Source organism: Crassostrea angulata, chromosome 1 (assembly GCF_025612915.1).
Source record: "Crassostrea angulata isolate pt1a10 chromosome 1, ASM2561291v2, whole genome shotgun sequence".
NCBI lineage: Eukaryota > Metazoa > Mollusca > Bivalvia > Ostreida > Ostreidae > Magallana > Magallana angulata.
In genome coordinates this window covers 43,707,216-43,822,757 of record NC_069111.1, presented here as the reverse complement: position 1 = coordinate 43,822,757, position 115,542 = coordinate 43,707,216, and the positions used below count along the sequence as shown (strand labels likewise).

General features: G+C 32.1%; 3 protein-coding genes across 5 annotated transcripts; 1 reads left to right on the top strand and 2 right to left on the bottom strand.

Annotated features, from left to right (window-relative positions):
- Nucleotides 1–3,025: 3,025 nt before the first annotated feature.
- LOC128187188 (uncharacterized) lies at nucleotides 3,026–7,641 on the bottom strand. The gene is made up of 5 exons (XM_052857485.1): nucleotides 7,121–7,641; nucleotides 5,212–5,364; nucleotides 4,900–5,032; nucleotides 3,779–3,949; nucleotides 3,026–3,530 (listed from the first exon to the last, which is right to left on the bottom strand). Exons 1-5 carry the CDS (start codon nucleotides 7,576–7,578, stop codon nucleotides 3,333–3,335), a joined length of 1,113 nt encoding a protein of 370 aa, XP_052713445.1. The 5' UTR covers nucleotides 7,579–7,641; the 3' UTR covers nucleotides 3,026–3,332.
- Nucleotides 7,642–15,757: 8,116 nt separating this feature from the next.
- Nucleotides 15,758–106,500, top strand: LOC128192556 (neurogenic locus Notch protein-like). Its single transcript, XM_052865340.1, has 59 exons — nucleotides 15,758–15,959; nucleotides 19,550–19,752; nucleotides 20,870–21,060; nucleotides 22,358–22,461; nucleotides 23,751–24,019; nucleotides 24,751–24,909; nucleotides 27,881–27,921; nucleotides 28,505–28,618; nucleotides 28,730–28,843; nucleotides 29,211–29,324; nucleotides 29,441–29,554; nucleotides 29,929–30,042; nucleotides 30,166–30,279; nucleotides 30,649–30,762; nucleotides 30,887–31,000; nucleotides 31,367–31,480; nucleotides 32,324–32,437; nucleotides 32,805–32,918; nucleotides 33,042–33,155; nucleotides 33,524–33,637; nucleotides 33,761–33,874; nucleotides 34,246–34,359; nucleotides 34,483–34,596; nucleotides 34,968–35,081; nucleotides 35,205–35,318; nucleotides 35,685–35,798; nucleotides 35,922–36,035; nucleotides 36,404–36,517; nucleotides 36,641–36,754; nucleotides 37,126–37,239; nucleotides 37,363–37,476; nucleotides 37,847–37,960; nucleotides 38,084–38,197; nucleotides 38,563–38,691; nucleotides 38,800–38,913; nucleotides 39,281–39,394; nucleotides 39,519–39,632; nucleotides 39,997–40,110; nucleotides 40,234–40,347; nucleotides 40,716–40,829; nucleotides 40,953–41,066; nucleotides 41,438–41,551; nucleotides 41,676–41,789; nucleotides 42,152–42,265; nucleotides 42,389–42,502; nucleotides 42,867–42,980; nucleotides 43,104–43,217; nucleotides 43,588–43,701; nucleotides 43,825–43,938; nucleotides 44,307–44,420; nucleotides 44,545–44,658; nucleotides 44,987–45,100; nucleotides 45,365–45,478; nucleotides 45,972–46,081; nucleotides 46,167–46,222; nucleotides 46,564–46,584; nucleotides 47,276–47,445; nucleotides 47,926–48,031; nucleotides 105,902–106,500. Exons 1-59 carry the CDS (start codon nucleotides 15,855–15,857, stop codon nucleotides 105,939–105,941), a joined length of 6,834 nt encoding a protein of 2,277 aa, XP_052721300.1. The 5' UTR covers nucleotides 15,758–15,854; the 3' UTR covers nucleotides 105,942–106,500.
- Nucleotides 62,720–67,369, bottom strand: LOC128187055 (integrase/recombinase xerD homolog). Of its 3 annotated transcripts, none has more exons than XM_052857272.1 (3): nucleotides 67,148–67,369; nucleotides 65,740–66,120; nucleotides 62,720–64,482 (listed from the first exon to the last, which is right to left on the bottom strand). In XM_052857272.1, exons 2-3 carry the CDS (start codon nucleotides 66,113–66,115, stop codon nucleotides 63,503–63,505), a joined length of 1,356 nt encoding a protein of 451 aa, XP_052713232.1. In that variant the 5' UTR covers nucleotides 66,116–66,120; nucleotides 67,148–67,369; the 3' UTR covers nucleotides 62,720–63,502. The 3 variants fall into 3 exon arrangements, with proteins under 3 accessions (XP_052713232.1, XP_052713136.1, XP_052713322.1); XM_052857176.1 differs by having other exon boundaries at nucleotides 67,152–67,369; XM_052857362.1 differs by lacking the exon at nucleotides 62,720–64,482 and having other exon boundaries at nucleotides 64,650–66,120; nucleotides 67,152–67,369.
- Nucleotides 106,501–115,542: the final 9,042 nt, after the last annotated feature.

Here is a 115,542-nt window from a genome sequence, read left to right as displayed (position 1 = left end):
TTAATTATACACAAAGGCTCAGCATCCAAGCCCCTGGAGTGCATCAGTATCATACTATGCATCATCTATTCAAATCTGATAAAGAGTTAAAGACTAAACTAATAATAACTAAGATTTGTCTATCAAAGGGCACCTGCTCCAAAAACTTTAAAGGGGTTACGATTTTGGTCATTTTTTCCTACTTGTACTGTTTTCAGTGCATTAATAATGCATTTCTCATGATCAACCAAAATTTGGGTTACTGTATACAGGGAAATGTTCGCCCCCTTTTTATTTTGAAATTCGCCCCTTTTTTATTTTCGCCCCTTCGTTCTCGTTGTCAGCGGGCGAATTCAAGACGGGGTGAAACTGTAGACGAAGGGCTACAATCATAAGGGACAAAAATAACCCTGTATACATAAATGATTTATATATCAAAATATCATATATATTGTAGCAAGGTTTAAAACAATAACATGTAATACAAAATAACAAAACAGGAGCAGAGCAAACACCGAAACACGGACCTCTATACAAAAATTAAAGGTAGGATAAGATGACATGGAGGAGTGAGCATCCTTTGCTGAATGGTCTCTTTGATGTAATCGGGAAAACGGAAAAATTCACCGACAATTTGGTGATGAATAAGTCTGAAAAACCTAAAAGACCTGGAGGAAGATTGTATTTGCTGACAAGGTCATTGTATCGACGATATAACTTACAAAATAATGACTTTTCGATTGAGACTGTTGATAATCTTGTGTTATCAACTCGTTCCAAATAGCATCAAAACTTCTTATCCCACCATAAATATAAGTCCAGGATTTTTGACATCATTCGTAGCTGCTTTTTCAATAAAATTGGATCTCGTAAATTTACCTACCTTGTCATCGGTCATTTACGAAACTATTTTGTTGAAAATTCGGATTGCGTACACAAATACTCTTAAGATGATATAAAAAAAGATGCTTGCGTTTCTGATTCACAACATCTATGAAGTTTTTTGATATCAGGACTTCCAATAATATGCTGAAATTCCCATGGGAACCAATTGCACTCCATTGTTAGCAGACCTATTTCTATATCCATATGAAGCAGAATTTATTCAAAGACTTGTACATGCAAAAAAGAAATCCCTTGCTTTAGCCTTCAACTCGACGTTTAGGTATATCGACGCTTCAGCATCTAAGTCTTTAAACTCCATCATTAGGTCCAGATACACCATCCATGCAAGTTTTGTCTATTTATTTACAATTGTTACTTCTATTCTTACGTCGACTCGATATATAAGACGCGCAATCCATACAAGTTGGAGAAGTTAAGACCAGTACTAGTAATAGCTAAGATATAGTACTCAAAGACTAACTGTTGCAAAAACTTTAACTTGCTCTAAAAATCTTAAGACGAACCATCTGTGCAAGTCCGATGAATACTACCAGAAGAAATTTAGATATGGCCATCAAAGGGCAAGTGCTCAAAAACGTTAACCTGCACAAAATACCTAAACCTTCTTCAACATCTGAATTTCACGGTCCAGCTTCAGCATCTAAGTCTTTAAAGTCCATCATCAGGTTCAGATACACCATATATACCTGTATACATGCAAGTTTTGTGAAGATAGGACAAGCACTAACTTAAGTACAGGTCCTGGCTCAAAAACTTTAACAAGGTCCAGGCACCGACGTCAGGGGTAAAGCTTAACCCCCCCCCCCCCCCTCCCCCCGACTTTGTATCGGTGAGCTAAAAAGGAAGAGGAAGTTACACAAAGAACGAATAGAGAGAGAGAGAGAGAGAGAGAGAGAGAGAGATTTGGGTACTTCGCGCTTTCTAATAGTATTTAGCCTCGTTGGTTACATGTAATTCCCCAGCGGAAGTACATGGTGACGTACCATTCATTCTTTAGACATCCATGGCGTCCGCCAAACGTACTTCCCCAAAGTGTCAATGCTCAAAGCGAAGCAAAGGAGAAAAAGTTTGATTTTAATGACCCCCCCCCCCCCCCAATTAACACACCTTAGTAATATGGATTCGACCTAGGTAAGCCGTGTTTAGCTTATAAAAATGGCAATGTTTTGTCACTATAAATATGAATATTTTATTCTTATTCCTTACTGAAACCATATCTAAGACTGAACCTTATTTACCTAAAATCTCCAATAAATTATGATTTCACGCATTTCAATTTTACTACTGTAATGATAAAAGTAATTAAAAATTAATCATGATTACAGGCCTTCAGAGCAATTGATTAAATTACGATTACTTGTAATTATAAATTTAAAATGGATGAATACTGATTACTCATGATTACTCAGCAACCTGTAATCGATTACAGCTGATTACGATTAGCCTATCCCAGGTATTGTGATGAACTTTTGTGGTTCTTTAAACATATTTATTGAGTAATCAAATGGATTAGGCAACAGGCAAAGCCTATATAAATCCTCTCCAAAAACTTTTGTGGTTTACGGGCAAAAATGTATAGTAAAGTTATTGTACAATAAATGGAGGGGGAACAGGGTGCAACAGCAAAATATTTTTGTAAATGATTATTTCAGTTTTCTCACCATTTTATTTTCATGATGTTCTCCAAAATATATGGCAAATCAACATTATAGCCACTATCTTGCCTTCCATGGAAGATAATTTGAATAATCCCTCTTGTCAATAATTATGAATTTGAGGACAAATTCAATTTTAAGAAATTCAATAATTCAGTTTTATAGATTTTTTTTATACATTATACACATTTTTCATGTGAGCAATTATTAGAATCACTAACTATAATGTACTATGATCTAAAAGGCAATGTCAATATTATGAAAAAGTCACATGATGAGTTCCTGTCTCCTCTATTAAATGTCTTTAACCTTTTCTAAGTGTCAGATTACTAAAAAGGTTACATGTAATTTTCAACAGGTTTAGTCATCTTCAGTCAGTTATTGTAATCTATAAGTGCCCATGAGCCAGTACGTGTCACCTGAGCAACACTCAACCAAGGAACTTTACAAATCAAAGATTAACACAGATCGTATTTTGCATCTGCCAAGAATTTATTTTTTGCTCAGGAGCAAATGTTACAAAACATTTTATCATGAAACAAAGATTAGATTAGACTACATGTACCGGTATGTTGTATGATCATTTACAGGTTGTTAGTAAACCCAGAGAGAAACTAGATTGGGGCATTCAATCCATTATGAGAACCTTGCTGAATACATGTATTTTGTTAGTACTTAATCAAGATCTGTACTAAGTCTTGGTTCCTTTTCCAAAGTTAGGCTAGCCGCTAGCAACAAATTCACAAATTTGTACACAAATTCACAACTGTTATAAGGAATGCTGCATGGTCTTCATGTAAACTCTTTCGGATTTGATTGCACTTGTCCAAACCAAAAGAATGCTTCCAGAATTTCAGTTCGATCCCTAGCATCCATGTAATCATACGGTCTGGTATATGATATTGTTGCTTTGCTTGTCTTATCCACCTTTCCCTTGCCTCGTATTAAGTGATAATGAGATTGGCTTATCTGAAAAAATGTAAAAATAACCTGCAAAACAGTAAAAAAAAATTGTTAATGCAAAAACAACTTCAAATAATTTTTACTTAAGATTTTACTGAATTTTTTTATTCAGTAAAATCTTTAAACAAAGAAAATTAACTTGCACCAATTTTTACAACATACAGCTTATCATCATAAATAAAGACTTTCTACAATCATCCAACTTGAAAAGTCTTGAGTATTTCTTTAGCCTTTCAAAAATAGTGTAGAAAATCTTCACATCTCTTAAAGCCTACCTTGGTGCCAGTACAAAGAATTCCTACTATTCCTGCTGGAAAGAAAAAAGAGCACTCTCTCTCCATGAGGAGCTGTATCCCATGTTGAGCCAAAACATTTGGTGATAAATTCTTGGAACTGAAATTCTCCCCTTTAACATAATCTCCCTTAAATGCATCATACTGCTTTACCTTAAAGTACAGAAAAACATATAGAGTTTGAGAACTCAATCAAAAGACTCTTAATAATAACGGTATGTCCAGCTTGAGTATGATATGTTAGCAATAGATAACCCAATGCAGTTTTGTTCATCAAAGTCTACATTAACAAGAGCTTGGACTTCGGGTAGATGTGTCAAACAGCAATGTGACGTAGGCCTGTCTATTTCATTGCTGGCCACTCAGCCATATATCTTTGAAATCAACAAGATTTGTCTGGCTTTTGAGCTAAGATTACGCAATTGGTGCATATTTCGCTTGAAACCGTGTCATTTTTAACTTGTTTCGAAGCAAGGAATAGATAGCTACGCCCTACTGAAAGTCCAAGGTCTAATATGGTTCTAACATGAACATTTCTAACAGATATAAAATAATATTCTGCTCAGAAAGTCACTTTTATGAATCTATTCATTCATGATTTTTAACTCTTTTTGTTTTATAAGCCAATTTTGACATATTGCTCCTTACAATTCTTTTTAACAAAATGTTTGCATGTTCACATGTAGTTGTAATATACAATCATATAAAATGATTAGATATTTAGAAATCTCATTTTCTAAGAATTAAATTCAACAGAATTATTCTTCCACTGCAATTTTCATAATAATATTAAAGTAGAAATGATCAGGCAGGAGAGCATTGATTAATCTCCAGAATAAAAGTGAAAAGATCAGGTGAAAGGACTTTAATTCAAACTGCTTCAGTTCAGTTTACCACGATTTGGACATTTGGTCACACAAAAAAGTATTTACATGTAGTTTCAATTTCATTAGAATTAAAAATTGCATCCTGTATTTCATGATGCAAATATTCTATAACATTTGTATAAACTGTACGGATACAGAATAATAATATATATCAGTTAAATGAAACCACTTTATGATGCAGAATTAAGTGAACAAACGTATGAATTTTTAAGTTACCTCTGTGACAACAATGAGTTCCAAATTCTTTCTTCCAGAGGAGGATGGTGGTAAAGCCATAAAACGGATGTCTGGTGTGCCACGGACAGTGCTGTCTTTTATTTGCAGGATATCTGAATATGTATTCCCTGGTCTAAACAAATTCAAGAATTAAATCAATTTCTATCCTTATCATGAAGAACTAATTACATACCGGTAAATCTCAATTAAGATTCATGGTGTACAAGTAAACATGATTAAAAACTAGGTTTAAAACCAATTTAAAATATTTTTTTATAATAAGGGGATGCTCAACTTGGGTATAATACTTACTCTGGATGCAGAAAACAAATTTTGGAGAAAGCCATGAACAGGTTAGTGAATCTCCCCACTTTTTGATATGGTTTCCCCCACCTTATAAGCAGTACACAAAAATATCTCCAAAACTCCAACAGATTATTCCTCCATACTGAATATACCTGTAAACTAAAAATGATTTATAAAGTTAAGATATCATTATCAACTCTTTTCATAAACATTGATGATTCATCTGCTTACAAATAATAATTTACATAAAATTAACACAGAGATGATCTTTGTTTCAATATAATTAAATGTATGCATGTAGATTCAATTTACATGTAAATTATACAGGGATAGACATTAAATTTTTCAATCAATGCACTTGCCACTTGGGCAAGTGAACTCAAAATCTGACATGCCAAAATGTAAAAAGTGGTAGCCCAAAAGTAAGAAGACTTTACCATATTCATTACCAGGTTAATTTTGTTTTATTTGATTTTGAGTGATTTACAAATATGGTGACCAGGATTCGATCTACCTGGTATTTCCTAAGCTCAGTTGCTAGCTAGAACATCGATGATGGTGCATTCTATGCCAAAGTCTGTGTCAATTATACTTGTAAACTTTTAAAAATATGTCTTGTTTAATTTGTGATGGATGCTTCTTCCCTACCAAATTACAAACAGAGACGACTGCAAAGCCATTTAAAGGCATAATTTATTTTAACTATTAAAGCAAGTTCTTATTAATTAGTAGAATTAAATTTGGTAAGTGTTAAAATGGAATGACTATATATAATCTAAAATTAACACTGAACCCTTTCGAAAGCAAAGCAAGTGAAATTTTTCATTATGCTTACAAATTTACAAATTATTTTTCACTTGAAGTTAAATATCTTGATCTATAAATGTTCACCTGCCAATTTGAACACATACTAGTATTAAGTTTATCATTTCAGTTGCCCAAAATGAGGTTTAACTTGCCCTGGGCAATCGGACAATTGTAAATATTGATCCCTGTAATACTCTAAATGTAAAACATGCAATTTTTTTTTCATGTAACAAATTCCTATTGGACTGTAATAGTGTGTATATATAAAGGCTCAGTACTGCCACACTCCTACTATAGCACTAGCTAGTAGGTTAACCCTTTAGCTCAGTCGGTAGAGCGTTGGTTTTTAAACTGAAGGGTCCCGAGTTTGAGCCTATAGTCTGTCCCAAGATATTTTTGCCGCATATTTTCTTAAATTATTCAATATTTATAAATACCTCTTGGTTCAGACGATGTTCATTCAATAGTATCAAAAAATCCCAAGATTTCCCCTTTGAAACGCCCCCTCTAGCTTGTCGGGTATCAGTACACGGCTAAAAATAAAAAGTCTACGAGGTTTTCCCATTGCCAAGGAGATGAAGACGCCCGGATGATAACGTTGAAAAATTGCGCGAGGTGTCCCGAGTATTTCCGAATGGAGAAAAGATGTCAACATTCCCCATTATAAATCTCCGTAGGAAATCTGTTTTGGTTCCTGTTAATTTTTACGAGGGAAAAATGATAATGTGTGAATGAAGTTATCTTGGGAATTTTCCCTTTCATCGATTTTAATTGCACTTCAGTCACAGGTATGTGTATTTTTATTAAAAATCGTTCAAATATGCAGCATAAATATCTTGGGACAGACTATAGTTGTGGTCATTCCTCCTCTTCTATTACAGGACATTGATTTTAGTAATAACTTTTTCTGATAGTATATTCTATTGATTCTGTATCAATTTAACTCAATCAGTGTTCTTGGCATGATACTTGTCATGGATAAAATCAAGGTGCTTTCATATAGTTTTTGGAGTTTGAAGTATTTTTCCTCTTTAACTTAAAAAAAAAATCATAAAATATTCAATAGAAATTCAAAGAGGTGAGGCGGAACATTTTATTTACCAGGTACCTTCTCCAATCCCCCAGTTCTGTTTTATTTAGGTTTTCCATAATGTTGTAATTTTCCTGTTCAAACACTTTAATCGCTTTTTCTGCCGTTGTCAGCGTTTTTACAACACCCTCTCCTGTCAGTGACTTCGCTGCACTCTCAAAGTCAAACGAGAATGTCCACCAATCTTTCGTCAATTCGATTAAGCATTTATGCATTTTTGAAATTTCTGAATCAGTTTCTGACTGTTTGGGTTTCCGAAAAATCTGTTTAACACTGGACATTAAAGTATCAAGATCAGTACTGGATTTGTCAAAGTGAATGCCAAGTTCCAAGAGATGTGACATTTTCCATTCTGTCGTTTTGGGTGGTAATTTCCTACCATGATTGAAATAATCCGAAGAATCTGATTCGATAGTATATTCCACTGATGAGGAACTGTCAAGCTTTTCTGATTTCGTTGTAAGTTTCGCGGACATGCCTAGTTGCTCTTCATCAAGTTGATGTCAATATGTGTGAAGCAATGTTTACAATTTTCAAAATCTCGCGCGTGTTTCCGGATACACTAAATACCCGCAAAATGTAGAGACCTGAATGGCTGCGAGCAACAAATCTCAAAGTAGCCTATGTTTATTTTATCAGAAATAATTTTCACAATCAAATTCCTCTAACCCATATTATATCAAATATATTTTTATAATAGTATATCATATATATAACCAGGGCCACTTCCCTGATATAACATGCATAATTTGTTAAATATTTTTCTTTTCATTCTTTTTTTAAATCATTTATTTTTTTTCATCTTTATACTTGAGTCGTACAATTTTATAGTATAAATTAGACATTTGAATTTATGATGAATACAATTAATTATGGAAATAAACAGACATGTCTTGTAACCGCAGCTGTCTGGTGGCAAACGAGTTATACATTTGTACATGTGCATGTATATTCTAAAATCATGGTGCAGTACATTATAAATCAAGTGCTATCACTCACACGTGTGCACTGACGATCAACACCCATAAAAAGGACACCAATCAACCCTTTCATATTTTTTTTCAAATTTTTAAATATTCAAAATAAGTCTGTAGCTGCTCAGTTCGACATCTGTTCTGGGTGTTTAAAAAGGCATTGTCCAGTTCTTGTATGCATACTTTTCAAGCAAAATGACATGTAGGACTTCATATTTATTGCTTTTATATCTTTTGGCAACATTTTTGGTCAGTTTCGGGCAGAAACATACCAGTTCAAGAAATGTTTACATTCTTATCCTCAAATGTACAAAATGGCCGCACATATCCCCCTTAATATGGCTGTTCCATGTATGTTTCATAACTGACTAAGAGCGTATATAATGGCTTAACAGCGACAATACACATACATTTCATACAAATATACATAAGTATAAATATAAATATAAGCATTGAACGCTAATTTTTGGATGTCGTCGGTCCTGTAAGACACTATAAGCGGTGCAGACAAATCATCATACCGCGCTATCGTGCGGTAATCAATGTCTGCATCGCTTGGTGATTGACGACATCCAAAAATAAGCATTCAATGCTTAAATGAATGAGTAAATAAATGATTAACAAAATACTAACTTATAATCAATTGTATCCCTGTGACGCATGCATATGTATTATATTTTATTAAATTTTCATTTCATTCTGTCAAACAGACTTTGCTACAAATTTCATATCATTATGGTGTTTTATCCTGATTTTTTTTACGATGCAACGCGGAAAATTTCAATCCATGATTTGTTTTTACATTTTTTTTTTTCAAAATTGGCTCATTGAATATCTACGAAAGCCCATTGAGCTCATTTTCGTAGGTAAAAAAAAATATTTTTTTCGTGAATAAACGCGAAACTTTCGCGATTAAACGCGTAACTTTCGCAAATAAACGCGAAACTTTCGCGAATAAACGCGAAGCTTTCGCGAATAAACGCGAAACTTTCGCGATATAACGCGTAACTTTCGCGAATAAACGCGAAATTTTCGCGATGTAACGCGTAACTTTCGCGAATAAACGCGAAACTTTCGCGAATAAACGCGAAACTTTCGCGAATAAACGCGAAACTTTCGCGAATAAACGCGTAAGTTTCGCGAATAAACGCGAAACTTTCGCGATTAAACGCGAAACTTAAATATAAATATTGTTATTTCATAGAAGAAACCCTATGAAGAATAATTACTGAAAACAAATATATTGATTTAAATAAAACAAAATAATATTATATAAAGATGTAAATTAAATAGATATAACCTTATAAAAAATTAACATAAATTAAAACGTTGGAAATCTTTAAAATCTTAGTACTGATTTTCAAAGAACATAATGCATCGCGCTTCTCACATTCTAATGGGCGATGTATTATTGAAAATGAGGCAGCAACATATTTTAATTATAACAATTTTAATTCGAATTAAACGTTTAATTAGGTATCATTTTAGAATTTAAAGGATATCATTGTTTAAAACGTTATAATATATATTATATCGCTGCAACATAACTTAACGTCTAGTTTTATATCAGAAAGATAAGTCAAGCTGTGAATTGAAACTTTCAAGCCTTTGTTCAGATCTAGATGACGAAAATTCGTCCTCCAAATTCATCACATATGTCATTTAAAAATTAATTCTAAGATTTAAAAGGTTTGTGACGGTTAAATTTATATCAATTTGATAAGAAAAAGATCATCAATGAATGCCTGTTCGAACACAGGGTCGGCGAACAACTGAAAATCGTAATATGATGCTCAAACTTATTATCTACTTTGGACATATAGCATATAAAAATGTTATGATAAAGTTTTATCAAATTTATTAATATCTATATGCAAAAAAGATAATTTTGTCTTCATAACTCAACGTAACACGGATATTATAATAATAATGAATAATAAGTATTTTATTGTATAAAACTTAAAATGTGTTTGTTTTCCATCGTTTTTCTTCATATGGGTTCTGTATGAAATGATAATATTTATATAATAGTTTCGCGTTTATTCGCGAAACTTACGCGTTTATTCGCGAAACTAACGCGTTTATTCGCGAAAGTTTCCGTTATATCGCGAAAGTTACGCGTTATATCGCGAAACTTTCGCGAATAAACGCGTTAGTTTCGCGAATAAACGCGTAAGTTTCGCGTTTTATCGCGAAAGTTACGCGTTTATTCGCGAAAGTTTTGCGTTTATTTGCGAAACTAACGCGTTATATCGCGAAAGTTTCGCGTTTATTCGCGAAAAAAAATATTTTTTTTACCTACGAAAATGAGCTCAATGGGCTTTCGTAAATATCTTCAAGGTGTCGCTAAATTACTTTTGGGTTCAAGGCAACTTATTTCATTCATTTGCTTTGGTGATATCAATATTATTTCTTATCTGATTTAAAAGGCAAGAAATATATACCTCTTATTACAGAAAATGCAAAGTCAAACATCTTTATAATAAAAATATATTGGGCCTCATGTAACAACTTTAAGCATTTACCTAGTAAACAGCCGGTAAACAAAAATTTAAATTGAGGAGTGATTTCCTTCCATAGAGTTACATGTAAATAACTAAAGTCTGGACAAAATAAGATTTTATCGAGGCGTACCTATAGAATAACTTTAAACATAACACAATAGATGATGACAAGCAGTAACTATATGGACGAGTTTTTTCCCAATTGCATGATATGCACCCAGACTGCCTATAGATCACCTTTAAAAGAAAACACTACATTCATATATATGTTTGAATACATTAAATGTATCAAATATCCCTACGCGGCTGCAAAGCATTGTCAAGGGTTAATATACAGTAGCCTGTATTTATGCTTTGACGCCAGTAATCTACATGCAGTACAAAAAAGACAAAACCGGTGTAATGAAGAATAATGACCCCCGTAGAATAATGACCGGGGGTCATTTTTCGACGTAGAATAATGACCCCCCTAGCTGAAGAATAATTGGATTTTTCTGAAGAAAAAAGACCCAGGGGTTATTTTTCTTCATGTTAAACATGAAGAAAAATGACCCCCATAGAAAAATGACCCCCCCCCTCTCCCATAAATAGAAATTGGTTACACCGTATCCGAGATATGACTTTGAAATTACTTAATTTTTCACTCTGTTCAACTGATTTTGAAGTTATAACACCAAATTTGTAAATACATCGCTGTATATAGTTTTTCATATCCGTAGCAGGCACACACAAAACACTCTTACATTGCCACAAATTGATTGTTAATAGTTACGTCACTTCTCTCATTGACATACGGTGGGAAATGACGCAAATAAAGATTCATACAGAATGAGGATATTGTGTTATAATTAACAAACAATAATCATGAAAAAATAATTGTTGTAATAATATTAGCAATATTCATTGGTGAATGAATTGTCATGATACATGTATATATCTTTATGGAAAAAGACTAAGGGGACAGGTAACGTAGGAATATGAATTCTTCATATTTACATTTCTTGAGGAAAGTGATCTTAAAAAAATCATTTTGCGTTAGTTTTTTTTTCTTCTACGTTATACATGAACATCAATATTCTAAACATTTGTTGTAATGTTGTATTTGTGATCATGAATAGACTTTATTATTTTAGAGCAAATGTGTGAAGAGTACCTGACTATAGCAAATCTTAATAGATAATAAACACTGATCGATTATAATAAGAAAAGATTGTTTCTAAACGCGTTGATAAGAGGTTATGGCCCATGTTAGGGGTTTATACCCCCCTTAATTTTGATCACACGATCTTTATTGTATCCAAAGTTATTAATGCTCATACAAACTATTGATGCATTATTCATCTTGATATTAACTAAACTTAATAAAGTATGCCGACGATAAAGTAAAATATATTTTCTGTACGAGTACTCTCAGTACTTTGAAATATTCATTAAATTATTTCTTATTATCTACTATCGCTTCTTCGCCTTTGCAACTTAACACTCTTAATCTTCGCGCTTTCGCCTTTTTAGCTCACCGAGACGAAGTCAAGGGGAGCTTATGCTATACTCCCGGCGTCGGCGTCCGGAGCTGGTTAAAGTTTTTGGTGCAGGTCCTGTATCAAAGCATTTACTTGTCCTATCTTCACCAAACTTGCTAACTTCACCTAACCTGAATGTGTGATGAGTCTTATGATACAGATGCACCTGATAGGCATGGATGCTGAATCAGAGCCATAGGTTTTTGAAGCTTGATGAGGTTCAGTTTTTCGGAACAGGTCACATGTTTTATAGATGATAGCTTGCATAGTTGATTTAACTATATTATGAATGAAACGCAGATGTTGCTTCAGCTGCAGAGCCTGATCTCCTTTATCAAGGATGCTAAAGAAATCTCCATCCTCACTCAAACCTGCTTGATATATAGATGTGGTTGTTGTTAAATGATATAACATGATTCCTATGATATAGTATTGTATGCTATGAAACACTATTGTTTAATAGGATACAATATAATAATATATGTTATATTGTAAAACATTATATGATTCGATATAATATTGTATCATTTTATTTTATTTTATGATATGATATATCATGATATTGTTCTGTATAGTATTGTATATTATGATACAATATTGTATAATATTGTATTGTTTTATTAATCAATTATTTAATCACATGATACTATTACATATGATATTGCAATTTATAATATTGCTACCTATGATATAATATTGTATATTCTATGATATTGTATCATACAGTAGTGTATGATATGATATTGGTTTTTGTAATATAGAGTTATATAAAATGAAATTGTATATATGATATTGTAATATTATGACATATCGTATCATACGATATTGTATAATATAATATTGGTTTATAGGATATATTATCATATCACATGAAATTGTATTTTATGATGTTGTTATATATATTATTGTATCATATGATACATATGTATAATATACACGTAACTGTATTGTATAATATTTTATTTTATCCAATGATATTGTATCATTTGATATAATACAATGTTGTATCAAATTATATTGTATCATTTATTACAATATCATATTATTTATCAAATATAATAGAGTATCATACAATACAATATCATACTATATTATACAATATAATAACACATGTGTCAATGTTATGATGTATTATTGCAATATGATATTGTTTCATATAATACTATATTGTATTATGTTTAATGATATTGTATTATACGTTACAATATCATATCGAACAATTTTTGTACGGTATTTTATGGAATTATATGATATATATTGTAAGTATGATAGGATGCAATTTTTAATTTTATATTATTGTATTGGTTAACATATGATCATATGATTATCATACAATTTTTAACAGATGATATACGATAATGTGTCAAAACAGAATCCATGAATATCCAAGATCATAAAGAATGGTTTTCATATAATATGATAAAGGTGGTCTCATAAAGGTGATGCCTTATAAAGGTGATGCCTCGTCTCGGTGAGCTTTGTAATCTGTGATTACCTATGTTTTATAATTACGGAGCTCTCTATCGTTTAAGTGTTTCGAGGCATATTTTGGAAATTTTATTTTCATAAAATTAATAAAATAAAATTATCCAGGGGGATGGGGTCCGGAACCCCCTCTCCCCTTTTACTGCTTGAAATTATCAATATTGAATTTTCCCAGGGGACGGACCCCCTCTCCCCCCTCAAGATCCATGCATGAGCAAGAAGTGTCACATAATGAAATTAGAATGTTACTGTGCTCGGTCAACGGTTAAAAGACGGCTGGTAAGTGACAGGAGTCTGGAAATGCATATGTACACATTATGGTGGACATTAAATTTTATGTGGAGTATATAATGATTAGGCATAGCCAGCACTGGTAAACATATATGTCACATGTACACATTAAAATATTTATAATCATTCATAGTAAGCTCGATGGCCTAGCGCATGCGTACCAATAATAGCCTGGATTAATCGAAAAACCTTGGCGAGTACGGTGCTAGCATTAAATTCTATGTAATCGACCGAGACTTGCTGAATGCAATCAAAAAAGGCGAAGGCGAAAGTGCGAAGATGCGAAGGCAAGAGTGCGAAGTTGGGAAGGAGCGATAGTAGTATCGCTCCTAAGCCTTCGCACTTTAGGCATCACATCTTCGCGCTTCGTCGTCGCATCTTCGCACTTTTGCTCCTTCGCCTTCGCACTATCGCCTTTGCAACTTCGCATCTTCGCCCTATGGTCGGAGTGGCCCTATCGGAACACCATAGATATATGTAAATGTAATTGTTAAAGGGGAATGGCCACGATTTTGGTCAAATTCTATTTTTCTGTTTTCATTATTTTCAATGCTTAAGGAAAGCATTTCTACTGATCAAATGAAATTTGAGGATTAGTTGTAAAGTTATGAGCAAGATACAGGGCTCACAATTCTTTGTCATGTAAACAAGGCTCGTGCCCTGTTTTTTACATAGGTTCAATATACCAGTTCTTTTTCAAGCTGATTTGTCGGTCTTCTTATTCATTTTAAGCATAAATAAACAGTTCCTTACGTTTAACACATTCATTATGTCTAAAATTAGAATGTTCACTTCAGCATTCAAAATGTAAACAAACGCTTTGTTTACATAGCAAAGAATTGCAAGCTCTTTAACTTGCTAATAACTCAACGAATAACACTCAAATTTTGGTTGCCTATTAAAAATGCCTTACTAAAGCATTAAGATCGGAAATTTTTTTTGGACTAAAATCGTGACCATGCCCCTTTAAGATGACAACCATACCCCGATGCAATACGTCAATGTCTTGTTATAATGGAAGGATTTTTATTTTCTAAGCTATACCCCTTCTTTCACTTTAAGTTTATTTGAATATGAATTATAATTTCTGTTACTTTCTGTAAACTGCAGCAGTGAAAATTACAATAGTGTAAAGAATATTTCACAAATACTAAAAATATACTGAAAAACTTTAATCTACAGGGGGGTCATTATTCTACAGGGGTCACTTTTCTTCATGTGGAGTGTGCTCATTTTTATGAAAATGACACTTATTCTTCAGGCAAAGGGGTCATTTTTCTACTTAGAATAATGACCGGGGGGTCATTTTTCTGCGTAGAATAATGACCGGGGGGGTCATTATTCTACGTCGAAAAATGACCCCCGGTCATTATTCTACGGGGGTCATTATTCTTCATTACACCGGCCAAAATAAACACGAATTAATAAATCATAAAGTTTGTTGCTTTATACACATGTGTATTGATTATGCTACTGGTTTAATTTAACATTCAAATGATCGTTAGAAATCAGTGACATTTATAACCAACTCGTCACGGTAAACAAGCATTGTGCATAACTGTAATTTGACAATTAATACAGGCGGAGTATCACCGATTTTTTGTTGGACGGTAGTTTAAAAGAATACATATCTACATATATAAGGAGCATTTCTTCACGGCAACCATATTCAATTATAATTTTAAATGCAATATAAATATTTTCTGCTTATTTAAAAACACGCACGGAATCTATATCAATTCGGCAAAACAAGTCTTAGGAAATTGAATACATTTTTTTTTACATGCTTAATCACTGCCTGAATAGAGGGCTGTACATAGATTGTTCAGTCATCCAGAACGGGTTTGTATAAAGAAACCAAACCAGGAAGCTTAATAAACAAATCTTAATGATTCCTAGCAAAGACCAACTAGTTATGAGGCGGAGTAAAGAATAAAGATGCAAAATACGTGAACATTTTTCTTCATGTAAAACCAGTATGTATATTTGGCCTACACTAACGTTTTTTGCTCTAATTCCGTGTGTGCTATCGAGCCATTTTCGAGGAGGATTGCTAACATGGAAGGCGGTAAATGAAACCCAGGTATGTGTTCATGTACATGTATTTAATAAAAAGACATACAAGATAGGCTTACTTTTACGCATAAAATCACAATTTACCGAGTTCATAATTACTGCAGACATAAGGTTTGTTTTAAAACATGACAGTGTCAAGTACTATATGTAGTTGTTGAAATTATCAGTATCAATGGCTGTCTTGTTACTTTAAATAGATTACTCTCTGAACTCATTGTCCCTTGTCAATATGTACAGATTTTCCTTCTTTGGACAGCATTGTTCTCTAATAGAAACACCAGGCTCTAACAGCAGCCACTAAGCCCGTAGAAGCTAGCAGCCAATAAGGAAATCATCAATATACTAAGAGTACTCGACCAGAAAATTATATTTTACTTTATCACCGGCATATTTTAATTAATATCAAGAAAATTTATGCCTGAATAATTTCTCTGAGCAATGACAACTTCGGAGGTAGTGAAGTTTATAAAAAATTTATAAATGTGTTTGTGTCTACTGAATTCAATTGAATATTGGTATTTTTATATACGTATGCTTAAAAATTGATCTCCGAGACTGTTTACTCTTTTCCGAAAATAACATGCATCGAAAATCATAAAAATCCTCGTATTATTACTAAAGTGGGACGGTCAGACAATTTACATTAGGATTTTATTTTCACTTAAAGACTAGCCTCATTCGCAAACCAAAAAGAAAGAAATTAATTATGAATTTGGGATTATTTTACGTCAGCCATGTTTTGACGTGAACCTTTGAAATATATACAAAAGACTACTTAGCTCACCCGAACTTTGTCATATTTTAGCATTTCACAATGATATAGGCGTGAAAAGTGGTCCATTATCTTCCTTATCTTTGAAGTGTGCATCAAACAAATAACAGAGCAGTGTAGGGGGCATATGGGGCTACTATTCCCCGGTCTCAAATTTGGTCTGTAGGAGTACCAACAAGTGGCTCCCAGGGGTTCTGGCTCATTTCAGGGGTTTATATCTCACTTGAGATTGACAACAGGAACTTGGGAACACTAGGATTAGGTTGAGGACAAATACTGCTGAGCTAAACCGACCCTTGTAGGGGTCTTAGGTGCCCTCTAACGCTTATTATGAATACCTTCAGAGGTTCTCTAATACAATTGGAAAAAAAATAATTGCAGTTCTATCTCCTATTGATGTCCCACTGATCAATGAAGTTAGACTTTGCTTGTTAACCGTAGTCCTTAACCTTTGCAAAATTACCGATGTCTAGAATTTAAAACACACCCATTGCATTCTTTTTAGACTTAATCAAATTTCATCTGTAGTCAATTTTTCTGAATTAAAAAAAAATATGAACAATGTTACAACAATTGCTAAATTAAATGCAGATTATATCAGTTTTATTTAAAAGGACCACTACTTTCATACCTAGTACGAACCACCAAAGAAAGAATGTTCTGTAGATATTTACATCCATCTTAAAAATGTTTCAAATAGTTTTTATGAAAGGGGGTAAAAAGGCCCAAATTATTTTAAGTTTCATTCAATACACATACTTTATAAAGAAATATGGGCGATTTTCCCATATATTTGAGTTGATTCCTGTTTTTGGAAGCAATCATTGCGTCATTACGTTCAGTTTTTGTGTCTTCAATTTAACTATTGCTATAAGTTTCAATCGAACACGGGATAATCAATGCATAGTAAACAATAAAAGTATAAAATTAGATGCTTTAACATTATTAATTTTAGTTAGGAGAAATTTATCTACATGGCACTATAATAATACATTTTAAAGTATACACTGCAAAATAATGTTATCAAGCTGAGGTATTTATGCATTTATAGCTTAAACTTTAAATGTACTACGTCGCAGTATAAATAACAAGTTATTTTCTTGAGAATTAGAGGAGAAAATACTCGGTAGGTTCTTATTCATAAATGTAATTTAAATAATGTTTGACCGAGTAGGTGAAAAATACTGCACTTTTGTAATAATTTAAGAAAATTAGTGGAAGTAATTGTTTAAATATTGGAAAAGGTAAAAAAAAAACCCAGAAAAAACTCAGATTTCATTTTAAATCAGGAATTTTATATCTGTACATGTATATTCAATCGAAAGTAAATTTAAACAAATATTTTTTCTGTGTCCTACAATATTCATCAAGTGAACAACAATAGCAACAAATTCAATCCAAAAAGTTGCAGATCAGATAAAGCAGTGCTGATTTATTTTTTCCTATAATGCTTTTACACGTATGTCTACGTTATGTCATGAAGAAAATATGGCAAAGTAAATAGAGTAACAACTAGAGGTACTGTGAGCAAGCTCACAATTGATACCCCCCGCTAAGAAAAAAATCTTAATGCATGTATTTTTGCTATTATAGAAAATATTGGATGAATCTATTTCACTGACCATTTTCTATAAATAACAACTGCTCTATTTTTTTAAAACTGTTAATGCTAATAGGAGTAAACAAACCAATTTCTATCCTTTAATTCCATTTTATTTTAAGTTAACTGTTAATGCATGAGGACATTTGCATCCTTCCATTAACAACCATGACTCAAATCAAACTCGAATCAAACGAAATCCACATGTCAAGCAGCCATTTAATATTTAAACATTTTGAATTTTTGGTATACTGAGCACGATTTTTTCCGAAATTTTTTTTCCACACATTTTTTTCCAAATAAAAATCGAGGCAGGCCATTTTCAGAGAGACGGGGATGAAAATCTAAAAATAATTTTATGTGGCCTGAGAAGAGCAAGCTTTGTGTCAAATTTTAGCTTCTAATATTTCCATTGATACAAGAAATGACAGACAAAATTTAGCATTTTCGAAACAATTACCTTGAACTTCCTGAATTGACCTTGGATCAAGGTCATGACACACCCTTACGCCATAAGCAATATTTCTGTGAAGAACATTCAATGCTTCTCCATAAGGAAGATATGGACTGAACACGAATTTTTTCTGCCAGTGACCTTGACCTTGCACGAATGACCTTGAGTCAAGGTCATGACACACCCTTAGGTCATAAGCAATCTTTGTGTGAAGTAAGAACTTCCAATATTTCTCCATAAGAAAGATATGGACCGGACACGAATTTTGCATTTTTTCTGCCAGTGACCTTGACCTTGCCCGAATGACCTTGGGTCAAGGTCATGACACACCCTTAGGTCATAAGCACTCTTTGTGTGAAGTAAGAACTTCCAATGTTTCTCCATAAGAAAGATATGGACCGGACACGATTGCACAGACAGACGGACAGACAGACAGACAGACGGACGGACGGACGGACGGACGTACGGACGGACAAGGTGATTCCTATATACCCCCCCAAACTTTGTTTGCGGGGGGTATAATAATTTGGATTCATCGTGTGAATTAAAAAATGATCTTAAGTATTTATATATTAACTTAAAGCTCTGTCTTTCAATAAACTGGATGTTACATGTACTGAAAGATATGGAAAGGTGACTTAATGGAAAATCTTTGTCATTTGACTGTCTTTTCAGTCATCTTTAAGTTAACTGATTGGTAGAACTTTATTGAAAATATTTAAATTGAAACTAAACTCATGTTAATTTTGATTTTGTTTTTTCCTTCTATAGATAATCATCACTCATCGTGTCTTCTATGTGTCCTCACATTGCCCGGGTCCTCAAAGCGACACACTGAGTTGTGTTGGTGGGTGCACAGGAAGTGTGACAATGATAGGATATTGCAAGGATAACAGTTCCTCTGAAAATTGGGCGGATTTAGAAGGAGTCACTAGATTTGATATCAGTTCTACATCAACACCCGTCATTCTTCAGTTAGTATATACTCGTACATATCGTATCAAGTACAAAAAAATGCGTAAGTCAGAAGTAGTATAAGAAAACAATTAATGATTTGTAACATATGCTAAAAGGTTTCATAAATCTGACACATTGAAACCTTTTAGCATGGTTCCACTCTACTGGCTGTTTCCACCTCATCATTAAAAAGTGAGCGTTTTATATCAATGGCACCATCTTAATGTGAATGTGTTGAATGAAAAGTGTCGATTGATAAACCATTGGACAACAGAACCTGTAGCTCGGTCTTGGAAAACAAAGTGGTCTAATGAAATAAAACTTCGATAAATTTATGATGAAATCATTTTTTCAGTTATGTACATTTATTTTAGATTGAATTTATTATTATCATGCAAATTGAAATATGATTGTAGGAAATGTTATACGTTAGATAATTTTGAAAATATCGATAGTTGTTTGAGTATATATAATATACATGTAAATGAATAAACAAATGCAAATATTCTAGCTCCAACAAACTAAAATTTACTTTTGCTCAAAATAGTTTTTGAAATAACAGTCCATGAAACCATTTTAGGGTCTTGACAATTTCGACTAGACCCTGCACAATATTTTTTTTTCAAAGTGCGTTAATATCGACCATATCAAACACCTTGAAAAATAGTATTTCTTTCAAAGTGCGACGACTTGGTCACAGATTTAACGCACTTTGGTTTTTTTTTCAAAGTGTGTTATTTTTCGAAGTGTGTTGTACAAAGCTTGCTCGGAATGTAGCAATTTTTCGGGTAAAAAGGTGCTACTTTTGTGAAAGGAGCTTAGTATATAGCCTACTTTTAAAGCAAAAGAGAATATTGCTTTAAATAAGTGTATAGAACTGACGGAATACATTTTTTTTTAATAAAGATGTAATCACTTCTTCAGATCAAAATTACAGAACTGTGGGTTTGGCAATGTGATAAATGTAGTGATTGGTGGTGTTTACACGGTGAAAGTTAAAATATGTTTAAATGTACGTTGCATATAACTAGTATGTATTTATGTTAAATTGATGTTTATTTGGAAAATTGTAAATGAAGGAATGCATTCCTTATCATATATTGCTGTTACCATTATCAAAGTTTGCGTTTTCAGATTTTCCAGCAGTGTTTGGATTACCCTTGTTCATCCTGGTTCACAAGGTTCTTGGAGCCTCAGAATGACCGTAGATTTAAGTGTACGAAGTGATACTGGGAAAATAAACCAATCACCTGTTTCATCTGTGGCTTCTACTATAATATTATCTCAGATATGTTCGTTGTCTGATTTAACATTTTACATCCCAGGTAAAAGATACATTTTGTTCTGTGGTCTTCAATTCTATTAATCATCTCAGACATGGGGTCATACAATGTTTATATTTTAATATGCACTTATTACGACTTAACACCTCGCACGTACGGTCTAAATCATTTTTTTTGTACAACACATAATCTCTTATTGATTACTTATCATCTCATACGAACGACTTATTATCTCATTCCAACGACGTTTAAAATACATCGAATGTACGACTTAGTATATATATATATATATATATATATATATATATATATATATATATATATATATATATATATATATATATATATATATATATGGGTCATTATCAAAATATGCAGCCTTTTGCGTCAGTGTCAATTTAAAGGGGGAAATTAATGTTCTGGGGAATATATACAGTACCATTGGATTTTAGAAACTTTAACCTTTATTGTTGAACAAATAAATTGACAATTTTACTGTTTAAAGTATAAAAAAAATATCATTTTTTATGAGATTTCAGTGAATTTATGTTGTCATTAAATTTTTCCAACGTCTTTAACCTACAATATCTTCAATAATATTGATGTTTTATCCAAAAATCACCGTTAATTTTCAAAACAACATTCATATTTTAATTTCTGCTATGATCCTTAACAAGTTCTCTTTTAAAAACAATGAATTTGATGAGATATATGCTTGTACAAAAATTTTTTGTCATTGGTGTTACAAGGCAAATTATATAAAAATATCTTAAAATACATCAAGTAAATAATATTGCACTACAGTTGGAATCCCCCAGATCATAGTGACATCATTCCCTGCTACTAAAAAGATAAATGTATCAGTGATGACATCATTGTGATAGAAAATATGGCACAAAATGTTAGCATGCTCCGAAAAATACAATGTAAACTGTGTCAGTGGGATAACGTGCTATTTAAGGTTTTCTATTATGAAAGAACAAATTTTTTTAACACAAATGATGAATGTTTATCACATTATAACAAAGGCTATGTAGCTTTGTGTAGTATCTGTTCTCTTGGGTCATACTGCTACATTTACCATGGATACATCAGTAATATATATATATATATATATATATATATATATATATATATATATATATATATATATATATATATATATATATATATATATATATATATGAAATTTTATTATTCATAGTAGCTCGAAGAAAATAAAGCATTTTATCTTTGTAAAGAAAAAAACATTTAAGCAAATTTGCCCCTTCAAAACGATGTTAAAAGCCAGCATGCAGAAGGCAAATTAATTAGAAAACAAAACATATGCTTTTTGTAGTGGCGGACTTTGACGGAGATATTGTTCGATGCCGCTTTGCATCAACAATACAAGAATGTCAGGATGTCTGTGGCAACCATGTATCATTCCTGACATTTGATGGGGTAAGTAATTTTTTCTATCTATCTATCTATCTATCTATCTATCTATCTATCTATCTATCTATCTATCTACATCTATCTATCTATCTATCTATCTATCTATCTATCTATCTATCTATCTATCTATCTATCTATCTATCTATCTACGAGGGTTGTCTCAAAATAGCGTAGACAAGTGGTGTTATTCAGTTAATCGAAGACAATGGAAGATGAAATTTGTGCCACAAAGGGTTCAAGAAATTTGCATTCAAATAATGTTTTAAAATCAAATATTGTTTGAGAATAAAATAGTGAAATGAAAGCATATTAGATGAGAAATTCGACATGCGGCGCATTGTCAAAAGCAAAAAGTTAAAATCAACATAATGAAATGAAAATTGCGAGGAAAAGTACTTTTTGAATAAAAAAAATCAAATAAAACATACATAGATATTTGATAAAAATTCTATTATTTACTCAGAAAATGTTTTGGCTGTAACAAAACCATTAAATATTATATAGCGCGTTTTGTGACAAGTTGAAAAGTTAACTCGTTATAAAATAACGATGTCAGCGTTTAAGGCGGCGCAGCAGTAACTGATACAATTTTGTAAAAACCATGAAATAAATCCTAAGCGGCTTTGGAAGTAAATGAAATTAACAAACTCGATTAGAAATGCGTTTTGTGAATAAATAGTTAAACAACATTGGAAATATTTGAACAAGACTAGTATGATGACAATGAAAAAAAAGAAACCCCGAACGATATCAATAGACGTCAAAATGCAGAACGACACATTTCGGTAAGACAGAAGTTAGACAACAAGTAATACATGACAAGTTTGGAGCCGACAGATCGTTTGTACTTAGAAAATATTAAAAAAAAACCAAAAAACTATAGAAATATATGTTGAATGTGCACTCAGGGTATATATTCAAAGATGATATTTTTTCTAAGACATTTTCGGAAATAAAACGTAATTGTTATCGTAAAACGATGTTGAGGGTTTAGCAACAACGTAAAACTGGAAATTTTCGACGTCGCACATTGCGCCGCCTGACAAAACTTGTTAATAATTATTTATTTTCTCGAGAAATAAATAAAGTACCGATTTGAATTTTTCAGTATTGTTTGCCAAAGGGTCATTGAAGAGAACATAGAAGTCTAATGAAATTGCAGCAAACAGATTATAAATTATGTGTCCTGTCTACATTATTTTGGGACAACCCTCGTATCTATCACCTAATTTTAAAAAAAAGAAAGACGTTTTTGTTGCTTACCATTACAACAAAAGTCACACTTCACCTTTCAGACATCCTGTTCATTTACTATCAATAGCAATATAAGTAATGTGACTTCTGGAAATTACGCCGTGGCTCTTCAGATTGAGGATTTCACTGATTCGTCCTCCAGTGTCCCTTTAAGCAGTGTACCATTACAGTTTATCATCAATGTTAATACTGGTACTATTTGTTCCGATGGTGTATATTTAGTCTACCCAACACCTACTGCTGGAGAAAAATTACAGGCTCAAAATGGATATTTACAACTACATGCTAGAGCTCGTGTTAATAATACAAAGTAAGTAAAATAATTCGAGAATAAACGAATTAAAAACCTACACGGCGATTAAGTCTTCACCATTAGATTAATTAATCTTCATGTTTTAATGATACGTAAAAATTCGCAAAAGATCATTAAAATTTGCTCTTGAATTAAATATTCTTAAAAATATATGCTATATATTTATATGTGTGTTTATGCTTTTTTTAAAAATGGATTTCTTCCAGAAAAGTGTTCAATAAAGATTGTTGATAATCATTTTAAAATTTGCAGCATTCAGTTTTAATTAAACCCTACATAGTAAATTATTCTCTCAAAACTTTAAAAATGGCACAAAGGGGTACAAATTATAATCATATTTACAAACAATTAACAGATAACAAACCGTTTATATCGATTATAGATTTTTATGCAAACATAACATATAAAACAATATCCATTAAAATATATCGAAAATAGATTGTACCATTTTAATGAAATGAATCGCCGCTGAAGAAAAATTATATTTAACGTTTGGTTGAAATATTCGTTTCTTTTTAATGACTTCAGTTTAACGTCGACCAATCAGACTATCTTATTCATGTATTATCTCAATATGATATTTCTATCATTATATAAAATACTTATTTTTTATTAATTTTCTTTTCTTTTTTCTTTTTTTTTCTCGATGAGGTAGCTTTAATGATGAAAGATAAAGAAAAAGGCATCTTCGAAACCTTTCTAATGTAATGCATCTCAATATATTTCAGTGTAACAAAATTCCATATTATGTCGCCTCTTAATTTTACAATGTCGGCAATTATCCAACATGGAACAAATGAGTTTGAGGTCACAATCACACTGGACTCTAATGGCGAGGATCCAAATGCAACTCATGTAATGTGCTTTTCAGCAGAGACAAATGAAAGTTAAGTAGTACATTATCTATTATTTTAGCCCAGTTTCACTAAAATATTACCAATATGTTTTCTTATTTTGAATAAGAAGTTTTTCTCATATTCTTCCGCATGTTGGACCTTTTTCTTTGTTAAGCTCACCCTAATTCACGTAATTGCAATTGGTTTTCGTCCGACGTCGTCCGTCATTGTGCATCGTGTGTAAATTGAACATTAATTTTATAACTTCTCAAAACTATATCATCATTGATGGCCAATTCTTTTTTAAATCTGGTATGATGCATCTTGTGGATAAGGGGAACATAAATTGTAAATTTCATGACTATTGTCCCACAGGGACCATAAGGGGCGGGCCAAAATTGTCAAAATTTGACCGTTTCAAAAATCGTCCTCTTTACTTCCGCACATCTGAAAGAAAAACTGAATCAGCAGTTATGTAGATCAAAAGGCTCTCTCCTAGGTTTAAAAAATCTTCTTCTTCTTTACTTCTGTTGAAACTTCATGTAAAAGGAAACTGACTGCATAAGTAAAACGATTATAAAGCCTTCTACAAAAATTGTAAATTTCATGTCCCCTCAAGGTAAGGGGTTTGACTCTAGGGCGGGGCCAAAATATTCATATAGTGTTAATGCATATAATGTTTAAAAATCTTTACTTTCACTTGAACTGAATCGATTATTTCAGAATGACTATAAAGCTTTCTATGTAATTTGTAAATTTAATGAATACCAGGGTAGGGTTTCAGTACAGGATGTGGCAAAAAAAAATGATCATATATAGTTAATGTTTATAATGGTTAAAAATCTTCTTAACTTCTTCTGATACGGAATAGAAACTGACTGCATACAATGGATTATGAAAGACCATAAAGCTGTGTAAATTAAATTTAATGACACCTTTCGTCATTGTTTTGTGTACTTGAGAAAATATTTCAACAAAATAACTTCGGGGGTGTTTCGTACTACCTTAAGTGAGAAAATAAGGAAGAGTATTACTTGTTTTGGTCTTCCTCCATCATTGTGCGTTGTGCGTCGTCCGTCTTGCGTTTACAATTTTACAACTTCGTTTTGAAAACTACAAGGCCAATTATTACCATTTTAAGAAATTTTGTGAAATTTATGACCATACTATACCCGAGGCCTCATGGAGGGGGCAAAACAAGCAAAAAAGAGCCAAATTGTAAAAAAAAAAACCTTCTCTATTCCCACCCATTTTGAAAAAAAATAAATGCATGGTTACGACGCCCATGAAACCTTTACAAAAATTGGGAAATTCATGGCGCCTAGGTCAGAGGTTCAGGCCCTAGGGCGAGGCCATTATGAACGTATAGTTAAAATGTATTATATCTTTGAAAATCTTCTACTCCACTCCCATTTACATTTGAGACAAACTAAATGCATGGTTATGATGTCCGTGAAGAAATTTACCTAAATTGTGAAATTTTTGGTCTTTGGGTCAAGGTTTTAGACCAAAGAATTGGGCCAAAATCTTAGAAAATTATCTTCTCTACTCCTATATATTATATATCTGAGATAAACTAAATGCATTGTTATATCTATTATGGCCCCTGTGTCATGGGTTTAGACCCTAGGGCGGACCAATATGGCCATATACTAGTGGTATTCTCTCTATCGACAGCAGGCGGCAATAAACTGAATACATGAATTTGATGTTCATGAAACCATGCATCAACACTGAGAGTTTTAAATTAGACCCTGTGTCGGGGATTCAGGCATTAGGGCATGGACAATATGGCAATGTAAAGTGAAAATATATTAAATTGTAGAAAATCTTCCCTACATCCACATCAGGGGGAGATAAACTGAATGCATATTTTTGCTATTCATGAAGTCCTCTACCTAAATTATAGAATTCCTGGATCAGCTGTTAATGACCCTTGGCTAGGGCCAATATGGACATATACTGTAGATTTCTTATTTTACGCAAAAACTTAATTCTGCAATTCAACCATTTGCATCAAATCCCGAGAATATAAAATCCCGAACGCCGAATTTTTTAACCATAGTTTCATTTAGTTTACATCTGTTCGAAAAATAAAGGCGATATTTTAAAATTCCTTGCCTTTATCTAGGAATCAACAGTATCTACAGTTACTGTAGTGAAAATGTATTTAAATTTTTTATCATATTGTGGGAGATAAACTAAATGCATTATTATGTACATAGTGTACTGTTGTATAACTGTTTTTTAATTGAGAAATTCACTGCTAATTGGGCTGGCTTTTTATTTTATTTATTTTTGGGGGGGGGGGGGGGGCAAATATGGCCTTTTAATGAACTTCTAATTTTTAGGTAACTTGAGTCCCGAGTAACCTATTATTTCCATATATTAGCAAATCTGTTTTACCTTATGATAAAACTTTTAATAAAATATAGTTTAGATATTATAAACGATTGGCCATTGAAGGCCAGAAGTTTTTTGGCACCTGAAGCTAGGGTATGTACATGTATATAATCCGAGATTTCTCCGATTCTCCCCTCTTTTATAAATAAAGGGACGGTACTCACGTGACCCTCAAAGCCTGTAAGCCTATTCTTTTAAAGTATTGCGCTGTTTTCACTCTCTTGGTTTAATTTTCAATAATTTTAAATTTAAATAATTCTTGAAGTGTAAAATTTTAATCTTTTTCACTTATTTTTACTAATCGATATTTCTTAAGTAAATAGTGACTTTTCTTTTCTCACTCAGTCCCTCTTTTTTGTCTCTTCCATAATTCACAAGGCTTTAGTTAATACTGCTCGATTAATTGCAGTAACGAACGGTAATGAAATCAATCTCCAATATTCAATGCACGCACAATTTTTCATGAAAATAACATTAATTTTCAACATGATTTTTTTTCAAATTTAAATTTTAACACATAACAAATTATCCGTGTAGTTTTGAACTCAATAAACTAATATTTGAGAGAAAAAAATATTTCAGTGTTTGATTTATAATTTATAATGCTATATTTTTGCAGGACATCCTCAGAATCACGATGTATTACTGTGCATTTCGGAGGTAATTGATAAATACTAGTATTTCTAATTAATTTATTCATTCTAACCGAAGTTAAGAGTTTGTTGCTAGGATAAAAGAGATAAATGAGTGACATATACTTTACAATGTCCTAAACGTTGTCAGAACAACGGTACTTGTATTGATCTGATAATGGATTACACATGAAATCAACAGTACAAATAGTAAGTTATGATATGTTTCGATATTCAAATTGATGTCTAAAAGCTTGGATTAAGTTTACCCTGTTTTTAAGGCTTTGTGTTATTTCGAATAAATTGATTTGATTCTTCGTTCATTAAGAATAAGTTAACGCTAAATCAGAAATGTAATAAACTAAGCTTAAAAATTGAAATCAATGACATGCATTGCATCTCTCCATTAAAAAATGTATTGATAAGTATAAATGAAAAATAAAACTTTAATTTTAAATAAGATGCTTTTATTCATGTTGTCAAATTTTAATGCATAATTATGTTACAACGTGCTACAAATGTAATGCAACCAGACAAATATCAACAATTAGCAAAAATAATTTAATGATCCTTTCTCAATATCTCAAGATATGATCTTTAAACATACACAGATATTGATGACTGCCATCCCAATCCTTGTCAAAACAATGGAACATGTAATGACCTAGTAAACGACTACCAATGTGATTGTGTTCCAGGATTCAATGGAACAAACTGTGAAAACAGTAAGCACTTTAAATGCTTAGGTTTTCGTTTTCTGAAAATAAATACAAATGTCTCCACAATTATTACTTAATGTTTGTTTTAGGTAATGCTAAACTATATTCTAACTTTAGATATCAATGAGTGTGCATCTCAACCTTGTCAGAACAACGGTACTTGTATAGATCTGATCAACGATTACACATGTAATTGTACAGACGGCTTTAATGAAACTAACTGTACAAATAGTAAGTTATGATGTGTTGTGTTATTGAAGTTGATGTCAAAATTTTTTAGTTTATTTTTTTATATTTTCAAAACTCTTCGTTCCTTCTGAATAATTTAACTCTAAATCGGAAATTAGAAAGAAATGAAAAAAGGTTTTGAAAATCAAATCGGTCACATGCATTGTAGCTCTCTAATAGCAAATGAATTGATTAATATGAATGAAAACAAAACCTTTTATGTACAGAAGATGATTTTATTGTCTTTGTGAAATTTTGATACATAATTATGCTACAAAGTTCTCCAAACGAAATGTAGTCTGACTAATATTAACGATTAACAAAAATATTCTTTCATCCTTTCTCAAAACATTATTTTAAACGTACACAGATATTGATGACTGCCAACCCAATCCTTGTCAAAACAGTGGAACATGCAATGACCTAGTAAACGACTACCAATGTGATTGTGTTCCAGGATTCAATGGAACAAACTGTGAAAACAGTACTCACTTTAAATGCTTAGGTTTTCGTTTTCTGTAAAAAATACAACATAGATGTCTCCACAATTATCACTTAATGTTTGTCTTAAGGTAATGCTAAACTATTTTTGCACTTTAGATATCGATGAGTGTGCATCTCAGCCTTGTCAGAACAACGGAACTTGTATAGATCTGGTCAATGATTTCACATGTAATTGTACAGACGGCTTTAACGAAACCAACTGTTCAAATAGTAAGTTATAATGAGTTTAAATATTTAAGTTGATGACAAAATGTTTGGGTTCATTTTTTTTATGTTATCAAAACTCTTCGTTCCTTCTGATTAATTTAACTCTCAATTGAAACTAAAGAAAAAAATAAATTGAGGTTTTGAAAATCAAATAGGCCACATGCAATGTGCCTCTTTAGTATCAAATGCATTGATTAATATAAATATAAAAAAAAAACCCGTTTTATTTAAAGTTGATGATTTTATTTTTTATGTGAAATTCTAATGCACAAATATGTTATAAAATGCCCCAAACGAAATGCAAATTGACTAACATTAACAATTAACAAACATATTTGTTGATGCTTCCTCAAAATATGATCTTTAAACGTTCACAGATATTGATGACTGCCAACCCAATCCTTGTCAAAACAAAGGAACCTGTAGAGACCTGGTCAACGACTACCAATGTGATTGTGTTCCAGGATTCAATGAAACAAACTGTGAAAACAGTAAGCACTTTAAATGCTTAGGTTTTCGTTTCCGGAAATAAATGCAACATAGATGTCTCTACAATCATTACTTACTGTTTGTCTTTAGGTAATGATAAACATTTTGAACATTTCTCACTTTAGATATCGATGAGTGTGCATCTCAACCTTGTCAGAACAACGGAACGTGTATAGATCTGATCAACGATTACACATGTAATTGTACAGACGGTTTTAACGAAGCCAACTGTTCTAATAGTGAGTTATGATATGTTCTGGTGTTCATTTTCATGTTAAATTGTTTGGGTTAATTTTTTATGTAATCAAAACTCTTCGTTTCTTCTAATTAATTGAAATCTCAATTGAAAATTTAAAAATAAATTAATTGAGGTTTTAAAAATCAAAAAGGTCACATGCATTGTGCCTCTGTAGTATCAAATGCATTGATTAATATAAATAATAAAAAAAAGCATTTCATTTAAAGTAGATGGTTTTATTGTCTTTGTGAAATTTTAATGCATAATTAGTTACAGAGTTCTCCAAACGAAATGCAATCTGACTAACATTAACCATTAACAAACATATTCGTTCATCCTTTTTCAAAATATGATCTTTAAACATACACAGATATTGATGATTGCCAGCCCAATCCTTGTCAAAACAATGGAACCTGTGGAGACCTGGTCAACGACTACCAATGTGATTGTGTTCCAGGATTCAATGAAACAAACTGTGAAAACAGTACGCATTTTAAATGCTCATATTTTCGTTTCTGGAAATAAATGCTACATAGATGTCTTCACAATTACTACTTTAATGTTTGTCTTTAGATAATGATAAACGTAATGTACCTTTCTCACTTTAGATATCGATGAGTGTGCATCTCAGCCTTGTCAAAACAACGGAACTTGTATAGATCTGATCAACGATTACACATGTAATTGTACAGACGGTTTTAACGAAACCAACTGTTCAAATAGTAAGCTATGATATGTTCTGGTGTTTATTTTGATGTCAAAATGTTTGGATTAAATTTTCCATGTTTTTAAGGCTCTACGTTTATTCTGGATAATTTAACTCTAAATGGGAAATGAAATAAACTAAGCTTAACAACTACAATCAAGAACATTCATATTAGCTTCATATAGAAAATACATTGATTGATTTAAATGAAAAAAAAAATCCGTTTTCAGTAGATTTTCTTGTCTTTGTGAAATTGTATTGCATAAGTAATATGTTTACTACACGTAAGTGCTTTAAATGAAATGCAATATGAGAAATATTAACAAATAACAAACATATTCGTTTTTTCCTCTCTGAACATATGATCTTTAAACATACACAGATATTGATGACTGCCAACCCAATCCTTGTCAAAACAATGGAACCTGTAGAGACCTGGTCAACGACTACCAATGTGATTGTGTTCCAGGATTCAATGAAACAAACTGTGAAAACAGTAAGCACTTTAAATGCTAAGGTTTTCGTTTCCGGAAATAAATGCAACATAAATGTCTCTACAATCATTACTTACCGTTTGTCTTTAAGTAATGATAAACATTTTGAACATTTCTCACTTTAGATATCGATGAGTGTGCATTTCAGCCTTGTCAGAACAACGGAACTTGTATAGATCTGATCAACGATTACACATGTAATTGTACAGACGGTTTTAACGAAACTAACTGTTCAAATAGTGAGTTATGATATGTTCTAGTGTTCATTTTTATTTCAAAATGTTTGGGTTAATTTTTTATGTTATCAAAACTCTTCGTTTCTTCTTATTAATTTAACTCTCAATTGAAAATTTAAAAATAAATAAATTGAGGTTTTAATAATAAAAAAGGTCACATGCATTGTGCCTCTGTAGTATCAAATGCATTGATTAATATAAATAATAAAAAAAGCATTTCATTTAAAGTAGATGGTTTTATTGTCTTTGTGAAATTTTAATGCATAATTAGTTACAGAGTTCTCCAAACGAAATGCAATCTGACTAACATTAACCATTGATAAACATATTCGTTCATCCTTTCTCAAAATATGATCTTTAAACATACACAGATATTGATGATTGCCAGCCCAATCCTTGTCAAAACAATGGCACCTGTAGAGACCTGGTCAACGACTACCAATGTGATTGTGTTCCAGGATTCAATGAAACAAACTGTGAAAACAGTACGCATTTTAAATGCTCATATTTTCGTTTCTGGAAATAAATGCTACATAGATGTCTCTACAATTACTACTTTAATGTTTGTCTTTAGATAATGATAAACGTAATGTACCTTTCTCACTTTAGATATCGATGAGTGTGCATCTCAGCCTTGTCAGAACAACGGAACTTGTATAGATCTGATCAACGATTACACATGTAATTGTACAGACGGTTTTAACGAAACCAACTGTTCAAATAGTAAGCTATGATATGTTCTGGTGTTTATTTTGATGTCAAAATGTTTGGATTAAATTTTCCATGTTTTTAAGGCTCTACGTTTATTCTGGATAATTTAACTCTAAATGGGAAATGAAATAAACTAAGCTTAACAACTACAATCAAGAACATTCATATTAGCTTCATATAGAAAATACATTGATTGATTTAAATGAAAAAAAAAAATCCGTTTTCAGTAGATTTTCTTGTCTTTGTGAAATTGTATTGCATAAGTAATATGTTTACTACACGTAAGTGCTTTAAATGAAATGCAATATGAGAAATATTAACAAATAACAAACATATTCGTTTTTTCCTCTCTGAACATATGATCTTTAAACATACACAGATATTGATGACTGCCAACCCAATCCTTGTCAAAACAATGGAACCTGTAGAGACCTGGTCAACGACTACCAATGTGATTGTGTTCCAGGATTCAATGAAACAAACTGTGAAAACAGTAAGCACTTTAAATGCTAAGGTTTTCGTTTCCAGAAATAAATGCAACATAAATGTCTCTACAATCATTACTTACCGTTTGTCTTTAAGTAATGATAAACATTTTGAACATTTCTCACTTTAGATATCGATGAGTGTGCATTTCAGCCTTGTCAGAACAACGGAACTTGTATAGATCTGATCAACGATTACACATGTAATTGTACAGACGGTTTTAACGAAACCAACTGTTCAAATAGTGAGTTATGATATGTTCTAGTGTTCATTTTTATTTTAAAATGTTTGGGTTAATTTTTTATGTTATCAAAACTCTTCGTTTCTTCTTATTAATTTAAATCTCAATTGAAAATTAAAAAAAAAATAGATTGAGGTTTTAAAAATCAAAAAGGTTACATGCATTGTCCCTCTTTAGTATCAAATGCATTGATTAATATCAATAATAAAAAAAATGTTTCATTTAAAGTAGATGATTTTATTGTCTTTGTGAAATTTTAATGCATAATTAGTTACAGAGTTTTCCAAACGAAGTGCAATCTGACTAACATTAACCATTAACAAACATATTCGTTCATCCTTTCTCAAAATATGATCTTTAAACATACACAGATATTGATGACTGCCAACCCAATCCTTGTCAAAACAATGGAACCTGTAGAGACCTGGTCAACGACTACCAATGTGATTGTGTTCCAGGATTCAATGAAACAAACTGTGAAAACAGTAAGCACTTTAAATGCTAAGGTTTTCGTTTCCGGAAATAAATGCAATATAAATGTCTCTACAATTATTACTTACTGTTTGTCTTTAGGTATTGATAAACATTTTGTACATTTCTCACTTTAGATATCGATGAGTGTGCATCTGAACCTTGTCAGAACAACGGAACTTGTATAGATCTGATCAACGATTACACATGTAATTGTACAGACGGCTTTAATGAAACCAACTGTTCAAATAGTAAGTTATGATGTGTTGTGATATTCAAGTTGATGTTAAAATGTTTGGGTTCATTTTTTTTATGTTATCAAAACTCTTCGTTCCTTCTGATTAATTTAACTCTCAATTGAAACTTAAGAAAAAAATAAATTGAGGTTTTGAAAATCAAATAGGCCACATGCAATGTGCCTCTTTAGTATCAAATGCATTGATTAATATAAATATAAAAAAAAACCGTTTCATTTAAAGTAGATGATTTTATTGTCTTTGTGAAATTTTAATGCATAACTAGTTACAGAGTTCTCCAAACGAAATGCAATCTGACTAACATTAACCATTAACAAACATATTCGTTCATCCTTTCTCAAAATATGGTCTTTAAACATACACAGATATTGATGATTGCCAGCCTAATCCTTGTCAAAACAAAGGAACCTGTAGAGACCTGGTCAACGACTACCAATGTGATTGTGTTCCAGGATTCAATGAAACAAACTGTGAAAACAGTAAGCATTTTAAATGCTTAGGTTTTCGTTTCTGGAAATAAATGCAACATAGATATTTCTACAATCATTATTTACTGTTTGTCTTTAGGTATTGATAAACATTTTGTACATTTCTCACTTTAGATATCGATGAGTGTGCATCTCAGCCTTGTCAGAACAACGGAACTTGTATAGATCTGATCAACGATTACACATGTAATTGTACAGACGGCTTTAATGAAACCAACTGTTCAAATAGTAAGTTATGATGTGTTGTGATATTCAAGTTGATGTTAAAATGTTTGGATTCATTTTTTATGTTATCAAGACTCGGCGTTCCTTCTGATTAATTTAACTCCCAATTGAAAATTAATAAATAAATAAATTGAGGTTTTAAAAATGAAAAAGGTCACATGCATTGTGCCTCTTTAGTATCAAATGCATTGATTAATATCAGTAATAAAATTAAACCCGTTTCATTTAAAGTAGATGATTTTATTGTCTTTGTGAAATTTTAATGCATAATTAGTTACAGAGTTCTCCAAACGAAATGCAATCTGACTAACATTAACCATTGATAAACATATTCGTTCATCCTTTCTCAAAATATGATCTTTAAACATACACAGATATTGATGATTGCCAACCTAATCCTTGTCAAAACAAAGGAACCTGTAGAGACCTGGTCAACAACTACCAATGTGATTGTGTTCCAGGATTCAATGAAACAAACTGTGAAAACAGTAAGCATTTTAAATGCTCATATTTTCGTTTCTGGAAATAAATACTACATAGATGTCTTATACTTACTACTTTAATGTTTGTCTTTAGATAATGATAAACATAATGTACCTTTCTCACTTTAGATATCGATGAGTGTGCATCTCAGCCTTGTCAGAACAACGGAACTTGTATAAATCTGATCAACGATTACACATGTAATTGTACAGACGGTTTTAACGAAACCAACTGTTCAAATAGTAAGCTATGATATGTTCTGGTGTTTATTTTGATGTCAAAATGTTTGGATTAAATTTTCCATGTTTTTAAGGCTCTACGTTTATTCTGGATAATTTAACTCTAAATGGGAAATGAAATAAACTAAGCTTAACAACTACAATCAAGAACATTCATATTAGCTTCATATAGAAAATACATTGATTGATTTAAATGAAAAAAAAAATCCGTTTTCAGTAGATTTTCTTGTCTTTGTGAAATTGTATTGCATAAGTAATATGTTTACTACACGTAAGTGCTTTAAATGAAATGCAATATGAGAAATATTAACAAATAACAAACATATTCGTTTTTTCCTCTCTGAACATATGATCTTTAAACATACACAGATATTGATGACTGCCAACCCAATCCTTGTCAAAACAATGGAACCTGTAGAGACCTGGTCAACGACTACCAATGTGATTGTGTTCCAGGATTCAATGAAACAAACTGTGAAAACAGTAAGCACTTTAAATGCTAAGGTTTTCGTTTCCAGAAATAAATGCAACATAAATGTCTCTACAATCATTACTTACCGTTTGTCTTTAAGTAATGATAAACATTTTGAACATTTCTCACTTTAGATATCGATGAGTGTGCATTTCAGCCTTGTCAGAACAACGGAACTTGTATAGATCTGATCAACGATTACACATGTAATTGTACAGACGGTTTTAACGAAACCAACTGTTCAAATAGTGAGTTATGATATGTTCTAGTGTTCATTTTTATTTTAAAATGTTTGGGTTAATTTTTTATGTTATCAAAACTCTTCGTTTCTTCTTATTAATTTAAATCTCAATTGAAAATTAAAAAAAAAATAGATTGAGGTTTTAAAAATCAAAAAGGTTACATGCATTGTCCCTCTTTAGTATCAAATGCATTGATTAATATCAATAATAAAAAAAATGTTTCATTTAAAGTAGATGATTTTATTGTCTTTGTGAAATTTTAATGCATAATTAGTTACAGAGTTTTCCAAACGAAATGCAATATGACTAACATTAACCATTAACAAACATATTCGTTCATCCTTTCTCAAAATATGATCTTTAAACATACACAGATATTGATGACTGCCAACCCAATCCTTGTCAAAACAATGGAACCTGTAGAGACCTGGTCAACGACTACCAATGTGATTGTGTTCCAGGATTCAATGAAACAAACTGTGAAAACAGTAAGCACTTTAAATGCTAAGGTTTTCGTTTCCGGAAATAAATGCAATATAAATGTCTCTACAATTATTACTTACTGTTTGTCTTTAGGTATTGATAAACATTTTGTACATTTCTCACTTTAGATATCGATGAGTGTGCATCTGAACCTTGTCAGAACAACGGAACTTGTATAGATCTGATCAACGATTACACATGTAATTGTACAGACGGCTTTAATGAAACCAACTGTTCAAATAGTAAGTTATGATGTGTTGTGATATTCAAGTTGATGTTAAAATGTTTGGGTTCATTTTTTTTATGTTATCAAAACTCTTCGTTCCTTCTGATTAATTTAACTCTCAATTGAAACTTAAGAAAAAAATAAATTGAGGTTTTGAAAATCAAATAGGCCACATGCAATGTGCCTCTTTAGTATCAAATGCATTGATTAATATAAATATAAAAAAAAACCGTTTCATTTAAAGTAGATGATTTTATTGTCTTTGTGAAATTTTAATGCATAACTAGTTACAGAGTTCTCCAAACGAAATGCAATCTGACTAACATTAACCATTAACAAACATATTCGTTCATCCTTTCTCAAAATATGGTCTTTAAACATACACAGATATTGATGATTGCCAGCCTAATCCTTGTCAAAACAAAGGAACCTGTAGAGACCTGGTCAACGACTACCAATGTGATTGTGTTCCAGGATTCAATGAAACAAACTGTGAAAACAGTAAGCATTTTAAATGCTTAGGTTTTCGTTTCTGGAAATAAATGCAACATAGATATTTCTACAATCATTATTTACTGTTTGTCTTTAGGTATTGATAAACATTTTGTACATTTCTCACTTTAGATATCGATGAGTGTGCATCTCAGCCTTGTCAGAACAACGGAACTTGTATAGATCTGATCAACGATTACACATGTAATTGTACAGACGGCTTTAATGAAACAAACTGTTCAAATAGTAAGTTATGATGTGTTGTGATATTCAAGTTGATGTTAAATGTTTGGATTCATTTTTTATGTTATCAAGACTCTGCGTTCCTTCTGATTAATTTAACTCCCAATTGAAAATTAATAAATAAATAAATTGAGGTTTTAAAAATGAAAAAGGTCACATGCATTGTGCCTCTTTAGTATCAAATGCATTGATTAATATCAGTAATAAAATTAAACCCGTTTCATTTAAAGTAGATGATTTTATTGTCTTTGTGAAATTTTAATGCATAATTAGTTACAGAGTTCTCCAAACGAAATGCAATCTGACTAACATTAACCATTGATAAACATATTCGTTCATCCTTTCTCAAAATATGATCTTTAAACATACACAGATATTGATGATTGCCAGCCTAATCCTTGTCAAAACAAAGGAACCTGTAGAGACCTGGTCAACAACTACCAATGTGATTGTGTTCCAGGATTCAATGAAACAAACTGTGAAAACAGTAAGCATTTTAAATGCTCATATTTTCGTTTCTGGAAATAAATACTACATAGATGTCTTATACTTACTACTTTAATGTTTGTCTTTAGATAATGATAAACATAATGTACCTTTCTCACTTTAGATATCGATGAGTGTGCATTTCAGCCTTGTCAGAACAACGGAACTTGTATAGATCTGATCAACGATTACACATGTAATTGTACAGACGGTTTTAACGAAACCAACTGTTCAAATAGTAAGCTATGATATGTTCTGGTGTTTATTTTGATGTCAAAATGTTTGGATTAAATTTTCCATGTTTTTAAGGCTCTACGTTTATTCTGGATAATTTAACTCTAAATGGGAAATGAAATAAACTAAGCTTAACAACTACAATCAAGAACATTCATATTAGCTTCATATAGAAAATACATTGATTGATTTAAATGAAAAAAAAAATCCGTTTTCAGTAGATTTTCTTGTCTTTGTGAAATTGTATTGCATAAGTAATATGTTTACTACACGTAAGTGCTTTAAATGAAATGCAATATGAGAAATATTAACAATAACAAACATATTCGTTTTTTCCTCTCTGAACATATGATCTTTAAACATACACAGATATGGATGACTGCCAACCCAATCCTTGTCAAAACAATGGAACCTGTAGAGACCTGGTCAACGACTACCAATGTGATTGTGTTCCAGGATTCAATGAAACAAACTGTGAAAACAATAAGCACTTTAAATGCTAAGGTTTTCGTTTCCGGAAATAAATGCAACATAGATGTCTCTACAATCATTACTTACTGTTTGTCTTTAGGTATTGAGAAACATTTTGAACATTTCTCACTTTAGATATCGATGAGTGTGCATCTCAGCCTTGTCAGAACAACGGAACTTGTATAGATCTGATCAACGATTACACATGTAATTGTACAGACGGTTTTAACGTAACCAACTGTTCAAATAGTGAGTTATGATATGTTCTAGTGTTCATTTTTATTTTAAAGTGATTGGGTTAATTTTTTATGTTATCAAAACTCTTCGTTTCTTCTTATTAATTTAAATCTCAATTGAAAATTAAAAAAAAAATAGATTGGGGTTTTAAAAATCAAAAAGGTTACATGCATTGTCCCTCTTTAGTATCAAATGCATTGATTAATATAAATTAAAAAAAAATGTTTCATTTAAAGTAGATGATTTTATTGTCTTTGTGAAATTTTAATGCATAATTAGTTACAGAGTTCTCCAAACGAAATGCAATCTGACTAACATTAACCATTAATAAACATATTCGTTCATCCTTTCTCAAAATATGATCTTTAAACATACACAGATATTGATGATTGCCAGCCTAATCCTTGTCAAAACAAAGGAACCTGTAGAGACCTGGTCAACGACTACCAATGTGATTGTGTTCCAGGATTCAATGAAACAAACTGTGAAAACAGTAAGCATTTTAAATGCTTAGGTTTTCGTTTCTGGAAATAAATACTACAAAGATGTCTTCACAAATACTACTTTGATGTTTGTCTTTAGGTAATGATCAACATAATGTACATTTCTCACTTTAGATATCGATGAGTGTGCATCTCAGCCTTGTCAGAACAACGGAACTTGTATAGATCTGATCAACGATTACACATGTAATTGTACAGACGGCTTTAATGAAACCAACTGTTCAAATAGTAAGTTATGATATGGTCTGGTGTTGATTTTGATATCAAAATGTTTGGATTAAATTTTCCATGTTTTTTAGGCTCTTCGTTTATTCCGGATAATTTAACTCTAAATGGGAAATGAAATAAACTAAACTAAAAACTATAATCAAGAACATTCATTGTAGCTTCATATAGAAAATACATTGATTGGTTTAAATGAAAAAATATTCCGTTTTCAGTAGATTTTCTTGTCTTTGTGAAATTGTATTGCATAAGTAATATGTTTACTACACGTAAGTGCTATAAATGAAATGCAATATGAGAAATATTAACAAATAACAAACATATTCGTTTTTTCCTCTCTGAACATATGATCTTTAAACATACACAGATATTGATGACTGCCGACCCAATCCTTGTCAAAACAATGGAACCTGTAGAGACCTGGTCAACGACTACCAATGTGATTGTGTTCCAGGATTCAATGAAACAAACTGTGAAAACAGTAAGCATTTTAAATGCTAAGGTTTTCGTTTCCAGAAATAAATGCAACATAGATGTCTCTACAATCATTACTTACTGTTTGTCTTTAGGTAATGATAAACATTTTGAACATTTCTCACTTTAGATATCGATGAGTGTGCATCTCAGCCTTGTCAGAACAACGGAACTTGTATAGATCTGATCAACGATTACACATGTAATTGTACAGACGGTTTTAACGAAACCAACTGTTCAAATAGTGAGTTATGATATGTTTTTAGTGTTCATTTTTATTTTAAAATGTTTGGATTAATTTTTTATGTTATCAAAACTCTTCGTTTCTTCTTATTAATTTAAATCTCAATTGAAAATTAAAAAAAAAATAGATTGGGGTTTTAAAAATCAAAAAGGTTACATGCATTGTTCCTCTTTAGTATCAAATGCATTGATTAATATAAATTTAAAAAATATGTTTCATTTTAAGTAGATGATTTTCTTGTCTTTGTGAAATTTTAATGCATAATTAGTTACAGAGTTCTCCAAACGAAATGCAATCTGACTAACATTAACCATTAACAAACATATTCGTTCATCCTTTCTCAAAATATGGTCTTTAAACATACACAGATATTGATGATTGCCAGCCTAATCCTTGTCAAAACAATGGAACCTGTAGAGACCTGGTCAACAACTACCAATGTGATTGTGTTCCAGGATTCAATGAAACAAACTGTGAAAACAGTAAGCATTTTAAATGCTAAGGTTTTCGTTTCCAGAAAAAAATGCAACATAGATATTTCTACAATCATTATTTAATGTTTGTCTTTAGGTATTGATAAACATTTTGTACATTTCTCACTTTAGATATCGATGAGTGTGCATCTCAGCCTTGTCAGAACAACGGAACTTGTATAGATCTGATCAACGATTACACATGTAATTGTACAGACGGCTTTAATGAAACAAACTGTTCAATTAGTAAGTTATGATGTGTTGTGATATTCAAGTTGATGTTAAAATGTTTGGATTCATTTTTTATGTTATCAAGACTCTTCGTTCCTTCTGATTAATTTAACTCCCAATTGAAAATTAATAAATAAATAAATTGAGGTTTTAAAAATGAAAAAGGTCACATGCATTGTGCCTCTTTAGTATCAAATGCATTGATTAATATCAGTAATAAAATTAAACCCGTTTCATTTAAAGTAGATGATTTTATTGTCTTTGTGAAATTTTAATGCATAATTAGTTACAGAGTTCTCCAAACGAAATGCAATCTGACTAACATTAACCATTAATAAACATATTCGTTCATCCTTTCTCAAAATATGATCTTTAAACATACACAGATATGGATGATTGCCAGCCTAATCCTTGTCAAAACAATGGAACCTGTAGAGACCTGGTCAACAACTACCAATGTGATTGTGTTCCAGGATTCAATGAAACAAACTGTGAAAACAGTAAGCATTTTAAATGCTAAGGTTTTCGTTTCTGGAAATAAATACTACAAAGATGTCTTCACAAATACTACTTTGATGTTTGTCTTTAGGTAATGATCAACATTTTGTACATTTCTCACTTTAGATATCGATGAGTGTGCATCTCAGCCTTGTCTGAACAACGGAACTTGTATAGATCTGATCAACGATTACACATGTAATTGTACAGACGGCTTTAATGAAACCAACTGTTCAAATAGTAAGTTATGATATGGTCTGGTGTTGATTTTGATATCAAAATGTTTGGATTAAATTTTCTATGTTTTTAAGGCTCTTCGTTTATTCCGGATAATTTAACTCTAAATGGGAAATGAAATAAACTAAACTAAAAACTATAATCAAGAACATTCATTGTAGCTTCATATAGAAAATACATTGATTGGTTTAAATGAAAAATATTCCGTTTTCAGTAGATTTTCTTGTCTTTGTGTAATTGTATTGCATAAGTATTATGTTTACTACTAGTAAGTGCTATAAATGAAATGCAATACGAAAAATCTTAACAAAAAACAAACATATTTGTTTTTCCTCTCTTAAGATATGATCTTTAAACATACACAGATATTGATGACTGCCAACCCAATCCTTGTCAAAACAATGGAACCTGTAGAGACCTGGTCAACGACTACCAATGTGATTGTGTTCCAGGATTCAATGAAACAAACTGTGAAAACAGTAAGCATTTTAAATGCTAAGATTTTCGTTTCCAGAAAAAAATGCAACATAGATGTTTCTACAATCATTATTTAAAGTCTGTCTTTAGGTAATGATAAATATAATGTACAATTCTCACTTTAGATATCGATGAGTGTGCATCTCTACCTTGTCAGAACAACGGAACGTGTATAGATCTGATCAACGATTACACATGTAATTGTACAGACGGCTTTAACGAAACCAACTGTTCAAATAGTAAGTTATGATATGTTCTGGTGTTCATTTTGATGTCAAAATGTTTGAATTAAATTTTCCATGTTTTTAAGGCTCTTCGTTTATTCCGGATAATTTAACTCTAAATGGGAAATGAAATAAACTAAACTTAATAAGTACAATCAAGAACATTCATTGTAGCTTCATATAGAAAATACATTGATTGGTTTAAATGAAAAAAAATTCTGTTTTCAGTAGATTTTCTTGTCTTTGTGAATTTTTTTTCAAAAGTATTATGTTAACTACACGTAAGTGCTTTAAATGAAATGCAATATGACAAATATTAACAAATAACAAACATATTCGTTTGTTCCTCTCTTAACATATAATCTTTAAACATACACAGATATTGATGACTGCCAACCCAATCCTTGTCAAAACAATGGAACCTGTAGAGACCTGGTCAACGACTACCAATGTGATTGTGTTCCAGGATTCAATGAAACAAACTGTGAAAACAGTAAGCACTTTAAATGCTAAGGTTTTCGTTTCCGGAAATAAATGAAACATAGATGTCTCTACAATCATTACTTTATGTTTGTCTTTAGGTATTGAGAAACATTTTGTACATTTCTCACTTTAGATATCGATGAGTGTGCATCTCAACCTTGTCAGAACAACGGAACGTGTATAGATCTAATCAACGATTACACATGTAATTGTACAGACGGCTTTAATGAAACCAACTGTTCAAATAGTAAGTTATAATGTGTTGTGATATTCAAGTTGATGTTAAAATGTTTGGGTTCATTTTTTATGTTATCAAAACTCTTCGTTCCTTCTGATTAATTTAACTCTCAATTGAAAATAAGAAATAAATGAATTGAGTTTTTTAAAAATCAAATAGGTCACATGCAATGTGCCTCTTTAGTATCAAATGCATTGATTAATATCAATAATAAAAAAAACCCGTTTCATTTAAAGTTGATGATTTTATTGTCTTTGTGAAATTTTAATGCATAATTAGTTACAGAGTTCTCCAAACGAAATGCAATCTGACTAACATTAACCATTAACAAACATATTCGTTCATCCTTTATTAAAATATGATCTTTAAACATACACAGATATGGATGATTGCCAGCCTAATCCTTGTCAAAACAATGGAACCTGTAGAGACCTGGTCAACGACTACCAATGTAATTGTGTTCCAGGATTCAATGAAACGAACTGTGAAAACAGTAAGCACTTTAAATGCTAAGGTTTTCGTTTCCGGAATTAAATGAAACAAAGATGTCTCTACAATCATTACTTAATGTTTGTCTTTAGGTATTGAGAAACATTTTGTACATTTCTCACTTTAGATATCGATGAGTGTGCATCTCTACCTTGTCAGAACAACGGAACTTGTATAGATCTGATCAACGATTACACATGTAATTGTACAGACGGCTTTAATGAAACCAACTGTTCAAATAGTAAGTTATGATGTGTTGTGATATTCAAGTTGATGTTAAAATGTTTGGGTTCATTTTTTATGTTATCAAAACTCTTCGTTCCTTCTGATTAATTTAACTCTCAATTGAAAATAAAAAATAAATAAATTGAGGTTTTAAAAATCAAATAGGTCACATGCAATATGCCTCTTTAGTATCAAATGCATTGATTAATATCAATAATAAAAAAAAGCGTTTCATTTAAAGTTGATGATTTTATTGTCTTTGTGAAATTTTAATGCATAATTAGTTACAGAGTTCTCAAAACGAAATGCAATCTGACTAACATTAACCATTAACAAACATATTCGTTCATCCTTTCTCAAAATATGATCTTTAAACATACACAGATATTGATGATTGCCAGCCTAATCCTTGTGAAAACAAAGGAACCTGTAGAGACCTGGTCAACGACTACCAATGTGATTGTGTTCCAGGATTCAATGAAACAAACTGTGAAAACAGTGAGCATTTTAAATGCTAAGGTTTTCGTTTCCGGAAATTAATACTACATAGATGTCTTCACAATTACTACTTTAATGTTTGTCTTTAGATAATGATAAACATAATGTACATTTCTCACTTTAGATATCGATGAGTGTGCATCTCTACCTTGTCAGAACAACGGAACTTGTATAGATCTGATCAACAATTACACATGTAATTGTACAGACGGCTTTAACGAAACCAACTGTTCAAATAGTAAGTTATGATGTGTTTTGATGTTCAATTTGATGTCAAAATGTTTGGATTTAATTTTCCATGTTTTTAAGGTTATCCGTTCATTCTTACATTCGAAATGAAATAAACTAATAACGATGATTGCCTACTGAATCCTCGATTCCTCAGACCTTGTGAATGATTATTAATATGATTGTGTTTTAGGATTCAATGAAACAAATTGTGAAATCAGTTATCGATATTATTGTATCAGATTGTCGTTTTTAGAGAAAGAAACAACAGAAATGTAACTTTACTAACTAAATTATTTGTTATAAATGATACATGAATTTTACTTTTCTCCCTATAGATATCGATGAGTGTGCATCTCAGCCTTGTCAGAACAACGGAACATGTATAGATCTGATCAATGATTACCAATGTAATTGCACAGACTGGTTTAGGGGAGCAACCTGCACATATGGTAAATTAGGATTTTTTTTAGTTTTTATTATAATGATCAATATTATTGTTGAAAGGTAATGCTGTTATAAAAATAATAATTACATGAACTATCAATTTTGATCACTGTCAATATGATTTTGTATTCTTCAAACTTATGTCATTGAACTGCATTCAAAAGATTAAAAAGTTTACGTGTATTATACGTTTTAATTCATTTTTTTCATAATATCATGCTTTATCGCCAGTGAATTGTACCTGTTACTCTTCCTTATTTCTACTCCAGACGTCGATCTGTGCGATTCCTCCCCGTGTAAGAACAACGGAACCTGTATTGATTTGACCAATATATTCCAGTGTCAGTGTCCTTTGGAATTCAATGGAACTACCTGCGCGACGGGTATATATTTGTTGTTATCTAAAATAAGGATATTCTTCAATTAATCAAATTCCATTAAAATATTCAATTTACATACTTGTAGTTATATGGGTCATTTTAATATCCAACTTTTGTTACTGGCTGTACGATTATCTTAAGACTTGGAGCAAACATTTCTGACATTTTCTTTTTATACTTGACAACTATCGTCTCGAAGTTTACGCCTCTAAGCGGATTTTTATTAAGAGCGAAATTTATTGTTATTGATATTTTATAATCATTCTAAGTACACCTACATAATAAAATAATAAATCACAAAACAATTTATATGATATTGACATAAATAGATACTCAACACTAAGAATGAAACTTTTTGATAACAAATTTCAGAAGTTCAGACATTCACGGAAACTTGTAATCTTTCTTTCTATTAATTTAATAAATCACATTTTTGAAAATATGTTACTACCAGTACATGAATATTGTGATGATCTTGTATCATTTTATCATTTAGAATCACATTTAACGAAATTCACGATGATATTGAAAATAGATGTATCAATATCTGAAGATTTGTCTTCAAGCACTGGTTATAGCACCGTTGAAAGTAAAGTACATATTGCGGTAAGTATCAATCCATTGAATATATATCTATTTATTCATCTATTTATTTATTTATCTATCTACAGTTAAATCTATATAATTACAGTTAACAGACATTTATTCCACGATACCAGGATCTACAGTTATTATACACAGTATAAGGTACGTCAATTTCAGGTTGAATGTTATTTATATACCGTCTTGTTGATCACAACGTAACTTCAATCAATTCAATATTATTACCAGATGCCAGATGACGTTCGGTTTTATATTATAAAACTCAGTTTTACATGTAGATAGTCGTATAGTTCTGCGGAACTACATGTATTATAAACTAGTCTTGTTCAATCCGGCCGACGCTTCGTCTACAAATTGCTCTGAAGCTTTGCTCAGAAAGCATTTGATTATAAAGGAAGTATGAACAATAACAAAAAACAAAATTTATATTAAGTGAAATAAATTTTATCATGGTTTCTTTTGGCATTTTTAAACACCTTCAAAAGCAATAGAATTCAACAGGAAAGGTAAAATATTTGTTTTCATCACGAACTAAGTACGAGCGATCTTATTTTGAGTTTAAAACGTCTAATTTGATCTGAAGTGTGTATTTAACATGAATGTGATATTTTTGTTTGCCATATTAATTAAGTCGAATTAATTTTTATTCTACATCGACTATTTTTTTGGTTACACGTATCATTTCAAAACCCTATTTCGTTTGACTCGACTTGCAAGCGAAAAAGAAAATATGTGTTAATGCCATGCATATATTTTCATTAAAACAAAATATAATTCGGCATTTCTATTATAAAGTTGAAGATTTTTAAATAGTTTTAAATAGATAGATATCAATAATGGTAATCAATGTTATGCAATAACTTAATCTTGTTAATTTCAAGTAAATGTGTGATGTGTGTGTGTTTTTTTTTTTGGGGGGGGGGGGTAGTATATGTAAACTATATAAGTTTGATTTATGAAAGAAATTGATTGCCAATTGTCGTTTCTTTTCTTTTCTTTTCTTCTTTTTTCTTACGACACTTCATGTTATTGTACGTATTGTATTGTATTGTTTTGATGATGGTAGTGAAAGACTTTTTATACCTTTTTGAAAATATAAATATTTATTAATGAGATTCGTCTTTAGATTTTGTTATATAATGAAACATGAAATGATATCCGCTTAACTATCATTCGAATTCATTTTTTTTTGTTAAGGAAGGGAAGTCTTATTGTTGACTTTGACCTCATTATTCCGGATGATCCGGTATCCAAGGTTCAGGTTGTGGACACTGTTTATAAGCTTGTGAACGGTCTAGCCTTTGTTAACTACTCCGGTGAGATCGTCAACGTGACATCAGCATCCTTCAACTCGTCTGCTGGCACCAGTAAGTATTGTATAATGGGGGTGGGGGTGGGTGAGGGGGACTGCATAGAATATGAGGTACCTTTTTTCGAAACGAACATTTAAGTTTTATGAACCTAATATATATATTTTAAATGTCATTATTGTGCGTCGAACCCCTCTGAGGCGTTTACACAATGTTCATTTTTAGATATTTTAAAATGGATTTATATAATTGCGAAATATTGTATTAACTTTAGAAAGATCATAATTCTCTAAATATCGCGCTTTGAAAAATAAATAAGTATTGCATGGTGTACAACACCACTTTAAATTCCAAAGTTTCAAAAGTCAATCTTCGGAAGGTTAAAAACTTTTTGATAACTAGACGGTTGTTTTTTGATGTTGTTGCAGTTCTGAATTTCAAATTACTTGAACAAAATAAAATTGTGTTTCTACCTTATTGGAATATTTTTTTGTCTAAATTAAACAAATGAGTAGATTGTCACACATTTTCCTTCAGTTATCATCACTAATTCCACTGACGGGTGTTCGATTATGAATTCCCAGGACGTGTGTTCCCCTGGATACAGGTGTCATGAGTTTAACAACTACACCGTGGCCTGCATGTAAGAACCTCTTTTATCTATTGATAAAATAAGAATGTTCTAGTGCGGGTAGGTAAACTATAAATGTTACTAATAAAGTTTTCGAACAATTTTTACTATCGTAATATCGTGTTTCCCCCTTTTTTCTATTACGTTTAATCATTAAAATATTATCACAAATTCTTAATTCTTTTTACTTTTCTTCAGTCCAATTATAAGTGAGTATAATATTAAAAGCATTTAATAATAAAACAAGTGATTCCTGCTATAAACATATCCAAATGTTGATAATGTTTGATTTTATTAACTATGAAGTACATGTAACCTTATATTAAATGAATCTTTTCACAAGATTTTGTAAAGAAAATCTGATGCAGATTCATTCATAATACATCTTTATTTTTGTTGATGCATTTTTCAGTTTTTGTATTAATATGATGATTGAAAGATGAATGATGTGGAGTGCTATACATGTGATTCTTACTTTTGTGCTTTACATGTTGAATTCTTTCATTTGAAATGTTTTTATGTTATATGATTTAAATGGAAATTCATAAATAAATGTTTGTTAATCTATATTCTTTAAATTGCATTATTTTAATGGGAATTATTTCATATATACACAGATGCTTATGCTTTTTTCTTCTTGCAGATTGTATAAAATTTAAAGTTTGTATAAATTATTTTCTTACCATGAAGTATATGTCTTTCAGTTTTGAAATTCATTTAAATAAGATTTGATTAGAATAAAGTGTTTTTTTCTGTGATTATATTATTCTAAATAATTGTATAAATATCTGTTTTCCTTATATTTTCAGATAAGAGAGCGGCCAGCAGGCTGTATTGTAAACAGAAATCAGGGAAGACAGAGATTAAATAGTTTTTCTTTTAAATTATGAATGGAATTTTTAAAATACTCAGTGTAACGTTCGATGTATTTAAAGTCATTTCTTTACCAAATTTGTAACTTTGCATTGCATGATTGATACATGTATTTATTTCTTATTGTGTATAAAATTTGCGCAGAACATTCTCTTGTACTTAATCTTTCTGTTTCACAAACAAAGTCATTGGTTTAATCTTTTACAAGTTTTGTCGTACTTATCGCAATCTTGGAAACAAAAAACCTTCTATAGGTATATTCAAAAATATTTAAATTTAAAAGCTAAACTAGATGCTGCCATTAGACAGTAAAACCCGCACCAAGTGTTTGCCCCTTAATAACATTTTTATGTACTAATTTTAGTTAAAAAGAAGAATAGAATGAGATCCCATCCAATAACACACATATTGTCCTTAATGCACATTTTGGGGTTAAACTGTTTGCGTCTGAATTTTGAATTAATCAATAATCCAAGCATTTCATGTAATAGAGAGTATGGTCTATATCTATATAATTGTTACAAACAAACGGTTGCCTGCCGTAAATATGCTTTTGTTTGCCAACATATTCATATGCGTGGATTGAGAGAAGGGGTGGGGGTTATGGGTCTAGGCACTCCTTGAAATTAATGTATGTTGTAAAATTACCAAAATTAACCTCGGACCACAATCCCCACCCCAAGCTAACACATTTTTGCTCATTCCCTCCAGCAACTTGAAAATGACCAGGTATCTTGAAAACCATTGCATCCTATATAATTTTTGTTCTTATTGTATTATTGCACATCAAATGTTATGTAGGTCATGACATTATGGGATTGTTCTGACCCCCATAAAACGGGAAATTACCAAATATCTTGAAAACTGTTGAGATCTGACCATTGACCATTAAACAATATTTATACTTGTTCTAGTGTACTATTATGTATCAACAGGTATAAAGTACATGGCTCCCAAGAGGTATTTTTAAACCACCCCCTCCTTTGAAATAGGGAATGATGATACAATTTAATAAGAGTTGATATCCCCACCCCTAAACCATATTCATTATTGCTCCTTGTGTCGTTGCACATCAATAGGTATATTGGTTATGCTCTATTTGAGACGCACAATGACTTCCAGAACTGGAACTAATCTTTTTTTTTTAGAAAGTACGGGTATAATTATTGTGAATGTTTCTGGACAAAATTTCGAATTTTAAGTTTGATATTATAATGAATTTGTTGAATATACATCCTTCCCAATTCATTTTCTTTGGGGGGGGGGGGGTAAAGGGAGGGAGGCAAATTATGTCCAAAGAACAAAGGTGAACTCACCAGTACTAGCCAAACCACTTTGTGAAACGCCCATCACATTTGAATTTAAACTTCGCTACTGTCCCATCATTCCTTGATTTTCTATCGTCCTCCGATGTCCTATAAGAGTGGAAATCATTATGATGCTGACAGATCTTTTGGTTAGATCTTGGCCAAAGGTGATTATTATATGATTGATTAATTCCTAGCTCTCTGATTGGCTCATATCTAATTATCTAAAAAAAAAATACAGAACGTTTTATTCACCTTGACCTAGGAGGTCAATATAACATTTGATTTTTAATGTAGAGAAAATAAAATGCCTATGAAAGTAACAGAAATTATAATTCATATTCAAATAAACTAAGTGAAAGAAGGGGTATGTCTTAGAAAATAAAATTCCTTCCGTTATAACAAGATAGTAACGTATTGCATCGGAGTATGGTTGTCATCTTAACGATTACATTTACATGTATCTCATTATAACGAGTGACAACGCATTAAAATTATTTCAAGATACAAGACACTATTAAACACAATTCTGTTTATTGGCGATGAAAGTGTAGACTCGATATTGTTCATGAACTATACTTGCATTAAAGATTTTCCCCTAATACAGTTGAACATAGTGACTATGATCTTACACAGATATCAATGACTGCCTACCAAATCCTTGTCAAAACAATGGAACCTGTAGATACTTGGCCAACGACTACCAATATAGTTGTGTTTCAGGATTCAATGGAAAAAAGTGTGTAAACAGTAATCAGTTTTATTGTATATTCTCGTGGGTTGTTTTTTTTTAGAAATGAAAAAAACTTAAAATGATACCTTATCAAAATATTGATCTATATCTAAGTAGTGAATGCATTTTAAGTTTCTCACTATACATGTAGATATGAATGAGTGTGCATCTCAACCTTGTCAGATCAATGGAACTTGTACAGATCTGATCAATTGCAACTTATGTAACTGACCAGACGGTTTTAAGGGAACAAACTGCACAATTGCATTGGTCAGTTGTGATACGATTTTGTTCTAAATAAAGTTATATTAATTAAATATCTAATATACAATTTTTTTTCAATTTCAACTGTACAAACGGATTTAACTGGGAAAAATGATTTTGTATGTTTGAAATATATTTCAATGTATGTACCAGGAAAGAAAATGACAGATATTGATCAACATAAATTTGACAAATTTGATGATGTAAATAAGATTTCTAAACATATTCGGAACAATAGATTCTTATCAGAATAAATTTCATTTTTGTATCAATAATTAACAGGTATTATTTTTAATGTAACTTGGTTAATAATCTCTGTTTAGTACTTTACAAGATTAACAGAGATTAAGCTTAACTGTTTACAATTCTTTCCCAGTACATACATCGTAAAATATTTCAAATATCTTCACAAAACATAAACTCTAATACTTTTCAATTATTCAGCTATCTGCCTACGACGGATGTTTACAAAACTTGATATTTATTTTGTTTTAACTTCAATTCTTATGGGTTGACAATCCTTATGTATAGCAACAGAACCGTATATAACACAAAAAAATTGCAATGTATGGCGCACTAAAACATGTGCTAGTTTGGGATTTACTAACCTATTGTTCAAACACATTCGGTGCAAATATTCAATACGAAAACTTTTTCAGATAGTTGTCGTAGTTTTGCATTCATTTGAATTTCCGTTTAGAACGCGATCGCATTCCATGTAAAGTGAGGTAGATTGGTTTGTTCACATTTTTTAATTGCGATTCTCTATAAACATACTTCACTTTTAGAGACCAGTAAGCAGAGAAAGTCTGAGGCAAGTAAACCGACGACATCGATATGAATTCCTAACTATTCAGACTAAATCAAAAAATGTAAAACTTAGAATAAATATATGTATTATGTAAAGTAAAAATAATGATTTATGCAATGTTTTTACTTTTATGAACTGCATTTGAAAGACTATATAGATGTTCTAATTTTATGGTATTTTAATACCATGATTTAACGCTCCTGAAAGGCACGAGTTACTCTTCCTTATTTCTACTCCAGGTGTCGATCTGTGTGCTTTTTCCCGGTTTGAGAACAACGGAACCTGTACTGATGTGATCAATATATATATTCTAGTGTCAGTGTCTTTTGGAATTCAGTGGAACTACCTGCTCATCAGGTAAAAACCAAATTTCATCCAAAAATTGATATTCTTTTATAAAACATTTTTCATTAACAATATCCAATCTATCAGGACTCTGTTATATCCATCCTTTGTTACAGCTACCTATGATTATCTTAAGACATGGATAAAAAATTCAAAGATCTATCATGATACTCAAAATAGTACTATATAATATATAGTTATATGATACTTGTTTAGCATCTATTGCCTTGAAATCTATGCCTCCGGGTTTTATGTAAAATGCGTTATAATTGAAAGTAAATTATCACTCGAACTTCAACTCGATAATTTAATAATTATTAATATAAAACTTCTTTTAATATGGTATTGATATGAATAAATATTCATCACTGAGAATCAGACTTGAAGTAAATTGATGACATTTTTTCCCATCAAAGTTTAGTCATACTGGTAGACTTGCTTTCAGTCTTTTACAGAAAAATAAAACGCATTCACAGAATATTTTGATACCAGTACATAAATATTATGATAAACTGGAATAAAATTTTGTTTCAGAATCACATTTAACGAAATTTACTATGGAATTGAAAATAGATGTTACAATATCTGAAGATTTGTTTTCAAGCATTGGTAATAACACCATTAAAAGTAAAAGACACATTGTGGTAAGTATGAAACCATTGAATATGTATGTTTGTCTGTCTGTCTGTCTGTCGAGCTACATTTTTTAAGGAATAATGAATCATTTTTTGAGTATTACGAGATGATCAAATACGGTTAGGGTAATCAAAACCAATAAAGATGAATTAAGGGCATTAGGGTTAGGTTGATAACGCCCGATAGTATTTGATTACTTTAAAATATTGAAAGTCAAAATTGATTCGTAGTGTTATCACGGGCAAAGACACTGAAAATATAAATATATCTATATAATTGCAGTTAACAGAATTTTCCTTTATGATACCAGGATCTTTAGTCGTTATACACAGTATAAGGTACGTTAATTTCATCTAAAATTGTTCTATACCATTATGTTGATTGTATAATAGTTTTTCTTTTATTGAAAAATTAATTCTCCGCCAAATGGCGGATGCCTTTATGATAAAGAATTAAGTTTTAAGTGGCATATAATCTTCGAAGCTTTTATAAACCCAATGTTTTTTTCTACGCAATGCTTCGAAGCTTTGCTTAGAAAAAACGTACGCCATATGGTTACGAGATATGAACAATAACAAAAGTTAAAATGAAGAAGTGAAAAGTGAAATAAACTGTATTAGTGTTTCAAATGCATTTCAAATACTTTTAAAACAAATAGAATTCAACAAGAAATGTAAATGTTTGTTTGTGTTACGAATTAATACCGGACAATCTTGTTTTAAATTTCAAACCATCTAACTCAAAATAAAGCATGCATGCTTTTAAAATGTGATTTTTGTATTAGTATTATTGATAAAGTCTAAATTTTAATACACTTATGCTATCATAAGTGTATTAAAATTTATTTAAATTTTTTATTGTTATCTTTTTAAAACCATAGTTTGTTTATCTCGACAAACAATCGAGAAGGAGAATACGTGTATTGTACTTCTCAGAGCCATGAAGACGCATAGTCCGGTGCTTATCCCCGGTTTCCGTGGTGCTAAGCGGATGACAGTCATTGACTTCATCTGAATGAGACACGAGTCCATCGCCGGTTAACCCCCAGCGTAAGCCGGTACCCAATTTTAGCTTGGTGGACGGAGACAATGTAGATAAAGTGCCTTTTCTAAGTACACAACACTCAACATCAAGTGACCACAGCTGGGTTTGAACCAGCGACCAGGGACTTAAATTTCCTATGGAAATTTCTTAACAACAAAATTTATATGATAACTTTGATGACTGCATGTTTTTGAAAATTTTCAATTTATGAGAACTTGGACTTTGTCTTTGATCTACCATGTTCATGATTAATTGCAATTCCAAAAAAACCTCAATAATATACCTGACAATGATTATAGATAATGAGCTAACATATGATATCTATATGATTGAAATATTTCATTGCGGTACATGTGTTTGTTCTTTCAGTTGAATTTAAAAAAACTGATTAACATTAATATGAAACATATTAAACCTTTTTTACTACATATTGTCAGGATATTTTGTGTATTATTCTATAAAGATGATTTCTCTATGGCTATTGCTTCTCAGGTGAGCAATGTGACACACAGACTGCTTGATTGTGTAAAATACTGTAATCAAATGATATACAAATGTAACTTATTTCTTTTGGTGAAAAATAAAAAAAGAATAAAATACTGCAGTTTCAAAAGTTCAATTTACTAGATTCTAATAGTATTATATTCTTTCATCATTTTGATGTCAAAATGAATATTTTCAATAAGTCTGCATAATAATAAAAATGTATACTAGTAATTTCAGCTTGCATATCAAAATCAACTGGCATGATCCAGATTAATATTGTGTAGTAACTCTGAATATTTCCACATTTACTACATGTATATACCTCAATTGACATATTAGTACTGCGTTCTTTTATCAAACTAATTCTTAAGGAGAAAATAGTTATAATAATATTTATTTATGACTGACAACTTGCAATCATGCCTCCGCCTATCAGTACTTTCGGTACTTTGATTTATTTTATATAAGTATCATGGTTTACTCGTGTAAATCGCCCACTAAAGAAACGAATTGACTCATTTTATTTATTTGACATTTGTCAAATCTTAACTTCTATGTTTTGCAAGCATATATTTTTGATCGAGACTATCTCTGACTTCGATCCGCCAAAGCGTGTCCACCACCTTACTCTCATTTTTGCTATTTCGGGCCTGTTTATCGAAAATGAAAGTTGGTTTTTTATTAATTTGTTTAATTTCACAATAATAACTTATCAAATTATGATACTTATAAAATTCAATTATACCTTACGAACATCATCACACATGTGTTGAAATACCAAAGGTGTAAGCAAGTACTCAGGTGCAGGCATTTTGTAGATTATTTGCAAAATGCCTTAATTTATAAGAATAGATTTTCATTTTATCCTGTTCAACAGACTTTGCTACAAATTGTATATCCTTATGCTGCTATACTCTGATTTTTTTACTTTGAAATTTGTGATAGAAGTAAATGAAGAAGTTGGCAATATTGGACAAACTAAAACGTACGAGAAAATTTTAATATCCTCTCATTTCACAATACTAAATCAACTCATCTGAATGGTTTCTAAATACAATACTGCAGCTAATTCATACCATATTATGTTTATATCTATATTGGGATTTCATAAAAATCCAAATTTCAGTGTGGCATCCGGAGTAAAAATTTCAATGGAGACACAGGGCAAAAAAATTATTCTTTAGTTCCAGTCTAATTTCAAAGAATCGCTAGGAATTTAAATCACAATATTTACAATGTTTGCAATCGTGCTTCAATGCTGTATCACAAATGTTAGTAAAATGTGAGAACATTACCTTTTTTGGTAAGGTTCATCGTGGGAATCCACAGGCTCTTTACAATGCAGGATTACATTTTATTAGAATTACATGTATTATTTCCATAACAAAGGACGAGATAACTCAAGTAAGCGGCAGTATTTTATATGAAGAGTTATAAAAATCTGCTATGATTAACACAAAATTGGAATTTTTACATTTATTTGTATTATGAGAGTGCAATGAAATACTTTGGCCTGAGTGAGCATTTTGACAAAATTTACACAATTTTAAGGTGAAAGATATGTTCTGCTTTATTATTTTATTTGGTTAACGCAAAATGAAAACTGTTTGCAAAAGCACAATAAAGAATAATATATATTCGGAAAGTAACACCACTTTAGAAATGACATTTTACATTTAAAGGTGTCAATGTAGATAAAAATACATCATAGCCAAGATTAAAGTCACGATTTTATAATGTTTAAATCGTACAATACGTGTATTTGGTCATCAAATGCATGTTATGTATATTTGTAATACTTAAATTGTATGTGTGCCATTACCAATAAACTTTTTCAACCATGAATTTTCACGTAAAAAAATATTTACGTAAAGTTTTTATTTTTTTTCTTTATTTAGATAAAATTGTAACTATGGAACGCAGGTGATTTCAAAGCATGATCTGTTTTTATTGGTTATTTATGTCGATAATTTGCCTCTTAAGTATCTTCAACGTGTTGCTAAAATATTGAAGTTAATCTATGGACAGTATGCATGAGAAAATATATTTACAATACAAAATCTACCTTAGTTAAAGAATTATATCTTTTAAGTTCAATGCAACTTATTTTATCTATTTACTTTAGTGCTATCAATATCATATCTATCTGATCTAAAAGGCAAGAAAAACATGCAATTTTAAGCATTTACTTAGTAAACAAAGATATAAATTGAGAAGTGAATTCCTTTCATGGTGTTACATGTAAATAATTAAGTCTGAAAAAAGGGATTTATCGAGGCGTACCTTTAAAGCTAACACAATAAAAGAATCTTAAACGTAACACAATAGAAGATAAAGATATTAAACAGTAACATATATGAACCAGTTTTTTCTAATGTCCGACGTATTAGATGCATCCAGACTGCATAGAAAAAAGCACCATATTTAGTTGTTTTACATCTCCTTTGTTAATTAAAGAGGCATATCAAAATTTTAGTCAAATTCTATTTTACTGTATTTATTAGTTACAATGCTTAAGGAATGCATTTCTAATAATCAAATAAAATTTTAAAGTCTGACAGTCGTAGAGATAAAAGCAAAATACAGGGCTCACAATTATTTGGTATGCAACAAAGGCTTGTGCCCCGTTTTTATTTACATAGGTCAAATACAATAAACCAGTAAAAAATCTTTTTGAAGCTGATTTGTCTATCTTCTTATTCATTTTAAGCTAAAGAAACAGTTTCTAGCGTTTAAAACATTCAGTTTAGGTCTTCAACTAGAATTTTCACTTCAACATTCAAATGTAAACAAAAGCTTTTTTATATAGCAAAGAATTGTAAGCTCTGCAACTTGCTTATTACTCAACAAATGACATTTAAATTTTGGTTGCCTACATTAACTTATATCATTACGTCAATAGACTTTTAAATTCTGTGCTCTTTGTACGCTGATTTTCATGATTTTGCTATCAGTCTGAATAAGCTCTGGATTAAACTTACCATTCAAATGATCTCGAGAACGCAGTTGCATTCATAAACATGCACAATGCAATGTTGAATTTTAATTTTACAATCTTACAGGCGAGTTTTTTATGGTTGGTCATTAAAATATCTGTATAAGGAGCATTATTCAAGGCAATCCTATTTGATTAATTTGAAATGGTATACAGAAACTGAACCAGGAAGTTTAAAATTCTTGATGTTTTCTAGTTACAAGGCGAAGTAAATAATACAAGATGCAAAATACGTGAAAATTGCTGAAACCAGTATGTATATTTGGCCTACAGTATTGTTTTTTGCTCTAATTCCGTGTGTGCTATCGAACCATTTTCGAGGAGGACTGCTAACATGGAAGGCGATAAATGAATCTCAGGTATGTGTTCATTTATTCAAAAGAAATTTTTAAAAAGAGATCAAATATATCAAGTTAACTGAAGTTATAACGAAAAATTTCAAATGTTTTACTTTGGTCACTATTGACATATTTTTTTTATATTTAAAGATATTAATATTACTGTGTAGTGGGAAAATCGAACAATATATTTTGTTGCTAGATCAGGTCAATGTATTAACTACATTTCGAATATGAAATTAAAATATCGATCAACAAGTTTTTCATTTTAAATAGTTATGATTTGCCAAAAGATAACCAGTTTCAAATATATAACTCAAACGACTTCACAGAATTCCAAACTAAGCTAGCATATATGATGTTTAATCGCAAAGTATTCTGTCAACCACGGGCTTGCATGGTTCCAGAGGCCTTCGAAGGGTTGACTAATTATTGTGAGCTTATTTATATTTTAAGTATAACCAGAAGGGGAACCAGGATTGAAGTTGGAGGGGGCAGTTGTAGGCAATTGGGCCTAGGTCTTGTTTCGTGTACTTTAGAGGTTTAACACAGTGTAAAAACGTTTTAAATGACCATTAATGGTCATTTAAGGTCCAGTAAGGGGAACTTGGTATTTTAGATTTAAGTATTTTATGTATCGCCCGGCAGTATAGATATATAGAAATGGAGTTGAACTATTTTCGTGGTTCTTTAAACTGATCTATCTATATTACTTTATTAAAATAATAGACTCGAATTTTTGGCCTTTAATATCGATAAATAGGAAAAGTGCTGTCTTTTGTTTTACATATTTTAAACATCATTGGCCCTTTTAATAGTACTTGAAGATTACCAATCTTTTCTTTATCTCATTTAAGGTTCGCTAATTAATAATCAACGAAAAATCCTCAAAAATTTCCGGAAATCATCTGGAATATTTGGATTTTACAATCTTGCGCGTGCGCATCACATTCACGCTAAATTACGGCAATCTCACCACGGTGTTCAAATCAAAGAAGAGAAAAGTAATTACTAAGTTGATAAATATATTTGTCATTTTATAATTTAATTATACGAAATCATAACTATAATCAACAGAATATATAACATATTTCCAATGGAAATTCACACGTATTTGTATTATCGTTTCTTAGTTTATCCATGCAAAGTGATATTGTAAAAACATAAACTAAGGGCAAAGAAATATATGATTCCAGGCAAAATGTTCACTATATATTAGGAAATTGTAGATAAAATGTTCTATCGCTCAAATGATAAGTATCCGTGTATTGTCTCTGTAGCAAAGGAAATACAGGAGATAAACTCTAACACAGTGCATTTACTACATGTTTGAAAAATCCCGAGAGTACAGAATGTCAATTAACATGGTGTGTAAATTGTGTAAAGTGTTGAATTCTTCCAATGAGTCGATGTATCTTTTTCGTAAATGTCCGACATGCAATGTCAACACGTGCACGCACGGGTTAAGGTCTAGTAGATATAAAAAATGCCGCGTCTTACAAAAATTGTGATCATATCCACAAGTTTTAAATACGGAAATCAAATAAAATATAGATACGAGGCACAAATGTAAATATAACTTTAGTTCTATTCCAATTTAGTTGTATCTGTCATTTTGATAAAACATATTAACAAAGAATCCAAATAAAAAGATATGAAGTAAATATAAATCTAAAGCTTCGAGAACAATAACTAGAGGTGATTGTTTCTCAAAAATTATTACGATGCTATCTTAAGACTGAGATATGTCTCATGACATATGAATTTAAACAATTGTAAACAAACCTGTAGTACATGTATAACCTCGTTTTTCTTTACCATTTCCGCGCACATCCGTAAATCCACCTCAAACGTCAATTAAGAAATAAACAGCGATTTAAAAAGATCACCGGAATATGAAGTTGGTTGGTCACATGATCAAATCCTCCTGTGGAAGCCTGAAGGGCTTCTCAGTAGATTTGATCACGTACCAACCAACTTCATATCCCGGTGAACTTTTTAACATTGCTGATTATGACTTTTATTTACGTTTGAAAAAGTCATTTCACATCGTTTAGAACTGGTAAAATTACCGAGATTTTATGTTTACAATAATCCAAGCGACAAGCGATAAGCGCGTGCTATGATCATTGTGACGTCACGAAAAAGTTCATTTAAGGAATGAATTCAATATTCATTAGTTTTATACGATATAAAATGGTTTGGGGCAGCTTACGCTTTGTAAACCACGAAGCAGTTGGTGAAAAAGCTTACTGCGTATAACTTTACATGTAATTTACATAAGTAGTTCCAAGCAGTGATTTCTATGTTATCAGGTAAAAAAATATACTTTATACATGTTGTCAAAAACCATGATTTACAATTATTCAACAAAAAAAATGATAATATTGTTGTAAGCAAAATTATTTTCATGCTCATGGATGTTAAATCAACATTCTATGTGATAACTAGTTTAAACCGGTTATATGAATGCATTATTTACAGAATTTTCTACTGGGGGGATAATGACAGATACTATTTTATAATATTTAAAATTGCTTGTCGGGAAGGGGGATCTGAGGCCTATTTTCTGTAACTTTACTATGTGATTTTTTGGGCGTTGATTTTAATCAACTCTCCTATGCAGTTACTCTGGCAAACCGAAACCGAAACAGTGTTTGGACCTAAGCACATCACCGCTGACAAGAGTTAGTTCTTGAAAATAATCAATAAATTCGATGTAATGTACGCTGAAGCATTTTTTTTAAAGAAAACCTATTTATAAATAGCTAAGAAATAGTACTAGTCAGATTTTAAAGAGTACGAACAATTTAGAAGTTTTTTGCAGTCGTATGTATTCCTACGCCAGAGTTCAATATAGTCTCGTTCAACCAACGGCGTCTCCGTACAACTCCGACAAGCAGAGAGTCAGTCTATATTTAGAGGTCGCATCATCAAGCTATCACGTGACCTGGTATCTCTTACTTGTCGGAAATTAACGGAGACAGCCGAGCATCTGGTTGAACGAGACTAGAGTTCATTATTGGTTGGATCCATACACTTTTTGACATATTTCGAATACCGATAAATAGTTTGATGAAATCAATTCTATTTTTAGATATAACACATGATTCATAAGTCAGAGGTTTTCTCGAAATTCTTGTCGGAAAAGTCCGAGAATCCATATTATAAAAATGTTCGTAATTCAAATAGAGATTATAAACTACTTGCCAAGCAAAATAACATATCGTTGATTTTAAGATAAATAATTATCGATAAAATCAACTCCCGTCAGTACTTCAGTACTTTGTTGTAGTTTGAATCCAAACACCAAACCAACGAACCACCCCCCCCCCTAAAAAAAACTACACATGACTTATGTTATATACATTGAGGACAAAATCCGTCTTCTAAATTTTCAGAAAATTTCTCGTCAAATATTTACAAGTAGATCTAAATCAGCCTTTTGTAATTTGCTTTTTACTAAGAAATAAAGAATTATATGTGATAAAAAATATCATTGATTGATCCATATAAAATTATTGAATGAGAAAAAATACATGCAATTTAAATTGATGAAAAACATGATAAATACTGTGCCCTGTGTTTATTTGTAAATGCAAGTACACACTATTGTCTACATTTATCTGGGTAAGACATTCATGAAACCAATAATATCAGATTCACGTGAAGAACTGAAAGATTCCACGGCGCAGAGACTATTCCTATTTCTCTGCTTTGAAAATTTCTATCCCATTCCACCCCACCATGGAGCTACACGAGTTCGAATTTGTATAATTACTTGTAGGAGTGTTTAAAACTCTGACAATTTTGATTCTAAATTGTCATGGTTCGCTAATATATAAAATGGGCCATGAAATTAGATAAAATATTTCAGGCACGCATTTTACCAAACGTATAAACATGTAATGGGTGATACAAAATAGAAAATGTTTTGACATGATATGATGTTGATATTTTATTGTTTAAAAGGAAATTTGTTCGATTTAAGATATACATTAATTTAGGATAAGTCTATGATAACTTCGATTTACATCTTAAGATATGTCTTAGAGTGGTCATAAGATATGTCTTAAGACATATCCGAGGACATGAAGTTGTACTGTTCGCAGATCAGTCATTTAACTGCAGTTCTTAAGACTATGTGTGCAATCATGTTTTATTATTTTCCTTTACTTATGCGGAATAAGATACATTTAAAGACAGCTTAGATCATTCATTTGTTTAAATTAATATCTACCGTATTTGAAGACCACCGATTGTTAGTATGGATTAATATATTTAAAAAAAAAAATTATTTAAAATTTCTCAGATTCTGGTCAGTCACCGTGTCTCCAATGTATTCTCTTACTGCTCCACTCCAGAAACTAATACATTGGAATGTTTTAATGGATGCACAGGCAGTGTGGTGATGCATGCAAATTGCACGGAAAGCAATTCGATTGACAATTGGGCGGATTTTTTGGGAGAAACCATATTTGATATCAAAAACTCGACATCATCACCCATCGATTTGCGGTTGGTAATATAAATATAATGTACATGTATATCTTTTGTAATCAAAATTCAATTTTAGCATTTGTAAAGTAGGGGAAAATTATATGTTTGATTATACCCCCACTCCGAAGGAGAGGGGGTATACTGTTTTACCCTTGTGTGTCTGTCTGTCCGTCCGTAACAAAAATTTCTCTCGCATTTATCTCAGCAACTATTTATCGCAGATGTTTGAAAATTTTACACAGTATTTGTATAGGCACGCTATATCGTGGGATATATTTTTGTACCAATCGGACGTCAACTTTCTGTTTAATGAGTACTTTTATGTTTTCTCATGCTGCACAACCCCACCGCAGCTCGGTTTTTTGCTGTCTGATAAATGAACTCAACACTTGTGCATGATGAAATATGTCATTTATTAAAAATGACGAAAGTAAAGAAAAATATAAACAACATAGTAGGGGATCAGACCCAAAGCTGTTCACACAAAATGTTAAATAACTTATCAATATGCTGATCCCCTTAAAATACAGAAAAACAATATTTTGTTCAAAAGTATATACAATATATACAAAACCAGCAAAAAGATGGCACCTCAAAAATAAAATATGCCACCAAATGTGAATTGCATAATGACAATTGGCAATTCCATTGTGCCATCCAAGGTGAGTTGTGCACTTGTTGATGCTGATGTGAACACATACACAAATCACAGTTTATAGTCAAATGTACCAACAGTTAAACACTGACTTGGCATAGTGTTACCAGCAGTTACACACTGACCTGGCAATAAGTGCATATAATTCATTATACTATAACCCGTACAAACGTAACATGAATGGCAATTCCAAGGTGAAACCCGCAGGCACTCTAATAAACTAACTTAAAAGTTGTACTAACAATATCTAAAGACACAATGTGCAACTACAAAATAGCAGTTAAACACTGACCTATCATTACACATTACTACACCTGTAAACATACTATAACTAACAAAATTAATTGAGACACCCTCCGTATTTTACGCACAAGATTCTCTTATGGAAAAAGTAACAAACATAAGGACATTTTTTGGTACAGATCAATAGCAGCAGTTACTCACTGGCCTGCTATAAATAAACTGCAGGGGTAAGAAAGATTGTAGATACAAATAATTACAGTTGAAACGATTGTATTCTAATATATCTGTGTAATGCATTGGAGTTCCAGCGGCCTAAATGCTGAATAAAACTCTCAGAATAGCCTAACTGTGCAGCATATGTTGCTGCCCCTATCCGAAAACTGTGCCCTTTATATCTATTGGGGTCAAGACCCGCAAATGCTATGGCTTTCGAAAGCTCACTGCTAACATAAGAATATGTGACTGGAGAGCCACTGATCAATTGAAAAAAGGGGCCTGAAACATGTTGAAAATGTGATCTATATCTATAGAGATACTGTACTGGACAGAAATTGGAAACAGGGTTGGTTTCTATAGATATGATTATAGGATCATTTTTCTTTTGTGATTTATGATATCGTAAAACAAGTTGAACTGCTGAAGGATTGTTCTTATCTCCCATAAAAGTAATGTCTTGAACTTGAAGTACTCTGTCTTTATCTGATACCTTTTTTGTGACAACTTCCCCTAAACGTAAAAAGGCGTTAAAACAAAGAAGAAAAAGACTTTGCAAAAGTACCCGATTTGATGCATTTGGAACAGTGAAAACTAATGCAGAGAGAATTTTGTGCATTATACTCAGTGTTATTGGTAATCTAGCATCTTGTGAAGGAAGAAGCTTGTGACATCCTTTAAGGAGTTTTCGAACAATAAATGTTTGTGTTGGATCAGGCGCATTTACAATTTTGTGTATATAACTCAGAGCAGATACATGTGAGGCAATGCTGCTGGAACTGTATTGTTTTTCAAACAGGAAACCAATAAAATTACAAATATCAATGGTAGACAAAGGTAACGACACTGGATTATTTCGAAATGTGAGAAATAGTTCCCATGAACGTCTGTATGATAAACGTGCAGAGGGAGACAAAGCTGCTACTAAGATTGTTTGGGTGGTTGAGGACAAATCTGCAATAGATGCTCGGGAATGGCAGTTGGTTGTTGGTCTAGATATGGTGCTGCCTCCCTGGCTCTCTGAAATTGCAAACGTGACAGGGAGTCAGCTACCACATTATATTTTCCAGGAATATGCTTTGCCTTAAAGAATATGTTTTTTGATAAACACACCAATACTAAACTTTTTTTAGTTTTTAAAACTTCTCCTCTGGGGGTTGTACCAAAATCCGAGAAAAAATCCGTATCAATAGAATCATAATGAACCTGAGAGTATTCCCTAGGTATATTAGAATTAACTGAGTCCTGAGCAGGAAAGGATAAATCATGAATGATTCGAAACTTGTTTTTCTCGGATTTTGGTACAACCCCCAGAGGAGAAGTTTTAAAAAGAGGTAAAGGGGGTCTTGTGAATGGGCCAGCTATCCTCTGCTTACTTAAACCCGTATGAATGTAATCTTCAATAACTTCTGGGTGCTCATATGTAGACTTATGATTATGAGGAGGATGAATGGAAGGGGACTTAACACAGCCTAATCTAAAACCAAATGTAAAGCCATTCACTAACAATTTCAATTCATCTGCCTCATAACCTAATAGTTCATTGTGAAGTCTTAACGGGTTTACTGGAGTTGGAAGAACCAGCGCCATTACTGTTTGAAGTGAAAGATTTGGATGACATGTTTCTACACTTAAATCGGGGGTGGGGTCCACTACAGGCTTGGCAAGTATGGGCGAATCGACAAGGTAGGGAGTGACATTTTTGCCCATTGTTATAATTGTAGCACTGTTTTGCCCGAAAGGGCTGCCGTTTACCATTATAAGCTTGAAATTGGGTAGGAGACTTTAAACCCATAGAGGCTACCTTAAGTCGCAACTCTGTTACTACTCTCTCCCACGGCAGGAGGGATGTCTCTCTTATTTTCCTAAATGACTCATCATACATTCTCCAGGGTTGGTCCCCATGAAGCTTGTGAATCTCCCTAATTGTAAACATGTATTTTAACAGATTGCATGCCTCATGGGGAAATTTCTGTAAGTAAATTGTACTGAATACCAGAAAAGCATCTGTCCATTGATGGATTGTAATAGGTGTTTTATGTGAAGCCGCTTGTTGTAGCTCAATTTTACCCGCTTGTACCACAATTGAAAGGGGTTCATCTCCTGAGGTCGGCAATAAATTTTTTAAGTCAACAAATTCATTGTTCCAAATTTTAAGTTTCAGTTTTGAGGAAACTGATGCCCCTAGAGGCACACAATCTGATAAGTGAATTTGAGGACTACTAGAGCATGCAAAACTACTACCAGAACTCCGCGATAAATTGCCTGCGGGCTCACCTGTGAACACATTATCCAGTAATGTTCCAAGTGCAGAGGCAGGAATTGTGGCAGCCGCAGAGGCAGGAATTGTGGCAGCGGCCGGTATAGCTTCCCCAACTACTGGTGCAGTATCCTCAACAGAATTCACCATCGGAGGTTGCCCAACACTTTCACTGATGTTTTGTTTCTCACTATCAGCTTTTTGTTGGTTTACAATTTCTTTTGCCAGAAGTTCATAATCAATATTTGGTAGCACCTTGACAGTGTCATTCTCCGACTGTTTTCGGGTTCTTTTTGGCCCTTTTTTCCCCTTATTTACTTCAGTTGGTGGTGTTGTTGGTGGTAATCCTCCAGTTGCCACATCATCTCTCCTGGCTCTCTTTTTGGGTGGCATAATGGCTAAATATATAATAAGAATAATAGGTATGAATCCTATCCTTTCACATATATGATTAACCTAACCAATAAAAAAAAATTTTCATAATCAACTTTTGCATTAACAGATGATTTCAACCATGTACTTGGTATGTTGACCTGATCAGTTAAGCGCATACTAACAAGATTTTGATCTACATGTACCTGTTAACATAAAATTCATAATAATAGGAACATGGAACACAGACCCAATGTTCCTACATCATTATTAGTAATTCATAATTGTAAGGAACATGTCCCACTGACCATATGGGTAACACAGACCCAATGTTCCTACATCATTATTAGTAATTCATAATTGTAAGGAACATGTCCCACTGACCATATGGGTAACACAGACCCAATGTTCCTACATCATTATTAGTAATTCATAATTGTAAGGAACATGTCCCACTGACCATATGGGTAACACAGACCCAATGTTCCTACATCATTATTAGTACATGAAGATTCAAACATTATGTAACTAAATAGTCCCAACATGACTTTAATTACATAACATTATTAACATTAAATTCATAATTGTAAGGAACATGTCCCACTGACCATATGGGTATCACAGACCCAATGTTCCTTCATCATTAACAGTACATGTAGATCCAAACATTCATGTAACTAAAAATTCTCAACCTGATTTTTAATTACGAGGTAACATTAAATTCATAATTGTAAGGAACATGTCCCACTGACCATATGGGTTACACAGACCCAATATTCCTTCATCATTCTTTAGTATGCAAACTCAACAAACATAAAATTTATCAGTTCCAGCCAAAACGCTTAATTAAAATGAAAGGTAGAATTTGAACTGATGCTCATCAACACGAAAAATCACGCATTTAAATTTCAGGGACTTAATACATAAAGTGCCCTTACACTGTCTTAATTCAAACAAATAAAATGTAAATATATATCAATATGGATATATACATTCACATATTATTGAATATCATTATTCTAGAGTGATAGCACATAAGATCTAAAATCATACTGGCCTCAAAACTTTTGAGTGCAGGATCACCGCATTCCTAATGCTGCGGCGAAACTTCCTCATGGGCTGGTCCTCGGCAGGGGTACACAGCAGATGGACACCATCCGGGCCTAAATAATGAAAATCCTTCCAAAAACCCCGATGTCCCCAGAAATAAATTCCACCAAGTGGCTCAGCAAAACGTTTCAAATGTTCATTAGTCTGAACCACAAAGACGTTAAAATTTTGGCATATTTTAGCCAAATTTTTCAAACAAATTTTCCTCAAAGATTTCTCAGCAGCTATTTATCGCAAATATTTCTGTACCAATCGGATGCCAGTTTTCTGTTAAATGTCGACTTTGCTTATTTTGCATATTCACATCAGAGCGGGGGTATCACAAAATAGTTCATTTGAACTATTTTATTTGTAGAATAGATAAAAATTACTTTATTTAAATAAAAAATATACTTGAATAACAAGAGGCCACATTGCTCACACCTGAGCAACATAAAGAATTATAAAATCAGGTTAATGGAGTTATAAATCAAAATATCTAGACAATGTGGTAAAATACATGTAGATCCTGTATAGATGAAAATTTATTTTCCCCTTGGATATTTTTTTAAACAATAAAATACTTTTTTGGGTGATTAATTCGGGATGAAGGTGAAGTGGTGACATTGCAAAAAAAATATTATTTTTTTCTGGTCGCTACCTTTATAACCCGCATGAATAATCAACGAAAGCATTTTATTTTTTATAGTAACATCTTTCTTTTACCCAATTTTAAAATAAGTTGATTATTAAATTATATATTAAAAGTAAGTAATTTCACTAAATTACTGTTAATCACATAAGTATGTTAACTGAAAGAAACAGTCAAATCGTCTACTGTGAGTCTTTTAGACCAATATCATCATGATTATTTCGTGCAGTCCGTGATTTTTCTTAGGTCGCTGTAGGTTTCGACCAATCGATGAACGGGGGTATGGATTTAAGATTTCAGTCTGGCTGTTCCTATAGAGCTATGGATTGACTATAAGTTTCCGTAAGAAGTATAGGGAATCATACTTGGTAGATGTAAATCAATGTTTATGATAAAGTCCCTTTTCTAACAGGGTGATTTTTATAGTCATATCACATTTTGAGCATTGCAGTTCTGAAAAAAGAGCATAGAGAATTGTTTATATATGAAATATAGACCTACATCAAACGCTGAACCCCTTGTGTAGCCCGAGAATCGTCCAGGGCAAAGTCTAAACAAAGATTAAAAATCAGCAATATATAAAATGCTTGTATATAATAATAAAAACCACATATGATAATATTTCAGTTTTTGTGAATAACTGAAATATTTTCTTTTTGTAAAATTGGATCCGCAGTGTGGATCCACCCTACTCCACAAAATTTTGATTTTAAGGAATTTGAATCTTCACTATCCGAGGTTGCATTTACTAAAATTACAGCTTTTCTCTATATATTGCTATGTGACCCCCCCCCCCCCTGGCCGGGGTCTTAATTTACACAATCTGATTAAAATCAGATCCTCGATGCTCCCGTTTTGATGATATGTCGTAGCGACATATCATTAAAACGGGAACATCGAGGATCTGTAATTTTCACAACTTTGAATCTACACTATCAGAGGATGCTTCCACATAAGTTTCAGCTTTCTTAAAAAAAAATTAATAATTTTTAATTATCTCCCCTTGTAAAAGGACGTGATCCTTAATTTTACTTCGAATTCCCTTTGCCTAAGCGTGCTCTGTGCCAAGTTTAGGTTGAAATTGGCATATTGTTTCTGGCGAAGGTGTTGAAATGTGAAAAGTATACGGACAGAGACGGAGAGACTGACAGATAGACGGACGACAGACAAAATGTGATCAGAAAAGCTCACTTGAGCTTTCAGCTTAGTTGAGCTAAATACTGTACATGGATATCAAACCTGTAAAACAACATTCAGTATGAAAATCTGACAGCGAATATTGTGTGTAGTGAATGGTAATTTGAAAATTGATTTTTTTCACATGTATATAGAGTACTACAGAAGTGCATATTATCTTTATTGAACAAAAAAAATTGAAAATTAATGAGGTCATTATATTAATTTTATAATTCAGTGGAATCGGAAGCAAATTGAAAGTAATATCATTAGATGTCATCAAAAAATTGTTTCAACATATACATGTTCCTGGGTTACAGTTTACAGATCTTGCGCCTACATTTGAAAAAAATAAAAAAAAAGATTTAATAAAAAGATTTCAAGATGACCTCAATTTATCATGTAAATTATGTTTTAGTTTAAACCTATTTGTACCAAACACACACACACACACAAAACCGGATGACTTTGTTTCTTTTATTTTAAAGGGGCATGGTAACGATTTTGGTAAAAAAATATTTTTTTTATTTTAATTTTTAAAATGCTTCAGTAAGGCATTTTAAATAGGCAACCAAAATTTGAGTGTCCTTTGTCGAATTATAAGCGAGTTACAGAGCTTCCATTTCTTTGCTATGTAAACAAAGCATTTGTTTACATTTTAATTGTTAAAATATAAATTCCAATTTTAGACGTAAAATGCACATGTTAAACGTTAGGAACTCTTTATTTATGCTTTTAAAGAAAAATCAGCTTGAAAAAGATTTTTACTGGTATATTGAACCTATGTAAACAAAAGCAGGGCACAAGCCTTGTTTACATGATAAAGAATTGTGAGCTCTGTATCTTGCTTATTACTTAACGAATGACTCTCAAATTCCATTTAATCATTATAAATGCATTCCTAAGGCATTGTGAATAATTAAAACAGAAAAATAGAATTTGACCAAAATCATAACGATGCCCCTTTAACCTTAGTCCTAATCAAAACTTCTTTCGGTACACGATTTGTAACACGCTACTAAAGTCATTGAAAAATGTGACATTTTCCATGCAGCAAAATATCTATTTGCTAACAAGTACTTGTTTTTTTTAAAATAATTTAATGTAAAGTATTTTTTTAAATTCATAAACTTAAGGATCTATCGCAAATAACAATAGAATTGACCTGTAGAGGAAATGGAAAAATCACCTATGAAAATCAAAGTTTTTTGTTATTATCTATCGTACTCGTACATAATAAATTTTCGAATTTGCATTTTGAACCTGTCATATTGCTCTTGCAATTTTATTATTAATCTTAAAAGTTGACTGAAGCAGCATTAAGTAAAATGGTAGATGTCCTTCAGGACCGGCATGCCCCTAAAAAATCCTAGTTATTTTGATAGGTATTGTTCAAAGGAGTAAATTAGAATAAAAACAATTTTAGGGGCAACCCGTCCCTGTAGTCGAATGTTGCAAAAACCGATAAAATTTTGGAAACTGATTTATATCATACTGGTCTATATTTACATCGGAACGTGTAAGTTCTGGATTGCTCAGTTTGTTAAACTTCTGGCTATATAACACGTGATGTCTATTGTGCCCTGATTCGATTCCATTTGTGGGCATATTATTTTTTTAAATCAATGGCATTTATTTACACCCTTTTGTCATTGTTTTATGCAGAATTGTACATACTATATATTTAACTTCGAACCTCTTCCTTAATTTTATGTACACTTGTTCTTTGACTTAGAGATGAAAAAAGTATTATACTTAACTACATGTAAAAGCAATCAACCGGAACGTACTATACCTTAGTGTAAGCATGCTTTGTTTGAGGTCAAGAATCATTCACTCTTTGTTCCTCGAGACAGGTGCCACGTAAAAAAAATCATGCCAAGCAAAAACTGTTGCGTTTGCCTTTCCAGAACATTGATAGGAAATGTTACAATTGTGGGAGAAGTACTGCAAAGTACACATGAAGGTGCAGTTGATGACATTTATTCGAAAAATGAAAGAGGAAGGTTTATAGATTGGACAAAAATTGGGCTTGGTCAGTTAGAGTTTTCCGTCTCCTTGCCATCCTGGCATCAGGTACGTCCCCTTATACAGAGGATGCAGCTGTTAATAAGGAAAAGAGTTCAGTTAAATGTACAGTGAATGATGATAGTGTTCGAACACCTCGTAAAAATCCTTCTACATTTACAAACATCACTCTTCCTGTAATGTCTTTTCGAAAAACTATGGCGACGTGCATTATTTGTCGCAAAGAGTAAAAGGGTTGGTGACCTTTGAAATTGCGCCACGTGAGACTTTCGAAGGTTACTAATATGTCCTTGGAAATAAGTAATTGCATATAAAGAACATGAATCGTATTATAGAAAGTAAACTAAAAATAAAATTTAAAGATGATAAAAGTAATAAAAACTCATACTGCTCAGACAACGACTTTGAAACTTTTTTTTTCAATCACAATTAATAATACATTATGAGAACTAGATCCTAAGAGTTTACTGCGTATGGCCTCAAATGAAGAAGTGAAACGGAAATTGATATGCTTTTTGTAAAGACAGAAAGCAATACCGGCCCTATAGGTCAAGTCTTTTGTAATATATGTGTACCTTTAAAGCTTTATTTTCGGTGGGCTTAAGCCTGGATCTTATTACTTATTAAAAGTATTTGTGTAATGGTAGTTAAAAATCACTACACAGCATGATGAAATTATTACGAAAATTGATTTTTTATTACATGTACTATCAAGATAAATACCAAATGGTTTATAAGATGTTTTCAATTATTTAAAGAAAAGAATACAAAAAAGCAACGATTTTTTAATACAGCATGTGGAAGTTATTACGAAAATTAATTTTTTTTATTACTATGTGGATAAAAATAAAATGATTCATGAGACATGTTCAATTATTTAAAGAAAAGTATGCAAAAAAGCAACGATTTTTGTAATCGAATTATTTTTGCCAAGTTTTCTGACAGAATACTTTTAAAATATTATGAAAAGCAGAAAAGATTTATTTGAATCTTTATACATGCTTCTCAATCAATAAAACTAAGTGATCAATATGATATGCATTTCACGTCATTATTCATAATTTTAGATTTGCCTCTGGGGATTGGATGGTCTTAACTCAGCCTATATCTGCTACTTCCTGGAGTCTTAAAATAACTGTAGATTTAAGTCTACGAAGTGATACTGGAAATATAAACCAGTCACCTGTCTCATCAATGGCTTCTTCATTAACACATCCATGCACAAACAATATGGTTTTTATTCCAGGTAACAAAAGATATGCCTGCTCAAATATGAGATACGTGTATTTGAGTTAGTTGTTCATTTTTGTCTGTATATGACCCTCGAATATTTATTTCATCAGCTATAAAATGAAATCATTGCGTTATATTGACCTCCTTTAGACAAAGTGCTTTGTAAAAAAAAAAATACAAGAAAACAATCAAAATTTAAAGCCAAAATAATTGGATTTTTTTTCTCACTTGATAACAGGTTATAATGTTATAGCTTAAAAAATCAAATATCTAAACATAGATAAATCTGATGGTCAATTTGTTAACCATCCAGCCTAATTAATTAACAAAAATACTGAATAGTAATAAGAATGTAAACACAAAATTATATTTGAATAAGATCATTCTAGCTAAAATAAAAGAACGTGAACCTGACTCCATACTTAGATTCCTTTCTATATATCCATCCAGATCAAGATATTCTTTTATTCATTGAGAATTGCAGCATATATATCTATTCACCAGAAACGGAAGTTGTAGACACATTATCTTTAAATTCATAGAGAATTTTGACTTCTGAAATCGGCACAATATCAAGTAATTTTATCTACAAATGAAAATAACTATGTCCAATACTCTATTGCCAAATCAAAGGCCGATGTCTTACTGCTGCTTTGAATGTTGAATTTTTATGTTAAATTACGGTATGTCGTAAAATATAAAAAAAAAAAATTAGCAGAAAAGAAAGTTTATGTTGCTGAAATTTAAATATATTTATATCCTAAAGTGACGGACTTTGACGGAGACATTGTTCGATGTCGCTTTGCATCAGGACCAGATGAATGTGCCTCTGTTTGTAGCGACCACTCATCTTATATGACATTAGACAATGTATGTATTTCTTCTGTTTAATTCTGATATAAGACTCAGTCGTGTTTTTCTGTAACGCACTTATAAATCAAATACATCTTTTTAATTCTTCAGACAAACTGTAGATTTTATTTCTACAACACTGTGCCTTCTGGAAACTACGCCGTGGCTCTACAGATTGAGGATTTTACAGACTCGTCATCCACTGTTCCATTAAGCAGCGTTCCTTTACAGTTTATTATTACTTTTGGGAGCAATCTTTCGTGTTCTTACATTAGTTTTTTTGTTTCACCCACTCCTCCCGATGGAGTTGCATTACAATCTCAAAATGGATCGTTACAGTTTATTGCACGAGCTCAAGTGATTTATGCATCTGATATGTAAGTGAATTTGATTATTTTTGTGTGGGTCGTATGTCTTCCGAAGAAAAAGTCAGTTGAACCCGATAAAGACAAATTCGCACGAAAGTCAATTCATCCTTTGCGATAAAACACTATATATATTCATGTTTATCAGTTTATATGCGAGTCACAATCAAATTTGGACTGTAAAGATAATACCCCAGATGGCTTTATAGATTTGCAAAATTATTCGACGATTATGTTTTAAATAGTAAATAGAGAAAACTGGCATAGGACAATTTTGTTGATCATATATGAATACTCTTCAATTCAGACATCACTGCACTAAGAAATGAATGGGTTTTTTTTTTTATATTAATACAGCTATAACAATAATCCTTTCCTTAAAATCTTAAATAATAAGTTACATGTTTAAGTTGTAAAATGTATGTTTTCAACAAATTTCTGATCAAAACAAAATCATGTAGTTCAATCAGCAAAATGTTAGTTTATTTAAAACATCAAGTAACGGAAAGAGTAAACGAATATGACAATATATGTGCATCTTCAAAATTTTTCATAACTTTTATATCAATAATGCATAGTATTTGGAAGAAAATTACAAATGATGAGTTTTATTTTCCCCATTATGAAAATAAATTGCAGACCTGCTGTGTAATGGACTTTGACTTTATGGAACTTATAAGCGAATTAAACTTTTGTTCAAATTAAGAAAGGTTCCTGGTTAATTTATAGCAAATGCATATTATATAAACACAATTTTTATTTAGTCTGTATTCCAAAAATCAATGCTAGCATATTTTTAGTGATTCTTTTTTTTTTAATATTAGCAAATTTATGACTTATTGAAAACTTCAACAATTTGACACTGTTTAATAATTGTTAGATTTCTGTCATATTCAAATCATTATAAAATTATAATCTTGTATTTTCTATAATGGATGATGTGAAATGCGGTCTTCAGTATATTGGCAAACAATAAATTTCGGAATTCCTGTTTTTATGTTGCATGTACTATATATCATTTATAATCCCTTTCTTACCCAAGATAAACCAATAACATGGGATATAGTTATCGTTATTTATGGTAGGGATAAACTGTTTAAAATGCAATATCCACATAATTTCAGCTTCGCCCCACATTTGAAAGCCTTTGAAATACACGGGCGCAACTAGGTACATTTTCTCGTTTAGTTGATTAAAAAATCTTGTTAAAATCTATCTTTATGTGAAAGTAAAAAAAAATACCACACTGAACTCATATGTAACAGCAAAAAAGAATGTGCAAAAGTCCAGTGGGCTTTTCTAGTGATAAACTGTTTTTAACCTGGTTTGAACTCGCTTAACTTTTCATAATGTTACCCATCTGTACAACTCACGTGTCACGTGACATAGAATTCGGCAAGCGTGTTCGACTTGACTTTATAATCCATTGACCATCATTTATGATACTTCTTTATTTGTAAGTTGTATTTTCAACGCATTTCATTTCTGATTGCTAAGTTTTTCCCTCAACTTGGGAGAATTTGGTACAAATAAAAGCACGTGATATGTAAATAGCTCTCGTCTGATCTGCGTAAGATGATATGTGATATCTCCATATTGTGACGTACTTCCTATCGAAATAAACAATAATATCAAGTATAATTTATAAATTATTTCTTTCCCATATTTGTCACATAACAGTGAAGCGCAATGGGTTAGAGCGTTAACAACGAATCTGTAAGAGTTCAAATTCCGCTGGACCTTTATGAATTTTAATTTTACAAAAACGTTTAAAACTTTTTTTGGTCAAATATTGTAAAATTCGAAAAATTCTAAACCAATGAAAGTATTTTGATCATAATGTACTTTTATTTACATCAAAATTGACAGGTATTCCATACCACCTTAATTCCTTCCTATACATATTGTACCAAGGTAGACCCATTCTATTCATTTTTATTCATTGAACTGTTATAGGGTGTACAAAACCACCGCAAATGTGTCGATCATTACAATAGAAAACGATCAAAGCTATTAACATTATTCAAAGTGTGTCATTTTTAATTACTCTAGTTTTAAAAAAATTAAAAATAACGGTAGGCTTTCTATGATTAAATGTATGGAAAGAGGCCGCTTTTATAAGTTTAGGGATATCATTCTTTGAGTAATTTCCATAGAAAGTTTTATTGTCTTTCTTACTGACACTTTCAATGTACGAGATTAAGAATAATTGATATTCATATGTGTTTATGTATTCGTATATCCTAAATACCTAAAGATTGTTATCTTTTAAAAAAAAAAACTAGTTTCATAGCATAAAAATCATTTGTTATCTCTCAAAATATGACTTATAAACAATGAACAGTTTTTTGTAATATATGTCTTATTTCACCCTCTGTACAGAGATTGGGCAAAAAATGTGAAAGCCCCTAAAGTTTAACATAGAAATCTAAAGGGAAAATGTTTAGTAACTTGCTTCTCAATAATTACAGTGTTACACTTTGTGAGATTATATTATGCAGTTATCAATACTAGTGTAATTCAAAATTGATAAAACCACGATCTCCGAACAAATATTTGGTCCCTATTAAGAAGTGAAAAACCAACATGAATATTTACAGTAGGGAAAATCTTTAAAAAGCTTCTTCTGAAGAACTAGAATGCTACAGGTTTTAATAAGCATTTATACATGAAATTATATTTCAGAGTGACGAAATTCCATGTTATGTCCCGTCTTACATTTACAATGTCAGCCATCTCACAACCTGTGGTAGGCGACTATCAGGTCACCATGTCACTAGAGTCTGACGCCAATAATGTCATTGGATCCCATGCAGTGTGCTTTTCATCAGAGATATCTACTGGGTAGGTGGAGGATTTTTGTAGCAGGACGGAAAGTGTAATGTAATATTAGCCTTTAACCATTTGTATCAACCATTGAGTTTGTATATTCTTACTTTAACGCGAAGGGGATTATTTTCATATTCGTTATCTGTTTCCGCATGTATTTAAGCATGTTCCTGTGCAGTTATTTTTTCATATGGAATGCTTATTAAATAAATGTATTTTTGTATAATGATGAAATTCGATTATTCCATTCATAATATTAAAAGACAGAGGATATTCGACCTACTGCTACCTTTAACATACATGTATTGAATCTTCTGTCGTCTGTATCAGACTCACATTGCTCTTCAAATTGCAAATGGTTCCTTAATTCTCAATTCCGCGAGATCAAGGAAGAATGTCATGTCCATGAAAAAATACGTTATGACTGACACGTCTGGAAAATAAATACAGTCGTCGGTTATTTAACATAAGCAATCTGTCGGAAACTAGGGAAGAAAAAACGCCACCACTCCCTACAAATCCTAGATTTTTTGGGGAGAGAAATGTCACTATTTCAGACCCAAAATCACTGGAATTTCTATGAGTGATATAATTAACCGTTGGAAGAATTGTTTAGTTCGATGTCACTGCTTTTATTAACAAATAAAAAGAAATTAAACAAACAAGCAAACAAAACGATTATATGGCCCCCTTTATATGTATTCCTACGCCAGAGTTCAATATAGTCTCGTTCAACTCGACGCTCGGCTGTCTCCGTAAATCCTTGTCGGAGATTTCTGGTGTCAGCCGAGCGTTTGGTTGAACAAGACTAGAGTTCAATATTGCTTGGATCCACACAATTTTTTGAGAAATATTTCTATCACTGATACATAGTTTGATTGAATTAATTTTATCTTGAAATATTATTTAACATTATTCATATGGGGGTTTCTCGACATTCTTGTCGAAAAAGTCCAAAAATTCATTTTATAAAAATGTGCGTAATTCAAATTAGAAACTACATGTACATTGTACTTGTCATGCAAAATAACATATCATTGATTTTAAAATAAATAAACATCGAAAAAATCAACTCCCGTCAGTTCTTCATTACTTTGATTTAGTAATAATATTTTACTGTTTACCATTTTTCCAATTTGGTAGATAATGTATTATTATGAAATAAGAAAACACTCAAACGAAATATAAATACACTTAACTTTACATTAAACAACAAAGTAACCATCCTGAACGATAAGAAAGTTATCAAATCTTAAAAAAACTTATAATTAATAAAAATCCATTAACCATTAAGACTTTTAGTCATTTTAGAGGGGTTTTTTTTCTTTTATGCTGCTTGCGTAGTGACCGCCAATTATTGGCTGCTAGATTCTTGTTTTTTCAGAATGATTGGACAGGGTTTATTTGGTGGGTGGGTAAACTTTCTATGAAAAAGAATGCTACTGCAATGCTTTAAATATTATTATCAAATGATCATGTAGACACCTGCTTCGATTCTTTGACTAAGTGTTTGGACTCCAGTGAGGTTCTTTAGCTTTATAAAAATCATTATAAAGAACTATTGTGATTAAGCGGTTAAAATTATGCATATGTTTGATGAATAATGATCATATATTTAGTCACTTCCAGTGCACCGGCTTATGACATCACTTGAAAATGAAAATTAAGTGTTTGATTCAAATTTAGTGTTTTTAACTTGTTTAGAAACTCCTCACCAACGAGATGTATTACAGTGAAAATTACAGGTAATCTTTTTATATCATCTTTACAATTTTCCATATTATAGCAGCACAAATGAGCCTTTGCCACGTCGGTTGTAATCTTTTTAACATTATCTGCTTCGTCTTGGCAACATAAAACCGGCCAAACTTATTCAATATTCTTGTATATAGGAAAAGAAAAAACAAATTCTAAAGCTTTTTTTCCTTATCTCATATATATACTTTGAGTAAAAAATTATGGTATTCTCACAAAATATGCATGCAACAGATAAACTTTACGTTGATAATAAGACAGGAAGCGTACATTGAAAATTGCATGATTGGTCCTGGTACAGAGTTTGTTTTGATAATAATATAAGATGCTCTCTACCTGAGATCTACCTGTAGTTTTGCAAATTGTTAATACTTAACAGAATAGAATTTTGTGGATATAGATGCAACTGAGAGAATGTTAAGTTTCACTGTCCCATACCGGAACGACTTTTAAATATGATACGTGTAGGTTAGGGGAAATGACTTTTTAACATTTGAGGTTGAATGATACACCAAAATTTTATTTTATAGATACTCAGAGTATCATTTCTGAAGCAAGATCGCGTTGTTCAAAGAAGAATATATGCCCTTAATTTTTTTATACAATTTTTTTTTGTATTTTTTACGAAAAAGGTGGAAAATCTGTTTAGGTTTCAAGTAACGCACTGTAGAGTTTAAGATTTGATGTTAATAAATGCATAATATAAATATCTAATAAAACATGGCCAGTAATGTCAACAAAATGTTTTAAATTTTTTAATAAAACTTATTCATGTAAATAAAAAACATCTTTTGTTTTTATTTTTCAAACCTTAACATTAATACAATCCCCAGACGACGCTTTAAGCAGACGACACATGAAATTCATAGTTATACCAATTTCAACTTGCAAACAATGAGAACAAAAGATTTATCATGCCAGATTGTTGTTAGTTAAGATGAAAGACCATTCTTAATGATTTGTATCAAACACAGTTCCGAAATATCCTTAAACTTGTTTAAGTCCATGGTGGCAACTGAAAGATGAACATGTAAGCGTCTGATTGCATACCCAATGATCGGGAAATTGTCGATATCAAAGTTATATTTCTTTCAGCTTTGCATGAGTTCAGAAAAAGTTCTAGACGCAGGAGAGAAAAAATATAACTGATAATATTAATGTTATGCAAACGCGGGTTGTCTAAGTTGGGATCTGTCTCCGTAAATAATTTATACGGACCCCGCACAGGCCAGTCAGACGATCAGAGCATCGTGAACGCAGACGTGTATAGATGCATAAACACTCAGACTCTGATCAATTTGTAAGTCTTACAATGTAAAATCAGTCTTGGCTAGAATTTTTTTTTTGTTTACTTATTGGACAGTTTTTGTTACGAAGTGTGCAAGTGTTATAGCGGTGTCACAAAATTCCTTATTCAGTAACTTTTCTGAGTATATCGACATTGCTCTGTCGGTCTGTCCGTCTGTCCGTCTGTCTGTCCGTCTGTAAACTTTTTACATTTTGAACTTCTTCTCTAAAACCGCTTATCCAATTTCAGCCAAATTTGGCACAAAGCATCCTTATGTGAGGGCGAATATAAATTGCAAAAATAAAAATCCGATCTGTATTTACAGCAGAGAAAACCTTGAAACTGTAGAAAAAGGGGGGTGGATTTTTAAAAATCTTCTTCTCAAGAACTACTGATTCCAATTCAACGTAGTTTAGCATAAATTATCCTTATGGGAAGGAAAATATAAATTGCAAAAATTAAGTGCAAATTTGTTTCAAATCTGAGTTATTACGAAAATAATAATAAAGGAAATGCGTGTTTCAATCAGTTTAATTGCTTCGGGTTCGGCATCCGGTAATCCGGCATCCGGTAAAATGGGTAGGCAAGACTTGGCCTGGGCAAAACAAAGATTTGCAGTTATTAATCTGCCAATCTCATTTAAATTTCAGGATATTTGATGGACTAGTATATTTGTATTCGCTGTAAATATTGCTGCAAAATAATGCATATTTGGAATTGACGATTGTCGATCTGCCTTGGCCTTTATTTTGCCACGGCCCGGGTTTGCATACCCATTTTACCTAGACTCGTATTCGAGGTTCTTTGTTTAAAGCAGCTATGACATTATACGAAAAAATGATGAATTTGCTTGTTGTGCAACAGTTCGCGTATGAAGGGAAATTTTTGAAACATGCAAAATATATTGTTGCCGATTTTGTGAAGTAAATTGAGGCTAAATATTTCAATGCGTTGACACATGACGTTGGTGTTAGCTTGTTCCGATTTTCGTTTCGTTTTCATTATTTCTGCTTGTAACCTGGGAACTATTGTCTGTATTTCGTAATTTTTACGTATCAAATCAAACAGAGACTTTGGTAAATCAAACAGTTAACTGTTTACCTGCGCAAATTAAGCAAAATCTGATGTATCAAAAAATAATGAAATACAATTCATTCTATCGGTAATTCGATCGGCATTATCTTTTGCGTAATGGTAGATTAATGCAATAGGTTTTGTTGCGATGCTCGGCATTTTCTCGAGTTTATTCAGTTTAAATAAAGTTTGATATTGCTGACGGAAATATGTAGGTATATACATGTATATATATGATTCATTTCGAAAAAATAAATTGTGTTCTTTATTTGTTATAGTGAATGTTTCTTGTGTTTAATTGTTTTCAATTTCTATTTACTAACCATATTTGAGTGTTAAGCTTCAAATTATAAGCAAGATACAGATATTTTCTCACAATTCTATGTTTGTACACAGATCTTTAAAACTAAAGATTAAAAAAGTAAAAAAATTGTCAATATTTTTAAAGAAAATTTTCAAAGTCTGTTCAGAAACCAACTTTAACATCTTATAGTATTGTAAACTTAACATTTTTTCGTCATTATTACTCCTACTGTACATGTGATCCTTCACTGTGTTTGTGTACATTTGTATAAACTTATTTTGAATCTCAAATACCAGTGAACTGGTCTTGAGTGAATAAAAGAAAATAAAATCTTAGGCCATTCTTTTTTTCCATTTTAAATGCTGAATAGGAAATACCAAGTTAAAAATCATAAGTTGAATGTAATAAACTCATGTGATCAAAATATGAATCAAACCTAGGCGAACTGTGAGCTCTGTATCTTGCTTATAATTCTACAATTTACGCTGAAATTTTGGTTGAACATTAGAAAATCTCTATGAATTAGAGTATGTTAAATACTTGTACAAACAAAATAAAAGAATGATACTAGTATTCTGTATATATCTACTCTCTGGGGCCCTCTCTTTATACAATAAATAATGTGAAATCTATATCAATTTTGATAGTTTTTCAGACACGAGTAAATAAAAACGACATCTTTAAAACAGTTTCCATATTTCTGACACATTTCTGTTGCGGGGATAAAGTAATTATCGCTATTCCTAAGAATATCACAGCGGAAAATTATCCTGGTTTGTACGCGAAGTAAATAACAGTCATTTAATTATAATGGAGAAGACAAATAAAATTTTTGAATGTTTTTAATTTGAGGAATTGAGCACATTAAGGTACAATTTTCTTCTTCACATCTATACATGTAGGGTTTTTAAAATAAAAAACAATAACTATTATTTTTTTTTAATACAATAACTAGTAAGTACTGAGTAGTTGATGAAAAAATGTACCTATATGCTCTCATATATTTTGATCGCTTTACAAAGTGGGGGGGGGGGGCAGAACGAAAATATAGGGATTTGGAAGTTAACAACTTAACAGTATACCTCTACCAAATGTTTAGTTTTATATCTTGCGTAGAATTTTCTTATTCTGGTAAAAAATAGTATTTCATGAAGGTACAATGTCAAAGATTACATGTATACAAAAATAAGTGTAAAATTCGAATACTTTACAATATTCATTTTTTGTTTTTTCTACCGAGGGACCATATAGCACAATATCTTTTGAACGGCCATTGTTGCTCAGGTGAGCGATGTGGCCCCATGAGCCTCTTGTTAAAATTAAAACCAATATGCTAAACAGACATATATCACCTTCTTGTTCTAATGAATGAAAAAAAAACAAAAGGGTGCTTGTAGTAGCAGTGATGTTGAAAAAAAGTGTGGTTGGTAATTTTCACCAAGGTTCTTGTATATTTCCAGAATGGAATCGAGGAAGGCAGTGTGTTTTAAATGCACTCATCAGTATTTTGTATAAGTATCTCAATTTAAAGGACGTTCTGGATTGGACTTCAGGAGATATAGATTTCATTTTGAAATATGGAGATAAGCTGTATCAGCACGTTTGTCAGTATGCTACGCATGTTTAATTAAATCCATGTGGTCTGCCAAATCATTTTTGTTTTAAAAACACATTGCTAAGATGCTTGGTCTCGTCCCCATTCTCAGGCAATATAAGTGAATCATTTGTGGGAAAGGGCCCTGTTCTGTCCCTAGAGTCGGCTATATCTATGTGTTTTATTGAATCGTCTCGTACATATATCATTGTTTGTGAAGAAACGTTCTTAGCCAGCTGGAAAATTTCTAACTTATGGGTCAATGTCAAAGCATAATTCTTTGAATTTTTTTTTCATTCTGTTGTCCATTATTTAAGCAGGGCCCTTTGAGATAATGACCATCTCAATGTTGTCTAGTTATTAATGTTAAGTACATCGCACAACTACAAACATACTAATGATATTAAATTGATGCAAGTTCAACTCCCATGAGTACTTTCAATACTTTGATTAAGTTAGAGAATTGTTTAGTTTAACTCAAGCTACATGTAATTTCGTAACTGTTTATAAGGTATTGGAAACACTGTCACGGTTCTTAATAATATTCTGGATATCAAACCTTGGAATACCATGGTGCCAAATTTCTAACAAACAGGCTTGAATGCCGGGATTTGGATTTAATTTTATGATTTTTTTTCCCCGGGAGACCGGGTTCAAAAAAGGGAAAGATTAACTTTGAAATGATTGAGGAATGTGAATTTCATATTCTATCTACTATTTTATGTTATCTGTGGTTGCTGCTTATTATTGTAATTTTTGAGTGAAATCGAAGAAATACCAGTGTGATAGAGTTTCGAGTTACTTGGTAGGTAGTATGAACATGAGATAGAATGATACTTTCAGCTTACTCGGTAGTGAGAGAAGGAACGTTTATAATTATTGCAGAACAATAATACAGAATATGAACGTGACCAACAAAATTCAATGATTAGGTTTAGAAGGTAATGAAAATGTTGGATTAATATGTACATGTATGATGGAAGAAGCACTAGCGAGCAGTGTTCTTGTAAAACACTTACGTTATGCATTCTTTTATCAATCGGCATTTTAATTTGAAATGAAAGTAGTAAGCAAAATGACAAATATAAAAATCACTGGTCCAAATCAATGGAACAATAGGTGTCACGTTAAAGAATCAAACCTTATGATTGGTTACATTGACAAGTATTAGAAAGACCACTGTAACACAATATAATATAATCAAAAATATCAAGACATATTAAGTTAAATTACTGCACACATCACATACTTCACATTTATTTATTCACGTATTTAATTATTTTCATGATTCAAACTTGATTGTAAATATGTGTGTGCAGGGGTGCGTGCATGAGTTCGCGGAATCAGACTCTTATTGCTCTATGTCTAGCTTATAAGTCATAGATATATTTAGCATTACTTTCTATTAAATTGACGCTTTTTTTTATTTTTTTAACACCAAATATAGTACATGCGAAATGTCATACATTTGGATTTGCGTAACTAATCAACTGTTTAAAGTTATCATTTGATAAAAATCTCAGCTAACCGATCACATGTTCTATTCCTGCTTCCTCTAAAGATAAGTGCGAAACCGAAAAAGTTCGTATGTGCAAAAAAAGGAAAAATACATTTTATCTTTTGTTATTGGTTGAGTTTATTTTTGTTGAATTAATGCATTTATTAATGTTTCTTTGTTTGTATTTTGACCTTAAAATTATCAAGTTGAATTTCTTGCACATCTTATGTGAATGAAAAATACTTATTATTTACTAGAAGTTTAATACTTTTCATACATTTTCCCAATAAACTTTATATGAACATGCACAGATACTGATGACTGCCGAGCAGAACCTTGTCAAAACAACGGAACTTGTACAGACCTGTTCAACGACTACCAATGTGATTGCGTTGCAGGATTCAATGGAACAAATTGTGAAAACAGTAAGCGCTATGATTATGCACACCATTTCTGTGTGTGGGAATAAAAAAAAGTACAAAACTGATGTTTCTTCAAGTGTTTGATTAATATATCATGATATCGATGACCATTAAAGATGCAGGTATCCTATGAAACATGTGAGGACCCAAACGTTTTGTTTATGCCTTTGAATAATGAATTTTGTTTATGTAATTGCAGATATTGACGAGTGTTCCCAAAGTCCTTGTCAAAACAACGGAACCTGTACAGACCTGGTCAACGACTTCCAATGTAGTTGTGTTGCAGGATTCAATGAAACAAATTGTGAAAACAGTAAGCACTTAAGATGCAAGACGCAATATAGATGTTTCTACTAATGTTCGTCTTTATAATTAGTGTATATTGAACGATGTACATTTCAGATATCGATGAGTGTGCTTTTCAACCTTGTCAGAACAATGGAACTTGTATTGATCTAATCAATGATTACCAATGTAACTGTACAGACGGTTTTAATGGAACAAACTGTGAAAATGGTTAGCTGAAATATATTTTACTTTTTGTTAATGTTTTAAACAAAGAATCAATTTAGTTGTGACCATTTAGGGCGAATTCAGTTCATCAAAAATAGAGGAAATGCATCGTTATTCCAAAAGTAATAAATAAATAAATTTGATAAGTAAACAATTTGACTGAAAATTTGTGTAAAAATGCAAAGATTCCTTTAAACACTGTGTTTGTGTTGTTAAATATTTTTCCATGTTTCAGAAAAACAAAAAATGTGTGTTAAAGAAACGTATGGAAATACCTCATTGAATACCAAAATCTATTTTGAATAGGTCCAGATATCGATGACTGCCTACCAAATCCTTGTCAAAACAATGGAACCTGTACAGACCTGGTCAACGACTTCCAATGTAGTTGTGTTGCAGGATTCAACGGAACAAATTGTGAAAACAGTATGCACCATAATGAAAAAAAAAACATCGATTTTATTTCCGTTCCTTTTGATAATGCTATTAGTTTGTGGGTTTTCTCTTTTTTTTCTTTTGAATATGTACAAGTGTAGCTCCTTTAACCTCTATACTACTAACTTATCTTACTTCGACAGACGGTTTGTTTCCTTTTCTTTTTCTTCCTTTCATATATATGAGAAGGACTGAGAAATACTTGGACAAAACACCTTTTTCTTCATTTCGTGAAATCATTCATTTGTAAATTGACCTATTCTACGATCTTACACAGATATCAATGACTGCCTACCAAATCCTTGTCAAAACAATGGAACATGTACGGATCTTGTCAACAACTACCAATGTGGTTGTCTTTCAGGATTCAATGGAACAAATTGTGAAAACCGTAATCAATTTATTGTATATTCTTGTTTTTTGCAGATATGAATTACAAATCAAATGTTATCTCATTATAATAATTTTCCAAGTAATGAATGCATTTTACGTTTCTCACTATACATGTAGATATGGACGAGTGTGCATCTCAACCTTGTAAGAACAACGGAACTTGTATTGATCTGATCAATGATTACCAATGTAATTGCATTTATGGCTTTAATGGAACAATCTGCGCAATTGGTAAGTCGGGATATATCTTTCTTTTTGTCAGTCTTTTAAAGTAAGAATTAAATACTTTGTGATCATTTAAAGATAACTTATTTAAATGAGAATAGTTTGCATCTAAGTTTTGAATTGAATGATATAAAAGTGAACACAAATCTAGTGTATATAGGACAGACATCACGAACATGTAATTGAAGAAAAAACTTTTTGTTTCTTTTGATTTCTTTGTACTTAAAATTGTAGATATCGATGACTGCAATCCAGAACCTTGTCAAAACAACGGAACCTGTACAGACCTGGTCAACGACTTCCAATGTAGTTGTGTTGCAGGATTCAACGGAACAAATTGTGAAAACAGTATGCACCATAAATGCAAAACATTCGTGTTTTTTAGAATATGAACAAAAAGATTTTTACATCAATGTTAACACATTTTTAGCCTTAAGTGATAACACAGAGTATGTTGCTTTATTATAGATATGGATGAGTGTACACCTCAATCTTGTCAGAACAATGGAACATGTACAGATCTGATCAATGGTTACCAATGTAACTGTACAGACGGGTTTAATGGAACAGACTGTGAAAATGGTCAGTTGCGATTTGTCGTATTTGATATATGTTTTTAATACTCTATGGTATACGAATTTATTTGAAGAAAACTTGGTATAGTAGGGGATAACTAATGTCCCTATCTCGTTGGCAGCTATATTATTTACACAGAGAAAAATTACCCCAAAAAATATTATGTTTAAAGATTTATTTGGCGAGTATTGGCCGTGGCATAAATGAAATGTGGGATGCCATTGACAACATCTGGGCAAACCCACTCAAACGAAAGTTACAACAAATATTCATCAACATTCAACACATCATCAATATTATAGTTTGAAATTGACCACCCCGGGTTTACCGCGGATGGTCACATATTTAAGTACTTTAAACTTATTAAATAATATATATGTTGAATTAATGTTAAATGAAAATTTCATAATAAGACAAGAGCAACTTTACACAATTCACTGGTTCAACAGTTCAGCAACTTCACATGCACAAATCAATAGTCACCATCTTTACAATAAGTCAGCAAAACAATACATAGGCATCAGTTAATTTGGTGCGCGCACACGCCACACTGGTATATGCCACGACGATTAATTGAACTGTCTTTTTTTAAAATTCTTCAAATTTAACATCTTCGTCCTCATTAATGACTTGAAATACATAAAGAACACAACAGCAGAAAAGGAAAGAATATGACTGTCCGGGAAGGGAGGATGGGATTTTGACAGATGCATAAAATGAGCCTATTTTTTTGAAAATACATTGCCCACCTTTTTTGGATGTTTTCAGCCAGAGTGATGATTTGAAAGGACGAACCCGATCCCGATAAGTTGAAAAGGGGGGACCCCCAACCGATCCCGACTTAATTTTTGTTTTGCATACAATATACAGTAATTCAAATATTTTCCCGTGAAATAAAGGCACCTATTTTCTATGGAAGAAAATAAATGCTATTATTTACACAGAGAAAAATTACCCCCAAAAATATTATGTTTAAAGATTTATTTGGCGAGTATTGGCCGTGGCATAAATGAAATGTTGGATGCCATTGACAACATCTGGGCAAATCCACTCAACAAAAGTCACAACAAGTATTCATCAACAATCAACACATCATAAATATTATAGTTTGCCTAAGGAAACTCGCAGTCATCCCACACTTGGGGGGGGGGGAATCAATCAACTGACCCCCGACCAATCTCGCCTATTCAGAATTAGTTAGAATAAACACGTCCAATATTTAGAGCAAAATACTCTAGTCCCCCCTGAATGTTGTTTAGAAAAAGTTTATAACCCAACTCAGTGAGATGAACCTCATCAGGTCTCAACAACTGATTAATGTCAAAATGCCCATCTGAGCATCAATTCTAAAAACACAAAAAAACGCAACAAAAGTCAATGAAAAGAACTCATATGCAAGGGTTTATCTATATTTATATTATTATTATATTATTATATTTATAAACTGAATAATTTCAACAAGTCTGGGTATTTGATGTAGCAACCCCCTAATACTAAAACTTTCAGAGCAGCTGCTCTATTACTCGTACACGGGACCTGTTCATTGCCGCAACATCCTGCGAATACCTCCAAGTTTTACGTGGAAGTATCTGAGACCAAACCAATACTGAATTAGGAAATCGTTGTTTAATAATTTCTAAGTGATCACAAACAATTTCAATCAACTCATATAATGGAATACGTTTAAGACCAATATCGTTACCCCCAGCATGAATTACCAGGAAGTCTGGAGCAGCTTCAATTTCTCTGAGTAAATGCAGCTTGCTCTTAAGATGTAGAAATTTCAATCCAGAATAACCCTGCCACCATATACTTATGCCCAGTCTCTCTAGTCCCAAATTGGTTCCACCAGCTCTGCATAGTGCTTCAGTAAACGCATGTTTATGATTGACGAGCAAACACACCAGACCTTAACATCAATTTCTGCAATAGTTTGAGAAAGTTAATATGGGAAAAATATTTCAGCAATGAAAACATGTAATCTTACTAATGTGATATCCTATTCTCTCTCAATGCTACTTAGCAGCTATTGACATGAACCTAAGACTGGACAACGAATATATGATTTGTACACCTTAGATTTCCAGCAACCTGCTGCCATTATAGCTTCTGGAGAACAACCAGCCTCAAATGCAGCTGTAGCTGCCCCAATTCAAAAGGAGTGAGCCTTAAACCTCCCTTGTATCCCAATGGTGTTCAACGTCTTTTCCAACACAGAAGAAAACTGATACCTAGTTAAAACCCTGCCTCCTAAACATGCTGAATGTATAAACAGTGGGCCATCACTTTTGCCTCTAACTAACAAGAAATCATTTAAACACCCAACTGGACATAAAATACCACCAATCTTATTTATTGCCACTGTTACACCTCTGCTATGTTGATCAGACTTTGAACTTCTTATTCTGATAAAGACGCTAGAGAAATTTAACTCAAACTATACATCGGATATTTGTAGAATTGAATGTACGCTGTTGCCTACTGACAAAGAAAATTCTCCAACCCTTAAAAACCCATGGAAGGCTAATACATAAGCATCTCTAAATAACCTTATTTCATAGGAATTATAACAAATTGCTGGCAAAATCTGAACAATTTTTGTAAGCAAAGACAATGTAATTGGTAGCCGTGAATCAACGCTTTTCCTAATTCTTTTCATACCCTCGAGAAGCTTACTCACTATAAAGTTTTTTGTAATGTCTGCAATATTGTAAATTTTACTCTGAAAACCAATAGCCGATACACATGCCCTAGCTTTAGAATAAGTGTAATCTTCACAGGATAAATATGCAATAAACTGCACCACATGATCAAGGGGTGGAGGCCAGATTTGCTGGTACCCAAGGTCAAGGCAGAAATTTCCAAAAGCTCTCAATCCAGTTTCAAATGACGTCTTTGTGTTTTTTGAAATAGATGCCGCCAATAAATTGTTTATTTGAACTTGTAGATCATGCTGACTAATTGTCTTGGTATTGGCTCTGGAAAAGTGTTTGCCATTGGTGCTAACTTCCTGAATTGCTGCCACTGCTTGCGAGAGAGAGAGAGTCTGCAATGTTATTGTCAATACTAGCTATGTGTTTAGCTTTAAATAGGACATTTTGCAACATTAGTCTATACACGAAATGTCTAACTAATTCCATCACCCGCTTATTTTTTGAAGACTGCTTATTAATAACACTAACCAATGTTAGTTATCTACCCTGAATGAAACTTTTTTATTCTGTAGATCATGACCCCATAACTCTATTGCTATTACCACTGGGATAAGCTCTAAAAATGTCAGGTCCCTCTTTATATCCTGATCTTTCCAATGGTTAGGCCATGGGATAAAAAACCATTTACCCTGGAAATATGCCCCACATCCCATGTCAGTTGATCCAGCACTATCAGTAAAAAATTCTAAAATGTTTAAATCACACCAATATGACTCTGGAAAATATGTTATGCCATTAAAATTATTTAAAAACATAAGCCACATCTTGAGGTCACTTTTGATTCCGGCTGAGAGCCTTATATGGTGAAACGGTTTAAAACAACCACACATAGAATCATACATCCTTCTAATGAAAGCACTACTTGACCTAATTGCCTTACAGAAAAAATTCAAAGTACCTACTAATGATTGCATTTCTTGCCGAGTAACTTTACTTCTACCTAAAAAATTTTCAACCAACTCTATCACAATGTGTAATTGTTTCAGGGATTCTAACAATCATATCCAATGTGTCAATTTCAAAACCCAAGAATATGTAGTTGTGTAGTAGGGCCTGCAGTTTTGTCTTCAGCTAATGGTACTCCAATTTCTTTGGTCAGTGATGTAAACTGTGTCATTAGAATTGCACAGTCCTGACTTCCCCCCTTACCAGCAAAAATAAAATCATCTAAATAATGATCTAAAGTATCTAATCATGTCTTATAATGTGTTAGCCAATGCAGAAAAGTTGCAAATGTCTCCCATATTTTACAACTTATAAAGCCCATCAATCGAAAAACCTAATAGATCAAAGTCTGCTGGATCAACAGGAATGAGACGAAATGAACTCTTGACGTCTAGTTTTCCTAATAAGGTCCCACTTCCCAATTTTGATATCATATCAACCACCCCATCAAATGAAGCATATTGAACCGTACATAATTCAGGGTCTATAAAAAGTTTACTCCACCTGACTCTGGGTATGATAAATGAGTAATCATGCGCCACCCCCATCTGATTTTGGAACAACTCCTACTGGCGACAAGTGTAAATTGGCTAATGGTAATTTATCAAATGGACCCATTATACGACCAAGTTCTATTTCTTTACAAACCTTATCTAGTAATTCATCATGATGTTGTAAAGCTGACTTTGAATTTTAGGATGTGACATGTAACCGAGGTCCAGTGTAATTTAACTGAAACCCTTTTGCAAAACCATTCCTAAGAAAACATGCTGCCCTAACATCTGGGTACTAATCCAAGTACTTTGAAAGGTTCTGAACCTTAATAGGTGTTCTTCCTAGGGCCCATAAATCTTTAGGGTCGAAAAGTTTGCTGAAATGAGTTAGAGATGAGGAGGGGAGGCTGAAAACGGGGACGACTCTGTCCTGGAGGTCTAAACTGTGGTGGATGGGTCCCCCTTTGGGCTTGAAAGCTAGAACTTGATCGGGGGCAAGAGTATTGAGGATGACCCTCCCCACATCTGATGCATTTATGCATGTATTGACAGTCTAGCCTATCGCAGCTACCTTTGAAATTACAATTGTAGCATTTGTTGTGCGTGGCAGTTGTAAGACTAGTGATTGTACGGGGTTGAGTACTGTGTTGCATAAACATCAACCATAATTCATAATCTATTTATGACCATGAGATTGATGTATCAACACTTTGCCTTTGCCTAAACTGCTCATCATACTTTTTCCAACCATTGTCCCCCTCATAACATCGCGAGGCCCCTAATCTGGGATCGTGCATGTATTATAGTAGCCCTTGAAATGAATTTGGGTGGGCAGTAGTGTATATACAGCTGTATACAATAAAAGCATCTGTTCACTTGCTAATTGAGTTGATCTTAGCATTAGCTTTGGAAAACCCATTTGTAATCAATTCCCCCTTTTCATTGAAACATATTTGTTTTTCAGCATCCTCATGGAGGGATGTATTATCGAGAAGCAGGGCCAAGTCAATAAAAGCAGAAATGATAATCTTAGATTTGAGACTTTGAGAAACATTGCTCGATAGATTGAAATTAAAACTCTCTTTTGGCAAAGGACAATTTTGTAAAGGAACATTTAGAGCACATGCATTCATACATGTACCTGTTTCTTGTCCTGCTGGCGTCCCTGATACATTGTGACTTTGGGATGGCCCCGGTACATTGTTACTTTGGGATGGCACCGGTACGGTGTAACTTTGGGATAGCCCCGGTACATTGTGACTTTGGGATGGCCCCGGTTCATTGAAACTTTGGGATGGCCCCGGTACGTTGAAACTTTGGGATGGCCCCGGTACGTTTTAACTTTGGGATAGCCCCGGTACGTTGAAACTTTGGGATGGCCCCAGTACATTGTGACTTTGGGATGGCCCCAGTACATTGAAACTTTGTGATGGCCCCGGTATGTTGTAACTTTGGGATGGCCCCGGTACGTTGAAACTTTGGGATGGCCCCGGTACGTCGTAACTTTGGGATGGCCACGGTACATTGTGACTTTGGGATGGCCCCGGTACGTTGTAACTTTGGGATATCCCCGGTACGTTGAAACTTTGGGATGGCCCCGGTACGTCGTAACTTTGGGATAGCCACGGTACATTGTGACTTTGGGATGGCTCCGGTACGTTGTAACTTTGAGATGGCCCCGGTACATTGTGAATTTGGGATGGCCCCGCCTTGCAAGAGGGACTATGTTGTTGTACATGGTTCTCAGCAGCCTGGGACGGTCCGTGCTGCGCTTCCATCCTTTTCCTCTTGGTCCGCATGGTTCTGGTTGACCGTGACCCTATCGGCCCCGCTTGGTTCCTTTTTTTCTTAGGTGGCATCTCTCGCTCATGAACAGATTTTAAAATATTTTATAATTATAATTTTTTTTATAATTTTCTAAAATTTTAATATTTTGTATGCTCTCATGAGCATGCAGACGAACTGTAATCTACATTTGTACAATCCGAACCATCCTCATCAACAATTTGCTTTACGTATCAAACTTTAATGAAATATGCATAGAAAAAAGATTAATTTAAGATGTTACAGTATTATATTTTGACAGATGCATAAAATGAGCCTAATATTTTGAAAAATACATTGCCCACCTTTTTTGGATGTTTTCAGCCCAGAGTGATGATTTGAAAGGACGAACCCGATCCCAATAATTTGAAAAGGGGGGGGGGACCCCCAACCGATCCCGACTTAATTTTTGTTTTGCATACAATATACAGTAATTCAAATATTTTCCCGTGAAATAAAGGCACCTATTTTCTATTGAAGAAAATAAATGCTATTATTTAAACGACTAAAAATTATATCCAACATATACAACATATCATTCTAGTAAAAACCTTACTCCTAATAAACATAATTTCATAATGAAAAAAAACCATCGATTTTATTTCCGTTCCTTTTGATAATGCTATTAGTTTGTGGGTTTTCTCTTTTTTTTTCTTTTGAATATGTACACGTGTAGCTCCTTTAACCTTTATACTACTAACTTATCTTACTTCGACAGACGGTTTGTTTCATTTTCTTTTTCTTCCTTACATATATATGAGAATGAATAAGAAATATTAGAACAAAACACCATTTTCTTCATTTCGTGAAATCATTCATTTGTAAATTGACATATTCTATGATCTTACACAGATATTTATGAATGCCTACCAAATCCTTGTCAAAACAATGGAACATGTACGGATCTTGTCAACAACTACCAATGTGGTTGTCTTCCAGGATTCAATGGAACAAATTGTGAAAATAGTAATCAATTTATTGTATATTCTTGTTTTTTTGCAGAAATGAATTAAAAATCAAATTTTATCTGATTATAATAATTTTTTAAGTAATGAATGCATTTTACGTTTCTCACTATACATGTAGATATGGACGAGTGTGCATCTCATCCTTGTAAGAACAACGGAACTTGTATTGATCTGATCAATGATTACCAATGTTATTGCTTTGACGGCTTTAATGGAACAAACTGTGCAATTGGTTAGTCGGGATATATCTTTCTTTTTGCTAGTCTTTTAAAGTAAGAATCAAATACTTTGAGTTCATTTAAAGAAACCGTAATTAAATATCAATAGTTTGCATCTAAATTTGGAATCAAATGATATAAAAGTAAATACAAATCTAGTGTATATAGGACAGACATCACAAACATGTAATTGTAGAAAAACGTTTGGTTAATTTTCATTTTTTTGTACTTAAAATTGTAGATATCGATGACTGCAATCCAGAGCCTTGTCAAAACAACGGAACCTGTACAGACCTGGTCAACGACTTCCAATGTAGTTGTGTTGCAGGATTCAATGGAACAAATTGTGAAAACAGTATGCACCATAAATGCAAAACATTCGTGTTTTTAAAAAAATGAACAAATAGATTTTAACATCAATGTAAACACATTTTTAGCCTTAAGTGATAACTTAGAGTATGTTGCTTTATTAAAGATATGGATGAGTGTACACCTCAATCTTGTCAGAACAACGGAATATGTACAAATCTGTTCGATGGTTACCAATGTAATTGTACAGACGGGTTTAATGGAACAAGCTGTGAAAATGGTCAGTTGCGATTTGTCGTATTTGATATATGTTTTAATACTCTATGGTATACGAATTTATTTGAAGAAAACTTGGTATAGAAGAGAAAAACTGATGTCCCTATCTCGTTGGCAGCTATATTATTTAAACAACTAAAAATTATAAACAACATATACAAGATATGATTCTAGTAAAAACCTTACTCCTTATAAACATAATTTCATAATGTAAAGAAACATCGATTTCATTTCTGTTCCTTTTGATTATTCTATTAGTTTGAAGTTTTTCTCCTTTTTTTTATTTTTTATTTTTACAACATGTAGCTCCTTTAACCTTTATACTTCTAACTTATCTTACTTCGACAGACGGTTTGTTTCCTTTTCTTTTCCTTCCTTACATATACATGAGAAGGAATGGGAAATATTAGGACAAAACACCTTTTTCTTCACTTCGTGAAATCATAATTTGTAAATTGGCCTACTCTATGATCTTACACAGATATTAATGAATGCCTACCAAATCCTTGTCAAAACAATGGAACATGTACGGATCTTGTCAACAACTACCAATGTGGCTGTCTTCCAGGATTCAATGAAACAAATTGTGAAAATAGTAATCAATTTATTGTATATTCTTGTTTTTTGCAGAAATGAAAAAAATCAAATGTTATCTCCTCATTATATTGTTGTAAGTAATGAATGCATTTTACGTTTCTCACTATACATGTAGATATGGATGAGTGTGCATCTCATCCTTGTCAGAACAATGGAACTTGTATAGATCTGATCAATGGATACCAATGTAGTTGGGAAAAGCCTACCAATTATTTTCCCATAGAACTCCATACAAATGTTATGACCTCTCAGTACTTTACTATAATAGTTTCAGTCAAATCTTTGGTATCATTTGAAACTTCAATTCAAGACCTTTCAGGAAATGACAAAAAAATTATAGGGTCCCGTGGCGTTTATAGGTCAAATTTGCAGTTGTTTACAACTTACAGCGATCGGCAGTAAATGTCACTCTTCATAAAAAATCAACCCCCACCCCTACAAGTTTTCCTAGTGTTGCTATATTCTTTAAAATATTCCCCCATTCCATCATTTATTTTAAAAACTAATAATTTTACTACAAAATGAGAATTGTCACATACCTGAATTCAGCCAATCGCCTAACGCCTACCCATTCATTCCTTATTACAACGTTCTATAACTTTTTCTCTGATGTAAACATCCGGGGGTTTGGTACTCTCATTCCTATACTTACAATCTTACCTACCTCAGAATTAGTCGATTTGCTATTTTTTAAAGACTTTAGACCTACCTGAGTTTATGTATGAAATTTGAGTCCCATGAGTTCAATGTCATGGATGTTGTCACTAGCTCAATTGATGACATCATGCTGCAGATGCTGGCGTTACAGGGAGTGAATGACATTCAGACCTCTGAATATATTTGTATATAATTAGTGCCTGGAATCAATAAAATAGTTTGTTTACTACTTGTTTTTGAGTATTGGTATTATCTATATGATAAAATGTCAAAATTTTATTAATTTCCTAATAAGGTTAGATTCTACCCAGGTTTTAAGAAAACCTTCGGAAATTGATGAAATCCTAGTAAATTAATCAAAATATACATGCTTTATACTGACAAATTGGTAAAAAATGTCCATATCATGAACAATCATCCCTTATTGATTCTAATAAGCCAAATAATTCTAATCAGGCCTTTCCTGTTGATTGAGCATGTGCGAACAATATCACCACCCCCCAGTGTAATGCAGCTTACAGAACTAGCAGGTGCCCCCCTTATCTTTCTTTATAACACTATTCTAGCAAACGAAAAAGGACATAATTTCGATATTATATTAGAGCTAGGTACCTGGGGTAATGAACAGAACTGTTTAATTGTAAAATTATTGAAAATTAAATCTAGAAAAGGCCAAGTTCTTGCCAATGTCAAAATTCAAGAGGAGTAACTATTCTAGTGTCAAATCACAAAATGCGCCTCCAAGTACAGAGACAGAAGATAGTATGCTGAAAAGTTTACCTTCATTATATAGAAGAATGTCCATCGTGATGAATCAGATGGCTACCGTCTGTCCGACAGCATCAATATGGGGCAAAAAGACCCCGCCGCCCTGCCACCATCATCTTCCAAAGCTGAGGCGGCTGAACAGTGGAGATCATCCTTAGTGCACGAATGAGGAAAAATCAGAGTTATAAGTTATTCATTGCACAAAACAATGTTAATACATCAAATTTTTTCATATATTCCTTACAAATAAAATATATACATTCTGATTTCACACAGAAATACAGAATTTAATGATCTGTCAAGGGTGGGGTACATAAATAAACACTATTACATGTAAATACATGTAATAACATGTAATGCCAAATGTGATTTATGCAGTCATAACATAATTCAAGTAACTCATCAAAAATTACATACAGTCAGTCCAAATAAATAGATTTACATCATGTTGAAATTCTGAATCACTCAGTCAGTTAGTCTAAGGGAAGTAACTCTAAAAACTGCTATCTTGCAATGGACACTGTTGACAGTTTCAAGCAGTTTTAACCATGAAAACTTTACAAAATGCCCCTACTAAACTCATAAAACATAATCATTCCAATAACATATACCCCATACTAGGCTGACATGAGTCCAATGTGTCATAACCCCAATTTCCCTTTCATGTGCAATAAACATGTGTAACACTCCCCTCCCCATCCCTCTCTAAAGAGGAGTGGGTGGAGGAAAAAGGGGGGGGGGGGGTGAGAGACACTCATTCCTGACCATATGTATGATTAACATGTACTCCTGGCTAAACACTCACAATCACAAATCTAGGGATAAAAAAATGAAACATGGTAACTTACCAGGTGAAGGCACTAGCTGTTGACAACTGCTGTAGTTTCAGGGCGTGTGGGTGAGACCGTCTTATACATCAACCTTACTCAGGTCAAGACCATTTAAGCGAGGGAAAAGACTGCAGAACTCCTCTAGGTGGATGGCTGGGAAGCATGGGAGGCAGTATTAGATCCAAATCACTCTGCTGGTCCAGATGCAGAATACCCGAACAATGAAAATCTGCTGAAAAATAAACATTAAGATGACATTAAATTGACATTAAATAGCATCAGGTCATCAATTTGAAAAGAATAGACATTTTTTAATGCATTGCAAATATGATGCTTACAAAAAATAAGAAAAACAAAATAAAAAACCTTGTTTACAACATAATTTTTGTCCAAATTCTAATGACAGATGATCAGCAGACCTTAATTGAGCCCATCAATTATGAGTTAAATATGAATTTAAAATTGAAAAAACAAGCAAAGAACTGCAAAAATGAATTGCTACACATGTAATCAACAAAAATATTATCTAATTTAGAATTCAAACCAATATTTCTTGCTTTTTCTTCTTTCCTGGTCCCTCTAATTTTACTCTTTACACATATCCAATACTCCAGTCCCCCTCAATTTTAAATTACAGCCACTCCCATCTTAGAACTTAAATTTAATGAACTAATTTTACTGCAAGTGTATTGAAATGTCAAGTCTGTCCAAATAATCGTGAAATATTGACCTTTGTTTGACTTTAAAGAAAGAAAACATGTAAAAAATAGGGTCTCTATAGGGAAAAGCCTACCAATTATTTTCCCATAGAACTCCATACAAATGTTATGACCTCTCAGTACTTTACTATAATAGTTTCAGTCAAATCTTTGGTATCATTTGAAACTTCAATTCAAGACCTTTCAGGAAATGACAAAAAAATTATAGGGTCCCGTGGCGTTTATAGGTCAAATTTGCAGTTGTTTACAACTTACAGCGATCGGCAGTAAATGTCACTCTTCATAAAAAATCAACCCCCACCCCTACAAGTTTTCCTAGTGTTGCTATATTCTTTAAAATATTCCCCCATTCCATCATTTATTTTAAAAACTAATAATTTTACTACAAAATGAGAATTGTCACATACCTGAATTCAGCCAATCGCCTAACGCCTACCCATTCATTCCTTATTACAACGTTCTATAACTTTTTCTCTGATGTAATCATCCGGGGGTTTGGTACTCTCATTCCAGTTGCACAGACGGCTTTAATGAAACAAACTGCGCAATGCGTTAGTCGGGATATATCTTTCGTTTTGTTAATCTTTTAAAGAATCAAATTTTTGTGATCATTTAAAGAAAACTGAATTGATTAAGAATATTTTTCATCTAAATTTTGAATTGAATGATATAAAAGTAAATACAAATCTAGTGTATATAGAACAGACATCAGGAACATGTAATTGTAGAAAACTTTTTGTTTCACTCATTTTTTGTACTTTGTAGATATCGATGACTGCAATCCAGAGCCTTGACAAAACAATGGAACCTGTACAGACCTGGTCAACGACTTCCAATGTAGTTGTGTTGCAGGATTCAATGGAACAAATTGTGAAAACAGTAAACACTATAAAAGAATAACATACGTGTTTTTTTTTAGAATATGAACAAGTAGATATTAACATCAATGTTAACTTAGTCCTAGCCTTAAGTCATAGCATAAAGCATGGTTTTTTATTTAAGATATGGATGAGTGTACTTCTCAACCTTGTCAGAACAACGGAACTTGTATGGATCTTGTTAATGGATACCAATGTAACTGTATAGACGGGTTTAATGGAACGGACTGTGAAATTGGTCAGTTGGCATGGAATATGTTTTTACTTCTTGATAATGGCTTTAGAAATAAATTGCGTTTATTTGAAGTACGTTTTGGTTCATAATTTAAAATGTAATTATATAAAAAAAAATATCAACAAATTCTTTCCAACCGTTTCATTCAGTGTAAATAAAGCTAATAAAGAGGGTGCATTATAATTCTTTAATTTATAATCAATCAATGAATAATACTGAAAACGGTATGAAAAAACTAATTATAGAATTGCTAATGATGGTTCTATTTATGAATATGTTTTCTATGCCTGCAATATTTAAATGGATAACCGAAAAACTCCTATAATCAACATATGAAATGCAATTATTAAACAATTAACAAATAACAAAGTACTAATAGTTTTCAATTCAGTTTAAACAAATAAAACATTATTTGAACATGCACAGATATCAATGACTGTCAAGCAGAACCTTGTCAAAACAATGGAACTTGTACAGACCTGGTTAACGACTACCAATGTGATTGTGTTGCAGGATTCAATGGAACAAATTGTGATAACAGTAAGAATAAAGAATGCAAAATATTCGTGTTTTTTAAAAATAGAACAAATAGATTTTAACATAAATGTTAACATATTGTTAGCCTTAAGTGATAAACATAGAATACGTTCCTTTATTATAGATATCGATAAGTGTATATCACAATCTTGTGAGAACAACGAAAATTGTATTGATCTGATCAATGATTACCAATTTAACTATACAGAAGGGTTAAATGAAACGAACTGTGAAATTGGTAAATTAAGATACATGTATGTAGTTCTTTACATCTTTTTTAAGTAGCGTCGATGGTATACGTTTCTTTGTAAGGAAAGCTTGGTCTGGTACAAAAAGGTTAACCTTGTTATTTCGTTGACAGTTTATATTTTTGAATTTCTTAGATATACAACATATGCTTTAAGCAAAAAAAAAATTTGCGAATGGTAATAGTTCTGTTTAGTCAAATGATTGATTTAGTTTCTCTTTCTTTTAATCTTACTCATTGGTTTTGTTTTCTCTTTTCCTTTTAATAAGCAGGTTTGTGGTTTCTAGAGTCATTATTTAATAAGTAATCTTACTTCGGCATATAGTAGGAGTGTTCCTTTTCATTTACATAAATGTAACCTTACCAATACTTTTGTTCGAAATAGTGAATGTTTTTTATGTTTCCAACAATAGATGTTGATGAGTGTGCATCTCAACCTTGCCAGAACAATGGAACTTGTATTGATCTGATTAATGGATACCAATGTGACTGTACAGATGGAACAGACTGTGAATTTGGTAATTTAGGATATGATTTAATTCTTGATAGTGTTTATGTTTTTACAAAGTTATTTTGTATATTTAAATTGAATTTCATTATAGTTATTTGTCTGATTGAACTTTAACTAGATAAACATATATTATCTCATACGTGTGGTGTATATTACCCGTGTGATAAACCTTTGCTTTATCAAACGGATGATGCTATATCAAATACTTCCGGTTCCAACTATTTTTGACAGCCCCTCGCTTCAACGCTTCAGTGACCTATTTTCGAAGATTCCCTAGTACTTTAAATATAACTTTATTTACTCCCAAAAATTGATATAAAATAGATTTTGTCAAAGATTTTAATTACAAAATATGAAGGATAACACATAACTGTGTAGCATAGGCGTCGGAACCGGGGGGACTATAAGGGGGAGCACCCCCCTCCCCCCTTTTATTGCAAATTATACATAACCGTAGCCAATAGCCTTTTCCTTTGATTGTCAAGATTTTTGATAAGTTTAGCCTCTCATCCCCACTTTCAGTTTGCTTCCGACGCCACTGTGTAGTTTATAAAACTGCAAATCACATTAGCTTATCAGGAAGTTCATTCTGACGACGCGATGAAAATAGAACGCTTTTGTTGTGTTTATATACAAGAACTTACCGAAATAATGCTTCTTAAGACTTTTTTCCACCATCAGTAAGCATCCATATTCAATATTTTCAATTCCGAATTGTTAGGCTAGTGTTTGTTTTATAAAACATCTACAACTGTTCCTCGTTCGAGTAATTCAAACTAACGAACATTCGCAACTTTGTGTATGTCAACAAACTTAATTCAAGTTTAATCAGGTGATTAAGCTCTAAGAAAAAATATCTATAGCTGAAAGATTATTTCAAGCTTTATTTGAGTGAAACTTTACATTAAAACAGTTAGATTTATCTCCGATATGACGTACTAAATTGTACTGTACAAGATCACAATAACCGCATAACACAACGTTGCATCATCGTTTTTAACTTTTGAAAAAAATCGATTCGGTGGCCATATAAGGAGCTATCTCAAAAGCTTCATAATATAAATCAAATTGAGATATATAGAACATCAATAATTGTGTGAATTTATATTTGCTTTATTCAACTCAATGAAATGGTTATATTCGCTCGGCAAGCCTCGCGAATATATACACAATTTCAATTCGTTTGATAAAGCAAATATAAAATCACACAATAAAGATATCCTCTATAGATCATAAAGTTCAATTGCAATATAAATGATGTTGATAAATACAAATTCTCCATATCTGATGATGGAAAAATATATCATTAACTCATGATATTGTTGAACTATTTTAACTTTTTTTCCTGCCCACGATAGACGTTTACAAAACTTGATATTTATTTTGTTCTAACTTCAGCTCTTAAGAATATGGTATAGAAATATTTGTAAATAGGGGTTGACACTTAGTACATGTACGTATAGCTACAGATCTCATATATACATAAAACTCGTGATATACGGCACATTAAAGCATGGGGATTTACTAACCTATTGTTCAAACATATTCGATGCAAATATTCAATACCAAAACTTTCTCTGACAGTTTGCTGTAGATGTCGTTATTTTACATACCTTTCAATTTTTTTCTAAAACACAATCACATTGGTTTGTTCACATTTGTAAAATTGCAATTGTCGATAAATAAACTTCATTTTTAGAGACCAGTTACCAGAGACAGTCTGAGGCAAATTAATTGACGACATCAATATAAATATCCAGACTATAATAACTAAATCGGAAAATTAAAAAAAAAATGAACAATTACATGTACATGTACCACAAATCATGTTTTATGCAATGTTTTTACCATTACGACCTGCATACGAAATACTACATACAAGATTTTTTAATTTATTGCTATCTTATTGCTGTGCTTTTTATGCTTCTGCAACGCAGGAGTTACTTTTCCTTATTTTTATTCTAGACGTTATACTTTGTGCTCCCTCCCCGTGTAAGAACAACGGAACCTGTATTGAGTTGATTAATAGATTTCAGTGTCAGTGTCCCGTGGAATTCAATGGAACTACCTGCTCCACAGGTATAAAATGAATTTCATCCAAAATATGATGTCCTTTTATTTCATGCAACAAAAACTTAATAATCAATGATGGTATTCGAAATAGCTCTTTTTAATATATAGTTAAATTGTATCTTATTGAGGATACTTGGCATCTATTATCTTGAAGTATATGCCGCCAGATTTTATGTAAAATTCTTTAGTGTTGACAGCACTCGAAGTTCAGCTACATAATCTTATAACAAATACATAAAATATTTGTATGGTATTGAGATAAAGAAATATTCAACACTGAGAATCAAACTTATGTAGTTTTATGTCATTTGTAGTCTTACTGGTAAATTTGCTTTCTGTCATTTTCATAGAAATAAAATTCATTTTTACAGAATATATTTAAACAGGTTCATAAATATCATGATAAACTAAAATTATATATATTTTTTAGAATCATATTTAACGAAATTCACAATGGAATTAAAAATAGACGTAACAATATCAGAAGATTTGTCTTCAAGCACTGATTACAACACCGTTAAAAGTAAAGTACATATTGCCGTAAGTATAAAATCGTTATAAATATATTTCTGTCTGTCTACCTACTTTCTGTCTACTTTAAGAATCATTCTTTGAATAATATGGGGTGATCAAACACGGTCAGGCTGATCAAAACTCATAAAACCTAATTAAGAGCTTTAGGATTGGTTTGATCCCGACCGACCATATTTGATGTTTTCATAATATTTAATGTCAAAATGGATTCGTAGTGGTATCACAGACAAAGACACTGAAAACTGTAAATATATCTATATATTTGCAGTTAACAGAAATGTATTCCACGATACCAGGATCTACAGTGATCATACTTAGTCTACGGTACGTATATTTCATGTTGAATTGTTCTATACCATCATGTTGATCGTATCGTAGGTTTTTTAAGTTAAGAATTTCATTATAAATACCAGCTGCCAGATTGTGGTCTGATATATGATATAAAATTGTTTTAAGTAACGTATATTCTGCGAAGCTATCATACATTCAATGCTTTTTTGCGCTTCGAAGCTTTGCTCAGGGAAAGCGTACAACATATGGTTAAACGAGATATGAACAATAACCAAAAAAATGAATATTAAGTGAGATAAACTGCATTAGTGTTTCTTATGAATTTCAAACATAAAACAAATAGAATTCAACAAGAAAGGTAAAAGTTTGCTTGCGTTACGTATTAAGTACAGTAAAATCTTGTCTTGAATTTGAAAACATCTAACTCGAAATAAAGTGTGCATTTAACATGATTGTGATATTTTTGGTTTGTTATGCTTGTTAAAGTCTAATTTTTGGGAATTGATTTTAATCAACTGTCCTATGCAGTCACTCTGGCAAACCGTAAGTGAAACAGTGTTTGGACCTAAGCACAAATCATCACCGCTGACAAGTCTTAGTTCTTGAATATAATAGAAAAATTCGATGTAATGTATGCTGAAGCATTGTTTTTCAAGGAAACTTATCTATAAACACTTTGAAAATAGTAAGATTTTATATAATACAAACAATTTAGATATTTATGTAGTCTCATGTATTCATACGCCAGAATTTAATATAGTCTCGTTCAACCAAAAACTCGGCTATCTCCGTAAATCTCCGACAAACAGAGAGGCTCTCTTGCTTGTCGGAGATTAACGGAGACAGCTGAGCGTCTGGTTGAACGAGACTGGAGTTCAATATCAATAGCGCATGGATCCATACAATTTTTAGAATTGTTTCGATTACTAATACATAGTTTGAAATCTATCTTTAAATATTACACAACATGATTCATATGGGGTTTCTCTAAATTCTTGTCTGGAAAGTCTAATAAAAGTTCATATTATAATAAAAAGTGCGTAATTTAAATACAGACTAGAAACTAATTGCCACGCAAGATAAGTTGATTTTAAATACGTGTAAATGATTATCGATAAAATCAACTCCCGTCAGTACTTCAGTACTTTGATTAATACACATGCATTTATTACGTTTTATGGTTATGTTTAAACAACCATATTTTGTTTAACTCGACTAGCAAGCGAGGAAGGAAATACGTGTGTTTTACTTTAAGCCATCCAAACTAATATAAGTGGCGTTAAATTAAATATGTAATTTTTTCAAACCTTGATTGTGTTAATAAATTGTTAGTGCACTGTTAACTTTATTGTATTGCAATAACTGATATAATTTTATTTGACGCCCTTTCAGTCTGTTACAGAGGTAGTTCACGATTGAGCGAACACATTGTAGTTCAATGTCCAACACTTAAGATGGCTCTTTACACATTGAAATAGATTCTTAAACCAGCCGTAAATTAGTTGATTTATGATAGATAGCATGATGCACAAGAAGCGAAAAAATGTGCAATTTTGGATGAAATATAATGATTTTCAGAAATTAAATTAAGTAAATATGAAAAAAATCTAAAGGCGCATTCAAACTTTTGATCTACCTTTAACAAACTCGATACTTTATAATTAACCACTGGGTGTGATAATATGATATCAAATGATCCAAACAATATAACAGAACATTTAAACCGCCACATTGTGACGTATGAGTCTCAATGTAGTAAGGTGTCTCAAATAAATGGATCGTGGTCGTTCTTTTTTCGCTTGCGTCACTTTTTTAAATCGTGTTTTGATGATGGAATTGGGGTTTTTAATTCCTTTTTGTTTAAAATGAATATATTTGAAAATGTTATTTTTTCAGATTTTATAAACTAGCATTTATTATAACAATTTCCGGGCTCATCAAAATCCAGAAAACATGAAATAACAAGCGCTCAATCTTTTTTTATAACTATAATAACTTAATTTTTTTTTTGTAAAGCAAGGGAAGTCTTATTGTTGACTTTGATCTCATTATTCCGGATGATCCTGTATACAAGGTTCAGGTCGTGGACACTGTTTATAAGCTTGTGAACGGTCTAGCCTTTGTCAACTACTCCGGCGAGGTTGTCAACGTAACATCAGCATCATTCAATTCGTCTGCTGGCACCGGTGAGAATAGTAAAACCTGCATAATTTGTCACATCTTTTTTTTTTCGAAATAACACAACCTTAAATTCAAAATCTCAGTCTTTGTAAAGTTGAATTGTAATTGGTTATTACATGTTGAACAATACATGTCGTTTATTAAGAAGACGGTTGTTATTTGTTAAATGTTGCAGTTTGCAAGATCGATGTTTTTCAAAACATTTCTTTAAAAAATATTGGCATAAGAAATGTATTCAACTTAGACTTGTCCCAAATAACTACTGTATAGTATTTTATCTTTTTTTCCCCTCAAAACTTGAAATTTTAACCGCTTGATGAAAATACAATTGTGTTGCTGCTTTATTTGATTGACTTCTTGTCTAAATAAAACAAATCCTCTCAGTATGTTGATTGTCACACCATTTCTTCAGTTATTATCACCAATTCCACTGACGAATGTTCCATTATGAATTCCCAGAGCGTGTGTTCCCCTGGATACAGGTGTCATGAGTTTAACAACTACACAGTGGCCTGCATGTAAGAACCTCTTTTATCTTTTGATAAGATAAGAATGTTTTACTGTGGGTTTATAAACTGTCAATGTCGATAATAAAGTTTTCGAACAGTTTTTACTATTGGTATAGCGTACGTTTCTCCCTCTTTCTTTCCTTTTAATTATTGATTTTAACTCCTTCTTTAAAAACATTACTTTTTTACAGTCCAATTATAAGTAAGTATGAACTTAAAACATTTATTTAATGAATCAGTTCCTCGATTTACGTATAAAAATGTGCATAAAATTGACAATAATGTCTGATTTTATTACGATGAACTACGTTTAATTTTATATATAATTAATATTTTCACAACTTAAAATTGTTTATTGTGCTGCAGCTACGTACATGTTACCTTTATTTCTTAATGACGTATTGAATTTTGTCGTTGATTTTTTTCAATTTTGTAGTTAATCTTTTGAGTGAAAGATGAATGAATGTGATGAGCTTTACATGTTTTTGATTTTTGTGTTTTACATGTTTAATATTTTCATTTGAAAGGAGTTTTTTTTATATGTTCTAATGAATTTATAATTCAATTATCAACAATTTGATTCTCAGAAAATTGCATTTTTAAAAAAAGGACCATTTCTTTTATACACGGATGTTAATGCTTATTTTCTTTTTACAGATTGTTTGAAATTTAAAGTTTGTATAAACAATTATTCTTTCTGTGAACATACTATAGTACACGTCTTTTATTTAATCTAAACTTCATTTTGATCAAATTTGATAAGAATAAAATATAATAGTTGTATAAATATATTTTTACGGAAGCCCATTTAGGACCTATCAAAAAATATTTTTGAATTTAATATAACGAATTCTTGAATTTGTTAAAACGAATTTAAATCGTTATAACGAATTGTTGAATCCGTTATAACGAATTAAATTTGTTATAACAAATTTTAGGAATTCGTTATAACGAATTTAATCTGTTATAACAAATTCGCTGAATTCGTTCTTTCAAATTTTGAAATCTGTTTTAACAAATTAAATTTGAAATAACGAATTCTTGAATTCGTTATTTCAAAGTTTTAATTCGTTATTTCGGTTTTTAAAATCGGTTATAACATATTTGTGGTAACAAATTTCATGTTTTGGAAAACAAATTAAACGGGGCGGACTTCATTTGTCCCATATCGGCGTACGACGAAATGTGCCGATCAATTGATCGGCGATAAACGGCGAAATGGTAAATGAAGTGAACTGGCGTAAAAACAAAAATGGAGGGACATATTGTCACAGCTGTTGCTGTAACCATGGTAACAGATGTAACAAATCCAAAAGACACCTTACTTTATCGGCTTTGCTAGAATTCCTACATTGATAGAAACACAATATTTAAGAACTACTATGTATTTTCACAAAAAAATACCATGCAGGATATACAGATTTGTTTCGACGGGTTTCTGCGCAAAATTCCCAATATTTGTTTTACTAATGCTATCAATCAATGAGCATGCTGATTTATTAACATATATCTGCATTTTTCATCTCATTTCATCACCAAACCGTGAGATAACGCCATACTTAAAAGAAATACCGGTTTGGAATAGAATTAATTGAAGAATAGGGAATCAGTCTTTGAGTATTACTAGTCTCAGGTGATTTTGGCCGGGACATGTTCAAATCAAATAAAGCTCGAAGGGCTTTATGATAGATTTGACCACGCTCTGACCTAAATTATCAATTCCTAATGTTCAAAGAATGATTCCTTATTACTTTAATACTTATATTTATATTATTTCCAATTTCTAGACTTTAAAACAGCATTCTAAAACCAATGTTTTTTAATGCATAACACATGCTATGTATTATTACGCAGCGCAGCCAATACTGTTTATCGGTTACTAGTACGCCCATTTTTTGTCGCTTTTTTTTAAAATGAAATTATTGTGCAGGGTTATCAAAGTAAAGGATATTCAGGCAAACCGAAAGTGAAACAGTGTTTGGACCTAAGCACAAATCAACACCGCTGACAACGTTTAGTTCTAATCAATAAATTCGATGTAATGAGTTTATAAGCACTGTTTTTAAAGGAAGTCATTTAGAGATACCTTGTAGATAGTAAGATTTTAAATGGTACTAACAATTTAGATATTTTTGAAGTCGTACATTTTATGTATTCCTACGTCAGAGTTCAATATAGTTCCGACAAGCGGAGAATCTCTCTTGCTTGTCGGAGATTAATGGATACAGTTGAGAGTCAGGTTGAACGAGGCTAGAGTTCAATTATGCTTGGATCCATACAATTTCTCATAACTATTTCGATTACTGATACGTAATTTGATGAAATAATTCTTTGAATATTACACAACTTGATTGATATTGGGTTTTGACGAAATTCCTGTAAGAGAATTCATATTTTAAAAAAATGTGCGTAATTCAAATACTTATAGGAATTTACGTGCCATGCAAAATAACATATCGTTGATATTAGAATAAATAATAATCGATAAAATCAACTCCTGGCAGTACTTCAGTACTTTGATTTATACACATAACCAGGCAATATAACCAGGATGTGTGCATGCGTGTACCAACTTTTCGGTAAATTCGAAAGCTGTTTGGAAGAACTTCGAACTGATATTTGCACAATTTAAAAAACTATAGGAAAATTCGATTGTTCATTAAAAGTGATAGGAATGTTGTGTACGTTAGATTTACACCAAAATGTTGAATAAATATTAGTATTTGAGATAACAATAAAGAGCAATGTCACAGGAAAACAACAGGCACTTAGCATTGGAGTAGGGGAGGGGGGGGTGGAGTTGAGCAGGGGCAGAGGGACGAGACTACCCCCTTCAGCACACGTTTTCTTGCAGCAAACATTTTTCTTAAATTTACATATAAAATGTGAATTAACAAAGAGTTGCCTCCCCCCAAAATGTTTTTGGGACCAGGTAAAAACTGAAATGAAAGGGAGGATATAAACTGTAAAATTGAAGTTAAAGGTTCACCAAACGCCCTACCCCCACGGATCAGGATTTTTAAATGTTTTAATTGCATAGTGTACATATCACCAGGGTCAGTGTTCCTATCACTAGGGTCTGTTTACCCATAACATGGGTCAGTATTACGATTATCAGAATGTCTGTATCTATTACCAGGGTCAGTGTTCGTATTACCAGTGTCTGGGTGCCCATCACCTGGGTCTGTATACAAATAACCTTGATCAGTGTACGTATCATCAGGGTCAGTGTACGTATCACCAGGGTCAGTGTTCGTATCACCAGGGCTTGTATACCCATAACCTTGGTCAGTATTACGATTATCAGGGTGTCTATATCTATTACCAGGGTCAGTGAACGTATTACCAGGGTCTGTGTGCCCATCACCAAGGTAGTAGACCCATCACCAGGGTCTTAATGCATATCACCAAGGTCAGTATACATATCACCAGGGGCTTGGTGCTCATTACCAGGGTCTCAAAACTTATATTGTTATAGGTTTTGAGACCCAGGTGATGGGTATACTGACTCTGGTTACGCGTATACATGTACAGACACTTGTAATTGGGTACACTAACCTTGGTTATAGGTAAACTGACCCTGGTGATGGGTATACTGATTATAGATATGGGTATACAGACGCTACTGATGTGCACTCTGACCCTAATAATAAATACTAGTATACAGACCCTGATGTAAGGTATAAAGACCCTGGTGAAACGTACACTGACCCTGTTGATAGGCATTGGGACCCTGGTGATGGTTACGTTGATTTCTGGCTATGGGTAAACAGACCCTGGTGATGAGCACAAAGACACATTGACCCTCGGGTTAGGTATTTAGACCCTGGTGTCCTGATGATGGGTATACTGAATCTGGTTATGTGTATACAGAACCGGGTGATACGTACACCGACTCTGGTATTATGTATTCCTACCCTTGTGATGGGTATACAGACCCTGGTGATGGGCACACAGATCGACCTTGGTGAGGGGTTATGGATAGAGCTACATGGGGTCGGTGTTTTGACCACCCTTATCCCTCCCCAATAACCCCTGAAAAGAAAAGAAAAACAAAATAAATTATCCCTCTCCTCCTAACCTTGGATTTTTTCATATTGAATCTAAGCGTAGGTGTTTGTATGAGATACAGTAATATTGGTTTTTATATAAACCCAATTCTTTCTTACAGGTATATGTAAGGAAACAGTGATATTTTGAAACCGTGAAAATTGAACACCGTGGGGGTAACTATAGAAATGCTAAGTTTACCTTAAACTTAATTTTCACTGTTTATTTCCTCCCAGTCACTTTCAATTTTTTACATGCTCCGAAAATATGAAGGGGGGGGGCAACTGCATAGGGACAGGCCCCTCCCTGCCACCCCCACCCTCCAACCCGTTTGAAGCTACGTGTCTATTTTGTTCCTGTAACATTGCCTTTATTGTCCTCGCAAATATTTAACTAACTTTTTTTAGTGTAAACCAAAGGTACATAACATTCCTATCACTTTTAATGACTATATGATATAAAAAACGCGTTTTTTGTTTTTTGGTTTGTTTTGTTTGTTTTTTTGTTTTGTTGAATTTTTTTTTTGGGGGGGGGCACCTATCATCAGTTCGAAGTTCCTCCAGGAAGCTATCGGATTTCCTCCCAAACGTTTACCAATCCCGATGGAAAGTTGGTTCTCCCATGCGCACATCCTGGTTATAATACCTGGCTTTGTCATATAAAATATCATATTTATATTTTTCAAGTGTCCTTTACTGCGATAACATTACAAATCAATTTTGATAACTATAGCCCAATAATTTCATAAAATATGAGTGACACAAAATGGGCGTGTCCTACATTATAACTGAGAAACAGTATTTGCTGCAATAATACATAACATGTGCTATGCATGAAAAAAACCCTGGTTTTAAAATGTTGTTTTGAAGTGTAGAAGTTGAAAATAATATGAAGATTTATAAGCAAAAAGACGTAATTCTTTGAATATTATGAGATGATAATTTTGGTCGGAGCGTGCATATCAAATCTATCATAAAGCCCTTTAAGCTTTATTGGATTTGAACACGCACTGACCAAAATGAATATGAATAACAAACATAAATCTGCCCATGCAAGCGTTTAAAGATATTGTATTCATCGGTAAAAGGCGATTAGAATAGCAAATTTAAAATCGTTTAAAAAGAAATTCAATAACTAAATACGTCAAAACATCAGACCTCTATCAATCATTTTTGCTGTAAAATCGAATTTATTTTGCATAGCTTTATACGGAAATTTCCCTCGTGTTGACCTCGTGACGTCACTGAAGCCTCGTTATCGCCTAATTTCATTTTCTCTTGATTTTATTTCTAAAAGCAGGTAAAAATAGGCACTTTAAAGAGGCGTAACTCCATTATTTTTGCATCGATTTCGATGCGTTCGTTGCATTTAATTCTAGTAAATAAATTCTATGACATATAAGTTCAACATTGGCTGGGCTGCAGGTACCCTTTAATAGATCAACATGCTCATTGATTAAACGCGTTAACTGAACAAGAAGATGGGTGGATAAGGCGTGTAAAATGCCCATACACGGTCGGACAAGCTACTGAAAAATTAAAATATCAATAAACCTGATATTTTTAAAAAAAATTATTTAAAACAATATACATTTTACATATCATTGATTTTTAACCCATAAACATTTTCATTTCTTGGAATATGTTGACTCAAACAGGCGTATACGTATCAAACCTGCAAATACAGTCATGTTTTAGAACTTCAAGGCATTTTATTTTATAGTGTGGGTCTGTGCTCCATATTTTTCTCATAGTCTAAATAAGGTATATTGGAAAATAAACCGATTTCAATCAACAAAAACGTGGAGAGATGACCCACTATACATTAAAAATATCATTTTGTATTCCAACAATCCAACGTTTTGAAAAAATAATACAAGTCCGTAAATTCGTGGTTAAAGTCAGACATAGTATTTGAACAGCCTACTTTGTTGTGTCTGAAATGGCTCAGTGGTTAGAGTACCTGACATAAGCTAACCTTAAATACCTAGGGGTTTTATATGATGGGTTCGATACCGCAAAAATGTCTAACAATATTGTTTTTTTCTTTTCTTTTGTTAAATATATTAAAAACTGAATAAAGTTAGAAATTGTGATTTTGTAAACTTGTATTATAATATATTTGAATAGATTTAATTGGGAAAAAAAATAAATTCAAAATTGTATTTCACTACTAAACCGAATGGGCATTGGCGCCATCTTATTCCCCCATCTTCTTTGGGGAATTTTGAGCAGAAACCCGTCGAAACAAATCTGTATATCCTGCATGGTATTTTTTGTGAAAATACATAGCAGTTCTTAAATATTGTGTTTCTATCAATGTAGGAATTCTAGCAAAGCCGATAAAGTAATGTGTCTTTTGGGTTTGTTACATCTATTACCATGGTTACAGCAACAGCTGTGACAATATGTCCCTCCACTTTTGTTTTTACGCCAGTTCACTTCATTTAACCTTTCGCCGTTTATCGCCGATCAATTGATCGGCACATTTCGTCGTACGCCGATATGGGACAAATGAAGTCCGCCCCGTTTAATTTGTTCCCCAAAACATGAAATTTGTTACCACAAATTGGATGAAAATATGTTATAACCAATTTTAAAAACCGAAATAACGAATTAAAACTTTGAAATAACGAATTCAAGAATTTGTTATTTCAAATTTAATTTGTTAAAACAGATTTCAAAATTTGAAATAACGAATTCAGCGAATTTGTTATAACAGATTAAAATTGTTATAACGAATTCCTAAAATTTGTTATAACAAATTTAATTCGTTATAACGGATTTAACGATTCGTTATAACGATTTAAATTCGTTTTAACAAATTCAAGAATTCGTTATATCAAATTCAAAAATATTTTTTGATAGGTCCTAAATGGGCTTCCGTATATTTTTTCTTTACAGTTTCTGATAAAAGAGCAACCTTCGGACTCTATTGTAAACCAGGAATCACAAAAAATAACATTTCCATAGTTTTTTTTAATTATGAATTGTAATTTGTAAATAACAAAAAGTTCAATGTAAAGTCATTTCTTCACAAAATTTGTAACTTTAATTACATGATTGACACATATGTTTATGTCTTATTATGTTATAAACTTTGCACAAAAAGTCCTTTCGTACTTCACCTTTCTGTTCCACAATCATTTAATCACCTACAAGTTTTGTCGAACTAGCAAAATGACTATATCGTTCTTCAATTATAGTAATCATCTTAAGATATACTCTGTATAAGTATATAAATATCTAAGTTTAAAAACGAATATATTTTTCAAAAATTGTTCCTAGATAAAAGTTTATAGCTAAAAATATCATTTCGATTTTCAGGTGAAGTTTATGATCAATTTGTTGATCAAACGGCCTTCTTAAATTTTTTCGGGGGGGGGGGGGGCAAATTTTGTAGATGGGAGAAAAGTTTTTAAAAGTAATTGCACTTTTATTAACATAGCTGAGATAAAATCATTTTTAGTAAATATTCCAATTTAAAATGTACACGAATTGAATATGTTTTAGGAGTTACCTAATTTCAAACAATGAACATTGTATCGGAAGTATTGGAAATTAAAATACATAAACTCTTAGACCAACGACCCATATCAGTGCATAAAATTTGTTCGAAACATTCATATTTACAACAAATCAAGATTGAGTGCAGAGATGATGGGAAATTCATTAAAACTAGTCTTTCTTTAATGTTGTACACATTGAAAAATCATAAAGATTAAACAAATGACATTAAACTTGTTCATATATTGCATGCACATGATATTTTGCTGTCAATAAGCCTTAACTCGTCTCATAGTGCTATGAAAAAATCCTTATTGATACTATGATAAGTGCTTCCATTGTTGTAAATGCTAAATATGTCACTGAATAACATGTATAATTTCCTGATTCATGACTAGATATATTGATAAAATAAAATTGGAAATCAACAATTTAATTTTCTTATGACTAAAATGAAGTAACTAAAGAAACAATACCTTTCAATATCACACTGCTCCGTAAAAATATATCCCTCTATTTGGCATTATATAATCAACATGAATTCAATTGAATAACAAAATCAAAAGCTAATTCCCAAAATAATTGTACAAATATGATGTACGTTAGTGTACCTCTAATTTTAAATTTAAAACATCTGAGATGGCATTGATGTTAATTTTATATTCTAATGCATTGCTGGATCTCTGTTTCTGGCAGAAATTCATGCTCTTCATCGATGTATCAAATTGTCCTTGTTTTTTAGGAGGAGGTTATCCAATCATAATCTTTTGTCGTATAAACTCTTGATTTCCTATCATTCATTGCTTTCCCATCATGCCTTGTTTTCCCATAAAGCCCTGATTACCCATTATTCCCGGTTGTCATGGCATCACGCTTAAGCCTGATAAAGTATGCGGCCTAAAGGGCTAAATTTCTTTTTTGTTCATTGAATTAAAAGATGAATTGTTTACTGGAGAATTTGCCCCTTGCGACTGACTACCTTTTATTTGAGTTAGAAAACATTTTTAGTTGCAAAACGCTGATGAGAAATGAGTCAAATACTAGTAGATCAAAAGACTGTTTGTTATTTGTCCCTGATGCTGGTCTAGATCCTGAAGAACCCTGCATCTGACCCATTGATCCAATCCTGAATAATTGAGAAAACCTACCAGTACTGGATGCCTTACTTTGTGAAAAGCACATGACATAAGAATTCAAATTTTGCTGCTGTCCAATATTTTTCTGATTACTAATCCTCCTCGGTTGTCCCATTAAACTGGAAATTATTAGTGATGCTGACTTACTTTTGATTCTTAAACACTGGGGTGAAGCCTTACTGTTGGACATTGTTTTTGCTCTTTGAATCTTCTTTGCTGTTCCCTCTGCTACCCATGGCCCTAGCCTCTGTTTTGATTACAAAGTTAGATTAAAACTCATTGGACTTCATGCACGAGTGAACCGAGACATTAGATCACCATACAGGTAAACTGGCAAAGCCACAGCTGAGGGGGTATACTAAAAGAATCATTCATTTTTACGAGTGTGTGATAGTGAAATTCCACAAAGGGTCAAGATTCACGGTCTAGAACGAGGCTCTGCCGAGTCCTGGACCGTGAATCTTGGCCCCGTTAAGGAATTTCACTATCATACATGAGTACATAATGAATGATTATTTCTCTCGCATTATTTTACATTGAAAAACGATGTCTGACAAATTTATGTTATGACGTTAAAAAATTACTTTCGGTTATCCCTCCGTGTGCTTCAAATAGTGCAAGTCTAAATGAGAGCATACGACAGTTTTTTAATGAAAATATCACAAATTGTAATTAATTAAGCAAAACAATTACCTAATGAATAATCTCAATCAATCATTTTGCATTTCCCTACAGCAGACAACAGATGTTAATGTATTAAAGCGGCGTAGTACTATTAATACACAGTGTAAGACAGAAAAATCTCACACTGCTGCCTCACACCGGACAAACCGATCTCACACCGGTGATAATGCGAGAAACAACTGCTCTACATAAATAAGTGGTAATAACTAGTACAATAATTAGTAAATAACAGGTGAATTATCTACTTGAACTTAGTAATGGTTCAGGCTTATCACTGAGACATCATAAGGGTTACCTATAAATAGAACTAACAGAAAATAATACATTTATTAGGAACATTTTGAAAATTTAACACTAAAGTACCTAAAACTATGTTAAAACTATTGAAAAAATTAACAAAAATCTGGATGGGATGTTTCCTTTATCATTTTTAACTTTTTGAGCAATCGTCAAATT

Coding starts and splice junctions, on each gene's coding strand:
- LOC128187055 (XM_052857272.1), bottom strand. CDS start 66,115: ATGCCACCCAAAAAGAGAGCCAGGAGAGATGATGTGGCAACTGGAGGA. Junction 64,483..65,739: donor ACTGGATAATGTGTTCACAG/GTGAGCCCGCAG, acceptor TTGCAATTTCAG/AGAGCCAGGGAGGCAGCACC.
- LOC128192556 (XM_052865340.1), top strand. CDS start 15,855: ATGTATATTTGGCCTACACTAACGTTTTTTGCTCTAATTCCGTGTGTG. Junction 24,910..27,880: donor TCAGCAGAGACAAATGAAAG/TTAAGTAGTACA, acceptor ATATTTTTGCAG/GACATCCTCAGAATCACGAT. Junction 38,914..39,280: donor CGTAACCAACTGTTCAAATA/GTGAGTTATGAT, acceptor AAACATACACAG/ATATTGATGATTGCCAGCCT.
- LOC128187188 (XM_052857485.1), bottom strand. CDS start 7,578: ATGTCCGCGAAACTTACAACGAAATCAGAAAAGCTTGACAGTTCCTCA. Junction 5,033..5,211: donor ATTTGTTTTCTGCATCCAGA/GTAAGTATTATA, acceptor GAATTTGTTTAG/ACCAGGGAATACATATTCAG. Junction 3,531..3,778: donor TTCTTTGTACTGGCACCAAG/GTAGGCTTTAAG, acceptor ACTGTTTTGCAG/GTTATTTTTACATTTTTTCA.